General features: G+C 37.8%; 2 protein-coding genes across 2 annotated transcripts; one reads left to right on the top strand and one right to left on the bottom strand.

The window, feature by feature from the left end:
• Positions 1-25,810: 25,810 nt before the first annotated feature.
• TMC1 (transmembrane channel like 1) lies at positions 25,811-90,605 on the top strand. The gene is made up of 20 exons (XM_062513436.1): positions 25,811-25,844; positions 33,668-33,730; positions 33,864-34,233; positions 39,890-40,030; positions 60,861-60,951; positions 61,656-61,737; positions 64,829-64,935; positions 67,068-67,166; positions 71,403-71,545; positions 73,983-74,127; positions 76,103-76,297; positions 78,296-78,475; positions 78,679-78,831; positions 80,046-80,174; positions 83,205-83,272; positions 84,802-85,041; positions 87,489-87,614; positions 89,176-89,254; positions 89,350-89,485; positions 90,337-90,605. Exons 1-20 carry the CDS (start codon positions 25,811-25,813, stop codon positions 90,603-90,605), a joined length of 2,850 nt encoding a protein of 949 aa, XP_062369420.1.
• A 17,221-nt stretch (positions 90,606-107,826) lies between these two features.
• On the bottom strand, positions 107,827-137,398 carry ALDH1A1 (aldehyde dehydrogenase 1 family member A1). The gene is made up of 13 exons (XM_062512886.1): positions 137,288-137,398; positions 130,441-130,545; positions 126,490-126,630; positions 123,561-123,690; positions 122,378-122,439; positions 120,249-120,377; positions 117,664-117,777; positions 115,936-116,038; positions 115,191-115,375; positions 113,511-113,675; positions 111,586-111,743; positions 110,010-110,084; positions 107,827-107,899 (listed from the first exon to the last, which is right to left on the bottom strand). The coding sequence occupies exons 1-13, from the start codon at positions 137,375-137,377 to the stop codon at positions 107,827-107,829; spliced, it is 1,530 nt and encodes a 509-aa protein (XP_062368870.1). The 5' UTR covers positions 137,378-137,398.
• Positions 137,399-144,179: the final 6,781 nt, after the last annotated feature.

The raw sequence follows: 144,179 nt of genomic DNA, 5'->3' as shown, positions 1-144,179 counted from the left end.
AACTTCTTGTCTGTAGTGAATTCATTGTTCAAGGTTCACAGATTTAAGGACTGCTAATATTCTGTCTCTCACAAAATAATGAAAAACAATAACTGATAACGTTTTCTGGGTAATGAAAAAAAATCATCTACTAACCTTACCTCCTTGTGTTTTTGTATTGTATTCTATTGTAATGCTTTAACCAAATTTGCTTGAGAAATTTGTCACTCTCTGGAGGTGCCTGTTGCATAATGTCCTCTTGATTCCGAGATGCTCACTTAAGAACTTGTCTATTTAGATCTGAAAGAATGTGAGTTTATATTACTGGGGAGGATCTCTCTTTCTACCAGTGTTTTCTCTTGGTATCTGTGGTAGGTAGTGTACTTCAGTTAGCAACTGCTGGAGTCCATCATCCCCAAAAGCTCTGGATTATCTAAACAGGGGTCTGCCCACTTCTGGACATCTCTCTCTTAGATGAAGAGCCAGTTTTGCTGCCATCAGCCATGAAAATGTTGTTCTAGCTGAAGGAATTTTGTGAGCTGGGAATCATCTACATGAGGAAAAATCAGGTAGATCAACTCAAACTGTCTGGCTGGATAAACCAGTTTTGAATGGACAGGAGAGTGCTCCTGTAATCCATTTTTCAGTGTTTTTTTTATATATGGCAGAGACTAGTAACAACCAGCCATCAACCAGAACACCCATTTGCCAGCTAAGCATTTCTCTAGTCCCCTGAATAACTAGCTTGGTTTTTTTGTTTTCCCTGAGCAATCTGAGTCAGGAATACCAAACAAAAGTCTTCTATATATGAACTATCTCCATATGATATGAGTTTTCTGCTGTCTTCCTGACAGTTTATTCATATTTAACTGCATTTGCCATATTCGGCCAAGCTGACAATGAAAAATAAGTTAAAATGCTCAAGTAAGTTGCAATGGATTTGGTTGCCAAAACAATGCTTAGATAAATTAAATCCAGGCTAGTAATCTCTTTCCTCGAAATCTTAGAAGGATGATGGAAAGAGAAATGCTAGATCTGAAGTCCACAAGGAATCAAATATATTTTTATCAAGCAACCACTTACTAAATGACCATCACACTCAAGGCTGGGTATTCTGAGTGTCTGGACATGTTTAAAAACAGTAGAAGAAATAAGTTCTGTTTGCATACAGTCCTTTTATTACCATTGCTGCTCTTGTCAGTACTAACAAGCAGATGCATTACCCAACAGACCTGATAATTAGTCTATCATCACTTGCAGCTGGTGTTGCAAGTGTGAGTAAAAATGTGGAAGATAAAGATAACTCATTTAGAGCAGGAATGGCAATGTGGTTGGTGACTATCATCACTGGACTTCCACTCTACAGGGAGAAAATTAGGTACAAAACACAAAGGCATCTTTAACTGCTGTAGAAGATTTTACTGGATGCTTAACAATAGAAAAAACCCATTCATTTATGTTGTTATATTTTATAGGTTATTAGCTATGAGAAGCATCCATTTTCTCTGCAATTGCACCTGTGGTGTTAGGTTTAATTCCTGATTAGAAGACAGAGACAGTAACTGAGGTCAAACCCTCAAATTTTAGTGCCAGTTTGTGTATCTGTTTTCCCCTTCAAGAAGATACTCATTGATTTATTGCTTTCCTACTGTGGTCCTCAACTTTTTTTTTTTAATGTAGCAGTTCTCTTTCCAGAGTAAATAAATAATTGATCACCTGGAGTTTATTTTTCCCTCCCTGTCCTATGTATGATATTTAGAAGAAGCTTAAACACCTCAACAACTTTACACTGTTTTTTCAACTTGAAAAATCCATCCAGCTGATTTTTTTTCTCCAGAGACCCATATTGTTGAAACCCTTAGGGCTATTCAGTTTTCCCACTTGAGGAATCATGTACCCATTTTCAGAAGACACAAAGAACATTTTTTGACTTGTTGACTGGAGCTGATTATAACTGCTAGGTTTTTTGAAGTATGTAATCACATTCCATTTTCAGTTTTGTTCTCCTTTTTCTATATAATCTGTTACAGACTCCCAGTAAACAATAGAAATATATTTATTTCTTTAGCCAGTTGATCATGGCTACATTTGCATAGCATGAACTTTTCATAATTAGCTTTTGGAAAAGAAGGGGAAAAATAGCATTTAATGAAAGGTGACTTTCATAAAGAAACTTTGACTTAACAAGCATTTCTTTTAGTACTGGTGCTGTTGTTAAAGGCTATTATCCTTGCCTTTATTCTCAGCCTAAACTTGAATAGCTTTAGCTCCACCCTTCTTTGTCACTGGCAAAATGAGTTTCCAAGCCAAATTTGTTGTTATGAATGAAGTTAGCTCAATTTAGTTACATACACTCTCAGTTGTAAAGATACAAACTGGTTGTGAGATCATACAGTGGCTTAGATTAGAGAACTCATCTGTGACAAAAGGAAAAAAGACAGAAAAAAATATTTCACAAGCAAATTATCTTCATGAGCTGTAACAACTGAAGAGCTGAAACAAGGGTGCTGTGGAGGCTGGGTCCAGGCTGGATATCTTGTAGCAGAGCTATTCTCATCATGTTAATAAAGACTATTAAAGGTAAACCTTAACATTCTGTATGTGAAGAATAGAGTCATATTAATTTTCATCAATTTTCTGAGCAGGTGCTTCAGTGAGTGCTGTCCACTCCTTCTTTCAGGTACCAGGACAGAATATGGAATTTCTGTTAGCTAAGATAAATGCATGTGGTACACAACTGTTGAAACTCAGTATGCAAAATTATGACATAGATTTCAGCCTGGACTTTCAGCCCTTCTGTCCCTAGCTTGGCTACATTTGGGGCAGGATTCACAAAGTGGAGAAGGAGAAGTGGGAGCCACCAGTATTTTTATGGGCAAACGTGAACGAACTGGCTTTGGAAAGGTTTTTGGTAGCTAATGTCCAACTGATATTTAATATTCAGAAGGTGCAATTTTATCTTGTAATAATTCACTTGCTCTTGTAATTTTATTTCTGTGATCTGTTTGGACAGTATTTAGGAAATGTTTCTGTCTATTCTCCAAATGGAGTTACTTGACCTCTCAGCAGATGAATATGTTTGATGAAAGGAAGATCTTCCTATTTAGGAAGTTTGGTGTTTCCAAACACAGAAATGAGGCAATCTTTTGTAAGATGAAAACTTGTAAACATCCAAAAATACAAGTGGTACTAGCAGTTTGAATCACAGACTGTCTCCTCATTCAGAAAAAAACTGTGGAATGATTACTACTTTCACAACAATGTAGCAACTTTAAGACCTGTCCTGTAGTTGAAAATCAATTCACCAAGTGAGGTGATCCTGTTCACGAGAGAAAAACTTTCTAAAGGTACACTTCTCAGAAACTGTATGTACAAGAAGACATTTCAGATTGCTCCTGACAATAAAAGATAGGAAATGTGTTGTGCTTCCTAATTCACAAATGCCTTTATTTCTTCTTCTCTGCTGACTTAAAAGAACAGCTTAGAACAGCTTATAGTTTTGTTTTATTTTTTTCCATTCTGAGTAAGTTTCATTTTTTAAATGCAGTTAAGCTAAATGTATAGTTTAAGGTCCCATTTGATGTGATCACTTTGTCAATGGTACAATGATAGGGAAGAGATGAGGTGCTTTGATATTAAATAAACATACTGTCAGGGTGTGAAAGGTTTCCTCCCCTGTGATGTGCTTTTATGAATTGATATTATGATCCAGTATGGCTCAGGTGTGCTGTAGGCTCACCATTGAGGACCAGTGCCTTTCCCTACTACTGTCCTAGTGAGGTGCACCTTGTGTGGCTTTAAAAAATAGATAAAGCCTTAATGATTGCTGTGATTTCAGTGAAATCCAGTCCAGAGAAATATTAAAGTTGTTGTGATGAACATTATGCACACTGGAGGTTTCCTGGAGATTTATCTATATACATTTTTAAAACAGACTTAGAATTTGGGGATAATTTATCCTGAATTAACTCAGACTTGGTAAAAATAAGGAAACTAAGATATACTTTGGTTTGTGATATTTGAGTTGGTGCATGGAGCAATTTTATACATGCATAGTATTTCAACAATATGACACAAAGAAAGACAATTAAAAAAATTATTAATAGAAGGAATAATTTCCTTTAGAAGACTGAGTGAATGAAAGGAAGCAGAGCCATAACTATTTACCAGTGGAATTGTTTACTTATTTGAAGCTTCAAACATGTATAGCTTGATAATTTCTGCATTTCTTTGCTTTTATTAAAAGGGAAGGAAGTCAATGGGAAGTGAAACTCTTAATATGTTTTTTCCCAGGCTCAGAAATGTCAATTACTGTTGCAAATTTTAGGTCCTCCTACACAGCTGATGAGGGACAATGGAAAAGGGTCTGAAGGATAAGATGGATTCTGAGCTACACAGGTGTCTAGGACAGATCTGTGTTCTCTTCATGCCTGTGCTAAGAGCACCATGTGGCATTTTGCTGACTTTTTCAATTTACATTCTTCCCTTCACAACAATATCTCAACAATATAATAAAGGTCTCAGCTTCACCCTCTTTGCAATTTTTCTTTTCTTATTTAGTCTGGTGTGTAGGTGTGGATTACTTACAGATCATGCTACAGAGTAAAATCTGAGCACTTGGTCTTCTACCCAAGAAGTAAGGGCTTTATCTCGGAGAACATTATTTTAAGAATATTATTAGAAAACTTGCTTCAGGCTTACTTTTAGCAGAAGTTTTCTGTGTCAATAAATTTGGCACATTACAAACTACTATCCCTCATTTATCTTAGCAGAGTGTTTAAATCAGATAGCTGAAGATCTAGTGAATAAATCCAAAAGCATGTGGGCTCTTCAGGCTTTCTAAAAATAATTTACTAAATGCTATCAGGTCAGCAAATCAAAATTGCTATTCTGAGAGTCATACTGAAGAGGACATAGGAAGAAAAAGGTACATCAAATGGCAACAAATATATTAGCCATATTCAGCATGAATACTTAAAAAAGAGGGGCTTTTCACAGAGTAGAATTTTCAAGGTCAGGTGTATTGAGAACAAGAGCTACTGCCTGGGCCCTGGCTGCCTGTGGTGTCCTGTCCTGCAGGAACAGGCTTGGTGGAATGAGTACAGAGCACAGAATGTTCAGCTCCTGCAAAATGCATTAGTTTTGTTTAATTCATCTGTACTAACTTTTCAGCTAAACTAAACCATACCAAGACTAGTGACTCCATCAGAGCCCTTTTCATGTCTGTATCATGTAGTAAAATATCTTAGCTTTTCCTCTTCTTTAAGCTACTAACAAATAACTTGCTTTGGAGATAGCTCTGTGTTAATAATTCAGCTTTACTTTGTACTCACCCCTGAGACAAAGCAGGGAGGTGTGACTGGTGCCTCTGCCTTATCCTATCCAATGCTCCCAGGGAGCCTGCAGTCAGAGTGACATGGTCTAGACAGGGAGAGAAGGATGACAGCAGTGACCATACTTTTCTCCAGGCAAACCCTGAGCTCAGCTTTATTTTGTATTTTGCTAACAAAGACATAATAGGGAATTAAAGAGTGTGGGGAAAGCACACTCTTCCCTCCCCCCCCCTCCCCCCACCGGTTTATTTAATATACAGAGTAATTGAGAACATCTCCTGTTATCAGCTCTAGGGAAATATACTTCCTTTGTTTAAAAAATAGGTTGGTAGGAAACCTGACGCTTCCTTGGATTCCTGAGTGCTTTGTTTGCAAATCCAGAATATAATCTGGAAATGAGAAATAAAAAGTGTCAAAGGGAGTAGAAGATCTTATTGTGCTAAATTCATTCACTGCTTTTTTTTTTTGCTTTTTTTTTTTTCCCCAACAACAAAAAAAATTGTGAGGCTTTTCAGCTACAGTGTTGTAAGTGTATGATTAATTTCTTATGTAATCCGGAGCAGATAGGGGAAGTAGTTTGTTGAAGAGGATGGTTTCTTGCTGGTGAGAAAGATCCTGCACGATTTGGCTCTGATGGCAACTTCACATGTGATGGAGCAGACACTCTTACTGTGTCTGAGTTGAAAAAGTCATTGGGAAGCAGGTCATGCTTCTCTTCCTGTTTTTGTTCACTTCATCCAGCTGCACCAATGAGAAACCCTCTAATAAATGAATGACTCATTTCTTTCATTGCTTAATATTTGTTTTGAAATGGTGACACACTTTTGAGCACCTGACTTCTCCTTCTATGATGACTTGGTTTTAAAATCACTTGTAGGATTGTTGAACACTTGATTTAAGGAGTTACAACAGGTGCCAGCTCTGATCAAGCAGAGACACGCTTTTGTGTGTTTGAGAGAAGAGTTAACCTCTGGAATGGCTCAAGGATTTTTTGTGCACAGTGCAGTGATTCTCTGCCTGGAGTCTCAAAAATATTTTTGTGGTCCTGAAGCATACATAGGGACAGCATCTATGCATGCAACAGACAGGGAACTTTGTTTTGTACCCTGCCACTGAGTCTCAGCCAGGGAGACCATTCAAGGTGGAAAGATGGAGCAGGAGGAAGAGAAAACTTCAGAGGTTCTATCAAGTAGGATTTTTTCCATGGCACATTTTCTGGCTCAGGGTATTGGAAAACAGCTTTGGAAAAGCCCATTTGCCTGCACACATGAATGTCACAGGGTGAAAGATTATTTTGGCCTTTTTTTTTTTTTTGCATGTGGAAAGCCAAACTTCTTCTTGCCTCTTGTAGAAGAACAGAACATTGCTCATTATTCTGCGTAGGTGTTGGTTTTGGGGTTTTATTCCACCTTCTAACAGTCAGCAAAAACTGAAAGGCATCAAGAATTAATAATTAAACAAACAAATGCAAAAAACAAGAGCCATATTCTTAATTCCAAGTGGCAGTGTGTGACTTTTATATTGGGAATCCCACTTATCTCTACAGAGAGATCCCAAGGGTCCAAACTGCCCCTGCTCCACCTTTCAGGAGCTATTTCACTGTAACTGGTGGTGAGTTATCCTGCTGTGCCCCCACAGGATCTCACTGTTCCTGCCTCAGGAAAAACTGGCACTAGTTCCTCAGTGGTAAACCTTCAGCTGGCCTGTGTATGGCATGCATGGCATGGTGAGTGGCAGGGCTCAGCAGAGGCTGGCCATGGCTGAGATATCTGAGAAAACTGGTGAGGCTTTTCCTCAGGGGTCTATCAAATCATGAATGCAATGGACTAGACAGGGATGTCTGTTTGCTGTCTCTTCCAAAATGAGTACTGGGAGGAATCAACAAGCAGAGCCACTGGCTCATCAGGCTGATAGGGGTCAGGGTGCGAAAGAGCACCTAAATCATGCATGGGTCAATGTACAATTTAATGAAAAAGAATTCTCCTGAGGACTGGCTAGTGCACAGTGACTGTGTCAGGTTTGGGAGGTCTGAACTGGGAAAAGTGAGAGGCTGTGAGGAGGGCACTAGGGTGAAGAGTCAGAGATGCCTGTCTTCCACAGCTGGAAGTGTTTATGTGGCCATAGACCTTTGGTCCAGACCAGGAGAGTGGCTCTTATTTATATTTTTGCTAAAGTACAAAAATTATTTTGAAATAGCAAACCAATAGAAGAGTGGAGTATGACTTTGAATAATGTACTAGGAATATTTTGGAAGGTGGCAAAAATGACAGGGGCTCTTGTATTCCCCAGTACTTTTAAAATACTGCTGTCTGCTCACTCATCTACATTTGGTTCTAATATGTTCATGCATAGTCAGGGGTATTGACATTGCTGGGAACAGTCGGGGGATGTCTATTACAAATGGGTGATTTCCCCCTTTGTCATGGGGAAACATTTTAACTCAGAATTTTTGCATGGGCTCTTAGCAGTAAGTCATACATTATTTTTTAAGAATTCTGTGAGGTAGAAGGAAATTACAAAATGTAGGCGGAATGGTTTCCAGAAGTGAACTCAGTCTTGCAAGAAGCATTCCCTATACAGGTTTTAGTACTTGCAACTCACATTGGAGTGTGATACTAATTGTTAGTGCAATGTTTTCATGAGAGCCCTCTAACTCAGTGCAGCTCCATGTTTGGGCCATCAAATGAGGATGTCGTTGGAAACTTCCTCTAATTAAGTCCCACTAGCTTCAGTGGGTGTTAAGAGTTGCTCTACATAAACATGTGAGTCTCACTGGCTGTTCTGCATTTTAATGAATATTTTCATTTGAGGTCTCTGTTCTGTTCTGTTCTGTAGACACACAGAGGTGTCTACAGGACTTTATTTGCCCTCATACATGCCTCTGCTGGAAACTGTCTGTAGAATGTCCCCATAGCCTTAGCTCACCAAAAATTGACTCAGGTGATGTCTCTGTCAGGGCACGGACAGTCCAGCATAGTGTTTTCTTGGCTCACAAGGCAATGAGTACCTTAGCTACACTTGGCACCCTCTGCAAGAGTGGCACAGCTCTCACATGACAGATCAGTGTGGTTAAAAACAGGAAGGTCAGCTTCCATTTTTATACGATGGGGTGCTGTATAAACACCAGGATATGTGAGCTGGTCATATCTAGTAGTGATGAGTGAAGTTCAATGATGTAACTGGCATAAGGTCATGATCTGGTAATTAATCTGAAACATATTTTACTATGGTTTTTCTCATTACATTGACTCATAATAAGCCAGCACATATAAAGAGAACCATGATACAAAATGCATAATTATTTTTTGTTGTGACAAAACAAAATCTAAGTCCTGGATTGTTTGCTATCTTAATCATGAGAAACCAGAGACAGCACAAACCATACTCCTCATTATGGTTTTGTTCTGGTGCTTTCTGCCAGTTAGGAAGACAGCAGTTTCTTGAGCATATCCTCTATAAAAACAACTGAGGATTGATCACTGGCAATCTTTCACTACCTGTGTGCCCTGTACTAGTTTAATTGACCTGCTGAGAGTAATGATTTAATTACTCTGACAGGCACAGAATACAGATTGCAAATGTTGTGTGTATGTGAAAGAATTATTTTTTAATGAACAATGTAAAACCAACAAGTAGAGAAATTATCATCAATAGTTGTACATGCTGATAAAGTTTCTGCTGATGGAGGACTATCTCTGTTCCCTACTGTACAGAAAGAATACAAAAAAGATAAAGAGTTGATGTTAGCTCGTTAATATAGATAGTGAAATTTGAATTATATGTGTACAGAGTATTTAACCATTATCATCAAATTAATGGAATTTTGTATTATTTTTTTCTCATTTGCATTATATAATTGCAGCAATGAAATTTTGACTTTAAAGATTAACCGCAAAAAGTAGCATATTAGTACAAAAAATACAATAATAAAATCTATTCTAATTTCATCTCATCAAAAGTCAATCTTTTTGGTTGAAAATATGTGATGTATGTAGTATTTTTTAAAACTAAGTTATAAGAGGAAAAAAATGAATGAAAATTGGCAGGAGAAAATTTCTTATAAGAGACTAAGCTGTAAATTAGTAAAGACAGAAATATATCTTAGGTTCATCATAAAATCTAACTAAGTAAAATGTTAACGTAAGGAAAAATAATTGCCACAAAACATCTGAGATATTTTTGCTGCTGAATTACCTTACTTGTATAGGTTCAAAACTGTATTTCAATGGATTTAGATGTCCAAAACCAGAATAATGACAGAGTGAATTGCAATAGTGCCCTGTCATTTTATGGGGACCTCCATGAACCTCCAGTGTCTGATTTGAACACTCTTTGAAGCAAATGGTTGGGGTGCTCTCTAGTCACTGACCTTGACATGGTCTATTCTTGATGGGGGTTTTGCCTCTGGCTTTGCTGAGAAGCAAACATCTCATGTTTATGCAATTTGGCAAGAAGAAACATGATTAGTCACTTAAACATCTAATGGCTAAATTTTTTCATGGATGAGACTGCTGTAGTGCCTCACATGAGCATGTGCTTCGAGGTTCACCTGAGCTAGGGTCTCCACTAGTCATCTGAACAGCCTCTACATGTCCTGTTGCAGTATCTCACGGTACTGATTGGCACTATTTACTGTATTTGAGTATATAGTGTTGACGACAGTGTAAATGATAGTAGGCTTTCTAAATCTAATATCTACCCCAGCTAAAACCAGCACATCCCCTCCATCCTTATTCCATATGCTTTGCCTCATGCACAGGTCTCACATGACTCCAATAACGACCATCCCACCTCCTATTCTTTTATATAATAAACACACCTATTGCTCTCTCAGTCTATGGGCCACTCCTGAAGAATGTGCATAAAATGTCCACCAAACTTAACATAAGTTAAATTAGTCCATGACTTTGGGCTCTGGGGTCCCTCAGGACAGAGGAGGTGCTGCGTCGCCTGGAATTACTGAGCACCAGCACCACATCAGGTTAGGTCACTACTGCACCACAACTGCTTCTAGCAAGACTTCTCCTCCATTGGTTTGGGTAGTTTCTCTTATCATAAGTCCTGAAACATGCAACTCAAATCATGGCTTACAATAAGTTATAGCTATATTAATTACAATCTCCACCCCTGGTCCTTTTTGACCAGGTTATATGGTCTAACCCTGCAACAAATCCCTCCTCTTGTTCTCAGCTTGGCTAACAATGAGAGATTTCTTCCACAGTCCACCAGTAGCACAGTCCACACCCTAGTCCTCCATGGGCTGCAGGTGGACCTGTGCTCCATCATGGTCTCATTCACACCACAGTCCCTCCAACCCTTCACACTGGAGCTCCAGCTTGTCCAGTATCCCAGCACACAAAGCAGCAGCACCGTGTTGTCCCACTGGCCAGCGCAGGTGCTTCACCATGGCTGTAACCATGGTGTTCCCGGGCAGAGCACAGGAAGGTGATGAGTAGTACAGCAGCAGCAGTAAAAGCAAAAGGTGGCCAGTGGCAAGTACTAGATTCTAATATTCAGTCAGGAAATAGAGGCCCGTGGCAAGCACAGGAGCCTGCTCATTTTCAGCTGAACACCACTAGCAATATAAGTTCAATCTAGTACCTCCCAATCAAATCTTCCATTGTCTCAAACTTCTCAAGCCTCACATTGCTAATCAAAAAGGATTTTGGTGGGTTGACCTTGGCTGTATGTCATTTGCCATCAAAGCTGCTCTATTGTTCCTCTTCCCTGCTAGACAGGATAGAAAAAATAAGAAAATGAGTAATAGGCTGAGATAAGGCAGTTTACAGAAGCAAAGTGAAAGTTTTTACATGCACAAGAGGAAAAAAGGTTTACTCTCTACCTCCCATCAGCAAGCAATGTTCAGCCACTTCCCAGTAAGCAGGGCTTCAGCATGTGTAGTAGTTGCTCCAGAAGGTAAATATTGTAAATAAGGAATGTCTTCCTCCCCTGCCTCCCCTGCCTTTCCTGCCTTTCCTTCCTTCCTTCCTTTCCTGCCTTTCCTGCCTTTCCTTCCTTCCTTCCTTCCCCTTTCCTTTGCTCTTATACCTGAGCTGGTGTCATTTGGTATGGAACTTCCCTTTGGTTAGTTTGGATCAGCTGGCTTAACTATGTTTCTTCCAAGGATCTGGTTCACTCCAGCCCCTTGATGGGGGAAGAATATTGCAGGCAAAGCACTGTTGCTGGGCTAGCCCTGCTCAGCAGCAGCTGAAGCACTGCTGTATTATCAACCACTTTCCAACCAATGTAGAGAACAGCACTGAGAGGGTTGCTATGGGAAAAGAAGCTCCAGCTCACCCCGGCCTGATACAAATGATCTGCCCTAAAAGATATATTGTTGACTGTCAATTATTATCTCCTTTAATATGCAGAAGAATCTGCTTCATGATCTTGCTGGGGCAAAGAGGTGGGACTGGAAGGTCTGTGGTTCTTGGGTCTTCCTGTTTTCCTTTTTAAAAAGAGACCTTTTACCCCTTTTTCAGTGAGTGGGATCTTCACCAGACTATACCCTGACTAGCCATTCAAACCTGATGAATAATGGCTCTCCTCTGCCAGTTTCCTTGGCATCTGTGGATGTGTGTCATTGGGTACCACAGAGTTGTGCACCTTCAGCTTCCTTAGATGGTCTTGAACCTTCTACAGCTCTTCGTACTCCCATCCCCTGCCTTTTCCTTCTGCAGCTCCAGTGGTGTGGCTAACATACTTGCCAGTCAAGATCGAGGCAGGACTTTGTTGAGTGCCTCAGTTGTCTTCACATCCCAGGTAATCAGGTCTCCAATTTCCTTCTTGAGTGGGTCCACCATTTTCCCTACCCTTCCTTTTACCACCAGCATACTTGTGGAAATTTTTCTTGTTGTTCTGGATGTCCCTGTCAATGTTTAATTCTATCATGGCTGTAGATTTTCTAACCCATATTTCCCCAAGCTTGTCTATCCCTGTTTCTATCTTCTATAGGTTTCCTTTTTGAGTTTTTCCAGGAGCTTCTTGTTCATATACACAGGCCTCCTGAAGTTTTGCCAGGCTTCCTTTTTTTAAGCATGCATCACTCCTTCATTTCAGGGCAGTGAACTGGCTTCTTGTCCTCCTCACTGTTGCAAGGATCTTGAATGGCACCAGTTCATGGTCACTTCAGCCCAGGCTGCCCTTGAACTTCACCTTCCTTGCCAACCTCTCCTTGGTGAGAACAAAGTTCAGCACATCATCTCTACTTGTTGGCCCTTCTCTCACTTGGAGAAGGCAGCTGTCATCAGTTAATGCTGGGAACCTCTTGGATTGCCCACACCCTGCTGTGCAGTCACCACAACAGATGTCAGGGTGTTTGGAGTCCCCCATGAGGACCAGGGCTTCTGAATATGAGGCTGTTCCTATCTGTTTATAGAGGGCCTCATCCACTTGGTCTTGCTGGTCAGGCAGTCTGTAGCAGACCCACACTATAGTGTCACCTGTCCCTGCCCTCCCTTTAATCCTGACCCATAAAGTCTCAGTTGGTCCTTCCCCCATCCCCAGTGCTCTGTGCACTCCATCGGGTCATTGACTTGAAGGGAGACACCCCCTCCACACCTTCACTGCTTCTCTTTCCTACACAGCCTGTGTCCATCCATTCCAACACTGGAATCACAGGAGTCATCTATGCACTACACCTCTGTGATTCCAGTAAGATCATAGTCTTACAAGCATGTGCATGTCTCTGATCCCTCTTGTTTATTCCCCATGTTGTATGGATTTGCATGGAGGCAAGATTTAGGTATGACTCCCTGTGAAGCTGACTTACTAACTGCAGTGCCTGAAATTCTTTTGGACTGTCTCAGCTCTCCTGCTGACCTGTGATCCCTCTCTAGATTATGAGCATCTCTTGCTGGTCCTGGCATGAGACTAGTAGGAATGGGATGGATTGAGGTTCCCCTCTTCTGGCAACTTTAGTTTAAAGCAACACCACTCCACACCACTGCTTTGTTTCTCTGTCTTAAATTGATAACTTATGTTTAAATGAAGGCAATGAAACATATTCTTTGCAATTAGAACAAGATGAAAATTTAAAGAGGATTTAAGTCTTCAGCAGGGCCTCATTATTAAAATAAAAAAATGAAAAAGATAAGACATTATATGTTGCGTAAAATGTTGGAAGAAACACTTGACAAAAAAACTCATCCCCTCACCAATTTTTTTTATTGATCCACTATATGAAGCACAAAATTCAATAAATACTTGAATTTTATGAGCATTTTAAGGTCATTTTCTTCATTAAAGGTATCAGAGCTCATTGGAAAAGTTTAGTGAAGCCTGGGAATTCTCCAGTGCTACCTCTCTATCTTTGGCTAGGTGTGACCAGGCACTGTAGGCTGCATCTGAATCTGCATTGCCTCTGCCCATTTAACTGCTTCAGTACAGCCCAACCAGTGCTGCTCCACAGGAGAAAAATAATGGTCAGCTGTAATTTTGAACTCATTGGTGTTGGTAAAAGTACACTTACTCCTTAAGGAAGTGCTTCAAAATATTGAATTCTGTCAGAAGACAAGAAGCATCTGTGTGTTCACAGTGCAGTTATCCTCTTCTTGCCATTTTTCTGAAACACTTTTCTCTGTTAAGTCCTTGCTGATTCTGGTTCACATGAACATCTTGACTAACTGATTTCAACAGCTTGTCCAGGCCACAAAGTCCATGAACACCTTGGGGAATGCGGAGACTCCCAGGAACACTTCTGCTGACTGCTAGGGAGATGTCTCTTTCCTGCACGTGCATTTGCAACATCACAGATTCCGATTTTCCTTTGCGAGTGATAAGCAGCTCATAGAATCTCGTAGGCAAGTAAAACAGCAGGTGTTACCTTGCTTTTGAACCCCAAGAAGAGTGTTACATATACTGGAGTGCCATCTACTGGCTCTTTTCCTCTGTAACGGGTAGATAAAAGTGTCAGCTTTCTGTGTGTTACTTCACCTAGGATGTAAGATAAGTTGCATTCCAAGAAGGATCTCTCACTTCTCCAACTGCATCCAGGACCCAGACCCCCAGAGACCTTCACCCAGCTCCTAGACCTTCAAAATCCTCATGCTGGTATTCAGGCCAACGCTACACATATCTCAGCATCCTAGTTCTTCCCCTGTAGTGATTTGTCCCACTCCTTAGAATTTCTGCTGCCTTTGAAGGTATCTTGGGAGAGAAGCTCAAGTGCCCCCACTGAAACATTCGAACACCGTACACATAAATAGCAAAACAGTTAATCATGGAATCACAGAAAGGTGGAACATTTCAGATCAGAAGATAGCCATAAGCATCACTGAGCACATCTCTGTTCTCTCAGGACTAACCATAAAACTCTGATAGACTTGGTTCTGTGACCACTCCCCAGCATGTTCCAGTGACTGGCAATGCTCTCAGTGAAGAATCTTTTCCTAAAGACCAAACTGAACTTCCTCTTAAGCAGTTTCATTCTTCTTAAGCAGCCCTGGTTCCCAAAGAGAGGAAGTCTCTTCCAGAGGGGGAAGCATCTCCCCCTCCACAGTTTCACTTCAATGACATTTCCTCCCAGCCTTCACTTCCCCCCAGGCTTCTTTTCTCCAAGATGTACAAGCCAAGTGACCTCAATGCTCCTCTTAAGCCTTGTCCTTGAGTAGTTTCACCCTCAGCTTGGTCACCCTCCTCTGAAAATACACCAGAGTTTGATGTTAATATATTGAGGTGCTCAGATACAAAACACAAGATTCAAGGTGAGGCCACCTCAGTGCAGTGGAGAGTGAGACAAACACATCCCTTGACCAGACAGTGATTCTGTGCTTGACGTACTCCTGGAAATGGTTGGCCCTTTTGGTTGCCACAGGACACTGCTGACTCATGTTCACCTTGCACCAATCCAAATCCCCAAGCCTCTCTCTGTTGGACTGCTTCCCTGCCTCTTACCTCTGCCCGCCCCCCCCCCCCCCCCCCCCCCCCGAGTTTGTACATATGCCTAGGATTTTTCCATCTCAGATGCAGAATCCAGCACTTGCTTTTGTTAAATTTCATGTGGTTCATGGTTGCCCAGCTCTCTATTCTATCCAGATCTCTCTCTAAACCTCTCTACCCTCAAAGGAGTTCACAGTTTAGTATGGTAGGCAAAATTATTGAGTGAATTTACATTTAATTCCTGTGTCCAGATAGTTTATAAAAATCATTAAAGAGCACTGTCCCTGAATGCTAATTTGTTAGAGCTCCAATAAATATAACCCTTTGAGTCCAACCCATCAGACAATTGCTCACTCAAATTGTCATTGGCTTGTCCAGCTTTGCACTGGCCAATTTATCAGTAAGGATACTGTGAGAGACATTACCAAAATCTTTGCTAAAATTAAAAACCCCACACATCACCTGGCTTCCCTTAGTCAACTACCTGGGTTGCCTTGTCATAAAAGGCAATTAATGTAGTTAGGCAACAATTTCCCTTTGTTAAGCTGTGGTGGCTGTGAAAAATTATTTTGTTTCCTCTCAAGTGTTTTTCAGTAGCTCCCAGATTAACTTTCTCCGTATTTTCAGCAGGCACTGTGAGACTGACAGGCCTGTAATTATCAGCCTTCCTTCTTTCCCTTCTTGAAAAATGGAGCAACTTTTGCTAGGTTGCAGTTCACTCCAGACACCCAAGATGCTGAAAATAATGGAGAGAGATCATGTGATGCCATCATCCAGCTCCCTCAGTACCCTGGAAAGACCCACTCTCCCCCCCATCTCCCTTGGAGATTTATGTGCATCCAGGTGAGGAAGTAAGTTTTGAACAAGTTTGGTGTTGACAGAGAGTGTATCTTTCCCCCACTCATGGTCTTGCAACTCTGAGGGCACCAGGGCCCACCACTGGTGTTGAAAACAAGAGCTGAAAAAGCCTTTAATGTTTTTGCTTTGTCCCTGTTTATGACCAGCCCTGCAAAGCAAGGGACCAGTGTTATGTCTGATCCTCCTTCAGCTTTTCAAATACTTGTGAAGACCTTTTTGCTGCTCTTCACAGTGATGAGCAGCTTGAATTCCAATTGAATTTTGACTGCATGCAGGAGAAACACAGTTTCTCTGTACATCAGGGAACAGCATTGTTGTAGTTCTCCTGTAGCTGTAGTTCTGTGTTGCCTGCCTCTGTTTTCAATGTCTGTACACCCTCATTTTCTGCCTGAGTTCTGGAAGCAGATCCCTGCTTAGCCAAACTGGTGTTCTGCCCTGCTAGTTTGACTTCTGACACTTTGAAATTGCCTGCTCTTATGAAATTGTCACTCATAGGAGTTGACTGAAAAGCAACAAGCCTTCAGGGACTCAAGTAAATTCAAAAGCAGATCCTCAGAGAACCTTACTAAGTAGTTCCTTCTGCACCCTGAAGTCTGCTCTTCCCATATCCTCTTTATTTTCTTTCCCCTTCATTCTTACACAAAGGGTCTCCACAGTTCCACCTCCAGCTTCAAGAGCCATACATTCCAGACCATCCATTACATAAAATGCCACCCCTTCACCTTACCTGTCCTTCCTGTGCCTCCTGAAAGGGGGCTGTAGCCCTCCAGCAGGGCACCCCAGTTACAGGATTTATCTCACCATCTTTTGCTTTTGCCAGCGATGTGCTTTCTCTGGGACTGGGCCATAACTTCTATCTTCTCCTGCATTTTCCTTATATATATTTATAGACTTGAATAAAAATCTCCAAATGTCATAGTAAGGATGGGAGTAATTGTTATAGATTTGAAGGTATTATACAGCCATATAAATGAATTTATATGACTGATTGCTAGAGGAAAACTGGACTTTATTTAAAAAGAGGGGACATGTGAATAGCAGGGTCAGTATATTTGAAAACATTTACACATATCCACCTGTCTGTCTCTGTAGTTATGTCTGTCTTCTCTGTAGCAGACTCTTGGTATATGTTGTTCCTGTAGGGGTGAGTTCACAAAATTATTTGAAGGTGTTTTACAGTCACATTTAGATTTTTGATTCATGTGCCTTTTGAATACATGGAGATAGAATTAAGATTCTACTTTTTCTTTTTTTTCCTGGATGGAAGAGATGGAATAAAGCATATAGGTCTTGCTTTCTTCTGTAGTTTTTCTTTGCTTTGTTGAGTGGTACATGTAAGTGATGCATGTAAGCATCCATTTACTGTTAGAAACACCAGCCAAAAAGTAAGGTTTTCATGTCATAGCAAAAGTGGACTGTTTCCAGAGTCTTTATCTCCTGTAGTTATCTGCTCTCTGGGCGTCACTTTGAAGTTATTTCACAATGAAACAAAAGAGTGCATTGTTTATATCACTGACAGATTGACCAAGAATGGTATTTTATCTCTGCCATCCAAATAGCTGATTAATTTAGATGTAACAGGTCATGGGAAGAATGAACATAAATGACACAGCACAAGATTAATGCTGTTTAATTTTCATGCTTTCTCTTTCGCGGCTTTTAAGCAAAACATCTGTTGAGTGGTCCTCTGCTTTCCAAAGTAATGAGACCATGATTTCCCTTTGATGCAGGCTATGTTGTGAGGGGAGCCCTTGCATTAAGGTGCAGTTAGTTTGCACACATTGACATCTGTTGATAGCTGAAACTGCAGGTCCACAAGGGAGGTCACAGAAAGACAGAATCACAGAATAAGCTGATTTGGAAGAATCCCATCTAGATAATTTAGTTCAACTCCTGGCCCTGTGCAGGACATCCTAAGACTCATGCTGTGAGCATGATAGCATTGCCCAAACACTGCTTGAACTCTGTCAGGCTTGATGCTGTGACCACTTCCCTGGGGAGCCTGTTCCAGTGCTCAACAACTCTCTGGGGGAAAAAAAAAATTGTGATATCCAACCTAAACATTCCCTAACATAGTTTCATGCTGTTTTTTTGAGTTCTCTCATTGGTTGCAAGAGTGATCAGTGCTTGCCCGTGCTGGTTTGAAAGCAAACCAGTGGGAGATTTCAAGTCAGAACAAAACTTAATAGGAAAATGAAAATAAAATGCAGTAGTACAAAACCACTGTCAGAGTCAGAATACAACCTGACACCCTGTCAGTCAGGGTGTTGGTAGCAGTCCAATTAAATAAAGGATGGCTGCAGTTCTCCTGGAGTGACAGACATGGTTCTGTAGAAGTAGAGGTCCTCTAGAAGGCTGTGGTTTTTCTCTGAAGGTCCAGTGGTGTAGAAGGGTCTAGTCTTCCTCTGGGAATCCAGTGGAAAAAGGTTGCTTGTGTGACAGGGAACACACAACTGACACCAAGAATGGTTTCAAGCATCAGTACTTTATTATTCCCCAGTACAGTATACCCTGTTTCTCACATGCACAACACCTGTGTGCCCTTTTACGCTTTCATGATTGGTCACTGCACATAAGCCTTGTGTACTTCTTTCTCCTTCTGTGCTCTTTACCTGTCTTATACATGTGCATTAGGGACAAGGCTCAGCCACAGCCCCATTTTGTATGTCCCATAATCTGTTCTCCTACACTTGTGGTGTTCCACATCTCAGTTTTTATTTAGGTAGGAAATGCTTCATTCCTCCCCCTGGGTGGAACATTTCCAATGGAATGATCTAATTTTATCAGTCATGCAGTGGGACTCAGTGGTCCATTAACAGAAGATACTTCCCTGGGTGGAGGATGGAAGAGATAAGGATCACTGCCCCACCTGGCTTTAACAGATAGTAATAGACTACATAATTTTGGTTACAACTCGTATTGCAACCTAAGACACTGACCCTTCACTTCTTGTGTAGATGTTGATTTCCCCTCAGTCTCCTCTTCTCCAGACTGAGGAGACCAAGGCACCTCAGCCACTTCTCATACAGTTCCCTCTCCAGACCCTTCACCATCTTTGTTGCCCTCATTTGGATGCTCTGGGAACAGCTGTTGAACAGACATTAGTCTGTTTTATATTATGGCACCCAAAACTGCCCCCAGCACTTGAGGTGAGGCTGCCCCAGTTCAGAGCAGAGTGGGACAATCCCCTCCCTTGCCCAGCTGGTGATGCTGTCCCTGATGTACCCCAGGACACCCTTGGCCCTCCTGGCTGCCAGGGCTCTGCTGGCTCATGTTCAATTTGCCACTGACCAGCACCCCCAGGTCCCTTTCTGCAGCACTGCTTTCCCATCTCTCATTCCCCAGTGTGTCTGTACATCCAGGGTTGCCCTGTCCCAGGTGCAGAATCTGGCACTTGTCCTTGTTAAACTTCATGTGGTTGGTGATTGCTCAGCTCTCTTATTTGTCAAGGTCCTTCTGCCCTTGAAGGAGTTGACAGCCCTTCCAGTTAAGTGTCATCTGCACTTATTCCTTTTAGTCCTGCATCTAAGCTGTTAATGAAGACCTTTGTTATAAATTACTCACTGAAATTAGGTAGGTCAATCAATAAGGAAAGTTATTAATTAATTTATAAGGAATGGTCAAGCAGCGATGGGGACATGGGGAGTTTCTGCTCCACCAACACGTCCATTTCACCTTTGGTCACTGCACCTTTTGTAGGCAGTCTCTGGTGGGCTGTGGCATGCCCACTGTGCTGGGGTACAAGACTGAGCAAGCCCGAACGTGTTGGCTAGCACTCAAGCAGCAGTGGCTACAAGCCCCCACCAGGTCTGGACAAGGCTCGAATGTGTTCTCAGGTTACACTCTTTGAAAGCAGGTAACAGCAGTGACAAGCCTGCTTGTGTCCAAACAAGCTCACATTTTTCTTACACATAAAAGTGGATGCAATTCATGGTTATAGTGAAAAAACAAAAAAAAAATGAGCAATTTACAACAAAGTGACTTAAACAAATATAATGAAATTATTGGATTTTCCTGTGTCTCATGTCCATGTTTTACTTTGGAATCAATATTTTCGTTTATATTGATCCTATAGTGTATTTTTATAATTACACAAATCACTGTGTAGCACCTCACATCTTGAAGAGCACAGGGCTGAGGATGGAGCCCTGCAGGTCTCCACTATTGTTGCCACTAGGGTCTGATGTTACCCTGTTACTCCAGGGTCTGTTCTCTGGAGGTTTTCCCAGCAAACTGTAATCCAGATTTCTCTCTCTTTGACTCTGTTGTATATATGTATGTATCTATGTATGGCCAAAGAGTGATGGAAATAATAAAATAATAATTTTTCTCCACTTCTGCATAAATGAGGAGCATTAAGTCAATTAATATAATTTGATAGACATGAACATGTGTGTGTGTGTGTAAAACTGCAATTAATGAGTGAATGTTGCATCACATAATGAAAACAAATGTGTCAATGGAATAACAATTTTTTTCCCCAGAATTTGGCTGAGAGGCCAGGACTGTGGAACGTGGCATGTGTCCCACAGAAACTGCATACTCTGAGGTGTGAAGAAACTTCAGGAAGAAAGTTCTTTCCATGGATCATAGTCAGCTGTCTCACCTCCTCCTGGGGATAATTAGAAGACTGAGCAGGGACTTGGAGGACCAGGAACACCACAGATTTAAAATATTGATTGAGGCATTTTATCACTGTAGTGATGGAGATCTTTGTGCTTAGGAACAGGAAGGATGTTTTTCTCAAGGATCTTGTGTTGCTTAATGACAATGCTATTGTGTTAAGACACAAGGACAAGAGTATTCTGAAAAAAGTCTTGTAAAATTGCCTTTGTCTTCCAGTGAATACCAAAGCTTATGTGAGGAAAAGTTCACTAGCATGTCAAAATGGTGTAGTTTTCCGTAAGATTGTTAGAATATTAGCTGATGATCTGAATTTTGTCCAAATCATAGTAACTTTAAGACAAGCTTTAGTGTCTAGTACAATTAATGGTGGGTTTTTTCCACAAAAGATCTTTTATGTTGCAAATAATTCTTTCAAGAGTACTTAACTTTATATCTTTGGTTTTAAGGGAAATGTGATTTTATGGTTTCAAGCATGTATTTCAAGCCTCAGTTTGTATGACCAGGGTTTGAGCACCATAGTATTTTTCAAGTCATGGAAGTAAATCTGGAGTTCCTCCATTGGGTGCAGCTGCACATAAGTAGTAAATGTAATTAACTGAGCAGTGGGCCCGTTTGTTAGCATAGCAGGTGCTACAAGCAGTCACATAGGCAGCCTCTGATGCCATTGTGTGTTACTGGATAATAATAATAATAATAAAAACCAGGTCTGTTATTGACCATTCATTCAGCCATTAATTTTGCTAGAAGAAAGATGAGAATATGATTCTAAGGAGAATTATTTAATTCTAATTAGTATTATCATTAGGGAAATATATATATATACATATCTTCACATGACATTCCCAAACATTTCCAGAAATGGTGCAAAGAGCGAAAATATGGGTCTGTAGAAACTCTGTTGAATACCTCCTTTTCAAATAAAAAAAAAAAAGAAAAAAATTAGAGAGTTTTAGTAAATATTTAGGGTTTTAAAGTAGGTTTGAGATTTTCATAAGGCATTTCAATTACTAATAGAGCAGGATAGGTACATTGACCAAGCCAAATTTGGATAAATTCTTCTAAATCTGATCACTCGAATATCTTTATTCACAACAATTTACTAGAATTTTTTAATGCCTTCCTTGTGAGGCTTTTCATGTTTTTTCTCTCTACCCTATTCTTTTGCCCACCATGAAAATCCAATGAAAGGTACATCCTGCTGCACTTTTAGCTTAAATTCCAGTTTTCCAGAAAAATGTGAAATGCAGTACTTCAGAAATGCCCGTGATATTACAAATGGCTTTAGAAAAAATAATTATAAAAGTATGTTTGCATTCTCTGTAGTTTTTCTAACTTTTCTGACTTCCCTTCCACAAGGAGCTCAGAGATTTCCGCACAAATAAAGCTCTCTCTACAAGCAGATTTACACTGTAACTCTTTTCTCAGTCAATACCAGTGAGGCATCAGAACAACGTTACTTGTGTTTCTGTCTATGGCATTCCCTAATCAATGTTCAACTCGTCGACTTGGGAATAAATATTCAAAAATAATTCAAGTCAGTTTTTGGAAATTTCTGGCATGAAATTAATCAATCTGATTTGTCATCTGACTGTGCCTTTCACTGTTACCCTTTCCAGGGTCCCCCCAGTGCCAGTGTCACCTCTCTGCTCTGCTAGCCCTGCTGAGGCTGGTGGCCCTAGGGGAAGTTTTGACCCCCATCCCACCTCAGACTCTTCCTGGTGCAGCCTCCTGCTGCTCCCAGATGTGGCTGGCAAAATCATCCACTCAACTGTGAAAAGATGTGGGATAATGAGGGGAGTAGGCACAGACTCACCAGTTAATGCTGTTCAGTCTGAGACATTTGAATGCGGAGTTAGGGAAAGATTTACGTTAAGTAGTACATTAGAATGAAAAAGGGGTTTCTGCTAGTGACAGTGCCATGCATTCAGACTGTTTTTGTATCTCTTCCAGAGCTCCCTGATTTTGTAATGTCCTTCAACAGGCAGAATATACATTTTGAGTGTCTCTAAACAAAATGGAATTTTAAAATTCCATCCTGTAAAGAGTAACCTTTAACAAAGTTTGTCAGAAAATATTGCCTTATGTTTCGCATTAAGTTTAGAAATCACCTTGAAACATGCAAAAATCAACATTTAGTTCATTTCATGGCTGTAGAAAGGGTTTTCAGCTGCTATGTAGAAGTGTGAAGGAAAATACAGTGATTTGTTGTGCCTAGGTTGTGGCACTGTAACTTAAAAAGCTGTTTACAAGCAAAATTGCTGCTTGCAGATTTACTGAGGCATTAATGTTTATACAAAACATGGTTATGTCATCCTTCTTTGGTGTAATTGCTCTTTTCCCTGGCTGGATTTATGTGTTTGGCAGATGACTATCACTTCAGCAGTATATGGAAGTATATACAGACCAGCACTTTCCACTTCTTATGGATTTTCAGCTAGAAATAATTGTGTATTGCCATCCTCAACTTTTGCCTATCATGCATGCTTCAGCTCTTGGAATATATAATAAGAGTTTCTGACAAAGAGATGCAGATTTGAACAAAGGGAATAAAATGTGACATGTTTGCTAACAATGGAAGCTTTCACAGTGTTCAACAAACTCAGTCAGGACTAAGGTCAGTTCTCTAAACCTGTCTGCACTGGGACTATTTTAATATATATTTTTTAAAAATTTGTTAATAGCATTCTGTATTGTTCTGATTTCATTGCTATGGTACAGAACAAAATTAGAGTGATTTGGGGTTTTTGTTTGTTTGCTTGCTTGGGTTTTAGTTTGGTTTGGTTTGTTTTTTTTTGAGGGGGTTTTGAGTTTTTTGTCTTTCAAGCCTTGTGTGCTGTAAAGAGAAACTAGCATAAACAGAAACTGCTCTTAATCTCTGATTAGAATTTGAACTCCCAGGATAAAGGGAAGTCTAGCATGTATCTCCTTGCTGTATTAGCTCCAGTGACAAGTCACTCTTCAAAGGTTTGCAGCCTCTTCCTGTCTCCTGACCCTGGCTGCCCTTTCCCACATCATGTCAAAATTTGACTACTTCTTCTTGTGCTAATACAATTGTTTGTGGACTGTGCTGTGGATGGGATCACTGCATTAAGCTGACTTAAGAAACTGATTATTTGCTTTGATTAGTGATCCAGTCTGCACTGCAGCCCCACAGTGACATACTGCTGAGAGCAGCAAGTGGTGAAACTTAAAGAAACATTTAATCCTACAGCCAAAAATATAAACTACAAACCAGACTGGAAACACTAACAAGTACTGGGGAAAAAGTGATTAATGAAATTTGATTGCTGACTGAGTCAAGAGACCTTGAGAAACACATAAAGTGGAATGTGCAATTCATGTACATTATAACAAATATACACCACAGACAACATTCAGACTGCATGTATAACTTTATGTATTTTTAAAAATATTGCCTTTGCATCTCTTATTTTTGTGTTTTGTGTTTTTCTAGGGTAAGATTGATGTCAGCATTCAATATTTGTCCCTCTCCTTTTTGTATATCCAGTAAAATATTTTCCAGTATGACTAACTGATGCAAGTGAGGTATTATTAACTTTAAATTCTGAAGAAGAACTTATAGGACCAGTGCTATCATCCCATTTTGACTGCATCTACAAAATATCTCATTAGATTTTTTTCACTGCTTCTTATTGCAAGTACTTGCAAAAACATGGTCATCATTCTTCCCAAGAAGAATTTTTCTTTTTGTTATTAAAAAAATACAGAAGTCTACCAACTGAAGTTTTGAAACATGATTATTACTTTTTTGAATACCTGAAACATAGTCTAACTGGGATATTCAGAGATGATTTGAATGTTTTCCTAAATTTCTTGTTTTGTATTAGAAGTCTTTCCCAAGTATATAAAAACACAAGATATAGGATATCATGCAATGACTAATACAAGAATGCAGTAAAAGGGAATAATTCTAGTTCAGAAAACATGTTTTATAGCACAGGGACTCTTAAAATCATAAAGGCAAGCTTAATCTCTTGGGGAATATTTCAAACATATGATGTTAGTGCTCTAAGAGAAATAGGAACATGTTACAAAACAAAACAAAACAAAACAAATCCAAACCATACCCCAACCTTGTGCTAAATCTTGAAAATGAAAAGGTAAAGTAGTCAGCCTCACTGGGTTAATTTCCAGATAAACTTCCTTCACACACCTGAATGACAGCTCCAAACAAAAAGAAATGGCTTCCACAGCCCTGTGTGTAAGAGGATCCAGACACCACTAAGGAGCATCTGAGAAGGTAGGCTATTCTGCAGATGCTTACATTCTTTTTCAGCTGTGTCACAATGAAAGAATTTCAGATGAGGAATTATGACGGAATTATCTAGTTAAATACAAATATTTAATGCAAGAATTGTATTTAGTGTTGATTTATTTGTAACATATTCTTTTTACTTCCAAACATGACTCATCCTGTAAACTACATTTTGGCTTTCTTTCACTATTCAAAACTTTGATCTAAATTAACACATTTACTGGTAAATCCGGTAAACTTGAGGTGTAATATCTGGATAAAAAGGCAGAAACAAGACTCTTTACAGTCTTTACAGGGCTGTAAAGAGGTGCAAATATAAACCAGCAGATATATCAGAATCTGTCCCATTTTGCTAAGGTTTTTAAATCAGGACCAGGCTGTTCTATTAAAGCAATTCAAGTTAAGCAAGCATGTCTCTGGTAAAAGCTGACTTTTCTTGACAAATTAATCTTCCTCCATGTGCAGAACTGTAGACCTGTATGCAGCATGAGAGCATACTGATGCAGACACTGTGCTACCTCCTTCCTCAGTAGGGCACTTAAGCACTTAAACATTAGTGTTAGGCATAAGCAAGTACATTGCAGAAGAGTTTTTCAGCAGCAATAATAAAGAAGGTGAATAACTTCTTTGATTCATTTAATCCTAGTATGCCAAACCTAAATAGCAAACTAAACATTCATGAAAGATTTATCACTTACCAAATTAGTATCTTCTTATATTTCAGTGAGTGAAACTTCACCAGCGCCATCCGTTCAGTGACAAGCAGGATGGTATTGTGGCATGCTTCATCTTGAGCCACTCAGACTTTAGACATTTTCCTGTATGTCTGGCACCTGAAGCAGCCCTGTGAAACACCACGATGACTAAACAGGACAAGTCAACAGAAGGAAACGGTAACTACAAATATAATTATGCAACTTAAGCACACATTCATTTTCTGCATGTAGCTCAATAGTGTGAAAATTCTGTTTTCTTCTACTTATTTTTAATATAAAATCTTGTTAGTCACAATTCATTAACTTTTGTTCAGAAATGTGTTTTATTTGGAAGTAGACAAGTTGTAGCATGGTAGTGTGGCTTTCCATTGATTAGTAAAGCAAAAGACTGTGACTACTGTTACTTTTCTTACACTTCTATGTAGTTTGTAGGTAAGACTAAGAAAACAGTGATATTTTGTAGCTTCTGTAAGGTGCACAAAAACAATGCCTCCTTTTCTTACTGTTTACAATATTTATTATGAAATGTCAAAAATTCTTCACAGTAAGGTTAACAGTGTTTCTGTACTAATGCTACACTGTTCTGGATCTAAAAAATGTTTTTGTAGGATAATAATGCCTAATGGCTTATTCTGGCAATGGGCAAGGCAAGTCTAATATGGGAAATGCTCTCAGTTGTCATGAGCAGTGCTGCTCTTTGTAAAGTAAGGATCTCTATTGTGTGCGACAAGCATGATGTTTCTTGTCTTCACCATGGAAGAAAATTTACAGGGACCTTATTCTTTAGGTCTTTCTAAGTACCAGGCCTGGCACTACTAAAGAGGGCTTTCTAGATTTTTGATCCATAATTATAACACTCAATACTAGTAAAATATGTTATACTTCAATAGAGAACATCAGAAGGGACTGCTGAGCATTTCGACAGAGTACAACAGGGAGTTCATATTTAAAGTCCATCCAGTTTGTGCTCCTTTTATTGTCTGAGCTCCTCTTATTATTCTTCACCTCATTTTTTTTTCTACAACACTTTACTGACCAGTTTAATTTTCAAGAAGTATATGCTAATGGAACTCATTTTAACACAAGAAAGTCACAGAATTCAATTCAGGATAGGCAAAATACTTAATGGTTACAAAAGAATTTTTATCTCCATAAGAAACATTATGAGCATGATCATAAAACATATATATTTTTCTTAGCATTTATAATGAATGAATTCTAAGACTAAAAAGTTCTCAGTTTGTCATAAACATCTGCCTTTTATTTGAAAATACCTGACTGAGAATTGACTTGTATTGTGATTCAGTAACTTCATTATTCATTTGAATTATAGAAGATATTCCCATGGCAAGCCAATACTGCACACTTTTTACCTGGAGAAGGTATAGATTTTTGGTGCTGAATCATGATCATTCTTTGATACTTTTTCCCCCATGAAAATTCATCTTGTATATATAATTTACAATAAAACCTAACATTCTTAATACCATTTATGTGTGCATTTGGAGATGAGGTCATGTGAGTTCAAACATAGGACTGCAATATGATTTCAGAACACTAGAAAAGCTGGACTTCTATTACAAATAACTATGAGACTTCCAGAATGTATTTCTCAATCTACTTCTAACTTAAAAAGTCCAGGGGCTGGAGTTATGCAGCACAGAGTTCAAGAACTAATCTAGTTGCAGTTTCTTTACAGGAGGTTTTGTATCATCACTGCTGACAGTCTTGAGGAATATTCTTGCAACAGTTTCAGATAATGCAGTTTTGCTTTTTGGTATCTTTGCCTCTAGTGAAGCCATTCTTGGTTTGGTGATTCTTGTTTCACAGCATGTCTGCTTCAAAGTCTAAGATAGTTGGAGATGTATGGTTCATTACGCTGAGTTAATGAATGTGAATTCATTGTTCCTGGCATCTCATACAGGAAAAGGCAACCTAGGGCAAAAATCAAGAGTGGATTTTTGAAAAGGAGCAGTTGGAAGGTGCCTATTACTCTCTATATAGCAAAAAGAATATGTGGTGATCTGATCAGCTCTAGTTATCAGACTTAAAGGAGCTTTCTTATGATATAGTAAAAAATACAATTGACTTGACATCCACTAAGAACCCTTCATTTTTAACTTGAATATAAACTCTTTTCTCTGTATTATCACGTGTTCTTCCCATTTCAATGTCATTATTAGTGAATGACAATGAGCTAAATAAATCCCATTTCAGAACCAGAAAAGGCCAAACTGGTATAATTTGCTGCAGTCTCAGACTTCTCAGAGTGCACTGAACACTTAATATTCTGATCCTAATTCTTGCAGTACAGACTGCAAAGAAAATGGAAAATATCCCTCCACTACCCCATTGTGTGATGAAGACCACATGCAAGTGTTGTGTCTTGTTTTACTACAGCTCCCAATGTGCCCTGCAAGCTTGCCAGCTCTCTAGTCTTGGATAAGGCACAGCACTCCAAGGTTAGATCTTTGTAGGGCACAGGTAAGAGAACACAGGTGTATCCACAGAGATGGAGTATGGTACAGAGGCCTGGAAAATTTTATGTGTGTTTCCCTGAAAAAGGTGAAATACTGAGGGGCTTCTCATTGGACTGTCTTCCCCCTCTACCTTTTGTAAGCTTTGTAACAGTGATATCAGATTTTAGAACCCTTGCACTGAAATCATAAGTAATAAACAACTTATTTATCCCTGAAGGGAGGATTAGCCTAGGAGAAGTCCTGACCCTCAAACAGAGACAGCTATCAAACTTTGCAATGTCTAAATACAGCAGAGAAGGAAACCAGAAAGAGAGTGCAATCAGATGATGTATCCCATGCTAGCTACAGTGTCAACATGACCTATTTGAGCTCAGTCTCTGTCCTTGCAGTAGAAAATCAGCAATTTTTTCTTACCTGTGGAGAAGAAATGAGCTGTTTATGGATGTGAATTGAATAGATTTCATCTGCTCCCTGTGGTCCCCAGGTGTATTTTTCAAATAGTGATTTCAAACATTTCAAATATTAGGTGGGCGAATTTTCTTTACTGCAGAGAGGGAAAACTCATTGCCCCAGAGACAATTTCTGGAAATGATTCAGGCATATAGGTCTTCAAGGCACAGCACTGTACATTAAGACTAGTATGTCTTCCAAGACCCAGGTGTCCTTATGACATTGAAGCATAAATAGTCATATTGGTATTCATGATATTGTCAATTTAGATGGGAAAAATAAGCAATATATTAGCCAGTTTGTGTGTAACTGAATAGCAATTATTATTTTACTTTATAAATTCATAGCTGTTGCTGGTCAGGATACATTTTTTGAGTTGTGTGATTTTTATGTTTGTTCACTGGAAGTAGAATTTGTGACAATGACTGGGAAGAACAGAGAAAAATAAAGAATAGTCTGAAATATTGAGCATTATGGTTATGCTATAAATGTAACTCTGATTTGAGGTTTCTGTGTTTCAAGCCCTCTTCTTATGTGCCCAAGGTGGGCCAAGGTGGTCTTCCCAAAGTCTGGAAAGGAGACTAAGAGGATAGGATTTCTAGTTAAGGTCTCAAATCTTGGATGTTGAACTCTGCACTAATTCACTTTTCCAACAGTCTTTCTGTGGTATCTTGATATATTATTTCTGGTGTATTTCACAGGTGTTGTTTCTAGTGTTATTTATTATTTCAGAAGTGTTGTGAGATACACTAATATATCCATGATTAGAAAGAATAATATGGAAATGTATGTTAATATAAACTGCGTATTACATATCACTTCCCTTTTTTGACTACTACTTGCCAGGCATTTATTGTCTAATACAATCTTGCATTTCTGACATTTTCTCTTGTTGAACATTTAGTTTATTATCTATCTAGGCTGATGTCTTTCCAGCACTGAAAATGTATAGTCCAGTTCAGAGGAAAACACAGTAATTGCTTTACAAGGCTCTGTTGGCAAATGATCCATTTCTCTGGCTTGACAATTAATTAATGAAGTAGAAATTTATTTTATAACATATAAAAAAGTCAGACAACATTTCTGATATACAGGTTACTTTGCATTCCACTGAATTTTTTTGTAGCATCAAAGCACAGAGTTGCTTAGCAGCAATCAGCTTTACACAGTAGTAGTGGGAGCACACAGATCACAAGAATGGGCCATGTTCTATGATTTAGTTTCAAGAATTATTTTCCCTCTCACAGTGAAAGATCCATAAAAGTATATCAATATAGAATAAGTTTAAAAAAATCCAAAGCATGAAATCCGGGCGATAGCTTCTGATAGAAGATGTACAAACAACAAGGGAAACAAAGTAAGGGTAAAACAATTCTTACAATCTGCTAAATAGACACTGCATAGAACAAAGACTGCGGTGTTATGCATGTTTTTCCTGCCCATAGTTTCCTCAACAGCCAACATGTCAGTGTTTGTAGCCTTCTTCTGAGCTGTCTGATATTCTGCCCTGTGACTTGCAGGTTGGTCTGAGCTCCTGTTCAGGACACCTTCTTTAAGTCTTGCAGTATTATTTATGGCTATAGTCTAAATAACACTTCAAGTAAAATGATAGCTTACTTAGATTACACTATCACTGCCCTTAATCTAGAAAGATGAGAAAGTTTCCCTTAAACTACTTGGAAATAAAATAAGAAAGTGATTGGATTACCTAGACTAAAAGGAGTTATGGGCTATATTTTCAAGTACATTTAATGATACATATGTAAATATACTGTCATTAGGACAAGATGATGTATCCTGGAAGGTGTAGCAGTTGAGCTTTTGGTCTGGGTCACACTGACTCAAGTTATCTGAGTCAAAGGCTGCTATTAGCCCATGAATATTAATACTGTGAAGATAAGAGGTTCTATCAACGCTTTTCTGGAAAAATTAGTAATTCTAGACAGTGCTTTTGTGATGCTTAGTTGTTTTTACAGGAGTATTCACTGAACTTTTGATAAGTGGGATCACATGAACTGTTTAAAAACTCTCGAGATTAGTATAGAAATTTCCCATATAGTGAGGATTTTTTTCCCTGTAATGAATACTACAATTTAACAAACCCAAGCATAAAAAAGTATATTCTGGTGCCCTAAATAATAATAATAATAGTAATAATAATAGTAATAGTAATAATAATAATAATAATAATAATAATAATAATAATAATAATAACAACAACAACAATATAGTAACAGCATTCTTACATATGGTGATGCTTATTTATCGCTTATTCAAATACCCAGCCACCTATCAACACTGGTCTTTCAATAATAAGTGCAAAACTGACCCAAATAGTTATTACTGTAGCTTGTCTGAAATACAAATTGCCAGGGGTAGCTGCAATGTGCCTGTGGTGTGGCTGAGCAGGTTACATGAACCCATGTATATTTGTGGTGCAAAACAGTTCTCAGGGGTGAAAAAACTTCATTCCCTCTCCTCAGTGATTTTTTTCTCTTCTAAACAACACCAACTGCTATCATGACTGCTACAATCAATTACTTTTAGCTCTATCTTGAGATTCAGCAAAATGCTCTCTGTATGCATCCGTGTCATACCCCAAGACCTGGAAGATGTCTCTTTATAGACACACCAGACTGAAAGGACACACCTCGAACAGTCTTCCTATTAACACACTGTATCTCCATATGAAATTCAGTTTGGAGATACAATTTCAAATCTTTGCAGACATAAATTTTGAAGGTGCACTAGTGCTTGCTGGGCATGTTTATAGTACCAACTTCTAGCTGATAATCCCATATAATCACTGGTCATGCTTTCTAGGTTTGTTTTATGGTGTTTTATGGTGACATCTGTTTCTGTTTGATTATAGGCTTTTTATTTTTTTTTTAATTTTTCTTTATCACTCATGTGATAATTCAGATTAAAAAACATTAACATATAGAACTTAATATCCAGACACGCTCACCCATAACAGTGTATTCAATGTTCTTTTCAAGCAGTCCGAAATCTGTAAATTAGCTTAGAATTTTATCTCCAATTTTCAGTGTAGTGAATTTGCTATCTTTATGTGACTAGGACCAAACAGGCTCCAGCAGCTATCTTCTACATTGTTTAAGTCTCTATGTCTCCCAATCCCTTGTCACTGCCTCTGTTATGTCAACATGATGTCAACTCAAGCTTGGTAGACTTCACTGCTGATGTGTGTTTTGGTATATATGGTAAACTCCCATTTGTTTGCTTATGGTATGGGCTCATCAGGCTGCACTAAGGCCAATCTCTAACCAATAAAGTGCTTTTCTGGGAATTTCTGTTTGGCCGTAGGAGATCAGCAAAGCATTTGTTTCAATAAGAGATAGTGCCCTACTGTTGCATGAGAAATATATCTTTAGTGGTGTCTGTATTCATCTTTGGAAGCTTTCAATAGCAGCACAATGGTCTTTATCAAAGGAGATCGTGTTACTGTCAGCAGCAGGAGGCACGTGTCCAGGAGGAGCAAAGGAGCACTTATTGTCATGTTCCAATGATAATATCAAATTACAATATTTTTGCATAGTCTTAAAAATTATGGTGCAGATGCTGTAGAAGGGGTAGAAAGTGTTAATTCCTTCTTGTTTGGAGCCTGTCATATTTTGCTCCTTTTCTTTAATACTAGGCAAAACCAAGAGGTCCTTCATAGTTAGCTACAGTAGCTCCTAAATAAATCAATTTGTGTATAAATTTTCAATGAGTTGTTAGTGGCTTAGTAAAATTTATAAAAGAAACTGGGGAACCAGGGAATGTATGAAGAAAAAAATATAAAGAAAATGTCAGAAATTTTAGAAATTATTGAAAAAGGAAGATAGCTGCAACTTTTCACCTGAAAAATGCAACTATAAGGATCAGCACCCATCACCTGTCCAGAGGGGAAACAATATACACAAAGAATATACAGATTATATAGGAGTGGAATGACTTCTACCTACTTCTACTATTTCAGGTTAGTCTCTGTTAGTCTTCTTATTAATTTTCTACTACCATCTATTTCTATAAACACTACCCATGTGTCTAAAGTGTTTTCCCACACATACAAGCTCAAAAAAACCACAAAAGGGCCCATTAGAACCTGGCTTCTCAAGTATTGCTTCTGAAGAAACTTTCCTAGGGAATATCAGTAACAGTTTCAGCAGCAGTTTCAGATTACTTACATGTTAACTAATATGTTCATACCAACATATTTAAATAACACACTAATTAGATATTATGATGGATATAATACATATGAGGGTATTTTTATTATTTAGTTTATTCTCTATACATCCATGACTGCAGTTTCAAAGTGTACCAGGCAAATGAAGTGAGTATTTTTCTGCTTATTGATGGGTAGCACAGACATTGTCTCTTATTAAACATTTTGAAAATGAAAATTTAAACAAGAGGTCCACTCCAAACCAAAGATTTTTCTAAGGAGAAACACTACAGTCTTCTGTAAATACAAAATCCCTCTAAAGCCTTCAATGTGAAAAAAATGTAATGTGATAGAATGGTAAAATAGAACTTGTTTGTGGTAGAGCATACAAGTGAGTTGGATCAAGTTTTGTCCTTCTGCTTAAAGATTTGATTGTTGGAACTGAGAGCAGGTCTGCTCTCTGGAAACGCACTCTTCAGCTATGCTGCAGGTCTGGAGCTTTATGCCCTCCAGTCAGTCAAATCAGAAAATTATTCCTTTAGTACTTTTTAATCAAAGCCAGTTATTTCTCATTCTCAGAAAATTTTCTGTGAAAGATTTTCATTCTTGTTCTCCAAATTTTAGTGTATTTTTAGGATCCTCCTTTCTTATATATAGCTTCCATAAGAAAGAATGATTCCTGGTGTCCCTCTGAGGTTTATTTATTTGAGTACTGAAGGAAAAGTTTTTCTGTGTTCATCTTCCCTCTTGAAAACTGTTTGCCATGCTCCAAAAGGCTGGCTTCATAAAATGTTGTAAAGAAGTACAAAGCCATAATTGCCAAGAATTTCTTGAAACCCCCAAATTCCTAATGATTGATCTACCCTTCACATGCACTGGCCTTTTTTTTTTTCCAATAACAGATGGCAGTGATGACAATGAAGAAGGCAGTGCAGTTGAGAATGAAGAAACTGACAAAGGAACAGGTCAGTTTTTTGGATTACTTTGAGGCCAGGCATAGATACTTTCTGATTATTAGTAAGAATGAAAGAGGAGGAAAGTTCTCCTTCTAACATGTACCCTCTTCTCATGTGTTTTAATGTTTTTAATCAACCACAGATAAAGGGAGGATGAGAGCAACACCAAGAACCAGAAGGGCACATGCCAGAGGGAGAGACAGGAATGGTGATGAGGAGGATGAGGATGATGAAGATGGGACAAGGAGAGCTGGCCATCGCAGGCACAGAAACCGTAGACGAGGACGAACAGCTGGAAATGAGGCCAGTGATTCTGATATGGAACCTGCAAAAGCCAGGAAGAATCAAGCAAATCAGAAATCCAAGGAAGATGATGAGGAAGAGGAAGACGACAAAGGGGGTAAAGGAGGGAAAGGTAAAAATGAGAAGAAAGGGGACAAAAAACCTGATAAAAAAGGGAAAAAAGAGAAGGCCAACAAGAAGAAAAAGGACAAAAAGAAATCAGGATCAGGGTAATTTTTTTTTTTTTTTTTAATAATAAAACCATAGTTATCTTACATAAAATCTGTTTTCACTTATAGCTCTGAGATACCAAGAGTCAATATGACTCCCTTACTTGTGGGGGTCAAATTAGAACTGGTCAGATATTTTTTGTCTGGCAATGAAGAAATGACGGCTGAGTGAAATGAGAACTTTCCAGAAATTCGTATCTAGTTATATCCCAAGTCTACGAGCTGTTTTCTAGAGAAAGGGAGTGAAAATGACAGAGAAGAGAAAGAGATAGAGGAAGGTAATAGCAGGTGAGAACTGCCTCACTTTTTTCTCTCTGCAAAAATAAAATGCCCCAAACCTCAAGCTGATAATCCACCAAGAAAGCAAAGTTTTGTTTCCAGTATAGAACTAAAATCTTGATGCTTCTCAGAAGATCACATTCTTGTGAACCAGGTTTTTGAGATCAGTGCGAAAATTTCAGGAACCCAGAACCAATAACTGAGATGGGATTTTTCCAATCTGTCTGTCACTCACTTTCTCTGAAATGTCACTTTTCAACTTTCCAAAGTATCTAATGCAACCTGGGGTCTTTAGAAGATGCCAGTGAAATGGAGCACTTCAGAGAAACATTTCTGTTTCTCTGCCATCCCAGCATTCCCTTGCTCCTTGTCCTTTCTTGTGCTTTTGAAAGCTTGCTCCCTGGGACCAATGTATAAGGGAGAAAATGGAGCTAGCCACACTTATCTCAGTGGAAAGGGAGAGAAACTCCCATTCCTCATCCAGCACTTGTTACAGCTGTTTTTGTTCCCAGAGGCATCACTGGAGAGCGCAGCAGGAGTAAGAGGAAAAAAAAATACAGTGAGATATGCTATTGTATTGATTTGTCTCTGATCCCATTTCTACATGTTTCTACTGCATTTTCCTTCCCAATGAGAGTGAGAATGCCTAAAATCTTTCTTTCTGCTGGCTCTTCACTGTGGTGGCAACAATATAATAATATTATAATCCTGTGTGCAGTTTCCTGTACTCACATATCAACAGCCCTGTCTGTAAACCTATGCTCCTTTGTTTATTTTTGTCTTCATTGTAAACATTTAGTCGGCATTAATTTTAAAAGGCCACTGAAAATAGAATATTGAACAAGGGCAAAATGTTTTTCATTGTCTTCCAAAGTTTTCAATATTAAAATACATAATTTTGGATTAAATATCTTGAAATTGCTACTGGGAACAAGACTTTGTTCTTAAAGCAGTAAGCCTAACAACATTTGAAGAAAAACTGAGGACAGTCTCAAAAATAACTCAAGAATATTATATTTGTAGACTTACAGGACATGCTGAAAAGATTGCAGAATAATAAGAATACTTTAAAATATTTTCAAAAGAAAAAACAAAATAATTTAAGAATGAAGGATAGTAGACAGGTATCATAGCAGGTGATCAGTTTGGCTGTGATTGTGATAGAGGGTTTGCAAAGTTTCAGAATGGAAAATAAGGTTATCAGTATAGAAATACAGACTGTCTAGCAAGTCTGTGAGGACCTATCACAACAAATGCTGTCTACTGTTTAAACATGGACCTTGCTGATGAAGTTTTTTAATTACGAAGGTGTTTAAGCTTGAAATATCATTAAAAGAGTTAAATCAAAAGTCGAGAAAGAAAGCACAAAAAACATTTCCCTAAATGAAAAGTGAAACTATTTGACAGAGAGATAATATTGTATTTACCACTGTTGTCGCTTTTGCTAAACTCTATCAACATTGCCCATTTTGGTGAGGTCACAGTACAAGTTAGTAGAATCTGCTACAGTTGCCCTCTTCCCCCTCTCTACTTTTCATTTAAATCAGGAAAACCTCTTCACGCCCTGATTATTCTACATAAAGGTACAAGAGAATCTTAGAAGAACTCTGCATTGATTTTCTGGATTAGTTGTTTCAGTTTTTTAAAAAATTCCATTCTTGGTTAATTTGTGGTATTGAGTTTCCTGGGGTAATGCCATGGTGAAAGGAGTTTATCTGGGTAAATTTTAAATCTGTTCTTAAAAGTTAATGGTAGTTGATGAGGTTGATTGTTAACTGTTACTGAGGGTGTGAGGAGGGCCTGCTCTACACTGTTCATAATCATCATAATCATCAACCATAATCAAATATCAATGAAAAATTTCTCCTTTAGTCTTACTCTGGGGGTCAGAGATGTTAATGGGTTAAAAAAAGGGTTTAGTTCTTTACTGCCTTGTTTCATTTTGTTTGATTGATTTTAGAAACTGTGCAGTCACATAGGAAAAATAATCAGGAATGGGATTATATTCTTCCTAATGCATAGCTCTATCTATCAGTGAGTAAATAAAGTGACTTCTATTGGGTTGCCTTGAGAGTATAAAACTTCTGTGAAAGCCTGGAGGTATATGGAAGATTAAAACAATGCTTTTTTTTTTTCTAACTGAAAAGCATTAACTGACAGGAAATGCTATGGGGATTATCTGTATAAATAGAATTTACACAAAAAAAAAGAAAGAAAGATTTGAAGTTTAGTCAAATTTATTTAATTGTCATACAATATTCTCAAAATCATACCAGTCTTATCCTGAAACATCATAGCTCAAAGAAAACATTTTCATCCTAGTTTTTAATGCTATACACAGAAATAAAGGGGAAAGTAGATTACATCCATAAAGAAGAGATGAAACTAAGACCAAAATAGAGATGTATAAGGTTGTAAAGCCAAACTACAGATGAACACAATGAAGAAGTTAATTATGTGTGTAACTTGAAGAAGCACTTGATTTCAAGAGCTTACTGACTTAGATGTGTATTGATTTAGAGCCAGGGAGGATGGGGGCTTGATGTCAAGGTATTTATTGATATTCGATGCTTTATGTTAGCCTGCAGGTCACCATGAACCCTACTGGCTTTCAGATGTGTGAATAAAAATCTTCTATGAAAGGCTAAGACTTATGGTTGCAGAAGAAAAAATTCGGATTTCCTGACTTGAATAACATGGTGTTCCACCACTTGAGCTAAAGGAAAAGTCTGCTCTTGCTCTACCAAATTTGGTTGCATAATGTAAACACAACTAGATAACACTGATTTCTTAAAGAAACTCTGAGATTTGGATTTTAAAAATTATTTTTCTGGTTGCAAAGGAAAGTGAAGAATGGAAGATGAGACCTGTTTGTAAAGACAAACAAAGCAGTAGCTGGCAAAGAGCACAAAGCCCATGTTATGCTGACTTGACCTCTTGTGTTCTGCTAAGCTTCCTTTTCTCAGTAAGCTCACTGCACTAGCACAAAGCCCTCATATTTTCCACCCTCTAACTGCAGCATTATAACCCAGAAAATTCCAGCTTTGCATAACCCAGAAATCTTCCATCAAAGGAAATGTTTAATATCAGGCACACCACTCTGCTTTGTAAAATGCAAAGCAGCTGATTGTGACAAAGGATTCTGAGCTCTCTCAAATCAGACTCCTTTAACCCTTCTGTCCTTCATGAAGACATTATACTCTCTGCGTTTTCCCTCAAAATTTTATGCTCAAATCACTTTGTTATCCTTTAGACTTCAGTTTTCATACCATTCTCAACTTGCTCTTCACTATACTGTTATGACAATAAATAGATATGGTGTTTAGTAGCAGTTTTTCTTTATGCAGTTTTAAGTTTTCCGTGATACTGGTTTTTTGCCATGTGAAGCCCAAAATGGTAAGACTGATGGGTAAAACTTTCTAAGGTGACTGCCTATTCAGTGTGAGCCACAATGATGCTCAGAGGTTTGGAGCACCTCTCCCACATGACAGGATGACAGAATTGGAATTGTTCAGCCTAGAGACAAGAAGGCTCTGGGGAGATCTCTCTGTGGCCTTCAAGTGCCTTGAAGCAAATTATGGAAAGGAGGGAGAATGACTTTTTATATGGCCAGACAGTGACAGAACAAGGGGCAAAGGTTTTAAACTGAAAGAGAGCATTTAGATTTAGAGAGTTTAGATTAAATGTTAGGAAGAAATTCTTTACTCAGAGTATGGTGCAGCACTGGATGAAGTTACTCAGAGAAGTTGTGGATGCCTCACAACTGAGGAGCGTTCAAGGCCAGGCTGGATGGGGTCCTGAGCAACTGATCTAGTCAATGGTATACTTGCATATGGCAGAGAGGGTTGGAGAGAGATAATTTTTGAGGTCCTTTCCAACCCAAATAATTCTGTGATTCTATGGCTGTGTGATAATAAATAACATTTTAACCTCAAACAGCAGGCTAACCCAGAGTTATGGAAGCCTCTTTCTTCCCTTTGCTTACTTCTCTGTATCTGAAAGTTTTCAGCTCATCCCCTAATCTTTTGCTGCAATTAAAAAAAAAATTATGAAGACTACAGGCAGATGACCAATAAGAAATTTGTATTTTCGCGTATTTGAAAAAGTATTTTGATTTTATTTCATTTGTTTGTCTTAAACCCTATAAATATTCTTGCTGGTAAACTCTTCTGCCATTTATATAACTTAGATCTCTAAAAGGACCTGTTTTATCTGTTTTGGTAGAAGAAAAGTGTAATAATTTTTAAATTATTCAGGAGATAGAACCTATGCATTAGGTAATGAATAATTCAGCTCTCAAATCAGATTTTGGATATCAGGCTCTCAGAAATATGAAGTATGAGCAAATATCTGAAAATTATTTGCTTGGTAAGGCAGAATGAATTTTCTCCAATCAAGCAAGAAAATCATTATAAAAAACCCCGAACAAATTTGCAACATAGTTTTAAACTTTCAGAAGACAAACAAGCAAGCAAATAAACAAAAGAAGCTAAAGAAAGCACAACAAGAACAGATAGAAATGCATCAAACTACTATCACCAAGAAATCACTCAGTGGTAGTTGTCACTGTCAGCTTTTTAGGGCTGAAAGTCAGTCTTTTGATTTCCTTTTTATTATTTTCCTGCTCACTGCTATAAAAAGAGGAAACACCAGTTGATAATTTTATAAGATGCAAGATTGCTCACAGAAAAAATATTTATGCAGATTTTAGGAAAGTGAATATTGTTTTAATCAGCAATTCTTTGCAAAGGTAGTGCAAGCTGATGTATAGATAATAAATTCAGATCACAGACACAACATACCTGGAGATACCATTACAGTTGCACCTCCTTTCCTTTTGTGCTTGCTGCTTTCTTGTGGTCTTGCTGCAATATGGTGTTGAATTTTTCCTATCTATGAAATGTTAATGCCTTGGTAAGTGCATAGTCTGTCATGTGGTGTTTAAATTTTTCTTATCTGAGGCTGTGGTGTCTCTTCTCTCTACTGTGACACACTAAGCTGGAGAAGTTGGCTTTTTTTGGCTGCAGTTACAGCATCCACACTTGACCATTGTGAGTTTGACTCTTAGGAGGCTGATTACAGCTGCAGAAACAATAACATACTGTGAGATTTTACCCGAAGAGTGCTGCTCACTGTCCCTGTGATGTGGAACGTGTAGTGCTGGTTCACCTGCAGCTCTGTACTTCGTGTACAGGCTTTGCCTTTCATACTAAAATTAATAAGTCTAAATGAAATGTGTCCCCCCCTTTCTGTGCAAGTGTGAAGGCATTTATCTACTCTCAAATTTAGCAGAAATTTACACAAAGTATGCTTTTCTGTGAAAGCTTCTGTCCTATTTGAGTTTTGATGATGTTTTTGTTCCTGCTTTTGTTTGAAGCTCTGATTCTGAATCTGAGGAGGAGCCAATTACAGAGGAGGAGTTGGCCAAGCTGAAAGAAGAGGTAGAAGAAAAAAAGAAACTCATTGCCACACTACGAAACAAGCCATGGAAGATGAAAAAGAAGTTGTCTGTCCTGAAGTATGGTTTGATTTCCATAATGAATATCTACTGTTCTGCCTTGCACTGTTTTTCTGAATTTTCACTTTAGTTCTGCACCTACTCACAAAGTTAACTTCTGACCACCTCTACTCTCTCTTTCCCAGGAGGTATTCTCACAGTAAGTGGTGAGATAAATGGAGTTGCAGATCAGTGCTTTCTTGTCCCAGTAGGGCTGAAATCAAATATGGAAAAATAATACCCTTTTGTTTTTGGAATTTCTGTTACAACCCAGGGAAAAATCTTTTCCTTTTCTTCAGTTAGATTAATGTTGATGAATTCTTCCATTGGTGAGATTAATATCTCTTTAGCTTCTTTCAGAAAAATTATGCAATTGCAGGATTACCTCAAAATTGCTACAGAGAGAGGAGACCATTTTTCTCCCTAGTCTGACTTTCAGGAAAGAAAAAAAATAACTTATGAAAAAGCAGAACTTGTACATTCGTGCATTTCTATTTATGCTACATAGAAAACTGTATTTTGCCCAGGCAAACCTATTGCTATATTTACTTCGAAACCAAAAATTAAGTGTTTATTCACATTTAAATTTCCACCAAGTACAGGAACCAGGTAAACAGAAAGAACTTTATTCTTTTGACAAAACCTCTCTGCTCCCTTTTAGATAACTCATTCACTGCAGAAATGCCAAGACACTACAAAAATGTATTTATCAGAGAAAGGATAGTCTGCCCTGAAGAGAGTTTTTAATATGAACAGAAAACAGACTTGAAATATAATGCAGAAAGTCTGTATACTCATTTTTTAAGAAGGTAAGGTAGTTTTGGAAGGGGTACACTTGCAAAGAGGTGATGAAAAGAATCAAAGGCAGTAAAAGGGAACAGCATCTAGGAGATGTAGAGTAGAAGCATTGTGAAGGTGAGAGAAATTTCACAAAATATAAGTGAGCAGATTAGATTTTGGATAGTCTACAGCTGGAGGATCCCCATGTAGATAAACTTGTTTGCAGTCTTCCTATGTGTCCTGGTTTGAAGGACAGGTGTTTGCCAAGGAAAGCAGAAGCTTCCCCTTGGACTGAAAGAAAATGTGATTCTTCCGATTATTATAATTTCGGAATTAAGAGAGCTCTCAGGCAAAGATATGGGGGTAGGAATAACAGTTCTTTACTAGTATATTTAGCAAGACAAACAAGAACAACAACAGCTATGAAATTACCCACAAACAGAACAGTAACTCAGTCCCAGTGTTTTTGGCTGCAGGCACCTTTTCCCTGAGCTGCAGTTCCCGGTGCTGGGGGCGGGCGGGTCCCGCAGAGCTGCAGGAGGGCTGGGGGTGATGGCAGAGCTGTCCCAGGGGGAGAGAGAGATGGAGAGAGCCCTCCGCTCACGGTGTGGGTCCCGGTGATCAGTAGAGTGCTGGATGGTGGCAGGTTACAGCGAGAAGACAGCCGGGCAGGGTCCCATGGTGGTTTCCCGACGCTGGGATGGGACACAGGCGGCGATCGTCCTTCTCGTCCGAACTCCGCGGGGGAAATGGGGCCGAGGCCCAGCCTTCCGCTTCCTCTTCTGGCTGTTTGAATCTCGCGGGGCTTCACTCTTCCCTCCCGTCCCCTCCCCCTTGTCACCAGGGCCCAGTCAACAGGTATCCTAGCATGACAATGGGGAAAATTCCACAGAGGGAAAAAAGAGAGAGAACTAACCCTCAACATTATCCACCCCGAATTTTCCCCTACCATCATGCCAAATCAAATTAAAAATCTTCAAATTATAGACATCCATACAGTTACAGATACAGGCACAGTATTGTAGGTAGTTCACCCTAAAACAAGGTCTCCTTGGGGTATGCATCGGGTCTTTCCATCCCTTTGCATGATCCACCAGGTACACCCTGGCCCTTGAGCAAAAACCACCCCCCGAATTGGATTGTCTTTGCTGGAGGCAGGGTTCACCCAAACAGTTTTTCCTAGCATACCTCTCATATGCACCACTGGAACCTTGTCCCCATCTGGTGTTCTCAAGGGCTCAGACTGGGCAGGGCCTGCTCGGTTAGTGGAACCTCGGGTGTTCACTAACCATGTGGCCTTTGGTAGATTAATCTCCCAGTTTTTGAAAGTCCCCCCACCCAGTGCCTTCAAGGTGGTTTTAAGCAGCCCATTGCACCGTTCCACTTTCCCAGCCGCTGGTGCGTGATAAGGAATGTGGTACACCCACTCGATGCCGTGTTCTCTGGCCCAGGTGTTTATGAGGCTGTTCTTGAAATGAGTCCCATTGTCTGACTCAATTCTCTCAGGGGTACCATGTCTCCAAAGGACTTGTTTTTCCAGGCCCAGGATGGTGTTGCGGGCAGTGGCATGAGGCACAGGGTAGGTCTCCAACCATCCAGTGGTGGCTTCCACCATGGTCAGCACGTAGCGCTTGCCTTGGCGTGTCTGAGGCAGTGTGATGTAGTCAATCTGCCAGGCCTCCCCATACTTATATTTGGACCACCGCCCCCCATACCAGAGGGGCTTCACTCGCTTGGCTTGCTTGATGGCAGCACACGTCTCACAGTCATGGATAACCTGGGTAATACTGTCCATGGTGAGATCCACCCCTCGGTCTCGTGCCCACTTATAGGTAGCATCTCTGCCTTGGTGGCCTGAGGCATCGTGGGCCCATCGAGCCAGGAACAATTCTCCCTTGTGTTGCCAGTCTAAGTCTATCTGTGACACCTCTATCCTTGCAGCCTGATCTACTTGCTCATTGTGTTGGTGCTTCTCATTAGCCTGACTCTTGGGGACATGGGCATCTACATGACGGACCTTTACGGGTAGCTTCTCTACCCGACTGGCAATGTCTTTCCACTCATCAGCAGCCCAGATTGGTTTTCCCCTACGTTGCCAGTTAGCTTTTTTCCATCTTTCCAGCCAGCCCCACAGAGCATTGGCTGCCATCCATGAATCAGTGTAAAGGTAAAGCTTTGGCCACTTCTCTCTTTCAGCAATGTCCAGGGCCAGCTGAACGGCTTTGAGTTCAGCAAGTTGACTTGATCCACCTTCTCCTTCAGTAGCTTGTGCAATCTGTCGTGTGGGGCTCCATACGGCTGCTTTCCACTTCCGGTTCATCCCCACGATGCGACAGGAACCGTCAGTGAAAAGAGCGTAGTGAGTTTCATCTGCTGGCAGTTGGTTGTATGGCGGGGCTTCATCAGCCCGGGTCACTTGTTCTTGCTCCTCTTCATCGGCAAGACCAAAATTTTCACCTTCTGGCCAGTTTGTAATTATTTCCAAAATCCCAGGGTGATTTGGGTTTCCGATACGGGCACGCTGTGTGATGAGGGTGATCCACTTGCTCCATGTGGCATCGGTGGCGTGGTGGGTAGAGGGGACCTTCCCTTTAAACATCCACCCCAACACTGCTAGTCGGGGTGCCAGGAGGAGCTGTGCTTCTGTGCCAATCACTTCTGAGGCAGCTTGAACTCCTTCATAAGCAGCCAAAATCTCCTTCTCTGTTGGGGTGTAGTTGGCTTCAGACCCTCTGTAACTTGGGCTCCAGAATCCCAGAGGTCGGCCTCGGGTCTCACCAGGTACCTTCTGCCAAAGGCTCCAGGACAAGCCCTTGTTCCCGGCTGCAGAGTAAAGCACATTCTTCACCTCTGGTCCCATCCTGACTGGGCCAAGGGCTACAGCATGAGCGATCTCCTGCTTGATCTGGGCAAAGGCTTGCTGCTGCTCAGGGCCCCAGTGGAATTTGTTCTTCCGGGTGACCAGGTAGAGAGGGCTCACGATCTGGCTGTACTCAGGAATGTGCATTCTCCAAAAGTCTATGGCACCTAGGAAAGCTTGTGTTTCCTTCTTGTTGGTTGGTGGAGACATCGCGGTGATCTTATTGATGACCTCAGTGGGGATTTGGCGCCACCCGTCTTGCCACTTTACTCCCAGGAACTGGATCTCTCGGGCAGGACCTTTGACTTTGCTCCTCTTGATGGCAAAACCGGCTCCCAGCAGAATCTGGATGATCTTTTCTCCTTTCTCAAGTACTTCCATTGCCATGCTCCCCCACACAATGATGTCATCAATGTATTGCAGATGTTCTGGAGCTTCACCCTTTTCCAGTGCAGCCTGGATCAGTCCATGGCAGATGGTGGGGCTGTGTTTCCACCCCTGGGGCAGTCGGTTCCAGGTGTACTGCACGCCCCTCCAGGTGAAAGCAAACTGAGGCCTGCACTCTGCTGCCAGAGGAATGGAGAAAAATGCATTGGCAATGTCAATGGTGGCGTACCACTTTGCTGCTTTGGACTCCAGCTCGTACTGGAGTTCCAGCATGTCCGGCACGGCAGCGCTCAGCGGTGGAGTCACTTCATTCAATGCACGATAGTCCACAGTCAATCTCCATTCTCCATCAGACTTGCGCACAGGCCAGATGGGGCTGTTGAAGGGTGAGTGGGTTTTGCTGACCACCCCTTGGCCCTCCAGCTCACGGATCATCTTGTGGATGGGGATCACGGCATCTCGATTTGTCCTGTACTGCCGGTGGTGCACTGTGGAGGTGGCAATTGGCACTTGCTGCTCCTTCACCTTCAGGAGTCCCACTGCAGATGGGTTCTCTGACAGTCCAAGCAAGGTGTTCAATTGCTTAATGTTTTCTGCCTCTACAGCAGCTATTCCAAAAGCCCACCTGAGTCCCTTTGGGTCTTTGTAATAGCCATTCCTCAGGAAGTCTATGCCTAGAATACACGGTGCCTCTGGGCCAGTCACAATTGGATGCTTCTGCCACTCTTTCCCAGTCAGGCTCACCTCAGCCTCCAGCAAAGTCAATTCCTGTGATCCCCCTGTCACCCCAGCAATAGAAACAGGCTCCTCCCCCACATGTTCTGATGGTATTAGGGTGCACTGTGAACCAGTGTCAACTAATACCCTATGTTTTTGTGGCTCTGATGTGCCAGGCCATCGGATCCACACCGTCCAAAAGACCCGGTTTTCCCGTGCCTCTCCCTGGCTAGAGGCAGGGCCCCTCTAGCACTGGTTATTATTTCCTTCCTGGGCATACATGTTGGAGGTTCCCTCAAGGGGATCTGACAAATCATCCTCCCTTTTGTAATACCCTGCATCTTGGTTATGGGAAGTTGAGGGTACTTTCACTTTAGTGGAGCTCCCTTGGTTAGTGTTTCCCTCCCTGAGCTGATGCACCCATGCTGCCAGGGCAGAAGTGGGTTTCCCATCCCACCTCCTCATGTCTTCCCCATGGTCACGCAGAAAGAACCACAGGTCAGCTCGTGGGGTGTATCCTCTCTCCTTAGCTGGGGGACGTTGGGCTCTAACTCTGGGATCTGTGACTCGCACTGGTGCTGCATTGACCTTCCTCATCTCCTCCTTCACCCCTCTTATCTCCTCCTTGAACTCCTCTCTGAGTTCCCTAATCACAGCAGAGACCTGAGCCTGCATTGGGCCATTCATTATACTCTCAAAATTCCTGAGCCTATTGGCAACAGAACCCACTGTCTTGTGGTTGGTGTCAGCATTAATGGCTGCAATGAATGTGGTGTATTGAGATGGCCCCAGGTGTGCCAGATTCCAGAACATCTGCCCTGTGCACCTGACCTTGTCAGGGTCATTGTCATGTTGTCCACCCCTCCCAAAGAGTACCTCCAGTACTGCCACTTCTCTCAGCTGTTGGATCCCCTCCTCAAGGGTCTTCCAGCGCATTCTATGGTGGTGCTCCTGCATTCTCTCTCTATGGACAAACCTCTCTCTTACACTCATTAAAAGCCGCTCCCAGAGGGAAAGGGGGCCTCGTTCCCTTACGAATATGTGATCCACACCTGAGTCCTGGGTCAGGGGTCCCAAATTCCTTGCCTCAGTACCATCCAGCTGCACACCTGTACCCATAAGGTCCCAGACCCGCAGTAACCACGTTGTAAAAGCCTCACGGCCCCTTCGTACAACATCTTTACGCAGATTACGGAGACTCTCGTATGACAGGGACTCTGTGACGATCTCAACCTCTGGCTCCCCTGCTGGTTGTGATGGCCCTGCTTTCTGATCATTATTATCTAGGTGCTTTGTTTTCACCTTAGACTTTCTAGTTTCCACGGGGGCAACTGCTGCTGGCTGTGAGTGCCCTTGCAGTTCAGCTGGAGCCTGGAGAGATGTAACATTTGTGGGTTCCACTGCTGCACCATCAGGCTCTCCCTCTTTAAGGCAGAGGGAGAGTTTCTCAAGAGCTGGGGAAAGGTACTCCTTCAGCATTTGGCCCATCTCCTTCACTAGAAACCCCACCCACTCTGGATGGTTCCTTCCTGAGGTGAGCTCTGGGGCAGAATCAGGCTCAGGGGCAACATCCTTAACCTCTGGGGCAGAATCCTTAGTCTCTGGGGCAGAATCCTTAGTCTCTGGGGCAGGGGCAGGGTCAGGCTCTGGGACAGAATCCTTAGTCTCTGGGGAAGAATCCTTAGTCTCTGGGGCAGGGGCAGGGTCAGGCTCTGGGGCAGAGTCCTTAGTCTCTGGGGCAGAGCCAGGCTCTGGGGCAGGATCCCTATTCCTTGGGGGACGTATCAGGGTTGTCATCCAAGTCAATCTCCCCTCATCTCGGAATGTTAAATAGAACAGGTTTACAAGGCCTATTAGCAATGTCAGCCACTGTATGATATCATTACTGCTTAGAAGAGATTTGAACCCCTCAAAAGCTGGTGGAGCAGACCCAAAAAACTGTGTAAGGGGTTGGGACAAAATTTTCCCTGGTGTCATATCCTCACAGTATGTACCATTATTAAAGTAGCCCCAAAAACATACAGTTAGAGTGTGATAGCTCCGAATCCATGTGCCCACCTTCCAGAGGAAGTTAAAAATCCATGAATTTCTCACGTTATCAGCCCACAAAAGGAACTGGATAATAGTTACAGCAGCCTGAGTTATAGGACCCATGTTCAAGTAAGGGATTGCAAATGGGAGAGATAAAGCTGTGGCCACATGGAGCCCAAACCACGGTAAGCTGGACAACATGATGCCACCTAACACAAAACTGAGGTAACTCAAGAACTGTTATTCCTTTTTCACCCTTTTCTCTCAATGCCCTCGGGCCCCACGTTGGGTGGCCAAAATCTGTCCTGGTTTGAAGGACAGGTGTTTGCCAAGGAAAGCAGAAGCTTCCCCTTGGACTGAAAGAAAATGTGATTCTTCCGATTATTATAATTTCGGAATTAAGAGAGCTCTCAGGCAAAGATATGGGGGTAGGAATAACAGTTCTTTACTAGTATATCTAACAAGACAAACAAGAACAACAACAGCTATGAAATTACCCACAAACAGAACAGTAACTCAGTCCCAGTGTTTTTGGCTGCAGGCACCTTTTCCCTGAGCTGCAGTTCCCGGTGCTGGGGGCGGGCGGGTCCCGCAGAGCTGCAGGAGGGCTGGGGGTGGTGGCAGCGCTGTCCCAGGTGGAGAGAGAGATGGAGAGAGAGCTCTCCGCTCACGGTGTCGGTCCCGGTGATCAGTAGAGTGCTGGATGGTGGTAGTTCACAGCGAGAAGACAGCCGGGCAGGGTCCCATGGTGGTTTCCCGACGCTGGGATGGGACACAGGCGGCGATCGTCCTTCTCGTCCGAACTCCGCGGGGGAAATGGGCCGAGACCCAGCCTTCCGCTTCCTCTTCTGGCTGTTTGAATCTCGCGGGGCTTCACTCTTCCCTCCCGTCCCCTCCCCCTTGTCACCAGGGCCCAGTCAACAGGTATCTTAGCATGACAATGGGGAAAATTCCACAGAGGGAAAAAAGAGAGAGAACTAACCCTCAACACTATGGAGAAAGCTTCCATTTTTACAGTCATTCTTGTAGCCCATAATTCCTAGCAATTCCAAGGGAACTTCATTATTTGGTATGTCCCGTAGACTATTGTCCATTATTGCTCTTCCACGTGGGCAGTGATGATGCTGCAACACGTAGCTCAAGGATGATCAAGAGACACTTATAGGTCTTGGGTAAGGAAAGCTGGTACAGAGGCTATTTTTTCCTCTATACTTCCAGTTGTGGGCAGTGATGTTGGAAGAATTATTTTCTGTTAATACAATAATTCACAGAAATAATTATCATAGACATCCTGCAAAGGCTTTTGAAGATGGGGAAGTGATTTGAGGCAATAAGCACATCTTTACCAGGAAAAGAAATGCCTGAAAAAGCCTTCTGTGATGAAGTTGCTACATCAGTGGACCAAGGAAGGGCTGTGGATTTAGGGAGGACTTCTGTAAGGTCTTAGATATGTGTACTGGTTCTAGTGCTAGGCAAATGTCAGTTCACTCACTAGAATTATTTACTGTTTTTCTGCTGTGAGATAAGGATTAGGAGGAGAGCAAAGCAGGCTAAAAACTTTAAAGGGTGTAAAGAAAACTTTACTAACAGAATTAAAAGATAAAACATAAGAAATCAGAATAAACCTTCAGAACACTTCTCCTCCCCTCAGCTCTTCTTAAAATTTATTTATTTTTATTTATTTATTTTTTCCCCACAGACGACATAAAAAGACAAATCAGGTATTTTCAGGCAGTTTACCACTTTTAAAATAATCTTTCTTCAGTCCACTTGCAGAGAGGAATCTGTCCTGCCATGCCATGGAAACTTTTCCACTAGAAACAGTTCTCTCATGGTTTGAGTTTTCATGAATAGCAGCCATCCAGAAATCTGCAATTGCAAAGTTCCTCCCATGGTTTGGTAATTTTCCCACTACTACCACCATGCGTTATTTCAGCTTATTGGGGTACAATTTTAAGGATGAGCTGTTTTAGTATAGAAATAAAAAGTTGTAATTTATCTCTGGAACAGAGGTTTTCTTCTTCTGTTCCTGGGGCAAAGTTTTTTTATCTCATTTTTCTCCATTCAATCCATTCAATCACTTACTTCAATATCTGCTTGCTTCATCATGGGTGTCTCTGCTCATGGTTGTGGTTAGAATGCTACACCCCCACAATGCATTCCATGAGTTTCAGGGTAAGAAAGAGTCTGATGTATCAATTATATCTTCGCCATAGACTTAAAGGAAAATTTAATCCCAAGACTAAGGCCCAGGCAGTGCTACAGCAGAGCAGGACCTGGCCTGGTCACTGTCCAGTTACCTGTTTAAAGGCTGGAATCAAGAGATTTTCCTGGGCTTTGTTCATCTTTAGATATGTTTTCACAGAGGTATATTCAGCTTTCTTAAGTGGTTTAATAGGGTGTCAGTGGTCAAAACTAGGCAGCTGGTTGGTTCTCTCAGGTCCAAAGGAAGCCGTCAAGGTCCTCACAGAGAATCACTTCTGTAGCTTGTGGATTTTTTTCTTAACTAAAAACTATGTTAAACCACAAAATCCTTCTCTCCAAATTGTAAACACATGGATTAAATGGGCGGACTGTATGGTTGATAAAAAATTATCTGAGTGGTCATACCCAGGGAATTGGGTCAATGTCTGCTTGGACATCACTGACCAAATGGTGTCATTCAGGGGTTTATATTGGGACCAATGCAATTTAATGTCCTCATCAATGACATAGATAGAGGGATCAAGTACACCCTCAGAAAATTTGCAGATGACGCTAAGCTGAGTGGTGCAGTTGACACACCTGAAAGACAGGATGCCATCCAGAGGGACCTAGACAAGCTCGAGAAGTGGGAACACAGGAATCTCATTAGATTTAACAAGACCAAGTGCTCCAACTTTGTTGGGGCAACTCCCATTATCAACAGAGGCTGGTGGAGGAACAGATGGAGAGCAGTTCTTTGGAGGACTTGGGGGTGCTGGTGGGTGGAAAGTCAAATAAAAGCCTACAATGTGGGTTTGTAGCCCAGGAAAACAAATGTCTCCCGGACTTCATCCAAAGCAGAGTGGCCAGTAGAGCAAGGGAGGGGATTCTGCTCCTCTAAGCCAACTCTAGTGAGACCCCACCTGCAATTCTGTGTCCAGATCTGGGGTCATCAGTACAGGAGAGACATGAACCCTCTTGAGCAGGTCCAGAGGAGGGCCAGAGAAATGGTCAGAAGACTGCAACAGCTTTCCTATGGAGACAGGCTATGAGAGTAGGGTTTTTCAGCCTGGAAAAGAGAAGAGTCTGGAGAACCACCTTACAGCTGCCTTTCTGTACTTAAAGGGGGGTTTTAAGAAAGAAGGAAGCAAATTTTTTGGAAGAGAATGTGGTAATTAGACAAGCAGTAATAAAACCTTAAAGAGAAACGGTAGTAAAAAAGAATTTAGATTCAGACTATATATAGGGAAGATATTCTCTATTGTGAGATTAGAGACATAATTGATGAAGCTTCCCAGAGAAATTGTCCTAGGGACATTTTGGGAGGTGTCCAAGGACAAGCTGGATGGAGCTCTGTTCAACCTGTCCCTGCTCATGACAGAGGGTCTGGAAATAAGTGCTCTATAAAGTTCTTTACAGCCTAAACCATTTAGAGCTTTTCTGATCCCATGATATACATACCAAGATGAAGTTACAGAGAGTGTTTTCTAGAGTCCTGCTTTTGTAATTGTTTCTTTGGAGCCTAAGTTCAACTGATTGCAAGACGACTGGAGTTTTTGCGCTACTTCAAGTAAAAATTTTATCTTATAAATGGGCACTTTATTATGATAACTGTTTTAATAGTGTCAGTATATCTTAAGTTATTTATGTTCTGTATTTTAGCAAGATTTATAGCAGTCATTATTCTGATAGATTGGCGTTATTGGCATTGCTCTTGTATGCATGAAAAATGGACATGTGCTTGCCTTAAACTTTTAAATTATTAGTGTGACTTTTGAATAACCTTGTGTTAGCATTTCTGGTTCTTGAAATTCTTGGTGAACCATTGTTAGTAGCAAGTATTTTGCCCCGTCATCTGCTTCTTTCCCTGTGAAGGATTTAGAATATCATGGGATGTGTGCTGAAGAAACCAAAACTATCTTCTTACAGATAAAAGAGCAAATTGCCCTGTTCTTAGTCTTCCAGTTTTCACAATTGAGAGGTACTTCATTGGAGGTTTCTTCTCAGCATTATGATAAATGTTACATAATTATATAAGCCAACCCCCACTTCCATGTTTATTATGTATTAACATCTTTTATTTCCAAGAATGGAAAAAAAGTGCTATCCAGTAATACTCCTATACATGACAAAACAAAGCCAACATTTTTTAAAATATTATTTTAATGGTTAATGTTAACATTAATTAGGACTTTACATTTTAAATATTGTTTTTTAAAAGAAGTGTTGTGAGAACAAACAATATTTGGGAAAGATTTATTTTCCACTGAAATTTGTGTTTTTTATAAACCGAGGACATTTTAAATAAAAAAAAAAATTAAGCATTTTCACAGGAAAATTATTTAATGGCTTAAGCTGGGTGGAAAAGATGATTTATACTTAACTAGTGAATACTTTGTAAAATGGTAAATATTTCCCTTAATTCTTCAGAAAATGCATGAATGAACAATAACTTTAGAACACAGATGTAGAGTAGAGTAGAGTAGAGTAGAGTAGAGTAGAGTAGAGTAGAGTAGATTAACTGCAGCAGAGTAACTTTTTTGGCCTTCTGCCAAAACATGACTGAGAGTTCATTGCAGAAATGGCATTCTTATTGGAACTACACCGGCAATTTACATCAATTCTTACTTCTAATTTACATCCTTGTTCTAAAACAAAGCATTTCAAACAGCCCATGATTATTCTCTGAAGAACTGCGACTTGATGAGGATACTGTTCTGATATGGTGTCCCTCTGTAGTTTGAAATGAGCTCTAAGCTTGCCTTGAGACAAGATGGTCAGATCTTCACGAGTTTGGAGATGTGAAAAAAGAGAGGAAGAAGATATGGAGAGGGATGAAAATATATTACAACAGCATCCCCACTCTCTTAGGGCCTAAGCCACAGACTTGCTAGGTTGTGTGCTGAGGACACACTGGTCTGTGCTACTGAGTATATGAGTGTGCTTAGACTCCAGACATTTTATCATTTCAAAGACAAATATTCTCCTTCAGAAGTGTTTTCTTTAGTAATTTTCCCTCTACTAATTTACATGGTTTGTGAATAATGTTGCTTTGCCTTTTCTGTGGGAGATGAGAACTTGTGACATTTCTTCTTGTCACTGCCTTCTCAGGCCAGCACAAAGTTACCTGAAGATCCAGCAGGTGATAATGACCATTAATTATTACTTGCAAGACTGAGATTTAAAATGGGGGGGTAAATTGATTGATCGATTGACTGATTGACAGAGACCCTTGGGAGTCAGTCCTGGAGGGCAAAGGAGTCCAGGAAGGCTAGATATGATTTAAAAAGGAAATTGTTAAATATTCAGGAATAGGCTGTCTCATGTGCAGGAAGACAAGTCATTAGGGAAAAAGGCGAGCCTGGTTAAACAGGGATATTGGGCTAGATCTCAAAAAAAAAGGAGAATCTATTGTTTCTGGAAGGAGGGACAGGTAACTTGGGAGGACTACCAGGATATTGCAAGTTCACACAGGGAGATTAAAAGGGCCAAAGCCCTACTAGAACCTGATTGGCCTTTTCTTTTAAAGACAGTAAAAGGTCTCTACAAATACATTTTCAGTAAATGGAAGGCCAAAAGTGTCTCCATTGCTTGTTGAAAAAGTAGTTAAAGGAAAGGAAGAGGTAATTAATGCCTTCTTTGTCTCAGTCATCAATATCAAGACAGTTGTCCTTATGATACCCCTTATGATTCCTTGAGTAGGAAGTTGGTGATGAGGAAATGAGTGAAGTCCCCACAGTCCAGGAGGAGATGGTTAGTGTCCTGCTATGCCAGTTAGACATGCACAAGTCTATATGTCCTGGTGGATTCCACCCCACAGGAATAAGGGAACTGGTGAAAGAACTAAAACACTCTCAATCATCTACCAGCAGTCCTGGTTAACCGTTCCAGCTGACTAGAAATTAGCACATGTAACACTCATCCACAAGAAGGAACAGAAGGATGATCTGGAGAACTACAGGCCTGTCAGTCTAACCTCAGTTCCAGGAAATTTGTGGAAAACATTATCCTGAGTGCCATTGTGCAGGACAATCAGGACATGAAGCCCAGCCAACACGGATTTAAGAAAGGCAGGTTGTTGCTGGCCAAATTTATTACCTTCTATGACAAAGTGACCTGCTTAGTACATGAAGGAAGGCTGTGGATGTCATCTATCTAGACTTCAGTAGACCATTTGACACATTCTGCCAAAACATCCTTCCAAGAAAACTGGCTTGGATGGGTGCACTCTTCAGTGGGTAAAAACTAACTGTTTGTCTGGGCCCTGAGAGTGGTGGTGAGTGGAACTAAATCCACCTGATGGCCAGTCACTTGTGGTGTTCCCCACGTCTCAGTTTTGGGGTCAGTATTGTCTAACATTTTTACTGATTATGTGGGCATGGGAATTGAGTGCACCTTCATTAAATCTGCAGATAATACCAAGTTGGGTGGGAGTGTTGGTCTGCTTGAGGGCAGGAAAGCTCTGCAGAGGGACAGGCTCGATCAATGGGCTGAGGACAACTGCAGGAGGTCCAACAGGGCCAAGTGCTGTGCCTTGCACTGGGGTTACAGCAGCCCCTGTGCAGTGCTACAGTCTTGGGGTGAGGCAGCTCTAGAGCTGTTCTTCAGAAAGGAACTTGGGGGTTGCTGTTTGAACATGAGCCAGCCATGTGTGCCCAGGTGGCCAAGATGGCCAGTGGCATCCTGGCCTGTGTCAAGAACAGTATGGTCAGCAGGATAAGAGCAGTGATTGTGCTCCTGTACTGGGGCTCAGTTCTGGGCCCCTCACTTTAAAAGGGACATTGAGGGGCTGGAGCCTGTCCAGAGAAGGGCATCGAGGCTCCTGAAAGGACTAAAGAACCTGTCTCATGAGGGAGAGCTGAGGGAGCTGGGGCTGCTCAGTCTCAAGTAAAGGAGGCTCGTGGAGACCTCAGATCTTTTTGCAACTCCCTGAAAGGAGGCTGTGGTGAGTTGGGGGCCTGTATCCCCTACGGTGCCTGCAGTCAGAGGACAAGAGGAAATGGCCTGAAGACTCAGTCTAAACACTGGAAAAAATTGTCACTGTTCGGGTGGTCATGCACTGGAATAGGGTGCAACAGGGAGGTGGTGGGGTCACCAACCCTGGAGGTGTTCAAGAGGCATCTGGATCTGGTATTTGGTGATGTTACAGTGGTAGTGCTGGGTTGATGGTTGCACATAAGGTCTCTTAAATGTCTCTCCCAGCCTTGACCACTCTATGATTCTGTGATTTTTGGATTAGAAGAAGATGCAAAAAACCCTCAAAAACTAATGGGCCAGAGCTTCTACTGTTGCAAACTGGGAAACCTTCAGGGAAAGCTATCCCAGTTTAAGTCTAAGGGTCAGATTTTGGGAGCTACATCCCTGTTTGTGCATTTTCCTGCCTGAGTTTTGCCATAATATGAAGAAAAGGAAGTTTAAATACTGTGCTACTCTGTTTGCCTCTGGTATACTCATCTCACTTCCCTTATTAGTGCTCATAACACTTTAGATAGACAAAATTTTGTGCTATAAAAACATGAAGCCCATTAATAACTTTATATCCAACAGCAATGCTTATTATGGTACCATATAATTAGAGAATTGAGCAGAAGAATCCAGAGATGTGCCAACTGTGTTCTCTAAAATTAGACTACAAGACAGTTAGTATACTATCAAAACAAATGAAATAACAAGTTATATTAAAAAAGGACTAAAATATTAAATTTAGACTTTTTGAAGGACTTCCAATTAAACACATACCATAAAGAGAAATGTGAGAACTTTTTTTCCCTAGGAAAATCAGAGCAGTGCAAAATCTGTTCTTCACTTAAAATCATAGAATGGTTTGGGTTGGAAGGACTCTTAAATTTATTCCATCCCACCTGCCATTGGAAGGGACACCGTTCACTAGACCAGGTTGCTCAGAGCTCCATCTAGCCTGGCCTCAAACACTTCGAGGGATAGGGTATCCACAGCTTCTCTGGACAGCCTGAGTCATCATTTCCCCACCTTCACAGTAAAGAATTTCTTCCTATTATCTAATACAAACTTATTCTATCTCAGCTGGAAGCCATTCCCCCATGACCTGTCACTACATCCACCTGTAAAAAGTGCCTACCCTTTCTTCCACGGCCCTTTCAAGTACTGGAAGGCTGTAATTGGGTCACCTTGAAACATTTTCCTTTCCAGGCTGTACAATCCCATCTATTCAGGATTTCCTCATAGGAAGCTGGCTTCGTCTTTCTAACTAAGTTACTTTAAGAGCAACTTGGTGGTTCTCCTTTGGACTCAAACAACTCCAACAGGTTGATGCTCTTCCCTTTTCCATTGATGTGGTCACTCCATCATAGCAGATCACATGCTAGGGACAGAATATATTATGGTAATTTTTCAGTATTTTTGTAGCATAATTCATTTTGTTACAGGACATAGACTGCCCATCAAGACAAATGAATTCGAAATAAGATATTTTATAAGTATACAAACTCAAAGATGTATAAAGTGTTTTTGTGAGATGGTGGAAATTTCTCATCTTTTGTCGTACTCTTTGTACTCCCATCAATCAGTATTTCATCTCTCTTACTGTGGACATACTGACAGTCTTTGAGGCCAGATTGGTTGTCTTGGAGGCCAGCTGGGTATTAAGTAACACTATAATTTGCCCACTATTACTGCTGAAGTGCTTTTCAAGTGAGCTGTGCCTGACAACATTTGTTTTGAAGTCTGCTTTCAGCCAATTTTCTACGACTTACAAAAATTCTGGACCACCAACAAAAGCATTTTATTGAGATTTTAGAGTCTGAAACCTTCTTGAACTGTTACTGAAAAATGTGATCAATCCACTCAAATCATATTCATTAGCAACAAGCTCTAAGAGCTGTAATGCATCCTCTCTGCAGCACAGAAGTGCCTGAGGTACCATACACCTAGCACTTTGGAAGCTGTAACTCCACACCTTGCATTAATAATTAACTCAGGCTACCCTGAGAGAATAATTCCTGGCCCTCTGAAACATTTATTAGTTCTTGCATCTGTAATTCAATTAATAAGGTTTCTCTAAAGCTTCTTTAAATTCACAGTTAGCTAGCAGGGCACACTTTGGCCTATCTTGTGATACAGATAATTTACCTCTAACACATGATACCAGTGATTACAAACCTTGTTTTTGTTGGTCTGTGTTGTTTTTGACACATCCTTGTGTTTGTGAAGTCTCATTACTTCCAAGTGGGCATAAATATGTATATATGTACTTTCGTTTTTTGTTGTGGTTTCTAAAGTATTTCTAAGCCTTGCTTATTCTTCCTGTCATCACTCTTCATTTATTTTACTTATTTTAGCTCAAAAGAAATTGAGAAGGACAAAGTTTGACAGAAGTCCTCAGGGATCTACAAATAAAGGTCTTTCATTTAGATAGTTTAGACATCAAGGTAGAAACCTTAACTAAGTAATCTCTTGAACTATATTTAACAAGAGCATGTGCCACAGACATGGAAAGGACATGGCAAGCCTGTTCCCTGACTGAATGGTGCCAAGTTGATGCTGAACTTTTGAGGCCAGGAGGTTTAAGTAACTTACAAACCACAGAGGTCAGGAGTAAGTAGTCAGTGGAGTAATTTGTCAGTGGACTAATCTGCTGCAGAGCTGATGGGCAAAGAAAAGCATAGGAGAGAATGAATATATATATTCTGTTTGATGGCTCCAGCATCATAAGAAATATGAAAATATTATTTAGAATGTTATTGATGAAACTACTAAAATGTAAGATATGCCTGTGGAACATCAAAGGAAACTCGATTTCTTTTATTCCAATACTTCCACTATTCTTTCACATTTTTAAAAATAATTTATTTAAATTGCATAACAATAATACAAAAGAATTTAGCTTGGAAAAGAACCTTATGTTCATTGAGTCCAGCCATTAACACAGCACTGTCAAGTCCCTCTCTAGTCCAAGTCCCTCATCATGACATGTACACTTCTTTTTGAAACCTCCAGGGATGGTGATTCAGGCAGCCTCAGATTGGTGATAACGGCAGCCTCTTACAATGCTTGACAACATTTTGGTGAATAAATTTTTGTAATATCCAATCTAAACCTCCCCCAGAACAAATTGAGACTGTTTCTTGTCCTATCACTTGTACCTGTGAGAAGAGACTGATTCCCTCTTCACTACAACCTCCTTTGAGGAGGCAAACTGACTAAAGGGTGCACTTGATCCCCTCCTCCAGATCATCAATAAAGCAGGACTGTCCTCAGTACAGAGCCCTGGGGAATGTCATGGCAACTGGATGAACAGATGGATTTAACTCTATTCACCACCACTCTTTTGGCCATATAGGGCTATTCTTCAATTAATTATATGGTTATTATTAACTATGTGATAATTTTGGCTATTACTTCACAAAAATTGGAAACATTATTGCCACAATTTTTAATGCATGCTTGAAACATCTTCTTGTCATGGTCAGCATGCATTAATGGTCGATGCATTAATGCCAGCAATTCTATTAACTGGAAAGGAAAAAAAAGTACTTTTTTATTAGACCAAATGAAAATGAAAATAATACTGCAAGTCTGCCGTTTTGACTTAGCTGATTTCTTTCAGGATTTACACAGCAAACTTTTAAGTATGGGAAAACAATTTGTTAAGAAAGTGAAAGGAGTTACTTCATGCTTCTTTGATAAAACATGAAAATAACTTCATAAATATTGTGCACATATAGATCCAACAGTTTTTTTGGTCCACTCTTTCTTGCGCAACTCAGTTAACTGCACTTGTAACCACTCAGAAAGAAATGGTTTGTGGTGCAATGATGAACTTAGTCCAGTACAGGGAAACGGAATAAAAATCAGTGAAATATAGGTTATAAAACATTTAGGGAAGAAAGGGTGCAAGAAGTGAAGAAATTTCAGCCACCTACAAAGCAGAATCCAGGGAAACATTTAGGACCATCATAAAATCTGTATATTCAGACAACCACCTTCAAAAAGCAATTTTTTGGTTTGTTTTGGAGAAAAAGCCTAAATATGATAACACTTGAAAAATTGCTTGATGGGGGTCCAGGAAGCAGATGAGGATAAGAAAAACTTGTTTTAGTGGAAAACCTTACAAAATTAATTTAAAACAAGTCAAAAAGGATTTAAGATAAATATTTTCTAGGAATTTGATTGAAAAAAAAGGAAAATGGACAATTCCTTCCTGTTTTGACTTTATTTTATATCAGAACAAGTTTGTAGAGAGCTTGAGTGTTTTATCTATAGATGCTAAATGTTCTCCTATATGCTATCAAGGATTTAAAAATGAATTTATTGCTGTTTATATGTTGTTTATCTCTGTATATTATGTCCTTAAATTTCTAACTTATTGCTTCACTCTGAAAAAAAAAATTCAAAATTTAAACATTTCATATTCTGCAGTGTAACACAATTAGTGACTGAAAACACAAGTTTTCGTCTCTGTAGGTTTTGATTTCAGAAAATTTACATGAACAAGGCTGAATTGCCAAGTGATAGAGGTGGTAGTAGAATATGGTATGCTGACCTGAGAGATTGATAGGTGTGCAGTTTATTGAGTCTGTGTGCTTTTATGGTGCTGTTTCAGCACTGACTGCTGAATTTAAGAGGAAGCTGCCATCTGCTGTCAGAACTCCCTTATATCTGTTGACAGAGCAGCTAGATTTTGGATCCTGAGGCTTGTGTTTAAAGGTGACCCTTGACACAGATTTCCTGGGGCTGAACCAATCTATTTTCTCTGGGTAATAGATTTACTTGGGAGGGCTGAAATTTAATTGTAGATTTTTCTGGGAATCAAAATGAAAAAAAATTATATGTGAGCGGTGTGCTGTAAAATCTCTGGAGGAATCAGAGTGTCTTGGAAAATACAGAATCCCCAGTCAGCATCGATGTTGGCTAAATACAGAAGATCAGACTTAAAAACCCAGAATACAAATGTGATGTAGAAGCACAGGATTGGAAATAAAGGACCTACAGTCTTAAAAGGACACTGACTTGATCCTCAAGGAATATTATTGAGGTGATGAATAGGTGGGCTCTGTGGCTTTGGGGGTGGCTGGGTATTTTTATCTTTTCTAATCTGTATCTTTGCTTTCCTTGTGCTATAGAGAGAGAAAAAAAAAAGTTATTAGATTAGCATTCATAATTCCAAATGTTGGGAAAATGCATGCAGAAGTCCTGAGAAGGTCAGGTGAACTTGCCCTAACCCTGCTGTTTCATCAGCTGGGTTTAGGTGAAGGCACTTGGAAAATAGTGTTCAGAGGGCTCTCAAATAAGGAAGGCTCTCAATGATTGAAAATTAAATTCAATAACTCAGTTTTGCACTTATGTGCTGTTATTTTGATCCTTGGTACTGCAAGCTAAAGTTATTGTTGCAATGGGTGTCTAAGTTATGAAAATCTTGAATAGATTTTCAGACTGAAGATCACTCTGAGCATTTGTACTTACTAAAAATACACAGTTACTTTCATAGAAGTTGAGATTTTAACCAATAAATTAGAGAAGTTATGACATGGGTAACGGCATCTTTTCACGTGATTTTGATTCTCCTTTATTTCAACTACATTGCCACACTGTCATTAACACTGCCAGATTTTGCAGTTTAACACTATCTTTTTCCTACCTTGTATAAAATATATGAGCAGAAAATATAAACATGGAAATTAATTTCACCTGGTAAACTTATCTGTAGCAGTTCTGGAAAGAAAGAAATGCACATCAACATCAATATACATCAAAATTACTATTTTCCCAATAGTCTACCTTTTCCCAGATGCTTTTTTGCAATAAAATATAATAAAAATAAACATAGTATAGAGTGATTTGAAATTATCCAGTGGGACAACAGAACAGTTTACAGCATTGTGCTTACACTGACAGTTAATAATCCTTAGTCTGTTTTCCAGTGGTTTAGGACATTTAGCCTTTAGAGCACATTTTGTCAGGAGAGACATAATGGAAAGTAGTAAATGGAAATTGGATTAAATGGGAGAAATGTTAGTATGCACTTGATCTCATCTCTTTGTTGCTTTAATCCATGGACTTTATGCATTTTTTAAAGAGTTTAAAAGTCTTCCTTTCATCTTTATATTATTTAACTTATATATAATTTTAGCCTTTTGGGGATCAGTAAAGCTGCATTTCAAAGAAATTACTCTAAGAATGGTACAGGTAGAGAAGATGAATACAAAATTTCAGAAGAGCTAAATTAAATGTAGTACTGAGAAGGGTGACAAAAAACAAGGGAACTAAAGCTTTAGTCTACACATATCTATCCCAACCTAGCAATGTATCCTAAGCTGGGAACACAGAGGGAGGAATTTCAAATGTCTCCAGAGAAAGACCAAGACACAAATGAGGTCAAATGCTGGTAATCAAAATGACAATTCACTTTTATTCATTGTCGAAGAAGAGAGCAAGGAAGAAATTAGAAGAGTAGGAAAAAGCAAAGGGTTACAGAAAGCAAAAACGTGATCACCACCAAGAATCCTCAGCACAAAAGTCCCTCTTTATTCTGTCAGAACAACTGTCAGAATAAACAGGAATAACTGTTTGTGCAGTAGCTGAACTACAAAAGTCAGTTTACTGACTTACTGTGACTAAACGTATTTGGTAACCTTGACTGGACATAGGCAGATCTCAGAGCTCCAAATACGTTTGTATTAGGTCAGGTGATTGAAGTTGCTTGTATTTTGCATTACAATATATTATGTATATAGAGAAAAAAAATCTTTCTATAAGAGAAGATACAAAATCCCAGCACTTTCATTTCCAAACATTAGTAAGAGAACAAAATTTTATAAAGCTCTGTGAGGAGTAAAAAATTACATTAATATAATGTAGACAATATAAAATTTACTATAACATAATCTATATGTCTCTTTTCCCCTCATTTTCCAGGGAAGCACAACTTTTTGTTGAAAAGTTTGAAGGTGCTCTTGGAAAAGGAAAAGGAAAAAAATTCTATGCATACAAAGTGATGATGACCAAGGTAAATTGATTGTTTCACTAACTTCCTGTAAAGCTAATGAGAAGCCTTCTAGAGCTTATTGCCATGGGTACTTATCTTCCACAATAACTTTCCTTGTCTTTCTATGGATTTAAATTTCTTATTTTAACTGCTCTTGCATGAAAATATTTCTAAAAAAGCTTATGGTTTGATTTTTGAAACTTGCCATCAAAATAAAACTAAGCTGTTTTACAGGAATTTGCAAGAGTTCAATATCTTGTGAAAGTTAATGTCTCTTGGTGTAGATTGGATATTTGGACAGAATCCAAAGTCCAGTCTTTCCATTGAGACAGCCCTCTGTAAAAGATGAACAACAGAAGGAAGAATAAAAGGGAAAGAGAAAAAGAAAGAAAAAGAGAAAGGAAAGTAAAAGAAAAACAAAAAGAAAAAAAAAGCGAGAAAAAAGAAAAAAATGAGAAAAAGAGAAAAAAGCAAAATAGCAAAAAAAGATTGGCATGAAAGTAAGTGACTAGCTAGTAATTCTTCTTGTGGTAGGAATAGGAACTTCACACAAATCCAGTAGAAGACGTAATAAAATGTGCAAAAGGAGATGGTTCTTCACAAACAGTTACTTTGTAGACTCTGCCAATGGATTTTGTGGATGATTAAGGGGTTCCATTAGCTCATGGAAGAACTGAGCATGTGGGCATTGAGATGATTTTTTTTTCTCCTGTGATTCTTTTCAGAAATGGATGAAATTTCAAAGAGATTTTGAAAATTTTAAGACAGCCTGCATACCCTGGGAAATGAAAATTAAGGAGATTGAAAGTAAGTAAGTAAGAATTGTATCTAGTATCACATTTATGATATCTGCTAAAGCGATAAATATCTTTAGAATATGTGTCTGTATTCAATGCATAGTTTAAAATCCATAAGTATTTATTTTTTCATTAATTTGAACTTTTGTTGAACTATTGTTCAACATTTGTTGAACTTGATAATATAACTAGTTGAACGTTTTCTTTAGAGTATCACTTTACAGATAAAAACTGTCATTATACAGGTTGCAGTTAGTGAGCCAGCGTTGAAATTAATCTTAGAAAAGTGTAATTAGGATTTAGCCATTCACTTTATTTACCTTCCCTTTGTTTTGTCTGTATTTATTTTATACAGGTTATACAGTATAGGCTATACTGCAATTATTTCTGCCACTTTTTTCATTATCTTGAGCTTCATGTAAGTTGTATTTCTCCCATTGACAGCCGCATGACCGAACATGGAGAGAACAGTATTGGTGTTGGATGCCCCGTTTATAAACCAGGCAGTGTAGTTAGAGCTGTGGGTGTATTTGAGTGCAGGGGTCTGTCACAAGTCGGTTTGTGTTGCAGTTCCAGAGAAAAATTTAAGCTGCAGCCCTTTATTTGAAGGGGATTTGACTAAAGTGCTTAAGTACTTAAAACCATCACCTGAATTATGGTCTGCTGCTTAGATTCCCTTTACAACAAATGCTCCCCACTAAAACATAAAGAGCTTTTCTCAGTTGAGTCTGACTGTTCCAGTCTTCCAGCTATCTAGAAAGACCAAGTAAGAGTTTGAAGTACCAGGCTATCTCAAGTAGGCTCCCTTCTTCAAGATGCAAGTCTCTTCTAGCACAGGGAGACTGGCTTCAGAACAAAGGGCATCAAGCTCTGCTATGCTTCATACCCATGTTGGAAATAGATGAATTTGATGTTGGGGCTTTGATGTCTAAAAGAGAAGTTGACAGCCACATGAAGTATTTCTGTTTAGAAAACTGATGCTTCTTTTCCTTACAGAACAGATATTTAATATTATCTGTGCAAAAGGACTTTATAGGGGTCACACAGACCTGTGTTGGGGCAGGCTAACTCCTATTCCACTGATTAAATTTATAAAATGCACACCAAACTTCATGCCAATGCCTTGTGTGGTGAGGCTGTGCAGGCAGGAAAAGATGGCTAAAGTACATTTCAAACTATTTCATTCATAAACAGAACATTTTGCATCTCAGAGTGGAGTCAAAATATGGTGAAACTTGGACTGGTTTTGTTCACAGCTAGTGCAGTCCATTTGTCACATTTTCTGTGTTCCCCATTGGGCTGTTTGGACCTGCCCACTCTGAAAATGCAGCTGAGCAGTCATGGCTAAATTACTCTCATCCGTAGTTAAGCTTTTTACTTGCCAGAGGTGTCTGTTCTTGCCTGGTTGGTGAAAAAGAATAAAGCTCGTGAACGCAAGCACTGGCCTGCAATAGATATACTGATGTAGGTAATTTCAATGCATTGCCTCACTGCAGATGTTCCAGATGGATGCATAGCAGAGGTATCATCAGGATAGCTGAAACAAGAACTGTAACTCAGTGCATGAAAAGAGGTATTCCCAGTACAATGAGGATATTAAGATTTGAGCAAAAGAAGTAATGGGGCATGGAGAGGTTGACAAAAGCACCCTGAAATCAGAAATATTCATGATTTCCTCCACTGTATTTTATGAGTCCATAGCATCTCCCAAAGACTGTGGTTTGGTTATAATTGGGTAATATGCATCTCTGCATCTCACAACCAGATAGACTAATTCAAAGCCTCTTGATTTATTCCTCCCCTGAGACTTCCCAGTATGTTGATCACTGCTAAGATTGGCCACTTCACAAAGAGTTTCAAATTGATGGTTTAATTGTGAACCAGCAGATTCAAAATCCTGAAATCCATGACAGAATGGCTCATTCCTCCCTTTGCGCAGCTGTGATAAATGTGTCTTAGTTGGGTTCTTTTTATACTTTGGGATTATACCTGATTAAGTGTATTATATTTTCTACTGATAGAGCTGTTATAGTAAAATATGAATATACGTGTCCCAAATAACACAAGATATATTAACTTCATTCTACAAACTGAAATAATGTTTTATATGTCTGCAAAAGTGTTTGGAAATTACAATATAAATAAGTCTTTCTGACCAGAGATATACTTTTCATTTGCTGTCAATGTGCTCCGGGCACCCAAGCTAGACTGTGAAAAACCTATTCAAAGGTCATTATTTCCCCTGCAAATGAATGGTAATGGAACTGAAGTCTGGGACTTTTCTAACCGACAGCTCTCCTATAGTCAGCAGAACTGTGCTGAAGCAAGCTGAGGTTGAATTTGAGTTTTTATTTGCCCTGACTTGCAGAGCATGGGTCAAATCAGGCCCTTTGTTCTCCGTGTTTTCCCTGCAGACTAATCTGTGCACAAGTCTGGGTCAGGGGGCTGGAGTGTGTGATGTCAAATCCTTCACCTAGAGATGGCCCAGTCTGCATACCTGGCCACAGATAGAGCACATAAATGGAAAAGTAAGACAAAGAAAGGGTACAAACACTTGCAGATAATGTTTCATCTCTTGTGAAAAAATTTGGTGAGCACTCTTAAAGCCAAGTGTTTTATCGTCCTGGAAATACTTTCCCCACTGGCTAATTCTGCACTGCTTCCTATTAAAACTGGCTTGCTTCTGGCTTAGCATGACAAGAATGCTTAAAATCCATATCAGATAGAAAAAAAATAGAAAATTAAAACAGACTTCTAGAGATTACATAATAACAAGAAGTATGACAGCTTTTATATGACCCTAAATACTGCATTTAACTAATAATTTTATATTTTTGTTTCTCTTTTTTCAGCCAGATCAAGACATACTAATATGCAATATGCAAAAAATTATTAGAATTATGGTAATAAAGAAAAAATAAAATTAAAATTAATTAGATTTTGAATTAATTAGAATTTAAAATTAATATTAGAATCAACAAAATGTATAAAAGCCTCTCCTGATTTTACTTATTTTAAATAAATTTTGTGCATTGTTAGATAAAATAACATCAAAGGACTAGCTTATCTGCCTTTTTTGATCACATCTCATGTTTTCACAGGTCACTTTGGCTCATCAGTAGCATCCTATTTCATATTCTTGCGTTGGATGTATGGAATAAACATGATTCTCTTTGGACTGACCTTTGGTCTTGTGATGGTGCCTGAGGTGGGTATCTTTTAAACTGTCTCTGAGGATTGCTGTGTGGATTTCTGTCTTAGCAGTGAGATTTCACAGCACTGGAGCTTTAAACAGATTTTAGTCTCTTTATGCTCCAGTTGCAAGTAATAGACTGTACTAAGCCTGTAAAGAAGGGCTTCCTTTGTGAACAGCTGTCTCTACAGAATTAGACAGGATAGGAAAATGCAAAATATGTTTAGGGTTGTCTTCTGAAACGGTTTTGGAAGTCTGGGATGACACAGGAGTGGAGGGTTTTTTGTCTGGGGGAGTGGGTTTATTTGTTTGTTTGTCTTTGGTGGTTCTGTGTATAACAAAGTGGAGGAACTGGGACTAAGAAAAAGCCAGGGGGCCAATCTTGACTAAATGTGTATTGCAATAGGAAGATGCATCCTGGCGCTCAGAGGATTCTTTCAGATGCAATACTCAGATGCTGATAAGGTGTAACAGAACTGTAAAGTTAGGAGAGACTTCTCATATTTTGCACTGTGCAACATCTCTCCTAAGAGCGGTACTTAGAGCAGATATTAGACTACTCAGACATTAATTACTCCTATGAATCTTCCTGGGTTTTTGAGGCACCATATTGGCCTTCTAAAAGCAGGGCTTTTATGGAATTAGAACTATTGTGCCATCTCCCTGATTTCAATAGCCCATATTCCTCTTGTCTTTCTCATTTTGTAGTAAGCAGATTAGAAAGAGTGAGGTAGGAATTTCCAAAAATTTCCCAGCCCAGTATTTCAGTAGAATGATCCCCCCAAATAGATCCTTACAAATTTATAGGGTTTGATGTGTCTGATGTGACTGTGAAAACATCTCAATGATTTTTGAGTGGTCTTGGGAATTAGGAGATGTTTCGGCTGATTGGATGCTGGCAAGTATTGTTCTGATTTTCAAGAAAGGCAAAAAGGAGAACCCCAAAAACTACAGACCTGTCAGTCTCACTTCAGTGCCTGGTAAAGTTAAGGGGAAGATTTTTCTGTGATGTATTGAAAAACACGTGATGAACAAAGCAGTGGTTCACTGCTACTGTGGTTCATTTCGGCTACATAAGAGGAAAGTCCTGCTCATCAAACCTGTGATCCTTTTATGACAAAGTAACCAACCAGTTGATCAAGGAAAGCCAGTGGATGCCCTCTTTTTGGACTATAGTAAAGCTTTCAGTACTCTCTCTCTCCCTGGACAAAATGGACAAAATATGCAGCACACAACTGAACAAACACATCATGGAATGGGTGAGCAGCTGGCTTATGGGACTGGCACAAACAGTTTCAGTGAATGAAGTGACATCAGACTGGTGACCTGTCACCAGAGGGGCTCCACAGGGTTCCATCCTCATCCCTGTGTTCCTCAACATCTCCATAAATTACTTGGACTTGGGAGTGGAAGAGACACTAAGAAAGTTTGCAGACGATCCAAAACTGAGAGGAGCTGTTGACCCGCTCAAAGGCAGGGAGGCCCTGCAGAGAGACCTCAGCAAATCAGAGGGATGGGCAATTACCAACCATATGAAATTCAACAGGGGAAAGTTCTGGATTCTGCTCTTGGGATGGGGTGACCCAGTATGGATGGACAGTCTGGGGAATGAGATCATGGAAAGCAGTGCCATGAAAAGGGACCTGGGGGTGCTGGTCAGTGGCAAATTGAACATGAGCCAGCAGAGCCCTGGCAGCCAGGAGGGCCAAGGGTGTCCTGGGGTACATCAGGGACAGCATCACCAGCTGGGCAGGGAGGGGATTGTCCCACTCTGCTCTGCACTGGGGCAGCCTCACCTCAAGTGCAAGAAAAAATACTATTTTGGTCTTTGTAAGATAAACACCACTCATTAGAGAAATATGGAGGGACTTCTGTGCTGCCTTTGAATGTAAGAGGCAGTTTGGCACTCCATTGATACTAGAGAAACTTTCAGTTTAGAACTGAATTTAAACTTAATGCATATGCTAAGCACAGTTTCAGTCAGTAATGTGGAGGACCAGTGAAAGGAATTGTAGAAATAGGTCTTTCTCATTAAGGATTTTAAGAGCATAAAGCCAGTCTTTAAAAGAAATGATGGCTCCCTGTCCATTTTGTCCTTTGCTGCTATTTTGCTTTAAAAATAAATCACTCTCATTTTGTGGTTTCAGGCTTTGATGGGTAAGCCATACGGCTCTTTGCCTAGAAAAACTGTCCCAAGAGCTGAAGAAGCAACTGCTATGAATTTTGCTACTCTCTGGGATTTTAGTGTAAGTGCATAATCTTGCAATATTACATATCCACATAACTTTTATTTACAATCACTTCATTATTTAATGTTCACTTATTTAATATGAAGTATTTCAGGACATAATTCATAAGATAATTAATTTACATTTTTTTTTCACAAGCTCTCAGTATAGATGTTTCTTTCAGATAAAACACATAATGAAACTTGATATTCACAAGCGTGTCTCAGTGTATGTAGCAATACAAAAACACATATAGGGGTACATCTCAAAGCTGGTTTACCATTCTGTGGTACTGGATTTCCACTTCTTAAGTGTGAATTTGGTCTTCTGCTTTTATGAGGTTAATATTCTGAATTTTAAATGCAGTATGAATTAGGAAAAAAAAAAGAGAAGAAAATATGTAAAAAATAACAGTAAGCTCCATACATTTTATTCCTTTGATTACATACAATGCCAGTGATGGATTCTCCTTAGATAAAAAAAGGATTGAAAGATCCTTCTGAAAACATGTGCATGTTACATTTTTCAGTAACTATTTAATGAAATTACATTGCATCTAGTGCATCAGAAGTTGTATATTTGAGTGACAGTAGCTGTAACATGTGCCTGGGAAGTTAGATAATGATAATGAAATTATAAAATGAGAACTAAAAACACCAGGGAAATATTGGAGAAAAAAAGGAATTGTAGTAACTGGAAGATTTTATAAAGAGAATAGGCTAGAAGTGCTTTATACAGAAGATCAGAAAAGAGCTTGTAAAATAAATGTATTTGAGAGAATATGAATGATGGCATGGTGGAAAGACAGGAAAAGTTTTTAATAATTTTCAGAAACAGAAACTGGCAGGTGTGAAGAAGAAAGTACAATAAGTAACAAAGTAGCAGTTAACAGAAGAAGCAAATGCAAACACAATAAACACAGAATAAGGCAATGGAAGAGACGGATGCCCTGAAATATTGAGGGGAAAAAAAGATTCTTGAGGCATGTCAAATTGACAAATATTCCCTGAAGACAATGGTATCTCTGTTTAAACAGCACAGGAAATAATACCTTTCATCTGCTAGCAACACTTGTATGCTACCTGGTAAATTAGAAATAAATGATTGCACATCACCAATCAATATTTTACCCTAAACAAAACCCCAGCAAAACCCAGAGAACTCCAAACCCTTTGAAAGAATGTAAAAAATGCAGCAGGAAGCACTGTCCTCATAAGATAAGCCAACATAATGGAACCTGAGATAAGCACAGATGCTGCAGTAGGAAGGAGTTAATTCCAGGCTTAATGGAGGTAAAGGTTTGGTTAACATCTGGACAAAAATTCCCACTGTGGCAAGCTGTGAGAAAGGGAGCAAGTGCTTATATGCATGCCAACTCAAGTCACAGGAACCTCGAGGATACCTGGAGTTTGGACTGTATAAAGGTGATACCACAGAATAATGTCTTGGGACCTCACCACTGAGAAGACCAGGGTGAAAAAGGACTGGCAGAATGCCACATGAATCCACGTGGTGATAGTGGTATCTTTCTACTGGTGATAACTTTCTACTTAATCTCTCTGTCTCTCCATCTCTCTTTCCCTCTCTCTTGGTCTCTTACAACCCCTCGCTCCTATTTCTTTCTGTCTCTCTGTCTCTCTCCCTCTCTCACTTACCGTTAAAAACAATCTGTACTGTTGAATTCAGTGTATGGTCTCTTATGGTCACCTTATTTCGGGCAGAGGCACGTCTTTATAAATGGATCATAACATCCCACTTGCCTCTAAGACAAGTAAAGAAAAGATGAGCTCAGCATGCCTACTCTGTTTTCTTTGAAATTGTATTCACATTACTGACATGGAAAAGGGAAGAGTATTTGGATTTTGATATATTCTACTTGGAATTCATTTTTAACATACTGTTTTCAGGTTATAGTCCAATCATAAAATATTAGAATCTCAAGTCTTGCAATAACACCTTTAATAACTAGTCTTTTATTTTAGGCAGAAAGAAGCGAAAGATATCTTCCATGCACACCTACTTTTACATAATCTTATGGTGAAGTGCTGTGGAATCAACAAACTGAATGGTAGACAGTGGAGGAATTATCCCTGACTGGCAGAACACAGAGACTAAAAAAGCATTTTAATAATTTGACCCCAAAGGCTCTCCAGAGCTGCATTAGGCTGTATTGAAACCTGGGCTAAAATGGAACTACAGGATACTTTAGTGACCAAAAATATGCAATATGCACACTATTGAATTTGAATGTGTCCTGACTGGTGTAGAAGTTTTACTAGTACTTAGCAAGAAATGTGCTCTGTTAGAATACTTGCCTTATTAGAGATGAGCATATTTTTATCTGTTTTGCATGGACACCTATCTTAAATCTAGCCAGAGATGAAGAAAAATGAGATACGTGGATCAAGATATTTTGAATACTCTTTATGTGTGTCATAAATCAAAATTTGATTTTCAGCTTAGAATTATGAATTAGGTTTTTCAAATAAGCCTGTGCCTCATTTCATGTACAGTAAAAGCTTCAATAAATCAAGTGCATGTTTTAAAAAAATAAATAAGAGAAAGATGTTACTAATTTTAAGGAAACTGAGTGACTGAATAACAGAAGAGGAGCAAATGCTTTTTTAATTCACCAGTCCTTCATCCTGTTGTATTACTGTCAAAATTATGTATTGTCTATCCTCCAATTATGTGGTCAAATACTCATATTGCACTTGGAATTCTTACATTCAGCTGAAGGGTTGTCACTGCTGCGTATGCACTGAGCTGTCCTGGTAAGGGCTTTGGCTTTGTTCCTCTTCTAGGAAGTGAGTTCTTGCATTAACTTGAGGATTACCAGCAAGTTTTAGCTATTTGATCCATGTAGGTGCCAGCAATTTCTTCTAGTTAATAAGGTTCTTCGGGGTTGGTTCTCTCCCTTTTCCCTCTGTGGAATTTTCCCCATTGTCATGCTAAGTTACCTGTTGACTGGGCCTTGGTGACAAGGGGGAGGGGACGGGAGGGAAGAAGCAAGCCCCGCGAGATTCAAACAGCCAGAAGAGGAAGCGGAAGGCTGGGCCTCGGCCCATTTCCCCCGCGGAGTTCGGACGAGAAGGACGATCGCTGTCTGTGTCCCATCCCAGCGTCGGGAAACCACCATGGGACCCTGCCCGGCTGTCTTCTCACTGTAACCTGCCACCATCCAGCACTCTACTGAGCACTGGGACCCACACTGTGAGCGGAGAGCTCTCTCTCCATCTCTCTCTCCCCCTGGGACAGCTCTGCCATCACCCCCAGCCCTCCTGCAGCTCTGCGGGACCTGCCCGCCCCCAGCACCGGGAACTGCAGCTCAGGGAAAAGGTGTCTGCAGCCAAAAAACACTGGGACTGAGTTACTGTTCTGTTTGTGGGTAATTTCATAGCTGTTGTTGTTCTTGTTTGTCTTGTTAGATATACTAGTAAAGAACTGTTATTCCTACCCCCATATCTTTGCCTGAGAGCTCCCTTAATTCCAAAATTATGATAATCGGAAGAATCACATTTTTTTTTCAGTCCAAAGGGAAGCTTCTGCTTTCCTTAGCAAACACCTGTCATTCAAACCAGGACAAAGGTACTAGTAAACAATTTTGAAAAATCATCTGTCTAATCAGTGGAAGAGAGGGTAATTAATATTAAGATATTTAGAAAAGAAGGCAGACTTTGAATTGCTGAGAAAGATAGTGAAATTATATAGCATTTTAGACAGCCTTGGAGTCAAGTCTATATGTGCAAAATATCTGCATGCTGAGTAATCACCCATAAAATGCCTCTGCCTATTGGTTATCACATATATGAATGATAATGAACAGCAGACAGCTGTTATTACACAAAGAAAGCATATGAGATTTTAATATCAAATTAATGCAAATAAATTTTTGAAAAATGAAAATTAAGTTAAAAATATGAAATTTTATCTGCTAGTGATTTGAAAAGTAAATTTTGCAAAACCATATGTTTCTTTCTTTGCAACAAGTGTGTTGATGAAGAAGTTTTGACTCATTAAATTGTAGATAGATTGTAAATGAACAGTTTTAAAAGATTTTGAAGTTGTTATGAAATATTATATGTTTTTTTAAAATAAAGAGACACATTTTCTATTCTGTGAGCCTCTTTAGAGTGGTATTTGCTCTGATTTGAATTCAGTGAAATGAATGTTTTAATACCTTGCTATTGAGACATTTACTGATTATGTGCATAATTAAGAAAAGTAACATTATAATTTTTTCTGACTTTTCAGGGCCTTGCACAGTATTCTGTACTCTTTTATGGTTATTACAATAACCAGAGGACAATCGGGTGGCTGAAGTTCAGGATGCCTCTTTCATATTTCCTTGTTGGAGTTGGGTCTATTGGCTACAGCTTTATGATCGTCACTCGAACGTAAGTTCTCCTTGGCTCTGGAAAAAATTACATTAAAAAAGGCAGGCAATTCCACTGCTGACTCTGGAGACTGTCTTTTTAAAAACTGCACTAATTCTAAGTACATGACAATGCAAGATCAAGTGCAAGGTAAAAGTTATGTAAGACTCCTTCAACCTGTATTTATTTATCCATCCTTCTGCACCAGAAGTTGTGTTACAGTGCTGTCAAAGTGATAATAAATTTATACCTAAATAGCAAAACACTTCTCTCCTGAACTTCAAAAACAAAAATGAATTCATGAAGTGAGGAAGAGATCTGTCAGCCCATCTTCTCATAGCACTTGGCATCCAGTGGATTTTCAGCTAAAATCCTGGAAATTCAACAATTCTATCTTTAGTGGCACTTTATGTGAGTTAAACTCTTTTATGAAAGAAGAACACAAGAAGAAAGCATATGGCTGATAATTCTGCATGTAGCTCACATTTCACAGTAAATGTTGCCAGTTAATATAATCTTTAGTACCCTTGGTTCAAGAAAGATAACCACCTAACACAGAAGTAGCCAACTCTAACAGTGGTTTTATATTTTTTTCAGCAGTGAAAAAAATAAAGAGCTTGCACTTCAGGTGTCAAAGACACTTTTAAATATAGAGAAAAATGCAGTTACTGTATTTCCATTATTTTGTTCTAATGCCAGTATTTTTCACTTGCATGAGCACTAGACTAATTCATGTTCTGTTTTCAAATTGGTGTCCTGCATAAGGCAAGAATCACTTGATGAAAAAAAAAAGTCTTCAGCCACATATATGTATTTTTGGAGAGGAAACCAACTAGTACAATAAAATAGCAATTGGTTTAGTTCAAAAATATATTTTAAAGTATTTTTGATAAAACAACTGCCAAGATTAGAAAAGTCTTAGTCTCAGACAATTTTATTTCAATGACTCTCTCAGACAAAAATATATTCCTGACCACAGAAAACCCTGTAGCCCAAAATAAAGGAATTTTGTTGTGAAAAAACATTCTTTATATATGCTAACTTTCCATCTGGCCATATGACACTAATGATGGCCAATATTTAGGTAGTCATATGAGAGTTCTTTCAGTCTTCTGCTCCTTTCCATTTAGCCAGAAAGAAGCACAGCTGGCACAGAAACCAAAAGCAATGTAACAGGAGGTGCTGTAATTTTTCTGCTGTTGACTGAGAACTGAGAAAGGTCTATGTGAAGGAGATAGTGAAGCTTATAACCACTGTTATTTTATTTAGGGGAAATATTTAGATGTAGAGCTCCTCTTCTCAGCTCTTGCAATCTATAACATGAAATTCAAACATTTCTGATCTCAGGAAATTATATTCTAACCACAAGGATGTTATTTCATTAGGAAATTCTGAGACATAAATATCTTAGTCTATAAAATAGAAGCAGGGGAGACTTTACCACTTTAACAAGAACCTTTTGTTATCTCTGACTCTTCTGGTTATGACCAACTCTGGTAATGATTTTTGGCATCTCAGAAATATTTTATGTATTATTTACTCACTATTCTCATCCTAGATTTCAGAGCATGTATTTTATTGGACTTTTAAAAATGTGGTACATAGAACACATTAATATAAATAACATAATTCTGCTGCATTATTGAGATTTAAACTAAGTGGCACCTTTTCCTTACCAGAAATACTAAAGTCTATCACATAAGGTATGTGATTTGTACCTTATCAGAACACCCCTTCCTTGAGTTTGATGGCTTTAATTAGGTGACAAAGTATGCAAAACAATGCCATGCTTATTGTATGAATGAAACCCCTTTAAAATGGAGAACTTTGAAGACAAGATTAAGTTTAATCTGAAAAAATACTCTTCTTAAGAAATAATCGTCTGTTTCTGGAGACTGTAATAAATCTTTTTGTATGTGCATAGGAGATTATAGGAAAGACAGCTGTATGAGTGCTATTTTACATCTTACAACCATGTTTTCTTCTGTCTTGTGGTTTAGAATATTCCTTATATTCTTTGTTATACTTATTTTGTTTCATTTATGTATTTGTTTTATTTATTTTTATTTTAGAATATTTTGCCCACTGGATTTTTTTTCCTGTTTGAGAACTCTAATAAAGTCTGTTGCAATTCAGGATGTTCTTCACCTTTCTATTTAAGAGCTGTTCTCAATATTGTTTTTATATTAAGCTTCTTAACCAGCAGAGTTTCTCTGAGAAGTTAATGAAATACATTCATTCTTTCTCATCAAAATGTGTGTGGTGGGCTCATAAACTCTAAATATGAAAATCTCCATTTTGTTTCAGAAAAAAATATTTACTAAAGCATAACTGACAGAAAGAATTATGTAGAGTTTTTCAGAAAAGAAGTTGGAATTTCAGAACCATTTAAAAATCATGCCCACAAAGCAGAACTTTGTGCTAACAAAGTCTTCCTCTGTTTTTGTGGCTTTTGTAGAATGGCAAAGAATGCAAACGATGATGGTGGTGGGGATGACACTAGTTTTAATTTCAGCTGGAAAATGTTCACAAGCTGGGACTACTTGATTGGTAATCCTGAGACAGCAGATAATAAGTTTGCCTCCATCACAACAAGCTTTAAGGTAAAACAGAGTTTACTAAGGAGAGGCAACACAATTTGGCTTTCACACTGGTGTGAATAATATGGAATAAAGGTCAAGAGCTAGATGTGCTGAGGCTCTGAACTCAAACTGGCATCTGTATACCCTTCTGGGTCTCTGTGTCTTCCATCAGTTCTTGTTTTTTTCCTTTTTAATTGTGAGATAAATAAAATTAGCATCTTTTATATCCTTTGTGTTGACAGCATCAGTTTTAAAAAATTGATTCTATTGTAAAAATAACATTTTCCTTTCTCATCTCTGATGGCTTCCAGTTTCTATGGTATTTATCTGAAAACTTTTTAAAAATATTGCACCCCTTTTGCCAACCTCACATTGTCAAATTCTCTTGTTCGAGAGAAGGGATATCATAAAACAGAGTAATAGAATAATTGGTATAGGACTATTTATCAGAAGAACCGGCCTCAGAATTTAGAGATTATACTTGCTTCTCAGTAAGAAAATGTTTCTATTTTCAAGTTAATTACAAAATATAGCCCAGTTTGAAAGGCAATGTTCTTAGGCCTCTTTCCAGTGCATAGGGTATGATGATTTCAAGAGTAATTGTGTAAGGGATCTGTGGCAAGGTGTAAGATGCATGGCTGTGAAAACAGTGTCGGGGGGATATATTCTATATGTTGAATGTTAAAGAGTGTGATTGTGCTGTAGGGTGCCTGGGACACAACAGTGTAGCATGCAAAGGAAGATTTAATATTTGATGCAATACCTTACAGGGAACACAAGTGTTGTGAGGCAGTGAGGAGGATGCTAGGCTTGCAGGCACACTGTGACACCACGGGAGCTGGACACTGAGCACCAGCTGCTCTGCTCAGATCCACCTCTCCTGTCCACAGCAATGGTGCAGCCACCACAGCCCCCTCACCCTGCCTGCCTCCTCAGCTGCAGGACTAACAGAGAACTGCCCTCGAGTGCCCTTACACATCAAGAGAACATTCCAAGAAAGCAAATACTCTAGAAATACTGATTGAAGGCGCTGAATCTGTATGAGCTTCCCTGCCTGCCTATGAAGAGCAGATGCTGAAAGTTATTTGGGAAAGAATACATATCAGTTGAGAAAAAGGCTTAATTCTGAGAAATAAACTCATGAAGATTAACTGTACTTCTTGTAAACAAGCAAGCAACCTCAGAAAGAAAGGGTGAAGTCTTGGCTTGGGTGAGGTCAATGGGAGTTTTGTTAGAAAGCTGCTGCAGTCTCCTGTCACTTATGTGACAAACACAGGCTGTAAAAGGAGCAGAGCTGTTAAAGGCAGATATTACAATGCAGTTCAGCTTCCCCTCTGGGCAACTGATCTCTATACCAAAGTCAGAAGCTGCAAAACTTTCTTTCCATGAGGACGCTCCAGACCAAAAGTTCTTTCACCTGGCAAAAGTAAAAATGGATATTATAGTTGCCTCAGAGTCTTAATATGTATCAATTATGATCAAGGGTAAATGTGGGGCAAGCATGTTGTTCTGCAGTCTGAAGCTCTGCACTGTTCAATTTTTTTTGTGATTCCTACATCTCAACTACCTTTTCGTTCTTTCTGAGTTGCTGTCTTTCAGAGTGAAATGTTTTCCTCTTTTCACACAAATTTTTAAAGCATGACATTTCCTTTTCTGGCAGACAACCACACATTTATCCTGTTGTACCACCCAGCCTTGTATCACCTTGCAAGCTGAAATAATATGCTGGATTTTTCTGACACATGAGTACAAGTGTAAAAAGACCAACTGGGGACACAGCAAGGACAAAGGAAACCCTGGGGAGCCAAAACCCCAGAATCTGTCAGAACCTGAATAAGATTTTATGAGATAATATACATTCATCTCAAAACATGAACTCCAGATGTCCTTTTGCATCTTTGTAATTTATTTAGCTGACTTTTAACAATTGAGGAAGCAATGTGGGACCTTGACCATTAATGTATCCATAATACTCTTTTCTTTCTCACAAGCGCAGGAAGCAATTGTGGAGGAGCAGGAGAGCCGAAAAGAAGAAAATATTCATTTGACTCGATTCCTAAGGGTTCTTGCTAATTTCTTAGCCCTGTGCACGCTTGCTGGAAGTGGCTACCTCATCTTTTTTGTTGTCAGAAGATCTCAGCAATTTGCCTTGGAAGGTCTGGAGAACTACGGGTGGTGGGAAAGAAATGAAGTTCGTGCTATTTCTATAATAGATGTGGTTTGAAACTGTGTTCCTCTACTTTGCATGTTGCCTATTTCCCCTATTTCCCCCTGGTAATTTAAATATTCTGAGTGTAGGTGGGAAATATCTAACAAAAAGAATTGCTTATGTGTCTCTTCTTCCTGCTTCATCAAATTTTTTCTTTGCTTCTTTCAAATATCCCTTAGTATTTTGCTTTCATTTGTGGCCTTTACATTTCCTCCTCTGTGCTCTTAGAATTGTTTTCCAAACACTCTGCGGATTCATGAGACCTCTTCAATGAACCTGTTCTCTTTATGCTTTTCTCCTGATACTAGCTCAAGCACAATGATTGATCTGTGGACACAGAGAAGGTTATTTGGGATCTCATGGATGCAACTCTGCAGTGTAGCAACAGGTTGAAATGGATGTCTTCCAGTTCCACTTGCCCTATCCAAAAGTCCCATGTCATTTTTTTTTTGTGCTTAATGCGTGCCTAATGCCTTCTCCAAAAGCAGGTGCAGCCTTCCTGATAGAGGTGTATAGTGAAGATGGTGATTTTGTTTGCTACGACAGTGTGCAGTATGTCAGTGTGCTGTATGAAAACCTGGAAGGTTTTACTTTCTTAGCAAAAATGCCACTGTGCGTGTTGTAATACTGGTTTGTTACTTCAAGCTTATGTTCTGAGCTGGAGTGTAAAGTGCATACCTGACTTAAAGTAAGGCTGAAAGGCATTAGCCTTTCAATGCTGATGAGACTGATGGAACAAGGAAAATCAATCCAGAATTTTCAACACTAAAGGCTGACTGAGAAAGTAACATTAAAATATGAAATAATCCAAATCTGGAATCCAGAGAAATAGGGCTGTTGAGAGCGGGTTAAGTTACTTGTTGTCACATTTTAGTTTGATGGGAAAGGAAAAACTGTGTACAAAACTTCTTGATTTAAGGTAGCACAAGGTCTGAGATGACAGAGCTTGGAGGAATTCAGCTTCCTCTCAGTTTAAAGGTGTGGTAACAGATTTTTACTCACACGAACTGGGCTGCCAAAGGCTGTTATATTAGTTTATGCTATAATCTGGAAAGTAGGTAACATTTGTCTTTATGCTCGCAGTTTTTGTATCTGCAATAAAAATATACTTCTAAGGCAGCAGAATTAAGATCTGGAGCAGGTGTGTCTCTAAAGGAGTGGGTAAAGCAACACTGACATTATTTGGGCAAAAAATGTTTCCTATTGGCAGATAATTAACATATTTGTGAATACAAAGCATTGCTTGATTGAATATTAATATTTAATTGCATAAATATGTTTACCTTCTGAGTGAAATTCATACATTTTTCTTATTTCATAGATCAAATTTTCTTAAGTTTGTATCATTAATAAATGAATTGAGGACTTGACCAGAAAAAAAACCCAGCACCTAATGTACAGCTTAGAGTAAACAAAAGTGCAGCTCCTACATGCAAGGCAAGAAGAAATATCTAAAAACTTGACATTATTCATAAAAGTATTAAGTTTCATTTGTAGAAAATTTCATTATACTAGATTCATTAAGGAATTGAACACTGCATGCAATTATGTGATACAAAAATCCATGGTAAATTTATTTTTTTCATCTGTTCCTGAAGCACACAGCATAATAAATGGCTGCTGATGACTTTGTGGAAAAGACCTTTTTCTCCCTGACCCTCCTTCACTCTCTTAATGTTGTAATTTTTTTAATCTCTCTCTCCATATCAGCAGTACCTAGCTCTGTCGGAACACACTTCAGATAAAATTGTCTAGTGTATAATGGAGAGGAAGAAATTAGTTGAAATATGTGGACTGGGATGGTGTGTGGATTTCTTCAGCTTGTAATAATCAGAGTGGATTTTTGTTTTTATTAAAACCCAAATATAAAGTAGTAATGGAAATATATTTTTCACCTAGATCAATGATAACAGAATAATTAATTTCTAACATTTCAATGTTAACTTCCTTCCTCCCCCCCCCCCCCCCCCCCATCCTCAGGTGAACACGGTTATGTCACTTTTAGGAATGTTCTGTCCAACTTTATTTGATGTAATCAGCTCTCTGGAAAATTATCACCCTCGAATAGCTCTAAGATGGCAGCTGGGAAGAATCTTTGCTCTTTTTCTTGGCAATCTCTACACTTTCATTATCGCCCTAATGGATGAAATCAACCTCAAGGCAAGATATTTACTTTCCTTTACTATGTTTGGCATGTAGCTGGGCAACAGTGAGGACCTCCAGTCAGTCACAGACATATAAGACAAAGATATTATTTTCTTTCTGTTGCCTAAGCTCGCAATGGGAATTTTGGAATAGGCAAGCTTGAGGGTTGATAACAAGCTCATGTTGATTTTTTTCCCCCAATTTATTTCTATACATAGTTGGAAGAAGAAAAGATAGTCAAATATAACATGACAATATGGGAAGCCAGTCTGTACAATGGTACTATTCCAGAGAATTCAACTGCTCCTCCAATACAGGTGGATCCTGCTGATGTCCCCAGAGGGCCATGCTGGGAAACAATGGTGGGACAGGTAATGTAGCTGCTTGGAGCTTGTATTTGAAAATAGGTCATACAGTGCCCTTTAGGACATGATATCTCAATCCTCTTTATTTTGGCTAATAAGTGTCATTTACATGATAAAATGTGAGGAGAAGCAGATGTGGGACTTTCTCTTGAACTAAAAGTTTTAAAAAAATTTTTCTTTGACTCTCATTTTACTGGAAATTATTTCTTCTGTTAGTTGACAGAATTGAAAGCATTTCTCTTTTCTTTCTCCTTTCCTCTATCCTCTTAATTTGTCTTCCTCTTCCTGATTCCATCTTTCCCTTGCTTGTCTACTAATTTTGAAAAAATAAAGGAGTAGCTCAAAAGGGACATATATGTAAGACACCTCTCACAGCAGTATGCTTTTGGGAAGGCATCTCTGTCTTTAGCCAAGCAAAATAATGCAAAAGAACAATAGAAGTTAGTGGAAAATCTGCTCAAATTTTTATTTGATTCAGTTCCTATTGACCAAGTAGTATAGAGTGTGGTTTCCACACAATTTTCTAACATACCCTTTTCCTCTATTTGGTCCTACTTCATTACTGTTTATTTGTCTATGACAAAAACTTCAGTACTGAATTAATTTTGCTGTTCCTCCATCACTCTGGCAATCTGTCCTCCTAAATGAATAAATCACCAGCAGGGATCATGTAGGCAGAAAAATCAGCCTGTCTCTTTTCCTTGATGCTGAATAGGATGCTAAGAACACCAAGAGCTGATAACTGAAATAATTTTACCTTTAATTTCTTACTAGGGTAAGTAATAGCTTTTTGGGTTGTCAGGGTAAGGCCTGATACAACAGGCTAGAGGCATGAAGATTTACATTAGGATTTTTTTTCCTTCCTCTCCATATCCACTGGACATTGAAACTCCTTGAGAAAGGAGCCATTAACTTTTTTTTTTTTTTTTAAGGTCAGATTTCTGTTGTAAGAGTAGTCTTGGGTGGAAGCTTTTCCCAGTTCAATCATACCCTGGAAGTCTCATCTGACAATATGAGCACAAATTAGAGCAAAGGATACCTCTAGAAAATGAGGGGCAGTTCTTCTGGCACAGTACAGAATCTGTGAATGTAGAAAGGCTATGAGTTTTCTCCGTGTTGAAGCAGGATAAGCACAATTACAGATTTAGTAGAGTATTTAATAATGATTTTAACTGTTAATTGTTGAAATGTATTCTTAAAAGATAATTTTGCTCCAACAGGAATTTGTGCGCCTGACAGTCTCTGACATGATGACAACATATATCACAATTCTAATCGGTGATTTTTTGAGAGCTGTCTTTGTTAGGTTTTTCAATTACTGTTGGTGCTGGGACTTAGAGTATGGATTTGTAAGTATCTGATTTTAAATGTCTTTGCTATACATTGCTTCACACTTAGGTAACTAAGCTCATTTTTCTTTCAATGATACAGAGTAAACTTTTGGTTAGATACAGCAACTTCAAAATCCCTGAACTACATGGTGTTAGTTTTTCTTGCATTTTGCTTATGTCTTAATATTTGTCTTCTTCTTTGGCAACTTTAGGAATTTTAAAATCTATTTTATTTTCTAAGAGCAAATTTTATTTTGTTTGTAAGAACACATATTTTTCACACATTTACTATATTAGCATTTCATAGAATATAATCTCATTGATTGGGTAGGGTCTTATAGCACATAGTTCTTGTGCAGAAAAATATGAAAGGTACTATTCTAGATGTATATTTGTATTTGTATTTGTATTTGTATTTGTATTTGTATTTGTATTTGCATTTCTATTTCCATTTCTATTTCTATTTCCATTTCTATTATTTCTATTTCTATTATTTTTATTTTTTTATATTTCTATTTTTCATTAGAATTAGTTGAGCTGATGTAAAGTTAGTAAGACACATAACATAAGCAGGTATAGAACTCTTCACTTGGGAGCTGAGACTTCCAGTCTCGCACTGACCTGATCCAGGTTAAATTTGCCAGCTACTCATGTTTTCAGGGGTCTGATGTTGCTCATCATCTTTTAAGTAGTAGTCATGGTGTTGTCAAAGCTTGTGAAGCTCCTGAAGCCTCTTTTGTGCTTATTGAGATGTACAGAAAACAGCTACAAAATTTAAGACTATAAAGGGTACCTCTGCATAGGCAGTCATTGTAGCTGTTACTTTCACCTTCTTTTAGCAACATTTTGTCTTCATACATGTAAAAATTTCTTGCATTGTTAAGAACTGCATCTTGGGAAATCACAGTTTTCCAGAGGAAGTGAAAATTTTTGTGTTTTCTGTTAAAAAACTCTTGTTTCTGGTACAGCAATCTCATTCTTACTTGCTGACTCCCATGAAATATCAGCATTATTTCTAGGCTTTACATTCTGCCTCAAACAGGACTAGTGTAGGGATTGAGACAAATACTACCCTAGTCAGGTTGTGGTCAAACAGGAATTGATGTCAAATTGCAATATCAAAAATGGAGGAGTTTGAATATAACATGAACAGAAAAACTGGCAACAACACACCTGCTTGTAAGGGATCCTGAAGCCATTTTATAATTGACATTTATATTTGACAACAATGCCATAGGAATGTCTGTAATGGTCTGGTCCATTGTGGTCCTCAGGTCCAATAAGCTGCCTGAAACAACAGCTGGAAATGGAACTTGAAACTAGAAATCACTGAATTTCTGGAAATAGCTCCTCTGAAAACCTTCCTTAGGAAGTAGCTATACATATGTCTCTGTGGTTAGTGGCCATGGACATATATTCATTACTTTTCAGCCTTTTGCTACAAAAAAAAAATGTTTTTACAATCAAAATGTCCTTTGGTGAAGAATTCCAGAGATTGACTTGCATGTTGTGTGGGAAGACCTTCTTTTTATTTGTTTAAAAATTTGATTTAAAATTATTTTCTGTAAATGTTAGTACCCATGCTACAAAAAACAGTCATATGTTTTCTGATTCTGTATGATCTTATTAATATCTCCATGTTGCTTTTGATATTTTATCCTATACAGATCTCTTTAGTCAATTGCTTTTTGAGTGTTGTATTAGTAATCCATTTAATTTTTCCCCTTATGAAAGCAGATTCATAAATACATGTAACATAAAGATACCAATTCAATGTAAATATATATATATATGTATGTATTGAACAAAATTATACAGAAAGAGAGCAGGAGCTTCAAATATTCCAATAGCACAGCACAGTACAAGTCAAAATTGTGTCTTTAATTGAAGACTTCAGTTGAGTGAAGACTTTGTCTTGTTTCAACCATTAGGGAATTGTTATTTTTGCATCTTATGCCCCTCTTACCCCCTATCAGTTATTAATATAATTACTACCTGGAAGATATGTATTATTGATAGTCTTTTTTTCCATCATTATGGTGAATCAAGCAAGACATCAACTACAGTGCATCAATATATAAATAATATTTATATATGTATAAATAATATATTTGAAACAGACATTCAGGTATAAAAAAAAGTTTAAAGCCACCAATTTCTTAGCAGAAAGCTTTGATCTGGTGCACATGAACACAAATTAACATGTGTTGTCTTTAAATTGTTGCTTAAATTCAATGTATTCAATGTTTACCACTGGAAATGTTCATAAATACGGTATTAATAATCAAGGTGAAAGAAAAGATGGGTAAGTGATTAATGATTTGAAAAATCAGAACAAAAGGTCAAATTATTTGTTCAGAAATAAAGGAATAAACAATTTTGGTGGTATTTATTTGTCTAGACTGGAAATAAAAATATCTGATACAGGGCTTTTTTCAGCAAACAAAGAGATAATGAGACTCCATGGAGCTCTTAAAGTTCTGAATCTTAAAGGAAAAATTAGAATCAAGCACTCAAATTAGAAATAAGATATTCATATTAAACAAAGAAAATGATTAACAACCTCTATCAATGTTAAAAGAAAGACTTCAAAAGCACAATAACTGAAATATGAAAAAAAAAAAGAAAAATAATATTAGAGTTCAATTGGGTATTACATCAGTTAAATCACATTCATCATATTAAATTTAATTGCTGGTGCTGTACTGGAGGACACAATATTTTGACAACCAGTAGCCTCTGCAATGAAACTTTCTGAATTGTTGCTTTAAAATTTACCCAGAATGATTTTTAATTCTCCATTAGCACTTGACTCTGAACGAATGTCAGGAAGATTTCCAGTAAAATGCTGCAAACTTTATTAAAGACTACCTTGTGGCCTTGAATTATATTCTTTATTTCAAGATTCACTGATAAGATGCAACAGGAGGCCTGGCAACATGATGCCAGTGTTCTGCTACTGTTCAAAGTGAGAGTTTCCATCTGCTCTGACTAATATTAAAACCTTTGTGCAAACCTAATGAAAACACACCATATAATTTCTTTCAGCCATCATATTCTGAGTTTGATATAAGTGGAAATGTGCTGGGACTGATCTTTAACCAAGGCATGATCTGGTAGGTGTGGCACAGCATGTTATATCTGCAGGGTGGTGGGATTTATCTGTAGCTGTGAAGGATTTTTCTGAAATCCTGATCATGTCCCGTTTCTTTAATTTGATGGGAGCATATGTGGTATACCAAACTCTGGTATACTGCAATCAGTTGGAAGAGTTCCAAACTAGTTATGGGCTCAGATTATTGGACCATATACATCATGATTTTGCACTGAGTTGGTAAAGCTAACCAGTAAAAGTTTGCATAGATTAAGGTTATGCTTTTGTTCACTGACTGCTTGCTGTAGAGCTTTGCTTTGAAATTTAGCCTTTCAGCATACTTTGCCATTTTCCCATATTCTTGTGCAAAAAGGCCTTAAAACATATGTATTTATACTTATCTGTGCAGTCACATGAATGTGAAAACAAAGATACTGCTGTAGCATTAATCCTTAGATGTAGAGGAGAAAAGGTGTAGGCTTTCATTCTATTTTTGGACTTCGCATGACTGGTAAAAAACACCAGAAAGTAGAATCCTCATGCAAGATGTCATGTCTTCCTCAGGAACTGCTCTCTGCAAACACTGTTGACCTCTCAGTTCTTGCTAAGTTTTTGCATTTAATATGACTTGGCTGATCAAGTTTTTGTGTTGTAAAAGCCATCACTTCTGCAAAGCCCTTTGTCTTTTCATTTAAGATACCTGAAAAGAGGAAAGGGAATATATTAGTGTAATAAAGCCTGTCATTTTTCTGTACTCAGAAGGTCTTTCCAACCCTAATGTAAATATATTTCCTGTGTCTAAATAGAATGTCTGAAGCACTCGGGAAAAGCAGCATAGCTTGATCACCTTGTCACCTGGTCACAAGGGCAAGGATTAAGGAAGAAGGTTCCTTATCTCTTGTATTCTTTACAATCTGGCCATGAAAATGAATTTAACTACTATTCAGTCAGCATGAGACAAGAAACAAGGTGTGATCAAAATAAAAAATGTGCCGACTATTTTGGTATCATTATAACCATGTAAACATACATAAGAAAAAATTGTATTTAACAGAATCAGTAAAATTGTTGGCATGAAGCACTAAATTACCCCGGCAACAGCAGTTAAAATAAATATCAATTAAGCTAAAATATCCTTCCTAAAAAAGTGCTGGAATACAAATAAAAAATAAATTATGAATGAAATTATTTTGTTTATACCTAGCTATAGGAATTTGTAATACCTAGTTTTATGGCTATCCTTTTTTTACACAATGGAAGCAAGATGCTACCTGGAAAAATTAAGAGTGGATAACATTTTACCAAGTCATCATTTAATTTGCAGAGAAAGAGGACTTTGAAACAAAATGTTTGTACAGATAATTCTCTTTGTACACCTTCAACCTTTTTTAAAAAAGAGCAAAGACCAGTTACAAAACCCCATAAAGCTGACTATATAAATTTCTGAGTGCACAGTGTACAAAACACATTGTCAGAGGGAATGCATGGCATACTTGGGAAGACAGAAGTCCTATAACACAGTGGTTGTTTTATTTATTTCGTGCCTTCTAGGATGGGATCTTTTTATGCTCCATGTCTGCCAGCAATCAACGTGTTCCGCCTCCACACATCAATGTACCTGCAGTGCTGGGCAGTGATGTGCTGCAATGTCCCCCAAGAACGGGTCTTCAAGGCTTCCAGATCCAATAACTTCTACATGGCCATGCTGCTTTTCATCCTCTTTCTCTCCACACTGCCTGCTGTGTACACCATTGTCTCCATCCCACCATCTTTTGACTGCGGTCCTTTCAGGTTCTTTGCATTTTAACTCAATTTTTTTGTAATTGTTGTAATGAACGGCTTCCTCATATCACAGTGAGTGATACAGTAATGAAAATAATGCCTCTATAATAAGCTCTAGCACTTGATATGCTGAGTGTTTAATTGTGTTGGATTTCTCATTGTGTATAATTCCTGAAGCTGGAATCCTGGAAAACTGACTAATTCTTTAGAAAGTTTTATCTGAGGTGTAGAATAGAAAACATTTTCTTTTTGTCAATTTCAGTGTAAAAAATCTATCATTACTGCCGCACTGAAGAAAAATTATTTTAAAGGAGTAGACCAGTGACTTGTTGTGCTTGAAAAAGATGACTTTTAGGAAATGTTTGTACACCCTGTAGGAAGGGCAGATCAGAATGCATGAGGGTGTGGTAAATGTGTTGTGTTTGTCTCTGGATGTTGTGACTCTCTCCAGCTCACAGAACTTCATGTGTCTGTACTATTTACCACTGTGAAATTGAATTTGTTTCTGAAGTCTTCAAGGCCTCCACAGTTATTAATCTTTTCTAAACACCTAGGCCTGTCCTGCAAACACATCTTACATTCAAGGTAGTTTAGACTCTGCTAAATTTTCTCCTTCTATGCAAAGTACCTGGAGACTCTAGGATTATTTTCATCATTTTTACCTGCCAGATAACAGGAGATATAAGTACAATGAGTTGTATCATATGACAACAGACAAGATAAAAAATTAAAACATTTTAAAAGTTGTTAGCTTTTGTTTTTGAACAAAATATTAACAAAACCAGAGTAGGAGAACAGTAAAAGAGACATTCTGGTTGCAATGAAAGGTTTAAATAATACATTACTGTTGTGAGTAAAATGACATCTGTAGGATTCCCCAGTGCACTTTGTAAAGGAGCAGGTCTCACCACATTAAATTTGTCAAAAGGCAAAATGACAGAGATTGTCATTGCAATAATCACAGCTACCTAGAAGTGAGAATCACATGACATGACAAAAATTCTGATGAGACAGAAAATTGTTTTAATTTAGAGAAGAATTTATAACAAAACAAGAGATACAAATTAGGATTTTTTTTTTTAAATCCTAGCAAAACTATATTGAGGGAAATATTTGAGGTCAGATCTGAGTAGCAGCAGTTATTGAATTGGGTATGAACTAAATGGTGAGTTTACTCTTCAAAACGAGAATGATAATGCTTCCCACTTTTTCTCTGTCATGTGCAGAGATACATTGCTCTTCATCAAAAAGTGAAACATTCAATGCACTTGAGACTGATGAAGGTTGGTTCAGCTTCAGCATAGGTAATGCTATAGTTGAACAGCTGTATTATTTAGTGAATAAATACTGGTAGAACATTCTGCTACATTTAAAAAACAAAACATTTTCCTGTTGGTAACTCAGTGTCCCATCCCTTTTGAAATGTGTGAATCTTTTGAGGTTTAGTTTTGGTTTGTTTGTTTGTTTTTTAATTTTAAATTAAATTTAAAATAATTTAAAATAATTTTATTTTAAAATAAATTTGTTAAAGCAACCAATGTAATTCAAGAGAGACATGCCAGGAGTAGGGAAGACAGGGCAGAATTAGCAATATTGCAATTGAAAAAGCTTTGTGTGTGCTGGAGAGCATGAGGAGAGCAGAGGATGGAATTTCTCATCTGCTTTGAGTGGGTAGGGCAAGTAGAGAAAAAGAATAGGTCTACCTGCAAAATGTTTATATTATTTGAAAGGGTGTAAATGTTGAGAATGAGTTAAGAAAAAGACCCATTTGTAATAAATTCTTTACCAGAACTGAAAAGCAGTGTCAAGAAACTTCAGTGACTGGACAATTATGTGGCAATTTGGTGACAATCCCTGCAACTAAGTACTCATTAGAATTGAGACACAGATATCTATTTTGCCAATCTCGTCCAGGTTAAAAATGACAAACTTCTGTGTTCTGAGGCACAGAAAAAGGTAAAATAAACAGAAAGGGATTTTTAGAACATTTATTGATACACTTCTGAAGGAAATAATCTTTGGAGAAAATAACTTTCTAAGCTGGAACAATTGCATATGAAGCTAACTACATGGCTGCAACAACAACAAAAATAACCTGAAACACAGCCACTGAATTGTGTTGCATTGGTACACACCAAAGAGACAGAAGAATTGCGCTGAACAAAAAACACTTTCAAGCAGACCACTTTTTGCTTGTCAAACATAAAATCAGGATTTGAATTTTCCCCCATGTCTTCATAGAGCACAAATAAAGCTTCATTCATTGGTTGATGGTATGGAGTTCACAACTCATACACAGATTCACTGAGGAATAATTTGGGTGGTAACCTGGAAAAACCTATTAGCATACAATAGGAATTTTGGTGTTTATTTTCCCCCTTAGAATACAAAAATACTATAATAATATAATATAATATTTATATGTGATATGTATTGTCAACTTTTCTGTTTAACAGTGGGAAGACAAGAATGTTTGAAGTCATATCAGAAACTCTGGAGCATGACTTTCCTTCCTGGTTTGGGAAGGTATTTGGTTATGCCTCTAACCCTGGACTTATCCTACCTTTTATACTGCTGATGGTGTACGTATAGAACATTAACTCACTCCTTGCTGTATCTAAGGTCTGCTAAGTTTCTTTCACTTTGAATCATCACTGCCTGAATATCTAAGAAATGCAGTGCTGATTGTCTAGTGATGAGTGCTTGAACAATTCATTCTTTTCTTTGTGCATACATAATGTGCATTTGCAGAAAGGTTGATATCTCTTTTTTGTTCAGTAGCTTTTTTTTGGGTTTAGTTATACTTTTAAAAAATGTTGCTTCTGCCACAAAAGATATAAAGCTATTAAAATGGAAAAGGCCCATAGGGAATCTGTAATGCTCTGACACTGATCAGCTTGTCCAGTATGCAGAACAGCACATCATAAATTCTTAGCAAGTTTAATAGGAACACGAACATCATGGAACAGAGTTATTCTCAGTAACTTCCAGTGAATCTGGCCTTCAGTGCCTTTCATTGATAAAGACTGTACTCTATATTATTGGGGTGTAAGACAGGGTTTTGGAGCCTCAATGAAATATGGCTAGGAGGGGCTTTTGTGATTGACTCAGTAACTGGTAAAGAAAAATGACCCTGGAATATTTGCTCTTAGAAATTGTACTGAGTCCTGGTTTATCAAGGCATTTTAACCTGCTTCATAGAGTTATTGTGTCAGGTAATTTAGCATACTGCCAAACTAAATGTTAATTCTATACCAAGATAAGATGGGATTTATCTTTGCATTGCAGAACTGCAAGTAAATGTAGAGAAGATTACAGAACACAATAGAAATTACAAAAGGATTTCATATGAGTAATATGAAATATTGAGATGAAATTTTGCCAAGGTTCACTTAATGGCATATTCTATTTTAAACCTTAGTTATAAAGGGTAAGGACACTGAAAATAAATAGAAGGAAAAAAAGGAAGAGTGAAAATACAAAGAAAAAACACGCAAAGCAAAGGAAAGAGCATATGCTGATTAATTATTTACTGCTTATGTCAATTAAAGACTCCATAGTTGATCTTTTCTTATTAAATCAGGATAGTGAAAACAACTAATTTCATGGAGTTGTCACAATAGTAACTGCATACACTAAAAAATTAAAATGTTCTTATGTTTTTTTCTTAATAGCAGAAGGAAATAATATTTTTTTAAAAAGGACTATTATTTTGGTTCTTTTCTTGACAGTATTTCAGATTGCTTACTATATTTGTTCTGAACTTTTCATAAATATGATTTACTCATTTTTAAGGTATGTCATGCAAGTTAACTTTTGTAATTTATTTTATAGAAGTCACTTCACAGTGTAACACTATTTAATGAAACCTCTTTCTTATATAGTATAAGATTGAATGTAGAATATTAATAGATAGAATAATTTCTTTCATTTCCCCCCTCACACCCCAAAATAAAAGTGCCTTTTTAACAATGTAAGGAAGCACATGGTTCATTGTCAAAATATTAATACTGGTTAAGTACAATAAATGAGAAAAACATACAGGCCTTGTGTTATTGCAGCTGTAATGGTTACTAAAGGAATTTTCTGAGTATTTCCATTTAAATAATTGTCTAACAAGAAATTATTATTTTTTAAATTTAGCCTGAGCATTTATTATCTCAACGCAACATCCAAATCTTACAAGGAAGCTAACTTGGAACTTAAAAAGAAGTTACAAAGTGTAAGAATACAGAACTACTGATTTTTTGCATTTTGCTAAATATTAGAGAAACTGTTTGGGTCACTGAAAGATGTCTTGTCTCTCCCTATCATTAGCAAGCAGAAGAAAATAAAAGAAGAAATAAACAAAAGGCACAAAAATCAAATGAGCAAGAGGAAAATCCATTTGAGACAGAACCACCACCAGCAAAGCCTAAAGGAGACAAGCAAGATGAATCCACTCCAAACAAAGGTAAGAATTGCTTTGAAGGTCTCATGATGAGGAACTCATGTATGTGTGATCCTAGTCTTCCTCACTGCCTTGATTGCTTCCTCTGCTATAATCTCCTGAAACCCTTCACAATACTGAATTACAGGTATTAGCCTAATCTCTTTCTCTGGCTTGTTTAGGAAATATTGAAACACTACTCCATGCCTGGCAGCACCAGGCATGTAAAGTAAATGCTTAACTATAATGAACTGAAAGTCATAATCATGCTAGAAGAAAGCTATTAAAGCTTGGTCTAAGTGTTAGTGATCCTTATCTATCACACAGCAGTTACAGTCTAAATCCACTACCCTTCTGCTGCATTCTGTTGACCCAGAACTACGTAGGAAAGTACTTGTCATCTCTGCCAGGTTAACATGGAGAAGGTGTAGTGAGAACGCAGGAAGCAACTCTTACAAGAGGGCCTGGCTGGGGCAGGTGGGTGTCAGTCTGTCCCGAGGGATTTTGATGGCTGTTTCCTTTCCCTCATCATGCATGCATGCTTTACAGCCACTAAACTGCCTCAAGCCTAGGAGGGAAACCCAGATGAGAGATGACTGACCTTGGAAGAGCCATGTGTAATTACTGCCTTCGTCACCACTGATAGATGATATCAAAGTGCTCCTTGAGAAATTGCCTCCATGGGAGTCTTGCAGAAAACAGTGGGTGGAAAACACATCTCAGAGGTCATGAAAGTGCCTTACCCCAGTTTGGGCAGGGGAGTCCCAGACTTTCTACTGCACTCTAGAATAGTCAGGCAGCTGCTGGATTTCCCTGCCCGGGAGCTTCAGACTTGCATGACCATTTGCTAATTCTGTCCTCCAAACACATTCCAGACAGCAAGAAAGGACAAGATGGTGACGGATCAAAGAAGACAGGCCAGCCACAAGAAGCCAACTCCTCTCAGACAGTCCAGCATCCTGGCCCTGTCCTGAATGGCCACTGTCCTCCACAGAGCCGAGGAGGAAACCTTCCTCCACCATCCATAGCTGTGACAAGGCCACCGGGGCCCAGGAGGCCCGGGGTACCAGGCTATCCACCTGGAAATCCATACCTCCCAGGGATGCAGCCAGGAATGCCAAGGGGCCCTCCCATGTACAGATAAGCTGCCTTAAGTGCAGTGTAATATGACACTGAAGGACAGAAGCATGGTCCTAAACCCAAACACACTCCTGTAAGAGAAGAACCTCAATATGTTTGGTGTGAATCTTCATGTGCATAGAAGTAATGCATGTCCTTCTGTTTATTGCAGGGTGGGAGCTTCAGAAGAAAATATGTCATATGTCTTCTTGCATTTGAAGGCATTGTGAAAATATGTTGTCTGTACCAATAAATTGCTAAAATTACAGATTTTTATTGGGGATACTTGTTAGAAGAGTAGAAAACAATTTGTATTCAGTTGACTTTTCTTAAAAGCTTGAAATTTTGTCCCTAATGTATTTTCCTTTTACTTAGAAGAACATTTTACTGAAAGCACAGCTGTGTATAATGTTTATGAGAATTAACCCTGTTTATGTCTTGTCCTCTGCAGGTCAAATATACTTAGCCAAAGATTTCAGATTGTACATGGGGAAATTAGGACCAAAACTAGGGAAAACTGTAGGACTCCATCTAAAGTCTCTGTAGTTAAAAAGGAAAAAGAAAAACATTAACTTCCCTGTAACTATGAAGAAAATTGGACTACTACTACACTACCACTTTCAGGTAGTAATAGTTTTATCACATTCTTAAAAACTAGAAATAAATTTCAAAAATCAGAGTAGTAAAGGAATTGTCTCCTGTGCAGGAAAACATATTTGGGGAATGGAAGTAAGACAGTTATTGATGCATTTCTCCTAAATGCCCTAGTGGTATAGAGGCACTTAACATTGCATAAGAGTTATTAGAACTTCTAATACATTATTAGAAGGTTTTAGATTAGTATGAAAAGATGAAAGATATTTGGCCTTAATAATAATTCCAGGTAGGAATAATCTCCCTGTGTGTCTGGGGAACAGCTGAACGTAGTGATCTACACTTCAAAGGTCTGACCATTTTATTCTGCTTAGCATGAAAATTTAAAGAAAGGAGCTAGTATATGACATCAAAACATTTTACTTTCTTTTGAGATATAGCATTGGAGTTGCAGTGCATAGTCATAGAAAGTTATGAATCACATCTGTTGGAGTGTTAGTAAAATAATAATGAAAATAATATTACACATTTTGAGGCTTGTTTGGGTCACTGACTTTTTGTTGAAATGTTTTGTGCACTTTTACATAATAGTCTCTGCTCATAATATCACACTTTTGTAAATTTTCAGAATCATTGGTGATTTAGTTTGGAAATTGCAAAAGGAGAGAAAATTTTCAATACTTCTGGTTGATTTTCCACTTTTATCCATTCTTACATGTGTACATTGGTATAATACATAACTAATGATATGTTCAGTAAATAATGTTCACCACTTACCATTTGATTCCTTTGTCTGTGTCCTTGCCAGTGGAGGGCTTTTAATATTTCACATTCTTAATCCATTGTGAAGAATTTAATAAAAAAAAAAATAGATCAAGAACATCTCTTTCATCTCTTTCTTGGAAATACGTAAGAAAAACCATCCATTTTGTAATTTGCTGTCAATAACAGCAATAACCAGTTGTCTCAAAACATTGTATCAGTTATATTGTAACAGTTAAATTGGAAGTATTGAATTTCCACAATTCTTAGAGCCAATAGTTTTCAATCAGTAAGAATTTTACCCATCAAAATGATAATTTTAAAATATTGAACTTTTGGACTACAAAATGGTACACATAGTTATCTCAAGTGATTGATCCAGAAGCTAAAAACAATTCTCATGCAATGAGCTGTCTTAAAGAGAGAGATGTGGCTAACAGAAGATTGGGACAATTAGGTTGCATTACGTTTAGGGAATGAGTCTTGGATTTTTAAAAGTAAATCAATACACATAATTTTTTAAGACCGGGAAAAATTAGTAGAAGAAAGATAAAAAGTGATATGTAATAATAATTATAGGAAGCAAAATCTTCTAAAATAATTTCAGAAATTCTCAAAGTATGAAGGCCAGTTGTTGAGCAAAACACCAATAACCTCAGGAAAGAAGATATCAATCTAAACCATAACTTTTATAAAGTAACAATTTGATCCTTACAGAATGAAAAAATGTAGCAAAATTTCAATGTAATTAATGTGGTATTAATTTCTTGCTAGATGAAAGTAAATGTGATATTTTAAAACTTTTTTATTAAATCACCTAATAAGTGCTCTGCAGATGAAGCCATGGGTGCAGATATTTTGGATAAAAGATAATTTTAGAAAGTCCACAAGTTGCACTCAGTTGTTTAAAGGAACCATATTTAAAACACTGAGGACATTTTCCCCAAAAGCTGCTAAGCCTGGTAAGCTGGTTGTTATGATCTGATTAGTGAGAGATGTGTCTGCTTGAATTAAAGTCCAAATGAGGCCATGTGTTAAAATAAATAATATCACAGGGTCACAGAATCACAGAATAAGCTAAGAATATGGATTTTATTTAACACTAAATGTGAGGTAGAGACATAAAAATTAATAGAAGAGAAGTGGTGGGGGTGGAGATGGGGAGAGAGAGAGAAAGAGAGATCAAGCTGAAGATAGCCACCCCCCATGGATCCAGGGGCATCCCACCAGCTCTTCCTCAGCCTGGGCTTCTCAGTGGTTGGGATCCAAGATCTGTTCTTCTGGGGATACTACCTTCATACATTCCAAGTTTTGGGTATCCGTGGTGTAGCAACAGATGCTGCTCTCATGACTTGGTGTGGTATGTGTATGAGCAGTTGCTTCCTTTCCCACAGTTTGCCACACTGGGAATTTTTGTCCAGATATGTTAGCCATAATATGATAACCAGATCTCACTTCCTGGAGATTAGATTCTAGGAAATTAGGCCTGGAATTAATACCTTCCTGTCATGATTTTTTATCTCAAGTTCCTGCTGTGGTGTTCTATCTTATGGCACATTCTAAGCTTATGTGGCCTTGACAGTGTTTTGAGACATGCAGCTGTGTTTTTAAAGTCCTTAGCATCTAAATAACTAGGACTGAAAGACTCTAAAATCTCTTACACAATTTGAAATTAATGTTCTTGTTGCCAGTGTATTGCACCATTCTGGCACCTTCTGGTATCTCTGATGACCACACACAACAGTAACGCTGAAGGACCACAAATCAGCTATGTTCCAGCTGCAACCAGATTAAAAATAGAGATTTTTTTTTTTTGACAAGCAATTTCTTACTATCGTTATTGGCCTCAGTCCTCCCAGGTATAGGCAGACTTACAGATCTATCTGTGCTACTGCTGCTCTTGTGTGTCTCATGCAGATGGGCTTTCTCAGCTTGTAAACTGTGCTCTCTAATATTATCTGCCAGAATAAGCTCCTTAGCACTAGGTGTTTCCTATCCTTAAATGAACTTTGCTGCACAGCGGAAAGCAAATATTGCATTGTTTCCAGAAATAAAGAGAAGTGGCATAACATGTATTGGAACGAGATACTCCGGGTCATAGTGACAATTTACTATAAAAAACAGCTTTCAGAGAATTTTAGTGCCCACCATCTGCCTGTATATGATGCTGCTTTCATCACTGGGCAAGATGAGGAGTAAATCAATCAATCTATCTATCTATCTATCTATCTGTCTGTCTGTCTGTCTGTCTATCTATCTATCTATCTATCTATCTATTGCTGATGTCCTAAGTTCCAAACCATGCTATGTGTTAAAATCTAGTCTCCTCTTCTGTTTCAGTATTGTCTCCCAGGGGCAATGAAAAACCTGTTTTTAAGGCACATTGCCCAGGAAGTTCCCTGTGGCCTCGAATCACAAGAAAAGCCTTCCAAACCATATTAAAGTGGTAATACAGTGAGTGTTTTTCAATGAAAGCTTTCAGGTGCACAAAATATAGTTGTATGTGCATGCGCAGTACTGGATTTCCACACTTTTAATGAGTTTAATTAATTAGTGTATCTAGCTGGTACATCCAATAGAAGACTGGCTGTCCTGGTAATCCACCCTTGGACCTGCCCTACTGGAAAGACTCCAAGGGGTTCCTCACTCCATATTTTGTTATGTGTCTTAAATGCTGGTGCAAAACTGAGTGTCCTAGTTAAAACCTCTTTTCTTGATAGTAAGACTAATCAGAATTTCAAGAATGTGGCATAAATATCTGAGAAAGGGTAACCTACTATTCTAAAGTGTAAATAAGTGTTAAAAAACATACAGCTATACTAAAAAATATACAAAGCTACAAATATATAAAAGTATATATATAAAAAGTATAAAGTCTTTAGGCATCATCCCCTCTACCGCAGCCATCTCCTCCACATTAGGATGCTAAAGACACTAGGAATCCTGGTCAATAACCTGTAGGCTCCTATCTTCTAAACATTGACTCAAATAAAGGAGGACTTAAATCTCTGGGCCATCTCCTGCAGATTGGTTCAGCAGAAATACAAATATATTATCGTCAGGATGGAGATTCCTCTAACCTTGGCATGGTCTCTGGTTTGGTTTTCCTTTGAACCAGGCTTTTAGTAACACTTCCATGGAAGGCTGCAGAAGGAGTATTGAAGAGCAGACAAATACTGATGAGAAGAGGGTAGCAACTTTATTTCCCTTTTCTATGCAGCATTGTGGTGGTAGCTGTAGTTCCACTTCCTTGGTGACAGGCCAGTCCATCTATGTCCTTTGTCCCAGTCTGACACAGCAGAAGCAGGATCTGTGTTTTTCCTGAGCTGCCACCTATGTGCTTGCTTGAGGGGCTTGTCACCCTTTTCCAGACCAGTGGCTGCTGCTCCTTTATGCCCCACATTTGGGACAAGAAAAGGCGCGACATGTATGCATATCCTCTCAGTTTCATGGGACATATCCATGCTCCATCTGTGAAACTGGCAGTGTCTGTGTATTAGGCAAGCATATTACACTAGAGGCACTGTGTGGGGATGGTCATGCCATGGCTGAGGCAGAGGAGAGGCTCTGTGTTTAACCAGTGTTGTTGAAAGTGCAGGCAAACCAGGCAGTCTTTTTCTGACTGTAGGACTCTTTTTCTTTTACACATGGCTCCATAATTTCATTCCTGTTCTGATGTACAGATGAGAGAAGTCCCAGCACTCTTCCTTTTGCTCTTAATTAAGTCAGGAGCTAAAACAGTATTTGCTTAATGTTTATCTCATTGTCCTACACTCAGTTCCACATCAAATTTTGCAGAATACCACTAGAATGTCACTAGTTATATGTATGGTTATTTAGGCCTTTACCTGAGTGAACCCAGGTTGGCTATGTTTACTTTTAAAATTATATGATATCCCTGAAGAGTTTCTAACACTTTCTAAAAGGCACTCATTAACTCTTTGAAAACCTACCTTTACCTTGTCTCTTTATTTGAAGGTGCCTCTCACCACAATTAAATTTGATTGGTAAAGTACTTCTGTATTTTTATATTCCAGAGTGTTTGAAGTAGGAAATAGCTTATGTCAGCAGTTAATCAGTTCTAACTGATGAAAGACAAATATGTCACATTTTTTTAGTCAGTATATGAACTTGATGAAATTATTCCTCAATTCTTCCTTGTCTTTCTCTCTCTCCTGAAATCTTATTCTTTGCCTTCCTTCCTTGCTAACTGTGGAGACATTAATTTTAGTTTAGCTTCTACCCTATTCACTCTGTCACTTAAAAAATAGAAATTAGGAGATCATAATCCAGCATTTACATTCATTGACTGCAGAAGGATGCCTGGTGTCCTCACTTTATTAATTGATGAATATAAGTTTAATTTGACTTATTAAAAAAAACCCCAAAACTTATTACCTCTGTCTAGCAACTTCTTTATTTCCAACATTTTATATTGTGAAATTTACTGACTGCATCATGTCCCGAACTACATATGAACATTTTGAAGTAGCTTGGACTTTTTATCTGTTTGTGAGGCTCCCACTGCCAAGCTGCTCCAAATCTAACTGGGAGCTACTAAGTGAGCCTCTAGGTGTGTGAGCACATAACCATTAGTTTCACACTAATATGGGCCATCAGATATGTATTAATCTATTACCTGCATGCATAATAAGAGATGGTTTTAAAGCTCATAGTGAAATAAAAAGTGTTTTTTTCTCTTTCTATTCCACTTGCGTCATTAAAAAAAAAAAAAAATTACCTGTGCCTTGGTCTTCTCTCCGGTAGAGGTCAGGACAACATAAGATAATTCCCACCATCTGTGTGAGTAATGAGTCTTAGGAAAGAATAAATCCTTCCTAGCTGATCCTGTAAAAGTCGACAGAATTAAGACTGCTAATAGTTTCAGATTAACTGGGAATTTGTGGAAGTGCCAGAAGTCTGCTGATATGTTTCAACTAATGCCAGTGGTACATGTTTGCTGTTCTGTGGCTGTCTAAAAGAAGTAAAAAAATTAATAGGCCATCTGAAATAGAGCGTGGGAAATTTCAGGGGGAAAAAACCCTTTCCAACTTTAATGTGTATTTTAGAGATAATAACTGGCACTGTAACTGCTTGGGAATCGGTACTTTGATTTCTGCTTTTTAATCAACATTGCTGAATTATGTAATCTGACCTATAGGTACTTTTCAGACCAAAATAGTTAGTCTACTCCCTTACTACAAGTATATGACAAAATGTGATACTGTTCAAAAAGCCAGTTTTAAACATCATTTACAAATATACAGAAAAGGCAAACTCCAAACTCACCAAAGGAAATTTTCATTTCAGAATCTTTTATCTGGTAAAAAACCCCCATTTTCCTCTGTTTTGCGTGTCTTGTTTAAAATAACTGCCTATTAATTCAGTACTGATTTTTGTTTTCCTGGATAAATACATAGATGAGTAGTAATATTCAGATAGATAAGTCTTATTGAGAATAATTTGGGAAACATGTTTGCACAGCAAATATGTTCAGATAAACTGTAAACCATAGCTCCTTCAATAGAAGTAGCAAACAGCTCTGCAAAGAATTCACATCATGGTGAATTGGTAACAGCTGAAATACCACAGGAATGAGAGATTACATGGAAAGATATGATTAAAAACAATTCACAGCCTTTGTAAGTTGTGACAGAATAGGGCAGAGGAGTTGTCCTGCCTTACACAAACTGTCCATAGAGGCACATACAACACTGCTTTAAAAAAGCTGAGACATCTCTTTCAGGAGGTACATGAAGGCACATAGCCCTTCATTTTCCACACCGTGAGTGAACAAGTTCAAGAGTACTTCAGATTTCACAATTCCATTCTCCAACACAAAGCAAATATGAAAATGCAGAAAGGATTCTCTTCTCAACACAATCTAAGGCAGAACAGTCAGGTGCCATGCACAACAATGGTATATCCAATTCCTGTTTTGTTTTTCAATTGACTACAACCAATAAATGCACATCAGGAAAAAATACTCCCTCCAGGCCAATTCTGCACCAGAACAAATCCATGTAACCTAGGCTCTATCTGCCACTATGCAGTGTGGAGTAAATTTTTTTGTCTTTTATGAGTCAAAAGAAAACTAAAATAGTATGGGAATCTTGCAGCAAGAAATCAGGGAAACAAATTCCAGGAAAGTGTGAGTATAAAACTCAGTGTTGTCATAGAATCACAGGATCACAGAATCAAATGAGTGGTTCAGGTTGGAAGGGGCCACAGAGGGTCATCTGGTCCAATGTCCCTGCTCAAGAAGGGTCATTCCAGAGCATAAGGCACAGAATAAAGTCCAGATGGTTCTTAAATAGCCTTTTTCCAGTGAGGGAAACTCCACAGTTTCTCTGGACAATCTGTTCCAGCACATAGTCACCCATGCACTCAAGAAGTTTTTCCTATTCAGATGGAACTTCCTGTGCATCAGTTGGTGCCCGTTGTCTCTCGTCCTGTTGCTCAGCACCACCAAGCAGAGCCTGGCTCATCCTCCTGGCACCCTCCCTTCAGGTCCTTCCAGACATTGATGAGATCCCCTCTCAGTTCTCTCTTCTTGAGGCTGAACAGGCCCAGCTCGCTCAGCCTTTCCTCATAAGAGAGATGCTCGGGTCCTTAATCATCTCTGTAGCCCTCCCCTGGAGCCATTCCAGGATCTCCATGTCCCTGCAGTGCTGAGGAGCCCAGAGGTGGACACAGCACTCCAGATGTGCCTCCCCAGGGCCGAGCAGAGGGGCAGGATCAGCTCCTTCGAGTGCTGGCAGTGCTCTTCTTGATGCACCCCAGGACACCATTGGTCCTCTTGGCCACCAGGGCACACTGCTGGCTCATGGACAGCTTGTTGTCCACCAGGATCCCCAGGTCCTTCTCCACAGAGCTGCTCTCCAGCAGCTCAGCCCCCAGCCTGTGCTGGCGCATGCAGGCGTTCCTCACCAGGTGCAGGACCCTGCATTTTCCCTTGCTGAATGTCAGCAGGTTCCTCTCTGCCCATCTCTCCTGCCTGTTGAGACCCTCTGAAGGGCTGCACAGCACTTGGGTGTTGGCCACTCTTCCCAGCTCTCAGCCATCAGTGAACATGCTGAGGAGGCATCTGCCCCTTCACTGAAGACAGTGATGTTGGGCCCAATATTGGACTTTGACTGGTACCTATAATCACAGGCCTCCAATTCCTCCCTGTGCCACTGACACCCAGCCTTTTACATCTGCCATTCAGCCAGTTCTCCATCCATGTAATTTTCATCATCAGGATAATTTTTTTTCACAGTATCTTTGCTAGAAATATTTTATTACTTATGTAAGATTATCTGTCTGTACTTTCTTATGGTATGCCAAAGATACATAGCAGAATCACACATTTTACATTTCAAGTGATGGTATAATCTCTGTACTTGTGCTGAGCTTCGGATAAATTCCATCAAGGCTGCTTGAATCTGCTTTTAGTTTGGCTTCTCTTGCCAGGGTTAATTTACAAATACATGGCTGTCTAAAGTGACTCAGCTGAGACCTCTGATAGATGGTCAAGGAATTGGTGGATAGTTTTCCTGTGTCAGCTCCACCTAGCTGAGAGATACATCTGAGGGTCAGTAATCAATTCCACAGAACAGGCATTTAACTTCCACTTTCATGGCTTACATTCAGAATAACAGAGTAAAATTCTTCCTCTTCTGGCTACTTTGCCTGAAATTACCTGAAGTTTCTTTTCTCTAGCAAAATTACTCTGGTAAAACCCATATATCTGCTATGGCATCCCTAGATGTGCTTAAAACTTGATTGTTTCAAGTGCCAAGATCCAGGCAACCCAATATATGTCTAAACTGTACAAGGAGCAACCAGCTCAGTTTCAGGCTGAAATCCTGTCAGCTGCAAGCTTTGCAGACCACAGACTGAACAGTCAGGCTAGTGCTCACACTTTTCTGTCCTACTGCCCTGGTGGCAAATGGATTTTGTTGTGCAGGATACCAGTGTCAATTCTTTGACCTGAGATTTTTCCCAGTGTCTTTTACCTCTCCAAAAAATGTCACTACAACAACCTGATTTGTAGATAGCACTTTCTCCTTTTCTCCTGTTTCACTAGAAACAAAGCATCTGTGCCAGAGATAGACTCCAGAGCCCAGTGATGATAGGAGTTATTCCCTGAAAATGTAGGAAACTTGCTGCTTGCCTGTGTGCTATGTTTATTTGCCTGTTAATAATCAGTTTTTCAATTGTTATCTTGGTGCTTAGCACAAAAGATTTTTCACATTTCTTTTCAATGTTCTTAAAATTCTCACTTGGATATTGAGAGCTCAGGGCACCTCCTGGAAATGTTCACAGACTGCAAGGTTGTGTTACAGGTAACATTTATGCTATTTTGTCAGTCTTCTAGGTATTCACAGGTGTGCTCTAGGAGAGATTATGATGAAGAGTGAAAAATAAACTTTAAAAATAGCCAATTTTTGCTGAAGCTCTTGCATATAATTTATAGGGGATTATGACATAAAATGTATGTTTATCTCACTGGCAGATTATGAAATAAAGAATATTTCAATCCTAGGTTAAAATAGAATAATTTCTTGTTCTGCAGTACTTATACCATTTTCATTCATGTGTTTCTCATTGCACTGACAGACAAGGCAAGTTGAAGTATTGTTGTGCCATCATGTCCTTGAGGCTAGGAACATTTCCTTTATATAAATCCTTATGCAGGTACTCTTTTGACAGATTATTTTTCTTCATTTATATATTTTTGTTGCTGTTATTGTTGAAGAACTGTTTGCATTTGATTATGGTAAAGGAAATATGTATTTACCACGACGAGGAAATAAGAGCCATATGTCACAAATGTCACAGCAGCAGAAACAAGTTTCATAGGTGTTCAAAACATTATTGAAATCCACATTAATAACTGCAGATTGAGTTGAACAGCATCCAATATATTAGTAGGTTATCTGTGGATGATTCTGCTATTTTTTACATCTATTTAAAAAGTATTGGCAAGAAATGACAAAATATAATAAAATAACACAATAGTTAAACTATTTGCTCTACCTTGCTGCAGAGGTTCACAAATTTCTTCTTCTCCATTGCTAGCTATGGAATGTCAGTCAATATTACTGATGTCTGCAGGTATTTCAGTATTTTGGACCAGCATTTCATTTAAGTTTAATATTAGCTATGGATTTTCTGAATCTGTTCATTATGCCAAGGGTGAATTTTTTTCTCAAATCTAAATTCTTCATATGTATATGCTGACCTCTACTCTTCCAGGAATAGTACTTCTAAAGGAAACATAAGGAAGAATAATAAATCTTAGGATCTGAACTTTTTGGGTGATTGTTTAAAAATATAACGGAGATGGAATGTTTAATTTAATTTTGCTTTCAAATGTTATTAGCAAAAATGCATTCTTACAAATGCTAAAACTTCATAACTGACCATATTTTGCTGCCTGTTAAATAATATGAAACATTTTATTTCTATCTCTACAGAAGGTTCAGTGTGGTTTTTTTGCATCTAGTTTGTATTGACAGCACAAATTTTCTCTTGACATAAAAATATATTCTCTCTCCTCAGCGGGATTCTTGATTTATTTTATGTCTTCTTTTAAAAATTTTATTTCTTTTCCAAGCTTTGTTTTTTTAACTTTGTAAAGCTTTTGGGAGACAAAATCTTGCCTACTTGCTTCCCTGGAGTGCCTCTGTTTTCATCTGATTATTGTGAATGAGATTTGACCTTGCAATTGTGGATTTTACCAGGTGATTGTAATTCATTGTCACACACATTCACAGGTTTGTGCATCAGTACTTCAAATAAACTAGATTTCTTACAGAGAGCACAATGACAAAAAAGTAAACAGATTATTTTTGTTTAATTATGTAATGGCTTATTTATACACTTTTCTAGTTTTAAGTACTTAATTTATTTCTGGATTCTCCAAAGTGATCTGCTCTTTTTTTCATCCCCACATTTCTTTTACCTTTTCCTGACTGAATACCTCTGTTATTAGTCTCATCTTCAAAATAATTTATTCCATGAATCATTCAACACAAAGATTGGTTTTAAAGATGTGCATCTTCTTTCAGTATAAGAGAGTTAAAGTTCATATTTAAGACAAAACTATGGTTTTTTTTGAAGTTAAAGCAGTAATGCCATGCAAGCAATCCTGAAGGAGTAAAACACCAGATTCCAAAGAAGAACATCTGTACCGAGCATATCAATGTTAATAGGAGGTGCTTGGCTGAATGACCCGGTTATCTGAAGCCATCAAATTTAATGCTAATGACAACTGGCATTCTTTGAAAATACTCTGCTTAAAAAACCTTAGTAGGTGGAACTGAAAATTTTGTATAAGCTATAGAGTGCTCAGGAGTGGTCTCTGTTATTGACAAAGCAGTACCAGCTTGGACAATTCTGAATGCTAGATTTAACAGTGGAAAAATATCAGACTGCTAGATTTGAAAAGTTTTAGAATCTAGGAGTCAATCATTTTAGTACACAACTGTCCTCTCCCATACAGGTCTTCATATGACATGAAGGAACTCCTAATGAGCTGTGAATCTCTTCTTTCCAGATGCTTTCCAACTTCATTAGTGCCATAAACCCCCACTAAAATCTGCATCAAACTGACTCACCCCACTTCTCACAGGCAGTAGCTTGGGCAGTAGGCAAAGAAAGAGGGAATGAAACCACTGTGACCTTAACCTGGACAGGCATGTTTGGTGACACAGAGAAGACTGTGTCTCTTTCTTCCTATATGTTTGGTCCCAAATTTTTTTATTTTATAATCTCCTCCTATGAAATAAAATTTTGCCAGGTTCAGTTCTTGTAAATATACTCCATAATAAAATTACTTATGTAGGAACTCATATTTATGTTGCACAGGATTAGTACTTAAATAGTTTTTCTGTTAGTAATGTAGACACAAAAAGAAATAAATAATGTGCTACCAAAAAATATCATAAAAATTTATTCATTTTGATAAAAAGTTTAAAAAGTGGTTTTCTGGTGTCAAAAAGTCATATACTTAAACTATCCAATTTCTAGCATTAAAAAAACCAGTGGAGGTTATCTATAAAGCCTATATATTCTGAGAGCCAGGGAAAGTGAAAGATAAAATGTTGACGGCTTTAGAAGGGCTATCTTAGATGTTGGAGGCTAGTACATCACATACAGAAAAGAACATAGTCTAGGTGGTTCTTGAGATAATGACATATTGTCAGACATGATCTATTTTGTATCAGTAAATCAGCACGGACATTTTTCCTTTAGATACAATTTTGTTAAGATAATGTCGATCTCTCTGAAGAGGAGTGCAGTTACAGGAATGGAGACTGTAAGAAACCTGTTGTAAAGAAAACACATATCCTGCTTTGCTGAGTGTAAGGTTTAGGCTCCTAGGATAAATTCTCAGAGAGCTGGACTTGTCTTTAGGGTTATTGGCATCACCCCCCCCCCCCCCCCCCTTCTTATTTTTAAAGTAGTGTAAAATTATTAAAGTTGGAAAAGACCTCTAAGATCATTGAGGTCAATTGTCTTCTTCTGTTTGTTTGTTTATCAAAGTTCATGTCAAATCTTTCAAAATTATAATGACATCTTATAGTGAGATCTTACAGAATCTCAGGGTGATCCTTCGCTTTTGTTCCTCTTTGAACTCCTTATATTTCTGTTGCTGTTCCCTTCCTTTTTCCCTCTTTTTCTTGCTCTTGTGTTTTCTGTACTTATTTTTTTGTGTCCCAGATGGCCTACTCTTCTCCCCAAAACACCTTTTGCCTGCCAAGTTCACATCTTTCAAATTCCTCCCTAAAACCTATTTCATCAGGGCATTTTCACTTTTTATCCAAGCCAGATGCCCTTCCTGCTCTAAATATTTTTCTATATATTTTCTTGTCTGTCTTAAGGCCTGTGTATATGGTAGTTCAGGATTATCAGTAATTTTCTTTCTTGAAACAGAATGAGAATTCCTTACAAAATCACTATTTTGACTGGAATAGCCTAAGGGTCCATCTACCCTTCTGTTGCCATTCAAAAGCTTCCTCTCTCTTAAAAAAAATTGTGTGTCAGAGGCAGGGGTGGAGGCATTGATAGCAAGAATATGGCCCTAAGGAGTACAGGTTTCTAGAGCTTGCTTTTCCATGTGGTAAAAAATTGCTTGAAACAGATAACTTTCCAATAAGGCTTGGTCATACTTCCATCAATATTAAAGGGGTGCCTTTAATAGTGTTAAGGGGATACAAACAGAGTTCACTAGGAAAAGAAATAGTCCCACTTAAATCTGATGGCATGTTGCTCTACATTATTTACCTGGACAGCCATTGCCTTCAAGAACTATAGGAAAAACATCATGGTTTCAAAAATAAAATAAAAATTAAATAACTGCTGCTGACACTAGCAAACAGTTTTCAGGGGCCTTGAAAGAACATGCAACAAACCAATTTCTCTTGCTAAATTTCATCCTGTGTGAAATACTGACTCCATTAACATTATAAGCAATATTTGCATAGAGATCAACCAGTGCTCTTCTTGTGTTTCATTCCAGTAAGTTTCAATGGCGCTGCTTTGGCACATAATGGGAGTAACATGATAATGATTCAATCCCAGAAAGAAAGGGCCTCCTTAATCACCTGTGTAATATTTGCAGAGTTTAAGTCCTCATTTATTCCTGTTCAGATCACAAGTCATCATACCCATGTACAGATGTAAGTCAAAGACAGAGCAAAGATATTTCATCATCAGATGGAGACTCTAATAGTATGAGCATAGTTACAAACAAACCTAATTTTGAAAGGATATATTTTTTATTAACAGTGTGATTATTACTAACGGTGTCTACATTTTAGAGGGAAATCCACCCCTGACCTTTGAGCCAGTAAACTGGCAGTTGAGGAACAAATGGGACTGTATTCTTCTTTTTTTCTGTGTTGGGCATCATCATACGCTGTGAACAAAAATGCTCATGTAAGTGAAACTGGACTGTGAAATTTATTGAGCCCTTGTTTTTCTCCTTCAAACGTATTTCAACTGCTTAAGGGAATGACACACATATTGACTTCCTTAAGCTAAACAGATGCCAAACGGTGGATCTGTTTACATTGGCATCTCTTGGGAATCTCTTGGAACAGCTTCAGTTCAGTTGTAGTCATCAGATCAGTCCAAATCTATACTTGACTCTGATGAAACTTTGGGTGTTAAACCTTGGCTGAATGACAGTCTTTGCTTTGCTCCTCTTCCCTTCTCTCTCTCTCTCTTTGTCCTCTGCCATACATAATATACACATGAAAACACTTCTCTGACTCAAGACATTTGAAATAGGGCAACTTCAAGTCGCTACTAGATGTCACATTTTGATCACATTGAAGAAATAAAACTGACAGAACAAGACCATTGCCATCTTTCTTTTACCCATCAAGACCACGGAACAGGAAATAAAATACATGTTTATTATAGTCTTGGGAACACTATGAAGATATTTTAGACATTGTAAAGAGAAAATACATGTATTCATACAAGAGTACAGTTGGTCCTTCTCCTATACCCCTGTACTGTGCTGTTTTCCTTTTCCTTGCATTATATTCCAAAGTAATTATTTTCTTGGGGTTGCAGTCAGAGGCACCATGTGTAGGACAGGATCTGCAGTCCTGTGCTGCCAAAGGACACTGAGAAGAAGGGAACCAGCTGCACATATAGTGCACATTCAGAGGGGAGTTGCTTCAGACTAGCCCTAGCCTGCTTCTAAGACCTGAATGGTTACAGTGGTTGGACCATACCAGAAACCACATGTGAGCCTGCTGCCTTAATGTCACCAAAAAGGAACCCTGTTTTGGTCCCTTGTATCCTTCTTCCAGGTAAAGAAGGCAAGTTGGGAAGATCAGAAGTATGATTTCAGATTTGCCTTCCTGATCCAAGACAAAATGCGCATGTAGGCTTAATATAATTTGGCTTGTTTATCTTTCTTTGAGATTTCTACTCTTGAATGCAAAAGCAGAATTTGGATGGTAGAGATTTTTGAAGACCCACACCAACTCATGAATAGCTTTTAATTTATTTTAGAATATGAAATCCATCATCATATCTGTATTTCCACTAATATTATGTTCATTGTGACTTTTAAAGACTTTCAGATAATTTTTCCATTCTTTTCTTATCTGCAGCTTATTTTTCAAGCTGTTTTTTTTTCAGAATTTTTTTTTTGGTTTTGACTTTATTAGGCTTTATTTTTATTTTGTGCTTTCTTCTGTCTACTATCCTCTGCAGAAAAATCTCTGCTAATTATTACACAGTACACAATTACTTTTGATTCACTCTTCCTTCTTTCCCTTTATTAGTCTTCTACTTGTTTCTTATATGGGACCAGAATTCAATTTGTTTGAAAACAATGTCTAATGAGGTTACTTTAGAGGCATGAATATGGGATTTGGAAAGGATACCTTTCAAAAATAGATAATGTAAAGGCTGTGGAGAGAAATACCTATGCCACAAATGTTATGTTCAGCTCTTCTTGGGAAAAGACATTCTAAGAAGAGTCATAGGGTGAAAATCTCGTTTGTATTTTGTTTTAACTATCTTATTAAAAAGAAAAATAATTAAAAATTGACCAGTGAATCCAAAGGAACAGACCCTTTTTCCTTATAATGCTGTGCACATTGTCCCTGATTGCTGCTTAAAATTTTTTTTTGTGCCATGCTCTTATTAATGGGCAGGGCTAGTACTACATGCAATGTTGTTTGCAAGGCTGAGACTGCCTAATCAGAGTTGGCTTGTGGCTCTGGATTCAGTCCTGAGCCTGTCAGTAGCAAGTGTGTACTGGCTGTCTCTGCCACTGTCCCAGAGCTTGTTGGTGGCTGCTGGTGCTGAGAGGCCATCAGAGGGTGCTGGCAGCTGAGCTGCTAGAGAACTCTGAAATGCCAGAGCTGAGCTTGGGACTCAGCTGCTCAAAAAGGGTCTTTAGGAAAATAAGTAGCTATAAGGAAAAGATGAGGAAAAAGGATGAAAAGAGATGGTGGATTAGAGAAGGAAAGAAGAGAGAAGGGAACAGACAAGGTTACTCACATGAAAATGTGTGAGTACCGGAGAAATGTAGCAGGTATAAATCACATAGGAGACTGCCTTCCCTCCCCTCCTCTTCTTTCTCTTCACTGTTTCTTGTTCATATGTCTGTTGAGATTTGTTATGCACTTAATGCTGCCAAGCCAAGTGCTGGCTCTTTGCAAATTGCCTACTGTTCTGCGTGTTCATATTATTCCAGTCATAATACTGGCAAAATATTGGGGTCTTTAGCCACCATGTAGCAGATGTAGTTTATTTCTGATGACCTGAACACTCCACTGGTGCCTCTGTAGTACATATTGTCTAGTGGTAAACTAGTGTAATAGAAAAGATTAAAGAGAGGAGAAATATTAGGTTTTTTACATGAATTTTAATGTTTTTTAACATTATACAGATTACATTCATGTAGCATGATGAACAACTTTAATAGTCTACGAAATATATCTACAGAGACATAGAAACATCTGCTAGCTACTCTTAAGTGCTTTTGTTTAGGCCACAAAGAAAATGCAAGGAGAACTTGCCATCTAACACTTACAAGAACAGATAAATTCAAACAGTTCCTGTAGAATATACAGAAAAAGAAATTTTTTTCATAACACTACTGAGAACCACAAATGCAAACAAGAGTAGATATTACTGGATATGAATTTTAAAATTAGTTAGCTGTGAATCAGACATTAAAGATTTATTTTCATAATTAATCACATTAATTTTTTTCTATGCTACTCCTTATATTGTTAATGTAAGAAGGTACCTGTTATACAGTCAGAAAGCAGAAAAGTTAATGAATCACTTGGACAACAAAACACTTAAGAATTCAGCCTTTTCAGATTCATTTGAAGATGTTATTTTCTGCACCTCAAACAGCATTACGAGTTCTTTTGAGGGATTTTGATCGTGACAGTCTTAACTTCTGTGTATTCATGAAGTCCATATTCTCCCCTAGATAAAAGAGAACCAAAAGCAACATTTAGTCTAATGCTTTTTACATGAGTTTTTTTTCCTGGATGGGATTTTCAGTGGTAGTGTGCAATTGGCTGGGTACATAACAAGTACACTGGACATATTTGGAAGACAGCTGTGCAGCTAGACTGCTGCTGGAACCCTTTTGAAAAGCTACAGCAATGGTCTCCTGAGAAAAATGGGAGAGACAGCAGTTTTATTTCTGCGAGTGGTGTTTAATTTAGAGCATTTCTAAACTGGATTTCTGTACAGCAGATCAAGGACATGTTAATTCTTCACAAGTATTTTCAGCAAGTTATTTGTAAAGCTCTTCTTCTGACATCAAGAGCTTTGTCCAGAGTCAAAGAATAGGAACTTCAAGTAAATGGGGGACAAAATCATTCCATGATGAAAACTCACAGACAGTGAAAAAGAGTTAAAATCTTTGACATGTTACAAGCATGTTTCACCTTTATATTTTCAGTGGTGAGATGAAGCTTTTTTGTCTTCCTAAATGTTTGACATCTGATGTCAAATACACAGTTTGTGAAGTCAAACTATTTAGACATAACTGATTGCTTTATGGAACAAGAGTTTACTATAGTATAATGTTACACAGTTCTCACTGTGTAACATTCATAACATCTAATAAGCTGTCTTATTAGATCGATACATAAGCAAAACAGAAATCTGTGCTCAGGACACTTGTGCTGGATGAAAATTTTGACTGATTCCCTTCATTTTTGGAGAGGAATTTTGTTAGTATATGATATTCGGTAGTTAAATTCGTAATGGTATTATCACTCCAAAAATTATAAAGAGAATTTTGTTCTGAGGATCAAGGAAGTCAGTGGCTCAAAAGAACTGCATCCTAATTTTTTTCAGTGTCAGTTTTGCACACATACTTCTACTTTTTGTAAAATGTTAGTCATATATTTACAAATTTTCTCATGACAGACATCTAGCTGATGATGATTCTTTCCTTGTCCTTTAGAAGGAATATTTTTTTTTGTCTGATAATTGTGACTTTGAACCTGAAAACTTTGTTAGCATAAAAGATTAATTATTTCAAAATGTACTGTTATAGAGAGCATTTTTTGATAGTCTGTTATTTCCAGCAAATAAATAAAAAATATTTCTGAAAAAGGCTGTAATTCGGAATTGATTATTTCCCAGTTATTGGCACCCAACAAAGGCAAAGCTGTCTTTGATAAAAATGGCCTAAATTATTGAAGGGTTTCAATTTCCAGTTTTCTAAAGCTCTCAACATTGGCTTGACTGTTTCCTTTGAAGTCAGTGGGAGCTTTGCCATCAGAAGAAGATTGTGTCCAGTGATGAGCAAATATGAAAACACTACCCTTTATCTCTGAAGAAACTACATAAACAGAAGGCCTGAAGTGCCTCACCTATATATATATATATATTTAAATCACTTCCATGGTTCATTAGAAGTGTTATGCATTTATCTTAATAAAAAAAAGAAGGCTTACATGTACTGATTTTTAGTAATTTGGCATTTTTAATAAAGAATGAATACAAGTAAGACAGGATGTGATTCAAGTGGAAACTGGATTAAAAGTTGGAAGTTTGAGAAACATTTGATTAATTTATATTATTAACATGCTACTCTTCTATTCCAAAACAAAGGTCCAAAAACTACAGTGGATTTTTTTCATTATAACTTTTGACCTGGCTGGCACATACTGTAAAAAACATTAATTTCACAAACTTTTAACTGAAAAATCTTGCTTAAACAAGATTTCACAAACTATGCACAGATTTATCTTAATGAAAATCACAGTTTCTCTGTATACGCAAAAACTGTAAACCATAAACACAGTGGTCAGCTTTGCTTACCAGTATACTGCAACCACAGTAGACTGTAAACTGGTCATATTGAAAACTTGTTCATCTAAGAAATTTTCTTATTTATTTTGTAGAGGAATTGCTGGTTGTTGTTGCCTCTGATAACATGGCGCCTCTAAGCACTCTAGAGACTACTTTGACAAAATCTCAAACTGGACATTCTAGTTATACATATTTAAATTCAGGGTTTGGATTTTCATTTTGAATTTTCTGTGAATCTACAGTTTTAAAAGTATTCACTTACATTTCTCGTCCATTTCCTGACATCTTAAAACCTCCAAAGGGACACTGAGCAGACAATGCACTATAGCAATTAATCCTGGAAAAATAGGAAAATTATTTTTGACAGTGTGAAACACTTTTTTTCACTTCTGAAAAGTCAGTGTTTTTCTGCCAGGCTATGGTGATAGTCACAAACAATATCTAAGTATATATATGCAAAAATAAATGTAATTTGAAGTTCAGATAAAGCATCAAAACCAACTGTATTTATTATGAGAGTACTAAAACTCAGCAAGGGTCTTCAAGCAGAGGGACAGTCATATCTCTTTGATCATTGCCATAAAATTCCTGATTTGTATATAAGATTTCTCACAAAAGATTATCCACAGATAAGAGTTCTGCAGAAGAGTTTATCTACCCTTCTAATAGGTAAACTCAGGATAGCTTCACTATATATTTAAGAAGTTTTGCTTGGTTCTATTCCGTTAAACCTTATTCTGTATTGTGGTTGAGAACAAAGACACAATAATGGGTAAAAAAGGTATTTCACAGCCAAATTTTTAGGTATGAAGAATTTTGGCAGAATGTGCATCCTATTTCCTAGTCGAGAAGCTCTTTTTGTCTTACAACCGTGTCAAATCAAATATTCTCTATTTTCATATCTTATATTCTATTCTCCTTCCAGTCTACTGGCTTCAACAAAAGAGATTCTGTTCATAGTTAGGGATTTCTAGACCACCAATCATGTAAGACCAAATCCCAAATATTCCACTCTATTCTGAACTTTCTTCCATATAAAGAATGCTGACTCCGAAGTCAAGACTGTTAACTTATTTTTGGAAAGCATATGTTCTTGGATCACAGGATCTGGGCAGGAGTTTGTGCTGGTCGCAAGTGCTTTCAGATAATATAAATTGGACACAGGTTTTGCAACAAGCAAAATCAGTTATTCTCCTGATGCAGTGAAATAACTGTAGGGAAATGCTGGTCTTTGTTAGTGATTGTCATTAGACCCTGAAATGCCTCCAAGTTTTCACATTTTTGTTTCTTAGCTTCTTTTTTTTCCAGCTGCATATAGGTTGCCTCTTCTACTCCATTGTTGGAAACAGTCGGCCTGTTAGTAGTTCTCCCAGCTGGTATATCCTTACTTTGTTCAATCACATTTTACCAATCCTTCCCATTACAGATAGGTGTTATGCCCAGGCTAATGGCCACTGAACTTCAGATAATTAATTTCTTTACACAATACCAAAACTGATTTTATAAATTATCTTTTGGGCTATCCCTAGATCCTGAAGCAAAGGAGACTCTCACAGCGTTATCTTTTGTTTAATTTTATTTTTAGCAAGTTGATTTCCTTTTTTCCACTAAGTTTATGGAAAAAATGTATGAACACTAACAAGAAATAATTATCTAGTAACACACTAAATAGGGAAACATCCAGAAAAGATAGACAGAAGAGACAATTATCTGCCTCTATAAAGCTGACAAGGAATAAAAATAAAAAAAGACTGCCCAAAATACTGTGAATATATCTTACAATTAATTCCATTGACACCTGCAGATCTAAAGTAAGAATTTTAAAAAATATTACTTACCATACTGTTCCAGCCTGAAGGGCAGCTGCAAATGTCAGTGCTTTATCAATGTCTTTGGTAAAAACTGCTGCTGCTAAGCCATAGGTGGTATTATTTGCCCTCTTGATAACCTCATCTACAGTTTTAAACTTCATGATTTGTTGAACAGGTCCAAATATCTGTATCAAACACAAGTAGACACATGAAATCTACTAGAATGACTTATATTTGCCTTAATTTGATGTAATTAATTAATTAATTTTAAGTTTACTTCTCTCAGATGGCCTTATTCCTGAGTTCATTCACTCAAGAGTGAATAAAGTCCTAAATAAATTTTCATAAATATTTTTGCAATATGAAGGAAGTCAAGATTACCTATTGCAAATAGTTCATAAAACAATAAATGAACAATGAAAGCAAACAATGATTAAAAGGCACCCATCATAAATGCAGTTATCATGGTGTCACAGTGTCCCACCTATCTATACTGGTTACCAGCAAACTCATGTTTTCTGGACAAGCACCATTTTTAAAGTCAAGAAAGATTCAATGTTTCCTTCACCTAAATTTACTATTGGGCTTTTATCCCTGTAGGTAGCTGCACAACAGAGAATGTACTCCAAGTGAAACAACTAATTCTGCTTTCCATATGGGTGTCAGGTAAGAGAAGGGGCCCTCAGCTTCATCTTTCCTGCTGCCGTTGTTCGGTTCTCAGCCAGGGGTGCCCATGCCTATCACAGAACACTGAGACTGTGTTGGCTGGGGGGACATTATAGGGGGACATTACAATATCTAACTACATCTATTTCCATAGACTGTGAGCCTAGTACTTGACTTTAGCACTGGTTTCTAGCTAGAGTTGTAAGGATTGATTTCCGTAGATGAGAAAACCACTGAACGTTCCCCCATTGTTCAAGTTGTGAGCTTCAAAAGACTTCTTTAAAAAGTCTTAGTTATCCATAGCTTCTTTGTTAATTACACTTAAAATACTCTGAGGGGCTGTTCTTGTACTGCTGACCAAAGGGTAACTAATAGAACTGTGAAAAAATCATGACTTTGTGCTGTTTCCTACCTGACTCCATAGTATGGTGGAAACAATCTGAATGCTGTCTCATACAGCTCTATCATGTTTTACAGCCCTCTCCCTGTCACAATTAATTCTAAACACTGTGGTGTTCATTCTAATTCAGACTGTTGATTCTTGCTGGATGTAGTATGTTTAGCAGACTGCATCAGCTTTGTAGTACGAAGTAGTATAATGCAGCCCAATTGCAGCAGTTATTAATGAAGATAAACATAAAAAAACACGGTGAAGAGGTCATGACTTGACTTTGAGTCTTTATGTAGAGAACTAGCTGAGATGGCAGCTCAGCACTCCCAAATGTCTCTGGTTCCTACAGACAATCACTGGTGCCCTAGCATCTTGGCTGGAACAGTAGCAGATTCTTCAATGATGTGTAAACGCATCTGCAAACTGATCCAAATTAAATAACCCCACAGAGGCAAGACGAAATGCCACCAACGAAATGCATCTGGAAGCAGAGTCCAACTAGTTTTTCATGTTACAAGCACCAAGTTAAGGCTCCTTAGGCAGTGTAGAGCGTTCACAAGCCTCCAAGGTTTGCATCTCTGTTACAGGTCACTGTGACTTTGATATGTGAGATATGGACAGTATAGGGCAATGCAAACAATCCAAACCTCAGTATTTATCTACTGCAGGAGCCTTTGTTGGCAGGGCAGCCTCATACTCCTCTCCCCTCCTTGAGCAATCTGGTGAAATGAAAACACCAGAAAACAACAAAAGCACTTTAATCACCACCAGGATGGAACAGCAAGTTTAATGAGAGAATTTTCGTACAGTCATTTGACTTTCTAAATAGTTATTTTGTACAGAAATTTAAACAGTCAATTCCAGTGAGAGAAGAGACTGATGAAAATTTATTTACCTCTTCTTTGGCGATGCGCATGTCATCCGTAACATTAGAAAAAACTGTGGGCTGTATGAAGTAACCCTTGTCTCCCCATGGACCTCCTCCACATTCCAGTTTGGCTCCTTCCTTTTTCCCACTCTCGATTAGCTCCAGGATTTTTTTAAACTGCTCCTTATCAATCTAAATGAAAATATATTTCAGGAATGAAAACAACATACAGTGGTAACTATTGGTCTTCTAGGTCCCTGGGAGATGGAAAAAAATATGTTTTTTTCTCTGTGGCAATAGACCACAGTGAATAGACCTGCTACATGCTGTCTTTCTTTCCTTTATTTTTTTTTCCTAGAAAGAATTACTCAAAGCATAAAAAGGAATCTGAAGACAAAGAGAGATATTTAACATAATTACTGTAAAAGAAATGCAGCTACACCCCATGATTACAATTTTCCATTATATAAGATCATACCAGTTCTAAAAGGAGTAACTTTTATAACATGTAAAATAGCTAAGTTTTGGCTAAAAGATGCTAGGGAGAAAAATAAGTCAAGAAAGGCAAAATTATGAGACTGGAGGAGAAAAGAATCTTAATGCTCATTCAAATATTTTCATTGTTGCTTTTTTCCACATATTTGACTTCCTTAATTTTTCTGTAGGAGTGCATTTACATCTCTCATTAAAAGTGTTAGCAAGAAATTCAAACTCAGTAAAGCCACAATAATATGAGAGAGGATTTCTGTTAATTTTATATTAGCTGTATACCAGACAAATTTTTTCTGGAGTTTACTTTTTTGAATCTTCCTGCCCTTTGACTTTTACATTTATTCAGCTGAATTTATTATCTTGTATCAAAACATAATCCAGGATATTAAAATAATATTTTTAAATTTCCCAAATCTTGTGTGGTTTAGAGTGCATTTTTTTACAGTATACTGGGTGTCTTTTACTACTCAAAATGATTGTGATAACCAATAAAGAATATGTTACTCTATCAAACGCATAGGAATGGTTTTGTCTCCTATTTTTACTTTGTCTCTACTACAGCGCTTTTATTCCATGATTTTATTCCATATCCTGCCGTATAAGCTGATGTGGGAATAAGACTAGATGAGAACTATTGTAACAGTGCTCTGAAGTGGTCTATTGAGTTCACAGCATTGTGATAGCAGTACTTTCTAATGCTGCATTTTAACATTCATTTGATGGGAAAGCTGTTGGTATAATCTTTTAACAAAAGGAGAGAAAAAGAGGCTTCTTACATTTTAATTTTGTAGTAGTCTAAAACTGAGAGCAGCATAATAAAAGTCTAGTGCCTTTAAAAAGGGGAAAAAGATATTGAAACTCATTTCTTCAAGCTTGTCACTTATAGTGGCACTATCTGAATGAAAAATTAGCAAGCTCTAATGTGACTTGGGTGATTGTACTTGCACTTTTGCAGATCTTGCATTTGAGCTTTCTCAAAGCGTTTCAATTTTCTATAAGTGTTTCCCTTCAATAATGAACTAGAAAAGATAAAGAGACCTTGGGCCTATAATATTAGTTTAAACAACAATCACTGTGATTTCTTCCTCCTTGTACTGCAGACTAACCTCTACAAAACTGTACTTAGCCTTGAAACTACTGCAACAGTAGGTTTAGAAAGACATTAAATTGTGATGTCATGTCAGAATTATGCTGGAAATATGTAATATTACTCACTTGAGGGCCTTGCTGTACCCCAGGCTTCAAAGGATCCCCAAGAGTGTACTTCTTTGCTCTTTCAATGCTCCGGCGAACAAACTCATCATAAATAGGCTCTTCCACAAAAATCCTAGATCCTGCTATACAACATTGTCCCTGGTGATAGAACAGACCAATATGGGCAAATTCCACAGCAGCATCCACTGCAACAAAATGCAGAGTTTGTCAGAACATAAACCTGAATTGTCACATCATGAATTCTTTACTAACCTTTGTCACCCATCTAATTTCCTTTTCTAGCACTTTTTATTTTTAGGTCCTTTAAAACAAAGATATACAACCATTTACTTATGTCCAAACTACCCTCCTCAAGAGGATCATGGTACACCAGCTGAATACACGTTCAGATATTCTATGGGAAATGTAGATTTAACATTATCTACCCTGTCAGGAGTACCAAGAAGTGTATTCAGACAGAAAGTTAATGAACCTGTTTAAGATCCTTCTATCTGCTTTTCGTTCTGCATTCATATTTCATTGGGATGAGCATTAATTACATTAAGAGTGAATAGGTTGTCAGAGGTGTCCATATCTATTCAGGAGCCATCGATTTTGGTGGCAATCTAACAAAATTATGGCATGACCAGAACACCTTAAAAATTATGTATTTTTTTAAAAGGTTCAAATAATTTACTGACAAATAAAGGAAAAAGCACATTGAAGTTGCAATAGTAGTAGTTTATATAATAAAATTGCTACTAACAATCTGCATCGGCAAATATAATGTTAGGACTTTTTCCTCCAAGTTCCAAGGTAACTCTCTTCAGATTGCTCTTCCCTGCTGCTTCTTTAATCAGTTTGCCAACCTAAAGGATAGGGAGAGGACAGCTTCATGTCAAAAAGTTTGTCATGACCTCTATGATGCTTTTCTGATTTTCTCAAAAGTAAAAATCAGTTAAGAGATTTCTACTATGATTAATTGAAAAATAAGTTAAAAAAAAAAACCAGCTGAAAATAGTCAGGGTGCAGGGATCTTTTGCCCTATGAACTGGAAATGTTTTCTAGAAGAGTCTCCCCCTGCAGTGTTAACTGCCAAAGGTAAGATGGTGTTTTTATGGTTACCACCACTCTGCTTCCATGTGTCTCTAATGTAAAGCAGGTAGAGGTTGCTGCTCCACTGGTCACTCACATAAGCTTAAAATTCCTTGGTTTTATGCATGACAAGGCTCTTTAATGCAGAAAGTTTATGAGTCAATCCACACTGGCTGCATGGACACTCTTCCTTGTTTCAATTTCTCTCTTAGATGAATTAAGAGGAGGAAGTGGAGACTGCAAGCTAGAACCCCTACCCTGTCTTTTTTCTACTGGTGACATGTTAAAGGAACTAATTACTATGAATTTCCCTGGAAAAGCTTTGAAGGAAAAATCTGCTTGTCACTCCTGTGGCTTTGGTCTCCAACTGCCTGTGTCTAGCAACCATCAGATTGCAACTTCCTCCCTCTCTCAGCCTTCCTGCTATAATTTCTCATTTCTAAATTGCACTGTTAGAAGAGAATAGTCACCAAACTCTAGAATACACCCACTGGTCCATCTGTCTTTGGAGGGTTACTGGGCACTGGGAGCTGTAGTTGTCACTGTCTATTGGGAACATCTGTGGGATATTTCTCAGATGTCAGGGTTTTGGGTTGTTTTCATTTCCCATTACTGTAGAGCTGAAGGTTTCTGAGAGTAAACATAGCTCTTGCACTCAGTGTGTACTGATCCCTGACATGAGGCAAAGATATTTTTCTTTGGAGTCTACATCCAAGAAGTTGAGAGACCATATGGCAGCTTTTCCATTTAGCATGCATGTAGACAGATAATATAATGAATTGTAGCAAGGATATAGCTAATCCCTAATTTTACATATAGCTTGCAATGAGAAATATTCAATTATACCACTCACAGTTCTTCAGAGGGAAGTTTAGGGAAAATTAACTGTGACCTTCCTTTTAAACAGGTATATATTCAAACACTCTTCTAAGACCACCCAGAGAGTACTAAGTATCACTGAAATACCAAAAATCTGTCACCTCACTTAAATCTGTGCAGACCGAAGGACAAGATATCCTCAGAAACCTTCCTGTCATACCATTGTTATTAAACTTAAAGATAACAGAACTTCTTAAAAAAAAAACAAAGATGTAAACAATATTATGAAATATTCTGGTTTAAATGAGCAAGACTTAAAATACCCTTGGTGTACTACAGCCCACTGTATCTCATGGACTGCCTTTGTTTGAAGGGCTTTCCAGCAATGCAAACATTGTTTAAATATGTTTAAAGTTAATAATAACCAACAAATCATTAAACAGACTTTGTTTAACAAACCAGCAGCCATAAGAAAGAAGAGAGTTAAAACAATTACACAGAATAGGTTAGACATTAAATCATTGCTGGGAATCAGAGGGGCATATTTCCTGCTTATATTTTCTTGCATTCATTACTGTACCTCTGTAGAGCCTGTGAACGCTACTTTATCTATATCCATATGGTGAGAAATTGCTGCTCCAGCAGTGGGTCCAAAGCCTGGCACAATGTTCACTACTCCAGGTGGAAATCCTGCCTGAATTGGAGGAAAGAATCCTGTAAATTTGGGGAAGGATTATAACTAGAAGAACATGTGTCACATGGTCTTCCCCTTTCAGTTCTCCAACACCTTTTCTTAGCCATATATTTATTCTCAGCCCTAGAGTCCCAAAAGATTTCATTCTCACGTGATTCATGCTCTCTTTCTTTCACCTGTTCTTTTAGGTTATTATGCTACCTTTTTAATTTTTTTTTTCCTAAGAACATGTTACTTTAGTTATTTGTCAGTGCCATTTTTAAAGAAATATTTTTTAAATTTTCTCATTGAGATGTATAAAGAAATATTACTTACTTTCATATCTGCTTCATTAAAACTGTTTGAATCAATATATGTGCTTGCTGGCTTCTGCACATTAATATCCATGCTAGATGGAATTTAATTAATGATCTGTTACTGAAATTCTGTTAAGAAAAATGATGTAAATCTAGACGTAGGTAGAAAGTACAGTGGGTAACATGAGATTTTACAACAAAAAAGTGGCAGATCAGCTTCCTAACATGAAAAAGCAGGCTGAGATAAACACAGTTTAAATATCTTGCATTTTTATGCAAATAAGCTTTTGCTATGATTCAAAACAAATGCATTGTTTCCCATAAATTCCATATTAGATATGTCCCATTCACAGCAAAATAAGCTGTTTTCTTCCAGCAGCTTTTCAAGCAAACTCCAAGGATGTGCAAAGAGTAGATGGAATTTTGTCAGTTTATGAAGCAGCTGCACAATCTCAATGACACTGGCGGGGCAAAAATAGAATTAAAATATCAAATAGATCAATTATCACTTCATTAAGTCTCTTTAGAGCACTAAACAGGACTTTGGAATGACATGCAGAAGCTCCATATTTTTTGGAAGACTGTGAATTTCAGCTGGTGAGATGCAGCACCTAAAACTCATGCCCTGCATTTTGGATACCAGGTTGTTACATTTGTTTAAGCAACTTTTACTCCTTGCAGTTTCATGATCAGATACAGTCTACTATGCTCATTTAATTTTTCAGATAAACCTTTACCCTGAAATTGATGAGACAACGAGGTTCATTCCATTGGCTTAGCATTGTGTTTCTTACTTAATTTGTGTAGAGAAGAAGAGAAGTCTCACTTTGAGCTTTTAATTTACATGTTTGTTTTAGGAGTTCTTCCCTATATAGTTGTAAGGGAGCCTTGTGATTGCTATTAAGCAAGATAGTGAAGGTTACCAGAAGTGACTACATATTTTTTTCTTTTTTTAAAGTGGACATTTGGGAACTAGAAAGTTAAATTAGGCCTTCAGATATTTTCACAAATCTAAAGCAGCTATTGAAGTGATCACTGGCAAGGATTTGGGCTCCAATATTTTTTTATATTTGGGATACTTATCACATTCCCAGTTCTGAGCTTTCCTTTCAAGAAATCAGAATATGAGAATAGATATTTCATTATATCATAACAGAATTGAGTTGCTTTCCCTGTAAAGTTACTTTTTTCAAAGAAATGCACTTTCAGATACTTACTGGCAAAAATGAAAGGGGAAGGTTGTTTTGATATTTTTTAAAGCTATTTCTCCTCCCAGTATTATCTAATAGCATTTACTGTGTGTTGCAATAACAGCAGGACTTAGCTCCATTTTGATAACCATTTAGTTTCTGTGTAATATTAACACACAACCAGTCAGTGAGTTCTGCTGAATCACTGTTTTAAAGCAGAATTATAAAATGTGCCAAATCATTTCCATTTAAACTCTGAAAGGTTACTGCACTGGAGATTATTGACATCTGTGCCAACCTTCGAAACATCTTAGACTGTATTTGCTGATTTTACTGGGAAGAAAGCTAAACTGTTTTACTGTTCTCTTTGGATGTTTGCTGGACTGGGAACAATGGTTATCTTTGGAGACACTAACTTTCTGAAGAAACTGGCACACTCAGAAGCACAAAGTGTCTTCTCACAGTTGCTGTGTGAAGGGAATTCACAAGTTTGGCAGCAGTTACCAGCTTGATTTTACAGCTCCCTGTTAATAATAAACTTAGGTGGATGAAAACTTTGTTCAGTTAAAAAAAAAAAAAGAAAACAAAAAAAAAAAGAAAAAAAAGAAAAAAAACCCCTACAAACAAGTTCTTTTCTGTGATAACTATTCTAGTAAGGTCATTGCTGCCCACCTCCAAGCACTCTGCACTTGACTCCTTGTTTGCCTTTGACTTTGAAAGGTAGTGTGCTTTTGTAATACAAATTTATTTTCTAAAGAATGGACTTCACAAAACTGTTGTTGTGGGGTTTTTCGAGTGTGTACTAGGATGAAAGATAAGCATGCTTTTGCCCTGGTTTGGCTTCACTGATTTACAGCAAAGTAAGTTCCACATTGCAAGGCTAGGCATGCAATGAGCCTGTCTTATATTACGTTTGTGGCATTTCAGCTGCAGTATACTCTTACATTTCTGAGAGGGGCAAATAACTCTGTTGTTGGTGACTTACCTCTTTAATTAAGGATCCCATGTAAAGGGCACTGAGTGGAGTTTGTTCTGCTGGTTTGACAACCACCGTGTTTCCACAGCAAAGGGCAGGGGCAATCTTCCAGATGAACATAACCAATGGGAAGTTCCACTGAAAGACAGATGAGAAAGTGTATCCCGTTTCTAATACATCACCAAAATACCACAGCTTCTTCTATTACAATAGTGTAAATTTTCAACTGGGTAGTTGAACTTTTTGTTGAACTCCTTTCAGAATGAAGATGTTTTGAATAAAACAAATGGCAAGCCAGGTAATACAAAGACTGGGGATTTTTGTGTATATGTAGGTCCAGGGGATCCAAGGTTTTAGTTACAAGCTCAAGAGACAATGAGTGTACTCCTTTAATAATGCATTACAGGCACTTGTTGGATTAGTGGTGCAGTTGGGAGTTTTGCTATCTTAAATGGTCACGTCCATCATCAATTCAGTTTTCTAAGGGAGACAAGGTAATAACACAAAATGCTGCCCCTGCCCTCTCCCCTGGAGGTTTCGCTAGCAGCTGTTGTGGGCAGTTCAGAGAGATTGAAAAGCAGGTGAATGCTTTGGATCCCATATTCTGCAGTATGAGGGACAACATGGCCGGGGAAAACAGCTTTGCCCCTTTGAGAATATTTATAACAGTTTGGGTAGCATTGAGGCCATGAGTTTCAGCTCAACACCTTTTTGAAATGGGGAAAAATGAAGCTAAGAGTTACATTTATGTTAGAAAGGCTAGGAGGAATATACACACAACACTTTTTTTCTCTCCTTGTCTTCTTTTAGACTCACCCCAGTCTCAAAAATAATGGGACCATAAATAATATAAAGTAAGGGATTACAGAGTTTTATGCAGATTCATTGTTAAAGTGGAACTCCATGAGTGAAAGGAAGTGGAAATGGTGAGCTATCAAAAGTGGTCTGCAACATATGCATAGTCCTCACAGTTTTGTTTTATGTAGAAACCTGCAGTCTGCTGGTTCATATTTTAATGGAGAAAAAATGAAGACATACTCAGAAATACTTAACATTTTATAAGGGAATTCATTGTTTATATTAACTGCTGCTTGTACTTGCAGGAGATAATTATATTTTAAATGGCCATGTCAAGTGTTTCTAGCTCTTTAGCATAGCTTAACTGAATGTTTTACTTGAAATGTTTTGTGTCTTGTGTCTGACCTTCAAAAGGATCTAAACCAGAAGTTTCCCAAGCTCTCCTACAGACTGGATATGAACATATTCAAGCAATGTTCTCCAAATCAATGTGGTGGTCTAAAGATAAAGCAAATTTTCAAGATCAGCTTAAAGATATCAGGAACATGAGGAGGACCCACGTGTCTGAGCAGACCTTATAGACAAGATAACTTTTTCAGAATCTGTTGAGTTGTCAAGCAGGTCAGGAGAGGCTGCTCATAACTACGGCATGCAAGAGGGTGGGTGGAATAGGAAAGCCTAGTGCATGCAACTGTTTTCACAGACACCCAACAAAACTATATAGGCTTCACAAATAAATTCAGAACTTGGACTCCTCAAGTGTTTTGAATGATCAGACTCAGGTAGGCCTTTTGAAACTCCATTTAAATAAAGCGAGTTCAAAACTGGGAATTTAGATGTGCGCAACAGGAGCTTTACTGGACATATTCTTTGTGCTGTAACTTGTACCACCACCATGGTGAATGAGTCTTAGCCACAAACAAAGATCCAGCTGTACAGATCTGAATGCTGTACAGAGAAGAACAGATATTCTAGATCTTAAAGAATTTTTATAGGTGTAAAAATTATATACTGCAAATATTACACTCTCCTACATGTTTGTTTCTGTTTCTTTCAGTTTCAACAAAACACAATTCCATTTTCCAAATTATTTAATTAGTCAAACTTTTGAGATTTACTTTCTTTCCATATTGAGGGAGGAGAGGGACAAGGTTGGACCAAGACGACACATCACAGCCTGATGAATCAGGATTACAGTACTCAAGATTGTGTCTATCTTTCAGGACCTGAAAATTTCTGGTTAGTAACATTTCACAAATGCACTTGCATAGGCAAAATTTCAAAAGCATTTCCATTTGTAACAAGGAACATTTGTGTTTACATAAATATTTCCAACTTACAGGAATAATTTGGCCACACACCCCAATAGGCTCATGTCTTGTAAATGTAAAAAAGTTTCCATCTGTGGGAAAAAGAAGTAAGTCAGACATTTAGTCAAAGCATTTGTGAGAAACAGTTAAATCAGAAAGATGATAAAGTAGGTTTCCAAACTTATCTGGATACAATTTTACTTAAAAATGATATTTTCAAAATCTTAACTATGCAAAAAGCCATAAAGTACATCTGGATTTAATGTCTGCTTTCTTCATAGCTCCAAGGTTTGATTTTTCCAGTCTGACTGTCTTTTTGCAGTGACAACCCTGCTTCTCAATATGGTATGCACAGCACACCAGTAAGCATTCCTCATTTATTTTTTCTTTTATCACCTTTTTTTTTCTTTCAAAAACTTCTCTTTTAAATCCTATGTACATATCAGACATTTTTTAATATTAAATCTTAGCTTAAATCAAATCCATTAAATATAAAATTCTCTTTGATTCAAATAAATATGTGTTCCATTAAACTTAGTATAGAAGTCTACATGAGGCAAAAGAGTTGGAAGTATTTATCACTCTAGTTTTCCTTAATTCCTTCTTTATTAGCTTTTCCTTAATTCCTTCTTTATTACCTTTTCCTAATTCCTTCTTTATTACCATTCTTTTCTTTGTCTTTCTGAGAGAAGGTAGCTAGAGACAATGTTTTCATAGAGCTTCTTAATGGGAAAGGGAATGGAATGAAATTTTAGCAAATGCTGTTTCCTCATTCCTATCTCTTAGTACTTTTCCTAATACATTATCCAGTCACTGAAGTAAATATTACTGCTTTGTGCTAATCTTTGCTTAAATATGTAGACACCCAGGTCTCATTACTGTAGTCTTGTATATACTGTACATTGCTATGCAAAAGTAGCCTGCCACATTTCTTAGATATACATATAGGTTAAATTTTTTTGGGCCATAAACAATATTTGTTAGTAGTGTATAGAACAAGAAGTGTTCTACAAGAAGTGTTCTAATGTGAAGATTTACACTAAATGTTTAAAGTGAAAATGATCATAAATATTTTATAACCTATCTTAAAAACTTTCTAAAATAGTTTCCATTTGAGGTATTTTCTGTGTTGCACAACTTTTAGATAAAAGCCAGCTATTTACAGCTTGTGTTGGCCACAGTTCTGTAGTTTTGTTATCTCGGAACTACTCACCCATTGGAACAGTACGTCCGTGGATTTTATCAGCCCAGCCTGCACAGTAGCGTAAAGTTTTGATACAAGCACCCAAATCCATTAGATAGGCTGTGGAAAAGAGCTTCCCACCATCAATGGTTTCCATTGTCTGCACACAATAGAAATTTAAAAATTAACATCAAATACTGATAATGGTTATTTTGCTTTGTAATTTAGCTTTTGGTAGTTCACTTTGAGGATTTCAGCTTTGGAACATTTCGATTAACTCCTTTCTGAAAAGCACATTTTGAAAAATTGAATCTAACAATTTATAAGTGAGAAATTTTCATGGTGGTTTGTTTGTATTAAGCTATGCAGATAGCATGATCACAATGCATTTGTAATGGTAAGATTTCCTCAAAAAACATCTCTCCCATATGAATCAGTTACATAGTTCTACTTTACGTTAATTATTCTGCAAACACAGATTAAGAGATCAGGCAGGATACAATGCAAAGAACTGATGCAAATAAAATGAGTGAATTTCCTCAAATCAGCAAGACTCAAGTCTTATAAAAAATACCTTAAATACATCTTGAGTGTTTGATGAGCAAAGGAAAGACCTGAGACATCTAGAACTCTTAAGTGAGACAAATTCATTATGAAAAATAAATGTTTACACAGAAGAGAGTCTCTAAATAGGGTTGTTCTTCAGCTAAGTCTAAGGAATATGGTTTGGATTAATTTCCATGCCCCTTGTTATTGGGAAATAAAGATCATGAGCAGTTCCTAATACTGTCAACATATTTTTGACATTTCAAGGATATTTTTCTCAAGCTGTCCAAAACAGAGAGATTGAGGACCTTCAACTTTATGAACAATCCTGTTACAATATTCAGCAGGAAGTGCCCAAACTATAGTGTTAATATCTAAACTATAATTTTAAGATGCAATCAATTGGCATTTTTTAGCATTTCAGGTTGGATAAACAGACTGATCCTCCAAGAACAGTTTTGCATCAATAACTCCCCTGTGAAGTCCACATTTTTAGTTTACTGGACACATTTTAGATACCCTACTTGGGAAGAAAACAGAACAAAAAGACAAGACAGCAATGCTTGATGGCTCTTAGTAACAAGGAACAGATTAAATGAGTTATGCCCTTGCCATTCCAGGCAATATATGTGGCACTGTTTTTGTTCTGTTTGGACATGGGAGAATATTCATCCCTGACCTCAAATTTATGAAGTCTCTAGCTTTCAGCATCATGAGAGATTGAATCCTAAGCAACACAATTTTCAGTGGTTCTTTCAGTACTTTTCTTTGACTTACTCTTTCAATTGCCTATGCATAGGTCTGTGGAGCCTCTGGAGCATCTTGTCAACGAATAAAGCACTTAAATTGAATATTTTTCATCCTGGTCAAATGCATGAACACAGGAAAATGACTTTGCAATGAGCTTTGGACATCTGTTTTGATCTCTAGTGTTCAGGAGTACGTGTTAGTCTATAGTACTAGTTTTACAGGCAGGACAAACTGTGACTGGAGAGAATCTCTCTTAATCAAAGCCTAGAATGCAATTTACTCATACATACCTTTTCTGAAAAGGAAAGTAGTGAATAAGGTGACTAAGTTGCAGGAAATATAAATAAAGTCAGTACAATAGAGACCTGGGAGGGGCCCCAGAGAAAAGCAGTTCCTTCATATTATGGAAACGGCAAATGTGAAACAAAACCCTAATTCAATATTTCTTCTTTCCTGTGGAAAAAATATTGTATCTTCATCCTCTTCGCATTTGTAATGCCTTGGACTGTACAATATAGAAGCAAATGCCAGCTAATCTAATTATTTAATGGACAGGCGGGCATACTGATCTGTTTAGAATATAACTCTTAATTGTCTCTTGCAGCTCAAATCTAGCATTTTAAAGTACATAAGTTTCACCCACACAAGGTTTCTCATGAGAAATTCTACTACAGTCATAAGGACATATAATGGGCAACAGATGCTTTGTAGATTTTACATATCTGAAGGTTTAAATTTTTATGAGCTTATCTACAGTGTCTTTTGTGGCTAATGGTTAAATACTTCAAACTGTTACCAGATCAGTCTGAGTGATGATCCTGAATGTTGGATACTCCTTCTCTAAATTTTTATGCTGTTTGCAGAAAATCAGGGTTCATCTTCAACACAAGCAATTATTCCACCTATATTTTAATTCCAAAATGTGCTTGAAATAGCAGAGAAATCACCTTAATAATAGTATCATATGTGGAGTTTGAAACAAGGAGGAGAGGATAGTAACCTTTATGAAATTGGTGGTGTATTTTTATTTTACATGTAATTTTTTGCCTTAGTTCACAATCAGTAGGTGAGGGCACTACAAATTATGTGTCTTCAATTAAGTGTGGTAAAATAGCCAACACACAGTGGTTTCCCCAGTACTCATGTCATTGTTCTTTTTAAAATAATCTATTGATGCCTTTATTGATGCCTTTAAATCTATTAAGCTTTATCATTCATTACTAGTTCTAAGCTGGAGTCAATGAAGGTCCAGTGATAGGAAAATATAGAGTCATGAAATTCAAAATTTCTCCCATTTCTGGCTTGTATCACCTATAAACTTGGAGCCAGGCTTTGAGTTTAGGGCTTGATTCAGAGTTTGGTTTAGATAAGCATTAACCATATGATCAGTGTTAGTGGGCCCTTAAGAATCAGTGATTCAGATTACTGTGGTTATAGGTAGTTTAAGTATCGCTTTCAAGCAAATCAAATACTCAAGTACTTTGTGGATGTAGGGTGTTAACAGACCAGAGTGCAAGCCAGCTTAGTGAAGTCTATTTGCTACAGAGAAAACCAAGTATTGAGACAGCCTAGCTTTCCAAAGAGAGGCATGTTAAACATGCAAGCAAGTTTCTTTAAAATCAGGACTTTTCTCCTTATCCCTTTGCTCACATATCATACTCACAGCTAGAATCAGACGATCTCTTTCCACTAAGTCAGCTAGTTTATTCAAGAGCCTTCCTCGCTCTGAAGCATCCATTGTACGCCAGGTTGACCCGAGCTCGAAAGCCTTTCTAGCTGCTTTAACTGCCTCGTCCACATCTGCCTGTGGGGAAAACAAAAACACTTACATGATCAATGGTTGGTTCTGTCATAAGCCTTTTTTTGCTAAAATGTGTAAAATCTACTGTAAGTTTAACATAAATTTTAAATAAGAGAAACAACCTCAATCTAATCAAAATTAGTATCGCTAATGTTAAACACATGGGTTATTTTCTTTCAAACACTTCTGCTGCTATTTCAGCAATGCAAAATTCTATGAGAAACAGATGAGTTCTCAAAGTTTCCAAAATACAAATTTATTAAAGAACTCAATTTTTAAAATTTATATTTTTAACTCCTTTCTATAAACCAAGTATTTACATTGATGGTACAATTTTATGTCTTTTATTTACAAAGAGATGCCTGAGTCTCTAAGGTAAATGCTTAATCACTCATCATCTGAAAGTGTCTCACAGTGCAATGAAGACCAGGTTAGAAAAGCCTGTTCCTTAGGATGTTTCATAGCACAAAGAGAAATCTATTATTAAGGAAGAAAAATCAATAAATTGAAATATTAATGTATAAAATTACTTCTAAAATAAGCCAGGTTTAAAAAGCTAAGCCTAAATATTTTGAAGTCTAAGCATTATCTTTGCATATGCCAGCTAATTTGTCAGTCCATTAATGTTTTTATTTCATATTTTGTTATTTATCATTTGGTTTTCACTATAAAGAAAAATCTACAATGAAATTGTTCTGTGCCAGGGTGTTCCATGATTTAAGAAAAGCAAATACAATTTCTTGGAAAAAGGCTTTTGGTACTTGGAATTCTACTGTATTTCGAAATTATTGTAAAATTTACCCATGAAAAGAGTGACATAAAAAAGAGGTTTATTCTCTTTTTTATTTTGTCAGAAATGAAGAAATTTCAAGGAAAAAAATTGCACATTTTCCAGAGAAATTTGCATGCAATGTTTGAATTATATCTTTCAAACATTATTTGTGCTGCTGTTTGCTAATATCTCCTCCAGGGAAATCATTATCAAGGTTGACTAAGTCAGCAAATTCTAAGTCAATTCTGTCTAAGTCTAACCAGGCCAACACTATAGTCAATTTTTTAACACATGAACAAGATCTTGAATCTTCAACTGATGTTAGCAGCCATCAACTAACTTTAAGAAGCAGTGACTGGGGTGTGTTAGTGGCTTGGGAAGCCCAACACAGACCTGTGAGGCAGAAGGCCACAGAACTTCCAAAATTTTTCGAGGAAATTTGGGATAATTAGGAAACAACTATATGAACATTGTAGCCATTACTATAGAGTAATACTGGTCAGTCACCTACACTAGGTAGCTGAAATCTACCAAATTAAGATTTGCTTTTCTTCAGAATCTGTCAGGGTATTTTCAAACACCTCATCACTATCTGTGACCCCTATCACAAATTTCCTACATCTTTGCAATAAGACTCAAGGAATGTGGCTTGGCCTTAGCCGGAAAAGGAGAAGGGAAAAAAATGTCATATGAATATGACCAATATAAATTAAAGCTACATTGCCTGGTGTTTTTACTAGAAGTGCAGAAGTAATTAAAATTGAGAAAAATAATAAAGAATAATATAGTACTGTGAACAAAAAGTAATAAAAATTATTTTTCTTCAACTGTATGAAATTTAATTTCATTACATACATTTACATCATGAATATAGACTCCTTTCTGAGCCAGGTTAGATTTATCACAGAAGTACATTTAGTTTACATATGCTGAGCATTTGGTGAGCTGCTTTATTATTACTAGGGGCCTTTAGGATTAGGAATGTAGCTTGAAAGAGCCATCAAACTGGAAGAAAACAGTTCCCACCCACGTATATGTCTGTTCTTTGTAATCTCCTCTTGTTTTATAAAATACCACTGCAAGGCAGTGGACAGCCCTTTGTCAACCCTATTGTATATGCACAAATTAAACTCCTAAAATCTCTTGGCTCATTATCTGAAGTCTAGCCTCTTGCATATTAGGTTCATAATGGCTGTGTAATTTACTAGAGCTGCACAATTTACTAGGCTATTTAGTTAATAGCAGTTGTCATTACATATTAGTTTGCAAGATTATTGAAGAGGAAGCAAACCTGTGTTTTGAATAGTATTATCTCTTTATTTAATGAGTTGCCAGAGAGCTTGTAAGGAAAGAAAGTTGCAAAAATTTTGAATGGAAACTGAACAGTGGCAAATTATGAGTAATTTAATTTAAGGATGATAAATTATCAGTGTCTCAGCACTATTTATAGATAGCTGGCATTAAAGAAAAGAAAAACCTTTGAAAAACTTCAGGTTTTTAAATTTTTAAAAATTATTTCACTTCAGGTGAAATAATTAAAAGTCAGACTTTCACAGCCATGTTTCTCTAAGAAAATGTTTAAGATCTGTCTTCATTATGACCTTCTTAGTAATTTGTGGTCACTGTTGCTCAAGTACTAGACAACATTAGAGGCAAAGATTATCAGGAAAGACATGATGAGATTACAGACCAGGGTAAGAAAGATATAATGAGGAGATGATTCTGAGTGTATTTCTCAAAAGGGAATTTTATTTCACTGTGAATTTCTGTACAGTAAATTAAAAAATTCTGAAAAGGCACATGCTTATTATATTGGCAATAATTTTTCTGTGAAGTAATATCACAGACAAATTTATAAGTTTTACATTAGTTCTACTGGATAACATTTTGATGTTAAGCTTAAAAATGTTTGTTATACATTCTAGAGGTGCATATTTCTAGACTAAAATTAATATATCATTTTGTGAGAAAGGTACAAAAAAAGAAAATTACTTTTGGATACAAGATTGACTTTGAAGTGGAAATGTAGAAAATTAAACACATATGTGCAAGAACAAAACCAGTAATTATAAAACCAGCTTTATTTCCAGTTACAGTCATCTTGTGTACTGGAAATACAATTTTCAATTCTTGTATTTACTTTCTAAGGATATATAAAAAAATGCTTTCTTTAGTCAGTACTTTTAATGCTGTTAAACATATTGCTTATCCCATTATAAAATAAAAACAAAACAAAAAAAACCCCTCCCTCCTTACATTTAAACTGGGCAAATCCTGTCTGAAAGAAAAACACATAGCAAAAACAGAGAGAAGGGCTTAGGTTCTCATTGTATCTTTGATTACACGGCATCTATCTGAAACTTTCTACAACAGAATCTCATAAAGATAAAAAAAAAGTTTCTTTACAGTTTCTGACAATTTTTAAAATCATCTGCTTCATTGATTGAACACACTTTAAGAAGGTCAGTTTTGGAGGAATTAGTGACTATTTGACAGACTACCTTCAGCTTCAAAGTAATTTTTAGGACTATGTTCCAGTATGTTTTTCACAAAACAAAGTATTTAAAGGGGGCAGTACTGAGAATACATATAGTTAAAGATATGAATGGTAGTGATCATCTTCACACAATTTGTAGGAAATTATAAGTATTTGTACTTTTTATATTTTCCATAAGGAAAAGCCTTATATAAATGTGTAATAAACAAGATTGTATTACTTTGCAATGAAGATAACAGAAAAAAAATCCCAACTAAATTTTTAGATAAGAAAAAGAATCAATATTATTAGTAAAACAAATCAGAAAAATATATTTATTCAGAAATTTTCTCATATAAATCTAGAGTAGAGCAGTGTTTCAGCATCTCTTTCCAAAAAAAAATATCATGGCTTATTAAAAAAAGGGTTTGGGAAAGAAGGTATAGAGGATGAAGTAGGTCCATGTGAGGTGATGTTATGCATTACACAAATGACTGCTTACCTTCCTGCTTTTCAGATGCACTGAAATAAAAGTTGCAGTTAAGGGCAAGAAAGAAAACCCTACCTTGTCACCTTCTTCAACCTCACAGATTTTCTCTTCAGTTGCGGGGTTAAAGACTGCAAATTTTTTACCACTGATTGAATCATGCCATTCATTGTTTATAAATATCTGCAGGGGAAGAAAGAGTGCAAGATATTAGTAACACATATAGTTGTTGTCTGCTATATGTTTTAGTGGATAAATCTGAGAGCTGTCAAATTTCTAGATGTCTGAACTAGAACTGAATAGCTGTTACTACATTATTCTGAAGAGGTGAATAATCACATACACACTTAACCAGGATCAGTTTTTTAAGATTTACTTCCTTTGGAGAGGAGAACTTTCTCTACACTGTATTTTTACTTTGTTTCATGTCATAAAAACATGCTGTTGTAAAGGGGTCCTTCCTCTCTGTGAAGTACAAGGCAAGTACAGCCCTAAATGACCTATGGAAAACCACCTGGGTTTCCCATGGTCATGGGGCTGGTAACAATGAAGGACCTTTCTGTTGCACAGCCTGACAGAAGTAAACCCAGCCCTTGGATTTAATAAGTATAGTATATTGGGTTAAGAGACCACTGTTGTACTTAGCTTTGCTTTGATTTATTTGTCTTCACTCTTTCCTGCCAAAAAAAAGGAAATCCCAACCAAAATCAAACCAAACCCTCAAACATACAAAACCAATAGCAGGATTTGTTGAAATTGAAGCTGAGACGGAAACAAACGATGCTATTGTCATAGTCAATTGAATGAATTACAGAATCATGGAATGGATATGGCTGGAGAGGACTACAGTGGGGTCATATGGCCCAATCTCCCCGCTCAAGTAGGATTATATTAGACCACATTGCACAGAATCGCACACAGATGGTTCTGTGCGCTTAGAACATGCTTAAGGACCTCTGGGTGAAATTTGAGGTACTTTTCTCTGTTCATAAATGCTAAACAGAGTCTGGGTCTTGCCTGTGGGTGCACAAGATATGTGCTACTCTAGAGCCTGCCATCTCTGGGGCACTGTTGGTAAAATGGTCGAAGTGGTTTAATTTCTTTTTTAACTGTGGGTTAACCTTGAAACAGAAAGGAAATGCTCATTGAAAAGACCTGATAAATGCATAGCTGTTGAAAAGAGGAGGATAAGTTGCTAATATGTGTATTGTACGTTGTCTCTTGAAGTGGACATGATAAGGTATACAGTCCAAAGTTATCAGCACCTCTCCTTCTCTGCCTGACTGTCCATGATCTCTGGGTCCAGGTCAGTGCTGAAATGGGTGTGCCATGATAAGCTGCCCTCCCAGTACCTTAAGCCCACCCTCCTGATGCTGGTGGGCTGGTGCCCTCCCTTCTCACTGTCTTCCAGTGCCATTGCATTCTAGAAATGTGTCTGGAAACTCGATTGTACTCAGCTGTAAGAACATGTCAGGCTCTGACTCACTGTGCCAGGCATTTTGAGCTCAAATTGTGCTTCTTTCTAGAGTGAAGGAACCTTGACCTACAGTTAGTCACTGGAGTCTAGCAGTGAGACCAGGTAGCACTCTGAGTTAGGACAAAGAACCTACTGCAGCTGCTTAGAGTGACAGTACAAAACCAGAAAATGCTTTGGTGCAGGCAAAGTAGGTGATGGTTGACTAAGGGCAAGATAATGTCAAGACACAAGAACTGCAGGCTAACTGCTTTTTGCCCCAGAAACTCAAGCAGTAAATTCTTCCCCCACAACCACATATGTTACTAGAATGTGACAGATTTCAGGGAGTAAATTTTCTGCATAGTATTGTAACTGGTTGAGTAGCTGTTAATAATTGGTGAATAGTTTATTATATAACCACCAAGATTGATAAAATTAATATCTGTAAATGGATATGGCAACAATTTGTCAATATATTAATATATTCCTGTATTATATTAATACTCTTCTCTATGCTTCTTTCTTTATGTGGGCAACTTATACAGTGTCATTGTCACCTATGACCATCAGGACTGACCAGCAAATTCATGATTTAACAAAAGCTGTCTGTGAAATAAATATCTGTGTCCATAGAAATTTCTGATAGGTGATGAAGCAAGTTATAAAAATATCCACACAAAATTCCAACTGTGGTGAAAGGACAGAGACAGCAGTTAAATGGTTAATATGAAAAAAGCCATTGCCAAGAAAAGAGACAAAGTAAAAGGTAAATATTAACATAACTCTGCCATGATGTTACAGTATGCCAAATTCATATCTGTCTGTGAAAGGAATAATAGAAAAACATACCATTTTTGGAAATATTTAAAGTGCTTGTTTAAATACTACATTTATTGCACCAATCAATATCACCCATAATATTACTTTGGAATATATTTCTTATTAATGTTTTAATACCATTCCTGTTTATAACATAACTTTATTATATTAAATGTATATACAATATTGTATCAGAGCTGTATAAATCAAGCTACCCAGATGTCTTTCAGAAGCTAGATAGCAGCCTTGCAAAATGGGGGTAAGAAAGATGGGAAAGGAAAAAGTCAAAACTCTCATGTAAGCTGTATTAACACATTTCAGGCAGCTGTATTCATTGATGTGCATGCAGCCATGCCCATAAAACACTGTGGAGTAGGCAACACTGAAGTACCAGCTAACAGCAGCCTCCAGCAACAACCTTGACTGCTGAGGAAAACGATGTCTGGGATGATCCTGCAATAGGTTACAGTGTTTTTTTCAGTGAGTCAGGGCTCCACTGACAACTCTTCAGACATAAATACAAAGGCCCTACAGTGGGTTGTTTGTGGTGACTGACTACTGCCCATGAAGTTTAGGGCTACAAATTTATTTTGCAAAAATATAGAAGTATTGTTACAAATGTTTTGTAGCTGTTACTTAGCTGGAATTTGAGAAGTTTTTTGGATTTTTTTTTTATTTATTTCAACAACCCAAAGAGTTAAGGACTGTTCAGATTTCTTTGTAGTAGAACTGGAAATACACATTTCCAGTAGATGAGACTGTACACTGTAAGAGCTTAGTATTTTAAATAAAGCACAGGCAACAACATCAGTCAAAAACCCTCTAACCCTCAATGTCATAGGGAAATCTTGCATTTCTGAAATGATTGATTTCACTTGAAATGATCTCATAGAATCCATTTGGTGTTGAAGTTGCTTGTAAGAATACAGTATTTCTGTCCTTGTTTACACAGTTGATTTTGTCACTCAGATGACCTGAGCAGAGAAAGGAGACATAAGACCTGAAATTTGTCTCTGCCAGCAGGATGGTTTCTTTTCCTCCACTTCTGGAGTATTTTGAAAGAACTGTGAATTAATTTTGAAATATTGCTAGGTGGGAAATGCCAAATTTGTGTTTGTGCTGCATGAGGGAAGAACACCATGGCTCTGCTGAAAAAACATTTCAGGGTCTTTACATTAAGTGTCATCATCTTATCTTAATCTTCCTTAGAATAAGGATTGCCTTTTTTGTGGCCTCAATATTGTGCAGTCTGTACAGGGCTTCAGGCTCTGTAATAATAACTCAAATAAAAATAATAATAACTCAAATAAAAATAACTCAAAATAATGTACCTCTGCAAAATTACTCAAAAATACAGCTTTAAAAGAAAATTTCTGCTGTTGCATTGATCCCATATTCAGCATTTTTCTATAAACTCACTGTTTGTTAGGGAGAATTTTTTATATAATTCACTAATGTTGATTTATATTACAATTTATATAGAGATGCAATCAAGAAAACCAATGGAACTAATTAAAATATGGCCATTCCCTAACTTAGCTATTAAGGATAGCTTTTTAAACATTAAGTTATCAAAATTATCTTCTGTTTTGATATCAGAAACTCTTACAAACTAACAGTACAAGAAAAAGCAAAGCCTCGTCCCACCTTATGTCTGCCCCTGGCTATAGCAAAATTTTTCATAACAATACTCTTCAAATGAGCCCAGTTTCCTGTTTTACAGAGCTAAAAGTGAACATCAAATTTGAACCTTTGCTCATCTGACTGCTCTTAAGCTTTCTTGTGTGGACTATGAAGCAGGGAATTACACAAGCAGCAGGTTTTTACAGTCCAGGAGCAAAGAGGGCCAAGGCTGGACACATACTGGAGGCAATTTAGCATCACTCATGTGAGGTGCACTGTGCTGAATAAATGTTGTGCTTGTTCACTCTTGCTTATATAGATTGTGACAGCCATTCAGGTACTCTTGAGTACAATAACTCACTAAAAAATTACTTGGCAGTAAATTTTACAGATACATCTAAGCCTTAAAGTTTTGTGGCCCAAGAGGAGGCTCATTTCACGTGCTATAAATTCTAATTTACTAGTCTCAAAATATGGCATGGAATCTCACTTTATTGGAGAAATACAATTAAAATATGTGCCCTTTCTTGAGGTACTACCAAAGAAGGAAAATTTAATCTTTAAACAAATATGTCAATATAGACGTTGCTGTGAAATCTCTTTTCTCCCTCTCAGGTTTTTCCTTACAAGAAGTTTATATTTGGCTAATATTTAATGTAACTTTTTTTCCCTCTCTTGAAATGTGCTATTATTGAGGCAGGGACATTTTACTTCTGCAATGGACTAATAATCAGAGAACATACTATTTTTATTAAGTATTATGTAATATTTTTTATTTTCCACTTAGTGGCTTTGTGTCTACAAAGTTAGCTGATCTTAGAAAGAGTAAATTTCTATAGGACCTTTCTAGCTTATTACCTTTCCGCAGATATTCCAATTTTATTTTTGAGCTTTTATGTCTCATCTCTGTTTTTAAAGCTACTGGCTGCAGCATTTTAATGTTCAGCTATAATTTTTCTTTATTTCTAGTGCCTTACCCTTCCACACTCCCTGATATTCCACATGTAGCTTAGCAAGAGAATGTTCAGCTCTTTTCTCCCCCTTGTGTAATTTGACAACCTAATAATTAACTAATCTGAGTTTCTCTGAGTAAAGGAATACTACAGGGTTTAGTGTATGTGAAAGCATCATGACAGAAAGCATTTGTCAAGCAATCATTGTCTAATTCCTCAGTGGTGACTAAGTAAAATATTTACTAACACGTTTTTAGCTAGCTACCAAAATATATTGGGTTAATGGAAAAAATCTTTAAATTAGGTTCATATATAAAACCAATTCAAGATTACTTTCTGGTTCAAAATCCAATCCAATTTCAGTGTTTATAATACATTTGATTTGATGTCTGGAAATCAAATTTTATGAAGAGGATTAAGTGTTATACTATATGTAAAAGGCTTACTCTGAAATAGAGCTATACCATTCTATAGATCATTTAGTTAAGTGAACTCTGTGAAAAACCACAAATGATCTGAATCACAGAAAATAAAATAGGGAGACTGTTAAGCAAAGAGAGTCCTTGGAACATATGCTGTAGATTTCTCTTCAGATCCTTTTGTGATGATTGTTGGTATTATGCAATGGTAGAAAAAGAGAAATTGGAGGTTAATAGATGAAGGAACTGGTTCTAGGTGATTTAGACAGAAAGGTTAATACATCAGCCAAAATTAATGCTTCCCTCATCTTGATCCTTCCAGTGTTACTAGTCACCCACATCCCATGTTCTAACTTGTATGGGACAGGAGAGGAATGGGAGGCATAAGAACACAAGAGTGCAAAGGCCTTATTAAACTGTGGGACGAATGTTGTGTATGGTGTGACATTTCTGTTTTCCCAATTCCCTATCCCTCAGTATGCTGCTGGTGCTTTCAGATAATCCTTTGTGCTCTTCAAAGCGAGAAGGAAAGCAACACAAAAATCAAGCCTCCACAGACATGTGCTAGATTTTGTAAACAAGTGCACAGCATTTTTGAACAGTTAGAATTTATATGCAGGTTTTAAGGAAATGGTGCCTATTGTCAAGGCAAAAGAAACATTTATTATATGATATTCTCCTTGATTGCACACTACAAACCAGACTTTTCAACAGTGCTGGCTTTCTTGTGGTTGATTTTTTGTACTAACAGAATAGATTTCTAATAATGAAATATTTTGGAAGGATGGAAATATTTACAGGAATTTGTGTCTTGCATATTCGTACATCAGCTGGTGTTTGTCTCACATTAGCTGTTTCCTCTTGGAAAACTAAAAAAATCTAAGAGTAAATTTCTTTTTTTTTGAGACATGAAGAGCAGTAGCAGGCTATCACATGGCAGAACTACATATCTTTCCTGTTAAATATTTACAAAGTAAGATCCTGCATGATTTATTCAAGAAAGACATGCACTGGAACATGGTTAAATTTTTTCCATTAGATAAAAAGGATAGCATGGAATTAAAGTAAGTAGTTTAGAAGAATACCTGCTTTAGGAAAAGAAGATGAACAGTTGTTCTAGAAAATAAAATTATTTTCCTTGCAGTGGTATTAAGAAAAATAAAAGGACAGCAACCAAGAATCTCCAGAGCTAAGAGATCCTTTCTGATCAATTCAAAATTGAGTGTTTCAGAGGGCAAAGTTTCTGGCAACACTTCTTTTCAAAATTTTGGCAGATATCTGTGTATTATGATACAATATTGTGATATAAAATGAGCAAAGAGTCCTTTAAAAGTGGAAACACAAGTATGGATTTAGAACTTTTTTATCTGTACATTTCTAACTGATGAAAATTTGTTTCAGGAGAAAAAACAACACCCACACCAAGTGAAATCTGGACTATTCTATCATGGATTCACACATAGGTGCTTTAAATTAGGTTAAAAGGATCACTGAACATCACTTGCTAATGCGTGCAAAATCAGAATTCAGCCAGAATAAACATTTCAAGCATTGATTTGCTGTGGCTTCCATAGTTCATATAAGGTTAAAATGAGGACATCCTACTGTCTGAAGTGAATGCATAAGAAAGACTAGGAAAAGCAAGTGTTACTAACCTTTGTGTACTTAATTTTCAGATCTTTTAATGGTTCTGGCAGCGCTGGCATAACTGGAGCAGGATTGCCGTCTGAGCCTTGCTTCTTCATGTTTTCAGTTGAGAAGTTTGAGGATGTTCCTGAAACACAGGTGAAATAAGGTATAAAGGGAATACAGTGATTTTTGCCCTGACTGAGCTCTTGGCTTTATTTGTGCTTTTTTATCTGAACCAGCCATGGTATATTTGCATACAGGAATATGATTGGATGAAAGAATTCATGGCAAAGAGAAAATGACACTACTTATTTTTATGACCAAAAGCAACAGCCTTTTCAGTGAGCTGAGACCTCAATGAAGCACATGCTGCTGAAACAATCTGCCTCAGCAGACACTATAACTTTCTTACTGGGAAACAGAGTTTAAGGCCTCCTCATCTGTAAAATTGCTTTCCCTTAGCAGGCAGGTATCCAGATTCTAAGGGAACTTCTTCAAGTACTTGAAGGCAGGTCTGAAGGTAAAGACAGACTTGTTAGCTCTGAAAACAAGCCAAGCCCCTCTTACTAGAAAGTTGATGAGAAAAATTACAAGAGCTAGAAAGCATTCTTTAAAATCATGCCACCTTAGGTTACATTTTAATATGTTTAAAGTATATTAGATGTACTGTAATTAATGTTTGTTTTGTAGATCACAGAGATAAGGGAAGACTAGGGTGATAAAAAATCCTTCATGTGTTTTTCAGGAAATGTGAAGAATGAAAAAAATGATCAATCCAGAAAACAGTTCTCTCTGGGTAGAACTAAGAAAAATGTGTTGTTGTTTTTTTCTTGTAGACAGCACCATGGATTTAAGGACAAAGTTTTTAACACAGTGCCCTTTGGAATATCTAAGTCCAAAGCAAATTGTTCAATAGACTAGACTTTTTTACCCTGGATGAAACCTACTTTTATGTTCTTGTTATTCAAAGAAAAACATATCTTGCACAGCTATATAATTTTATAAGATACCATAAACTCATTTTTTCATCAAGTCCTCCCTTTTCTGATTAGTGATCTCACGGAACCTATTTTTATATGCTAGGTTTCTGATTAATGCACAGTAGATCCATGCCATAGAAACTGTGTGAAATTATCTTATTGCTTTCATTGAGACTACATAAATGCTTAAAGAATTCACTGCTCACAGTTATTTCATGTATCAGGCATCATCTACACCCCCTGTCAATGGAGGACCTGCAACTGACAGATGAGACAGGACATATCATAAGCTTTATTTTACCATGCATTAATTATATTTCATGTGCTTTCTCAATTAAAGTGCATGCAATCATTATTATTGATGTTGTTTTGTGTCTGGACATATGGTTTGAGCAAGAGTTTCTAAAATTTAGGTAAGTTCAAATTATTTCTCATAAACAGAGAATTATATTGTCACAATAGCTGTGTCTCAGTGAGATGTAAAGAACTGTGGGGAGTGAAACAAATTTCAGTCATCCACCTTATCCTGTGAATGAAAGGCACCCATTCCCACTGCTAAAAGCACTGTGATATTGAAGGTTACCAGCTCACTTATGTACTTTTGGATGCATCCATCAGCTTTTCTGCCTTAGTTGTCTGGCTGAAGACATCTGAACATAGAACAGTACATTTGAAAGTCTTTTGAGCAGCATTTTCAGAATTTAGCATGTTGGGTTACAGTGTTTGCCTGCCTTAGGAAATGTCTTTGAGTCTCATATCTCATGCAGAAAGCAGAATGCCTAAATGGGGCTTGCCCATTTTTATCTGGAATATAACCTTTCCTGTGTAGAATTTTTTCCCCCCAGATTTAGACAATGAAGTCTACTCTAGAAATATTCCTGTCACTTCCTTCTAATCTTTCTCTATTAACCACAAACAGTTTGTTTCTAGTTAATTTCCCTGAAAATTGCTCAGATTTGCTTAACTGGAGATGCAAAACAGAGATCACTGGATTTCTCTGGTTTCAGGTCTTTCTCACAGAGGAGCATGTTTTAAATGCATTCTCATTTAGATACCATTGTAATCTCAATTAAAAACAAAACAAAACAAAATAAAACAAAACAAAACACATTTTATTTAGAAGTTAATTATTATAGCCTCTTATAAAAATGATAATATATATATATTTTTCCATATCTATAAAGGACATCCTGAAATCTCTGTAGGCAGACTTTAAAGATGCTGGATGAAAAGTTTCAACTTTTCCAAGTATGGTGGTAATCACTGTTTTGTTTTCCACACAATTTATTCATTTAAGACATACTTTTCCTTTTCTGTTTACCTCTTTCACCCTTGGATTTCATGAATCACCTTCACTTTCCTATTTATTTTCAGCCTAGGAATGCTTTTAGCCTAGTGCAGGAAGTATGTTATTTTCCTCATATGCCATCTTCCCGTTTATTGTAGCTTTCTACTATTTTCATTCTAGGACTTTTTTCCCCATCCTGAGTCACAATTATTTCACATTTCACCTAAATAATGATATTCAATTCAAGACTTATAACTATTTCTAGTACTGTACTATTATTTCAAGTAGTGAATTATACAACAATTGGATATTACAGCTATTGAAGCTTGCATAGTTTTGTTGCTAATGTTTTCTTGGAAACATTATATTCCATCTAATTATTTCCTTTCTTTTGGTCAATAATTTGATTGTTATTTGTTTCCTTTTCACTACTGAAGTAAGGAATCTTAGAGACTCCACACTCTAGTGAAGTGTGATATACTTTCTGACTTTGCGATAGCGCTTTCTATATTCCAAAGTATAAAAATTTATTCCAGTTCAAAACTATGAAGTTCCCCCGTTTAATACAAGTTCAGAGAGGAGCAAGAGTAGAGATTCACCATGCAAGTTGTGATTAAGCTGTGCTATGCCTTGCTGAACCACACTGGCTGTGAGACCAATGGCTGCATGAACTATAGGTCAGACTTACTTTGCTTTGTGTCAGGAAGTTAAGTAAAAGTTTTATGCCCCAAAAATGTTGAAAATAGTTTTTCCATGTGTCCCTTCTCAAAGATTAAAAAAAATAATTAATAACCTAACACAACATACCAAATTACAAGTTCTCCTCATACAGTGGGACATCAACAATGTAAAATTTTCACAGAGTTCATTGTAGTCTAGGTGGGCAAACTATTAGGCCTATATTGAGGCTCATTGCAGCCCCATATTCATGATATGATTTAATTTAATTACCAGAAGTGCACAGATGAAGCCAGAGCTTCTAGCTGGGTTTACTGGAAATCCAACTAATGAAAACCAGCATGTCACAAGAACAAGCCAGATGTGACCTGTGACTGGATTCTTGTCCCTAAACACAGTGCTAGTTCCATCTCTAATGGCCTGGCCTTTCCTAGCTGCTGTGAGATATAAGTCCAGGAACAATTTTTGATTTTATTTGGCATTTTAATGTCAGTGTATGCTGAGCTAATACCGTCTGAAAGCCATGATTTTGTTCTATGACCTTCTAGCATTTCATAGAGAAATATTTACTTTATATTGTAGAAAAATATTATTCTGGGAATTTTGTTTATCCAGAAATTACTTTAATTTTTCTAAAGGCCATAAACTCTTGGTATTTTACAACCGATAAATAGACACAAGCTTGTATTTTTCTAAACAGTCTTTTTTAAATGTATTTATTTTTTAATTTTTTTTTTTTAATTTTTTTTTTAAATTTTTTTTACTGCCATGTTGTCTTTCCAGTTCCCACAGTCTCGGTGCCTTCATTCTCCAGCAATAGAGCACAATTAACTTAATCTTTGTATAAAGTTGAAATTGTGATCATAGCAGTAAGAAAATCTGGACCATAGGTTTCTCTAGAAAACAAACCTTCATATACTTGATCATTAAAGAAATCTAAGTCTTATTTTGTTCTAGACATGCTCAAAGGTGCATATATCAGATAAGATTACATATATTTGGCTTTAACCACCTCTAAAGTCAGAGGACATTAGAGTGCATGGGCTTTATTGCAGGTCAACAGAGAGTAGATATTCTCTACCTTTGGGTTTTGTCACTTACAGCTCTGGAAACATTTCAAACTAAGCAACTCTCTCATCCAATGATCAATCAGAATTACAACCTGAATTCCACAATGCCTTCTAAAAGGGAACATAATAACCAAGGCAGCCCCTACAAAGATATAATTTAAAACACTGGAGGTAAATAATCTTTCATGGTGACTTAGACAGTACTGTTCAAAGTTCTCTGGAGTAGGAGCTGCACAGGATATGCTTCTGCATTCAGCTGTTGTATTGCATCTCCTGTGCTGAATTCAGACTGAGTCCTGAATGCTGAAATATGTGCCTAGGCTTTATAAAACCTCACAATTTAAAAAAGGAAAATCTTCCGAGACAATATTACTGTTACTAAAAATATTGATTATCTGAAACATTTCTTCCAAATTCAGAATATACAGGGAGTTCAGAAAGAGAATTATTCATGGATTTGAGAAGATCCCCCATTGATACTGACAGAAATAAGCATTAAATTAGAAATGGAATATCTAAGGATGAAAAGCACCAATATATGTTTTGAAAGTGGAAATCTCAGAGATTTGCAAACTCACTAGATTCTCGTTCTGGAATTCTCTATGGCCTTTGGTAATCTTCCTTATGACACTGCATTAATGGCAGTAGAACAGAAACAGTGGCTACTGTTTTGTGAGATATGGAAAGGCAGACACATCAGAAATGAGGCAGAACTTTTGAAATTCATGCTTTTTTGCCTATCTAAATTGAGAGGCCAAATCTGGGTAGAATGTGCAAGTTCTCATAACTCTAATGGCAAAGCACTGAAGCAAAGATGACAAGATTTTCAAGGCTACAGAGCAAAATGCTTTGCCTTTTGCAGGAAAGGACTGACTATCCTGCATTTCTAAAAATTCAAGTGTTCCTTTAATGTAATTACCAGTATCTCTCAGCGCAACTAGCAGTTCTTCAATCATTATAAAATTTCTGTGATATATATACTCGTGGAATGAAGCAGTAGATAGATGCATATCTACCTATTTGAGTTTGAAATTTGAACTCTGTTAATGGAAAATCTTCCCCTTTTGCTACATGGACAATAACAGTATACAAAGAAATGCCTTGGAATGCATTTCTCCATTCTCTTCACTCTTGTGGCAAGTGATGGGATTTAATGAAATGACATGAAGATTTAGGCTGGATATCAGGACAAGGTTTTTCTCCCACTGGAACAGGCTCCCCAGGGACATGTTCACAGCAGCAAGCTGTCTGAATTCAAGAACCATTTCGAACATGTTCTCAGTAACATGGTGCTGATCTTGGGGTGTCCTGTGCAAGGCCAGGAGCTGACTCCATGATCCTTGTGGCTCCCTTTTAACTCAGTGGAATCCCTTCTGTGCTCCTGTAACTTTCATCTCACAGTAGTACAAAAATAAATTGTGACAGCGGATATGTTTAGGCTGATGCATTTCGTCATGCAAGTTGGAGGGAAAGGATGATGTCCAGAGGGACTTGGAGAGGTGGACCTGTGAGAGCCTAATAAACTCCAACAGTCTTGCATCTGGGTTGGGGCAATCCAAAGCACAAAAGTTGTGTTGGCAAAGAATAGATTGAGAGCAACCCTAAGGAGAAGGACTTGGGGGTGTTAGTGCATGAGAATATCAACAGTTTTGACAATTTGCACTGGCAGCCAAGAAGATTAACTGCAGCCTGGACTGCATAAATAGAAATGAGGCCATCAGGTTGAGGGAGGCATTTCTCCCCTCTACTCTGCATCAATGACACCCCAGCTGCAGTGCTGCATCTAGCTCTGGTGTTCTCAGCATAAGAAGGATGTGAACCTGTTGGAACAAATCCATGGAGATGCTCAGAGGGCTGGAGCACCTCCTGCAGGGAAACATGCTGGGAGTTGGGGCTGTTTCATCTTGCAGAAAAGAAACATCTGGGGAGATCTCATGGCAGCCGTCAGTAAAGGGGGCCTGGCACAAGAGAGCTGGAAAAGTAAAGTTTCATGAGGACATGTAGTGACAAAGGAGGTAATGGCTCTAACTCAAAAAGGGCAGGTTTAGATTAGGTGTCAGGAAGATATTCTTTACTGCGAGGTTGGTAAAGCCCTGGCACAGGTTGCCCAGAGAATTTGTGGATACTTCATCCCTGGAACTGTCCAAGGTCAGCCTGGATGAGGGTTTGAGGAACCTAGTCTAGTGGAAAGTGTCCTTGCCTATGGCAGGGGGGGTTGGAACTAAATGATGCTTAAGGTCCCTTCCAATACAAATCATTCTACCATTCTATGATGTTAAATACATTTTTAGAATTATTTATTTCTCTTTCTGCTAGTTGGACATCTGTTCATTGAGGTCTATTCTTTTTTTTTTTTTGTAGCATGAATTGTAATGTGTACTGATTTTTGGAAATAGATGCTTTATTTTTATGTATAGGACAATTTGCACATAAAATAATGACTAAAATATGACCATAAAAACAACAAACTAAAATAAAAGGAACTGGATCTATTATGGGTCAATGAGAGAGTGAGTAGTGATGCAGGAATTATTACACCGTTTTAAAAAACGTTTATCTATAGAACCCATTTCAGGTACAGGAAATAATATTTTCATAATATAAATTAGAATACAAATCTACTTCATCATTACAGTATTTCTTAAAAGTCTAGAAATATTTTGTACTGTGTAGTATATTTTTCATCCTTAAATTGAAGTGATTTACAATTTTTTTCTTATTTTCAGTTTATCACTAAAAAAAAATAATACAAAAAAGGTGTAAGAGTTTCTGTGGAGAAGGCAATCAGGCAAAAACAAAGAACTCAGTATAGTCTGATGCAACAAAACTGTATCCAGTTTTCTACAGAAAGAAGAAAATTCTCACAAAACTGGGATAAGACTTGTAAAAAAAAAACATAACT

Source organism: Cinclus cinclus, chromosome Z (assembly GCF_963662255.1).
Source record: "Cinclus cinclus chromosome Z, bCinCin1.1, whole genome shotgun sequence".
Taxonomy (NCBI): Eukaryota; Metazoa; Chordata; class Aves; order Passeriformes; family Cinclidae; genus Cinclus; species Cinclus cinclus.
Note: the sequence above shows the minus strand (reverse complement) of the source record. Positions and strands in the feature narration are given on the sequence as shown.

Bases quoted from the DNA above. Each gene is read 5' to 3' on its own strand.
- TMC1 (XM_062513436.1), top strand. From the start codon at position 25,811: ATGACTAAACAGGACAAGTCAACAGAAGGAAACG. The intron at 33,731-33,863 runs GTCAGTTTTTTG...AATCAACCACAG, and splicing joins AGAAACTGACAAAGGAACAG to ATAAAGGGAGGATGAGAGCA. The intron at 64,936-67,067 runs GTGGGTATCTTT...TTGTGGTTTCAG, and splicing joins GTCTTGTGATGGTGCCTGAG to GCTTTGATGGGTAAGCCATA.
- ALDH1A1 (XM_062512886.1), bottom strand. From the start codon at position 137,377: ATGAAGAAGCAAGGCTCAGACGGCAATCCTGCTCCAGTTATGCCAGCG. The intron at 123,691-126,489 runs GTGAGTATGATA...TATTGTGTGCAG, and splicing joins GAGATCGTCTGATTCTAGCT to ACAATGGAAACCATTGATGG. The intron at 110,085-111,585 runs GTAAGTAATATT...CTATTTTTCCAG, and splicing joins CTTCAGGCTGGAACAGTATG to GATTAATTGCTATAGTGCAT.